The sequence below is a fragment of the Dysidea avara genome, chromosome 4 (assembly GCF_963678975.1).
Source record: "Dysidea avara chromosome 4, odDysAvar1.4, whole genome shotgun sequence".
NCBI lineage: Eukaryota > Metazoa > Porifera > Demospongiae > Dictyoceratida > Dysideidae > Dysidea > Dysidea avara.
Window position 1 is genome coordinate 37,547,447 of NC_089275.1, and position 120,169 is coordinate 37,667,615.

Genomic DNA, 120,169 nt, shown 5'->3' on the forward strand with positions numbered 1-120,169 from the left:
TGTAAAAATAGACTCTGCTCAGTTATACTTGGTCATTCACTATTGAGCATTTCACCATCAGTCAGTTTCAATGTAATACCCTTTATATAGACCAATATAATTACTGTATGTGTGTGCTTCTTGTTGTAATCCAGTTTATTTGTAAGTCTAGTGGTATACAGCTTCAATTTTTTCCTTCGTTTATCATGTACCAAATTACTGAACAGAATGCAGAAGTCCAGTTACCATTCAGTTATTAGTATAATTGTATATCAATTGTTCAATTTGCCAAAATTACTGATATTATAGAATGCATGGGTTAGTGTATGTGAGGAACTAAGGATTAAATTACATTCCTTGGATACAGAAGGAAGAATGTTGCTAAGTGTTGTTATGAATCATCATCTCTGGGTGATAATATTGTGTCTATTGATGACACATGCCAGTAATTCAATATTCATGCATCAAAAATTCAAAGTATCTGCTTGATAGTAATCAGAAACTTATGACACATAAAGCCACAAATTGTACTTTAATTTTGGTGCGTTATAAAAGCAAAAAAAGTGCATGACAAAGTTATGATTATTGATGGCACTGTAACAGTTCAATATTACATGTACGTAAGTACTATAGTAGCTACAACTATTACCTCACAAAAAATTACAAATGTGTATTGATCATTCTATAATACTGCATGCATGCTACTTGTCTGTTGGACAATCTTTCATTCATGCCATGGATGTATACACATTATAAAGTACTGTGAACCCGATAAAATTCAACACATCTCCCCCACTATACTGTTTATTGACTTTTGTTAGTATAATAACTGACAATGTAAGAGCTTACAGTATGTCCCTTGAAACATGCACACATGTGAATATGTATGTATTACATGTTTGTACACATAATACTGTTATATAGTTTCATAAGAGCAGTTGTGTGTGTGCATTGATGCCATACAAGTGTCTGAGACTAGTCTATAATTTAGGTACATGAGAACTCATGAGCTTTAGAACATGCAGTGATGAATTACACTGTATAGTACTACACACAGAAAAGTTGTGTAGGCTTTGTTTAGGAAAAGAACTGTAGATACAGTGTGGAAACTCTTGCAAGGTTTACTATTCTTCATGAGTAAATAATTTTTTTTTGTTCAATAAATAATCCATGCATCATTTAGCATCTATGTACAGCCAGATACACCATTATATACATGCTTGACATCATCCATACATTTAATTTAGTTAGTCTGTTTGTACTTATGATGTAATTTCAGTTCCTTACTTCACTATTATTCTATAGTATTAGTTCAGTAATGCTTAACAATGTAATGAAATTAGCAGCGTCATGAACAGCAGTCCTGGACTAGTGTTGTTCAGGGCTGTGGCTCATGTTGCTGCTGCTGAATATAGTTTTATGTAATCTTCTGTTTGAATTGCAAAAAATCACTGATAATTTATGTATTGTTTTGGTTACCATATAACTAGGAACCTGTGCATCAGCATGAGGATTAAATTTCATCCCTTGGTTACAGGAGGAGCAATGTTGCTAAGTAGGGCTGGGCAGTTTCTCGGTATTATAGTAATCTAATCAAAAACAGCCAAGCTGTAAAAAAAGGTGCGGCCCCCAAAAAGGCCATGGTGAAAAAAGATGTGAAATCCAAGGTGGCGGCCAAGAAATGGCTGTGATGGTAGGTTAATGGTTACATTTTAATAACGACAATTCAGGTGAATTTGGTGCCAAGACCAAGCGGCACAAAATTCACCTGAATTGTCGTTATTAAAATGTAACCATTAACCTACCATCACAGCCATTTCTTGGCCGCCACCTTGGATTTCACATCTTTTTTCACCATGGCCTTTTTGGGGGCCGCACCTTTTTTTACAGCTTGGCTGTTTTTGATTAGATATCACTTCTTTTTGTATTTGTATACTGCAAAGCCGGCCTATGACTGGCTTTGGGGCTTTTTTAACCCATGTGTTTTTTTCTTTACCACAGGAAGAAGAAAAGAACTTAAAGAAGATTTTTAATGCTTCAATTGTTTTTGATTTTATTAGTAATTATACAAATTAAATACATATGTTTATTACATGCCCATTATTCCCCACAGGATATTTTTTTGCAGTTGATCTCTCTACTGGGTGACTTGAAATGTAGCTGAACTATATACAGGATGGTTTCTTTGTAGCTGAACTCTCTACAAGGTGACCTCTTCTAGCTGGTCTCTCTACAGGGTGATTTGTTTCTAGCTGAACTCTCTACAGGTGATTTGTTTGCAGCTAAACTCTCTACATGGTGGTTTGTTTGTAGCAGAACTCTCTACATGATGGTTTCTTTGTAGCTGAACTCTCCATAAGGTGACTTCGTCTAGCTGAACTCTCTACAGGGTGATTTGTTTGCAGCTGAACTCTCTACATGATGGTTCCTTTGTAGCTGAACTCTCTACAAGGTGACTTTGTCCAGCTGATCTCTCTACGGGGTGATTTGTTTCTAGCTGAACTCTCTGCAGGTGATTTGTTTGCAGCTGAACTCTCTACATGATGGTTCCTTTGTAGCTGAACTCTCTACAAGGTGACTTTGTCCAGCTGATCTCTCTACGGGGTGATTTGTTTCTAGCTGAACTCTCTGCAGGTGATTTGTTTGCAGCTAAATTCTCTACATGGTGGTTTCTTTGTAGCTGAACTCCCTACATGATGGTTTCTTTGTAGCTGAACTCTCTACAAGGTAACTTCTTCTCTACAGGGTGATTTGTTGTAGTTGAATTCTCTACAAGGTGGTTTGTTTGAGGCTGAACTCTCTACATGGCGGTTTCTTTGTAGCTGAACTCTCTACAGAGTGATTTGTTTGCAGCTGAACTCTCTACATAATGGTTTCTTTGTAACTGAACACTCTACAAGGTGACTTCTTCTAGCTGATCTTTCTACAGGGTGAATTGTTGTAGCTGAACTATCTATAAGGTAACTTCTTCTAGCTGATCTCTCTACAGGGTGATTTGTTTGTAACTGAACTCTCTGCATGATGGTTTCTTTGTAGCTGAACTCTCTTCAAGGTGACTTCTTCTAGCTGATCTCTCTACAGGGGGATTTACTTGTAGCTGAACTCTCTACAAGTGATTTATTTGCAGCTGAACTCTTTATGTGGTGGTTTCTTTGTAGCTGAACTCTCTACAAGGTGACCTCTTTTAGCTGATCTCTCTACAGGGTGATTTGTTTCTAGCTGAACTCTCTACAGGTAATTTTTTGCAGCTAAACACTCTACATGGTGGTTTCTTTGTAGCTGAACTCTGTACATGATGGTTTCTTTGTAGCTGAACTCTTTACAAGGTGACTTCTTCTAGATGAACTCTCTATGGGGTAATTTCTTTGTAGCTGAACTCTCTATATGATGGTTTCTTTGTAACTGAACTCTCTACAAGGTAACTTCTTCTAGCTGATCTTTCTACTGGGTGATTTGTTTGCAGCTGAAATCTCTACATGGTGGTTTCTTTGTTGCTGAACTCTCTACAAGGTGAATTCTTCTACCTGATCTCTCTACAGGGTAATTTGTTTGTAACTGAACTCTGTACAAGTGCATTTTTGTGGGTGATCTCACTGCAGGTTGATTTGTTTGCAGCTGAACTCACTAAAGGGTGATTTTGCTTGTAGCTGAACTCCTTGCATTGTGTCTAGTTTCTAGCTGATCTCTCTACAGGGTGATTTGTTTGTAGCTGATCTCTCTACAAGTTTATTTGTGTGTAGCTGATCTCTCTGCAGGTTGATTAATTTGTAGCCGATCTCTCTACAAGGTAATTTGTTTGTAACTGAACTGTCTATAAGGTGATTTATTTGTAGCTGATCTCTCTGCAGGTTGATTTGTTTTAGCTGAACTCTCTACAGGGTGATTTACTTGTAGCTGAACCCCTTACATTGTGTCTAGTTTCTAGCTGATCTCTCTACAGGGTGATTTGTGTGTGGCTGATCTTTCTACAGGTTGATTTGTTTGTAGACGATCTCTCTACAAGGTAATTTGTTTGTAGCTGAACTCTGTACAAGGTGCTTTTTTGTAGGTGATCTCACTGCAGGTTGATTGTTTTGTAGCTGAACTCACTAAAGGGTGATTTGCTTGTAGCTGAACTCCTTACATTGTGTCTAGTTTCTAGCTGATCTCTCTACAGGGTGATTTGTTTGTAGCTAATCTCTCTACAAGTTGATTTGAGTGTAGCTGATCTCTCTGCAGGTTGATTAATTTGTAGCCGATCTCTCTACAAGGTAATTTGTTTGTAGCTGAACTCTCTATAAGGTGATTCGTTTGCAGCTGAACTCTCTACATGGTGGTTTCTTTGTTGCTGAACTCTCTACAGGGTGTTTTGCTTGTAGCTGAACTCTCTACAGGGTGATTTGTTTCTAGCTGATCTCTCTACAGGGTGATTTTTGTAGCTGACCTCTCTTCAGGGTGATTTTTTTCTAGCTGATTGCTCTACAGGTTGATTTGTTTGTAGATGAACTCTCTAAACGGTAATTTGCTTGTAGCTGAACTCCTTACTTTGTGTCTAGTTTGTAGCTGATCTCTCTACAGGGTGATTTGTTTGTAGCTGATCTCTATACAAGTTGATTTGTGTGTAGCTGATCTCTCTGCAGGGTTATTTGTTTGTAGTCGATCTCTCTACAAGGTAATTTGTTTGTAGCTGAGCTATCTATATGGTGATTTGTATGTAGCTGATCTCTCTGCAGATTGATTTGTTTTAGCTGAACTCTCTACAGGGTGATTTGTTTCTAGCTTATCTCTCTACAGGTTGATTTGTGTGTAACTGATCTCTCTACAAGCTGATTTGTTTGTAGCTGATCACTCTGCAGGTTGATTTGTTTCTAGATGATCTCTCTACAGGTTGATTTGTTTGTAGCTGAGCTCTCTGCAAAGTGTTTTGTTTGTAGTTGATCTCTCTACAAGGTGATTTTTTGTAACTGACCTCTCTTCAGGGTGATTTGTTTCTAGCTGATATCTCTACAGGGTGATTTTTTGTAGCTGACCTCTCTTCAGGGTGATTTGTTTCTAGCTGATTGCTCTACAGGTTGGTTTGTTTGTAGCTGAACTCTCTACAGGGTGATTTGCTTGTAGTTGAACTCCTTACATTGTGTCTAGTTTGTAGCTGATCTCTCTACAGGGTGATTTGCTTGTAGTTGAACTCCTTACATTGTGTCTAGTTTGTAGCTGATCTCTCTACAGGGTGATTTGTTTGTAGCTGATCTCTATACAAGTTGAATTGTGTATAGCTGATCTCTCTGCAGGTTGATTTGTTTGTAGCCGATCTCTCTACAAGGTAATTTGTTTGTAGCTGAACTATCTAAAAGGTGATTTGTTTGTAGCTGATCTCTCTGCAGGTTGATTTGTTTTAGCTGAACTCTCTACAGGGTGATTTATTTGTAGCTGAACTCCTTACATTGTGTGTAGTTTGTAGCTGATGTCTCTACAGGGTGATTTTTTTGTAGCTGAACTCTCTACAGGGTGATTGCTTGTAGCTGAACTCCTTACATTGTGTCTAGTTTCTAGCTGATGTCTCTACAGGGTGATTTTTTGTAGCTGAACTCTCTACAGGGTGATTTGTTTCTAGCTTATCTCTCTACAGGTAGATTTGTTCATTGCTGATTGCTCTAAAGGTTGATTTGTTGCAGCTGAACACCCTGCAAAGTGTTTTGTTTGTAGCTGATCACTCTAAAGGGTACTTTGTTTGTAGCTGAACTCTCTCCACAGTGACTTGTGTGTAGCTGAATTCTGTGTAACTGAATTCTCTAGAGAGTGACTTAATTGTAGCTGAATTCTCTACACAGTGCATGACTTGTTTATAGCTGAACTTTCTTCAGTGTGACTTGTAATGTTCTGAATCTCTATAGTGATATATTTGCATAACTCTCCACATGGTGACTGTCTTCTTGCTGAACTGTCTATAAGATTAACTGTTTGCAGCTGAACTCCCTACAGAATAACTTGTGATGTAATAAAATTCTATAATGGAATAAATAAATTAGCCGAATGCTCTATTAGGGTGACTGTTCTATTAGAGTATCTCGATCTCGCATTTGCTACACGGAGTTGGCTTTCGAATCATAACTCAGTGGTTTGTAATCCGATTCTTCTGTACTACTGCAAGGACTTTCTATGAAGATTATTCCAGCTATACACCGATTTTCAGCTCATTGCTCTAAGCGGTTTGCCTAGTAGGCGTGAAAACTAATACTTTTTTATTCATAAAAATCGATCGCGTAATTGTGACACAGGTTGGGTTTTGTGTCATATCTCCGTGGTCTTTATCTCGATTCCTTTCAAACCACCAAAAGGCACTCCTACGATGGTTACTCCATCTACATAGCAATTTTCAGCTCATTCCATGAAGCGGTTTACCCTGTAGGCGTGACAACAAATCGATCTTGTTTTACGCGAATAATCGGTCATAACTCCTGAACCATTCATCGGATTTGTACCAAATTTGATGCTAGGATTCGCCTTTGGACTCCCTTTCTGTGTGCCAAATTTCAAGGCGATCGGAGTACGCGTTTGCTTGTTATAGCAATTTTTGCAAGTGTGCGAAAAGACGAAGAAGAAGAAGAAGAAGAAGAAAAAAAAAAAACGAAGAAAAAAAAACGAAACTTTGGCAGCTCGTATCTCGGAAATGGCTGGAGCGATTTCCTTCAAATTTGGAATGTAGACTCCCTTGGCTGGCGGGCAACTGTGTAGCAAATTTGGTTCCAATCAGATAAGTGATCACCGAGATACAAATGTGTGAAAATGACGTTTTCGTTCTTCCTGTCAATATACTCACGGGTGTGGCGCGCCAGCTTCTTGGGCCGCACGACACACTACCGTGTGTCTTGATCACGGGTGTGGCGCGCCAGCTTCTTGGGCCGCACGACACACTACCGTGTGTCTTGATACCGCGGTATTGCAATGAAACGATATCTGTATCGCGTAGATTTCGGTGAAACGATAATATCACGATATCGATATTATTACGATTTTTAGTGTTTGTGACAGCTTATTAAGCCCTTAAGGTTGTTATAATGCACACGTGATACTACTGCAAACAAGGACCTAGTACTAGCTAGTCAATTTTTTTTTACAAAGATCGAGATACTCTAATAGAACAGTCAGCTAGGATCGAGATACCCTAATAAAGCAGTCAGCTAAACTAATATAGCAGTCATCTTTAATAACTGCGATAAATAGTAATATCGTGATATATTTCTGCATGATATATCATGAAGCAAAACTCCAACACCGCCCAGCCCTATTGCTAAGTGTTGTTATGAATCATTATGACACATTGTCAGGTAACGTATAACTGTATTTATTGATGACACAAGCCAGCAATTCAAACCTGTGGGCCAAACATGTCATGGTGTCCTGATTTTCCGGTTCAGTTTATAGATGCTAAGTGATACTTTGGGACCATTATCAAGTGTCCAGATAATGCAAGTGTCATCATTTTCAGTGCCCTGATCAACAGGTTCAACTGTAAAAGTATAATCCAAAATCCAAAACATATATCTGCTCGAAATCAAGTTATTATTATAAGGGACTACCGCATAAACCACACAATAATCCCAAAAGACAAACAATTTCAGTGGAACCTCTCTTAACAAACTTCCTGAATTCAAGGAGACAATGGAAATATTTAAAGAAGAAGATTGTAGTTGCAACAGATTTGCCTCCATACAATTTCACCTCTGAAAGAGGAAAACCTCAGAGTTCAGGCCATATTATTGCAAAAATGGGCTGACAATTCTGGGACTCAAAGTGTCCATAATAAAGAGGTGACAGTGGTATGGATATACAACAGACTTTATATGCCATATTGTATATAGCTATATATCCCAATTAGCCAGTGGAAAAACAAAGTTTTGTTTACAATTTGAATTTGAACTGATCTCCACATTTGCAAGTAACGAGCCCTTCTGTGTTGGTCACCACTCATGTATAGCTAGCTATGATGCATATTGAATTGCTGGCATGTGTCATCAATAGACATAAATGATATCACCTGGAGATGATTCATAGCAACACTCTTTTTCTATATTTAGCAGTTTGAAATTTAATCCTTCCACACTGGAACACTTATTATGGTAACCCAAAAATGATTACTTATTTGTTATTGAGCAGATAAAGCTAATTTATGGGATGCATATCCAATGCTAAAAAGTTATAGGGATTATACGTACCAACTGAATACTGTGTAGCTATATGTGCTATAATTCCAGCATATACAGGAATTAAGTATGTATATAGACATTTGAACTTCCCACAACAATTCCTGTTATTCTCCCAAAACAGATACGCATGGACACTGATACAATAAATGAGCATGATAGGCTCACAGTTACACTATCTAATGGTCACAACATGGTAACTATATCTAATCAAAAACAGCCAAGCTGTAAAAAAAGGTGCGGCCCCCAAAAAGGCCATGGTGAAAAAAGATGTGAAATCCAAGGTGGCGGCCAAGAAATGGCTGTGATGGTAGGTTAATGGTTACATTTTAATAACGACAATTCAGGTGAATTTGGTGCCAAGACCAAGCGGCACAAAATTCACCTGAATTGTCGTTATTAAAATGTAACCATTAACCTACCATCACAGCCATTTCTTGGCCGCCACCTTGGATTTCACATCTTTTTTCACCATGGCCTTTTTGGGGGCCGCACCTTTTTTTACAGCTTGGCTGTTTTTGATTAGATATCACTTCTTTTTGTATTTGTATACTGCAAAGCCGGCCTATGGCTGGCTTTGGGGCTTTTTTAACCCATGTGTTTTTTTCTTTACCACAGGAAGAAGAAAAGAACTTAAAGAAGGTTTTTAATGCTTCAATTGTTTTTGATTTTATTAGTAATTATACAAATTATATACATATGTTTATTACATGCCCATTATTCCCCACAGGATATTTTTTGCAGTTGATCTCTCTACTGGGTGACTTGAAATGTAGCTGAACTATATACAGGATGGTTTCTTTGTAGCTGAACTCTCTACAAGGTGACCTCTTCTAGCTGGTGTCTCTACAGGGTGATTTGTTTCTAGCTGAACTCTCTAGAGGTGATTTGTTTGCAGCTAAACTCTCTACATGGTGGTTTGTTTGTAGCAGAACTCTCTACATGATGGTTTCTTTGTAGCTGAACTCTCCATAAGGTGACTTCGTCTAGCTGAACTCTCTACAGGGTGATTTTTTTGTAGCTGAACTCTCGACAGGGTGATTTGTTTGCAGCTGAACTCTCTACATGATGGTTCCTTTGTAGCTGAACTCTCTACAAGGTGACTTTGTCCAGCTGATCTCTCTACGGGGTGATTTGTTTCTAGCTGAACTCTCTGCAGGTGATTTGTTTGCAGCTAAACTCTCTACATGGTGGTTTCTTTGTAGCTGAACTCCCTACATGATGGTTTCTTTGTAGCTGAACTCTCTACAAGGTAACTTCTTCTCTACAGGGTGATTTGTTGTAGTTGAATTCTCTACAAGGTGGTTTGTTTGAGGCTGAACTCTCTACATGGCGGTTTCTTTGTAGCTGAACTCTCTACAGAGTGATTTGTTTGCAGCTGAACTCTCTACATAATGGTTTCTTTGTAACTGAACACTCTACAAGGTGACTTCTTCTAGCTGATCTTTCTACAGGGTGAATTGTTGTAGCTGAACTATCTACAAGGTAACTTCTTCTAGCTGATCTCTCTACAGGGTGATTTGTTTGTAACTGAACTCTCTGCATGATGGTTTCTTTGTAGCTGAACTCTCTACAAGGTGCCTTCTTCTAGCTGATCCCTCTACAGGGGGATTTACTTGTAGCTGAACTCTCTACAAGTGATTTATTTGCAGCTGAACTCTTTATGTGGTGGTTTCTTTGTAGCTGAACTCTCTACAAGGTGACCTCTTCTAGCTGATCTCTCTACAGGGTGATTTGTTTCTAGCTGAACTCTCTACAGGTGATTTTTTGCAGCTAAACACTCTACATGGTGGTTTCTTTGTAGCTGAACTCTGTACATGATGGTTTCTTTGTAGCTGAACTCTTTACAAGGTGACTTCTTCTAGCTGAACTCTCTATGGGGTAATTTCTTTGTAGCTGAACTCTCTATATGATGGTTTCTTTGTAACTGAACTCTCTACAAGGTAACTTCTTCTAGCTGATCTTTCTACTGGGTGATTTGTTTGCAGCTGAAATCTCTACATGGTGGTTTCTTTGTTGCTGAACTCTCTACAAGGTGAATTCTTCTACCTGATCTCTCTACAGGGTAATTTGTTTGTAACTGAACTCTGTACAAGTGCGTTTTTGTGGGTGATCTCACTGCAGGTTGATTTGTTTGCAGCTGAACTCACTAAAGGGTGATTTTGCTTGTAGCTGAACTCCTTGCATTGTGTCTAGTTTCTAGCTGATCTCTCTACAGGGTGATTTGTTTGTAGCTGATCTCTCTACAAGTTGATTTGTGTGTAGCTGATCTCTCTGCAGGTTGATTAATTTGTAGCCGATCTCTCTACAAGGTAATTTGTTTGTAACTGAACTGTCTATAAGGTGATTTATTTGTAGCTGATCTCTCTGCAGGTTGATTTGTTTTAGCTGAACTCTCTACAGGGTGATTTACTTGTAGCTGATCCCCTTACATTGTGGCTAGTTTCTAGCTGATCTCTCTACAGGGTGATTTGTGTGTGGCTGATCTTTCTACAGGTTGATTTGTTTGTAGCCGATCTCTCTACAAGGTAATTTGTTTGTAGCTGAACTCTGTACAAGGTGCTTTTTTGTAGGTGATCTCACTGCAGGTTGATTGTTTTGTAGCTGAACTCACTAAAGGGTGATTTGCTTGTAGCTGAACTCCTTACATTGTGTCTAGTTTCTAGCTGATCTCTCTACAGGGTGATTTGTTTGTAGCTAATCTCTCTACAAGTTGATTTGAGTGTAGCTGATCTCTCTGCAGGTTGATTAATTTGTAGCCGATCTCTCTACAAGGTAATTTGTTTGTAGCTGAACTCTCTATAAGGTGATTCGTTTGCAGCTGAACTCTCTACATGGTGGTTTCTTTGTTGCTGAACTCTCTACAGGGTGTTTTGCTTGTAGCTGAACTCTCTACAGGGTGATTTGTTTCTAGCTGATCTCTATACAGAGTGATTTTTGTTGCTGACACCTCTTCAGGGTGATTTTTTTTCTAGCTGATTGCTCTACAGGTTGATTTGTTTGTAGATGAACTCTCTACAGGGTAATTTGCTTGTAGCTGAACTCCTTACTTTGTGTCTAGTTTGTAGCTGATCTCTCTACAGGGTGATTTGTTTGTAGCTGATCTCTATACAAGTTGATTTGTGTGTAGCTGATCTCTCTGCAGGGTGATTTGTTTGTAGTCGATCTCTCTACAAGGTAATTTGTTTGTAGCTGAGCTATCTATATGGTGATTTGTATGTAGCTGATCTCTCTGCAGATTGATTTGTTTTAGCTGAACTCTCTACAGGGTGATTTGTTTCTAGCTTATCTCTCTACAGGTTGATTTGTGTGTAACTGATCTCTCTACAAGCTGATTTGTTTGTAGCTGATCACTCTGCAGGTTGATTTGTTTCTAGATGATCTCTCTACAGGTTGATTTGTTTGTAGCTGAGCTCTCTGCAAAGTGTTTTGTTTGTAGTTGATCTCTCTACAAGGTGATTATTTGTAACTGACCTCTCTTCAGGGTGATTTGTTTCTAGCTGATATCTCTACAGGGTGATTTTTTGTAGCTGACCTCTCTTCAGGGTGATTTGTTTCTAGCTGATCGCTCTACAGGTTGGTTTGTTTGTAGCTGAACTCTCTACAGGGTGATTTGCTTGGAGCTGAACTCCTTACATTGTGTCTAGTTTGTAGCTGATCTCTCTACAGGGTGATTTGTTTGTAGCTGATCTCTATACAAGTTGAATTGTGTGTAGCTGATCTCTCTGCAGGTTGATTTGTTTGTAGCCGATCTCTCTACAAGGTAATTTGTTTGTAGCTGAACTATCTAAAAGGTGATTTGTTTGTAGCTGATCTCTCTGCAGGTTGATTTGTTTTAGCTGAACTCTCTACAGGGTGATTTATTTGTAGCTGAACTCCTTACATTGTGTGTAGTTTGTAGCTGATGTCTCTACAGGGTGATTTTTTGTAGCTGAACTTTCTACAGGGTGATTGCTTGTAGCTGAACTCCTTACATTGTGTCTAGTTTCTAGCTGATGTCTCTACAGGGTGATTTTTTGTAGCTGAACTCTCTACAGGGTGATTTGTTTCTAGCTTATCTCTCTACAGGTAGATTTGTTCATTGCTGATCGCTCTAAAGGTTGATTTGTTGCAGCTGAACACCCTGCAAAGTGTTTTGTTTGTAGCTGATCACTCTAAAGGGTAATTTGTTTGTAGCTGAACTCTCTCCACAGTGACTTGTGTGTAGCTGAATTCTGTGTAACTGAATTCTCTAGAGAGTGACTTAATTGTAGCTGAATTCTCTACACAGTGCATGACTTGTTTATAGCTGAACTTTCTTCAGTGTGACTTGTAATGTTCTGAATCTCTATAGTGATATATTTGCATAACTCTCCACATGGTGACTGTCTTCTTGCTGAACTGTCTATAAGATTAACTGTTTGCAGCTGAACTCCCTACAGAATAACTTGTGATGTAATAAAATTCTATAATGGATTAAATAAATTAGCCGAATGCTCTATTAGGGTGACTGTTCTATTAGAGTATCTCGATCTCGCATTTGCTACACGGAGTTGGCTTTCGAATCATAACTCAGTGGTTTGTAATCCGATTCTTCTGTACTACTGCAAGGACTTTCTATGAAGATTATTCCAGCTATACACCGATTTTCAGCTCATTGCTCTAAGCGGTTTGCCTAGTAGGCGTGAAAACTAATACTTTTTTATTCATAAAAATCGATCGCGTAATTGTGACACAGGTTGGGTTTTGTGTCATATCTCCGTGGTCTTTATCTCGATTCCTTTCAAACCACCAAAAGGCACTCCTACGATGGTTACTCCATCTACATAGCAATTTTCAACTCATTCCATGAAGCGGTTTACCCTGTAGGCGTGACAACAAATCGATCTTGTTTTACGCGAATAATCGGTCATAACTCCTGAACCATTCATCGGATTTGTACCAAATTTGATGCTAGGATTCGCCTTTGGACTCCCTTTCTGTGTGCCAAATTTCAAGGCGATCGGAGCACGAGTTTGCTTGTTATAGCAATTTTTGCAAGTGTGCGAAAAGACGAAGAAGAAGAAGAAGAAGAAGAAAAAAAAAACGAAGAAAAAAAAACGAAACTTTGGCAGCTCGTATCTCGGAAATGGCTGGAGCGATTTCCTTCAAATTTGGAATGTAGACTCCCTTGGCTGGCGGGCAACTGTGTAGCAAATTTGGTTCCAATCAGATAAGTGATCACCGAGATACAAATGCGTGAAAATGACGTTTTCGTTCTTCCTGTCAATATACTCACGGGTGTGGCGCGCCAACTTCTTGGGCCGCACGACACACTACCGTGTGTCTTGATTTCGTTCTTCCTGTCAATATACTCACGGGTGTGGCGCGCCAACTTCTTGGGCCGCACGACACACTACCGTGTGTCTTGATATTATTATTATAGTTGTAGGCTTCAGTGTAATACTTTGATCCACACAATATAGTCATATACAGTACAATAAGCTACAGTATCATATCACAAAATTTAACAATAATTTTATGAAGTGTGCAGCTAAACTACACTCACTCACTCACTTGCTAATGCATGTATGTAGCCACACACGCACATACTCACACACACACACACACACACACACACACACACGCACACACACACACACACAGCGGCGGAGGAAGTAGTTGAGGGGGGGCTGGGCTGACCCAGACTTATTTCTATAGTTTGGTAAGGTGAGACCAAAAAAGGTCACAACCAACTGACAAGAGCTTTCCACCTCACCAGCTACCATTTCTAGCTGATAAACTACATAAAAATCCTTACATAGCTCGCTACACACTGACTACTTTATTAGAGTGACTGCTCTATTAGAGTATCTCGATCTTTATCATGGTTTTCAGCCCCACTCCAAGAAAGATAATTTCGGTGTGATATCATTCTGAGGGGGGGGGGGGGGGGGGGGCTTCAGTCCCCTAGCCCTCCCCCCCCTTTCCGCCGCCTATGCACACACACACACACACACACACACACACACACACACACACACACACACACACACACACACACTGTACACACACGCACACGCTGTACACACACTGCACGCACACACACACTCACAATATGTACACTTTACTACTTCAGTGTATACTTTTCTTGTCTCTTATCACTTGATGCCACCTAACAAATAAAACCAAGTTCAGTAACATTGGAGCCTTATCCTGGATCAGTAACAAGCTTACCTGTAATGTACTACATTCACAGTACAACACAGTGTAGACAGTTGCTCATACAGGCAGAAACATGGTTGATATGTAGCTACTTAACTACATACACCTATGTAGACTATATATTACTAGTACATAATGTATTGTAGTAATCACTATTGTCCTTTACATTCCCTAGCAATAGTACATCAATATTCATTATCAATGTTAACATCACATGGTCCCTATAGTTGAGGTACAAATTACGGGCCATAAGGAAATCATTATGTTGCTAATGATATGAAATGGGTAGACAAATCATATTATGATGTTAAGTAATTTATATTTGGTTGCTAAGGTTTCCAATCTTTGATCAATTAAGTGAGCAAACAACTTATGAAAACATTATCGTGGTGTCTGCTTGTACTGGTATCTATAGAGGTTGTACATGTGTTTGAAAAGGTGCTGCAGGCTACGCCATGCCACCTTACAGATTCAAAAAAATCAACTGCATATTTGTATTTTATTATTGTGCAGCCCGTACTAGCTACAGGCCAGCCATAATTACTATTAAAATGTTTCACTTCTTCTTACATACCTACTCTTTATTACCTAGAGATTTTCAATTCCACTGCTATGCACCTTATCTAAGTTACAGTGGTTTATTACTTTTCATCTTTTATTTTACAGGATTTTTTTTCAAGATATATCGATGTGCAGAACTACTCAAGTGTTTTGTGGCAGCCTGGTAGTGTTCCTACTATCCAGCTATACTACAGCCATGATACCATCATGGTTATCAGCTGTGTCATGTAAATGTCATGGTGAAGGTGATAACTGTGCAGGAGCTCTCATTGATAAAAAATGGATAGTCACTACTGCTTCATGTTTCCCAAAATGCAATGGAAGTACTTTACAATGTTTTAAAGCATTTTTAAATATCCCAGTCAAAGGAAAAAGGAGGATTAAGAATGGTACCAAAGTTTCTGTTGAGGATGTTTGGATACATCCGAGGTATGATTCAATCACATATGCCAATAATTTGGCTCTAGTCAAACTTGAATGCCATGATTTCATTCTAAATATTGATGCTAACTTCACAAAAGCTAATTGCTCAATGCTAATGGACTGTGTCACTCAGAGTCACTCTGGTTATTCAAAGAAACGTTTCAGATCTAGAGAACTTAGTTGGGAAATGGATTCAGAGGGCAATGTAACTCTGTCACGTTATTCTATTGCACTGGGTATGGATACCATCTATTACTGTGCCATCCAACCAGTTGCTGTCTCATCTAATAAAATGAGTGAATGTGTTAAGAGACGAAGGATAGTTCTCACAACTCCAATCTGTTATCATAATGAATGGATAATATCTGTCATGCAGGGTAAGTCAATTGTGGTACTAGCTATATTGCTATGCGTTTATGTACATACTTTGAAAGAAAATGTAATGTTAGCATTTTATAATTGGAGATAACAAAGCTGTTTGTACACCATCTACTGATGCACCACTCACAAATGATAAGCCTACACCAACTCCTGATATATCAACTGATGAGCCAACACTGGCACCAACATCAAATACTACATCAATGCCAACTAACCAGTCAGGATCAACAGCAAATCCAAATCCTGAAATTGTAAGTCTGCAACCAACTGAAACTGTAACACCACAATCAATTGTAACTGTGACACCACAACCAACTGAAGCTGTGACACCACAATCAACTGAAGTTGTAACACCTTGGTCAACAAAATTTGTCACACCACAACCAACTGAATTAGCAGTGACACCACAAGCAACTAAAGCTGTTACATCACAATCAACTGAAGCTGTAGCACCACAGTCAACCAAAGCTGTGACACCACAACCAACCGAAGCTGTGACACCACAACCAACCGAAGCTGTGACACCACAACTAACCGAAGCTGTGACACCATAACCAACTGAAGTTGTGATACCACATTCTACTGAAGCTGTAACTCCACAACCCACTGAAGGCATATCATTGGAACGTGTTACAACTTCAACAAACCTTCACAAACTCCTGGTGATAATGGTATGCTCATATTCTTACAATAATATGTCATTTTTGTAGCAGCATTACTCTATATTCATGTAGTTAATAATGCCACTGTAATAATGTTCTTACCAATTAAATGAACAATATTAGCATCTTAAAATTTAACAATGTAATGAATTAATTAAAAAATACTACATTTAATAAGGCTTTACTGTACTCTCTCTGCAGGATGTGTATTGATTATTGATAATGGTGAAGCTACTGTTACTCACTACATTAATGATGGAGTTACCCTTGTAATAAAGTACACATGTAATAGAGGATATCACTTTTTTCTTAATAATAACAAATTAAACAGAGTTTGCATCAATGGAAACATGCCATCCAAGCCACCACCTTGTAAACATTAGTCAAACTGTACTGTTTATTATACAAGGTATAATGTGTTTTAATTCTTTAGCAATTACATGTCGTCCATTTGAACCTATTGCCAATGGAAAGATTGAAGTAACTGGACTGACATATGATTCAGTGGCACATTTTAACTGTGATCCTGGATATTATATCACTGGCTCTGCGATGCGTAGTTGTGACACAGATGGTGAATGGAATGGGATAGAAGGAGTCTGTAAACGTAAGCACCAATAATTGTTTAACTGTTTTGTGTAACATTGTTTGTACTTACTGTATGTATATTTACAATGACATCTCCAATTGTATGTTTCTTCAGGCAAATGTACAGCTCCGCAGTCCATTAAGTGTAACGATGGAACAAGAGTCTACCCAACTAAATCAGCATTAATTGCTGATAGTGGAGATGTTGTCCAGTATAGAGTCCCCAGTGGATATGGATTAATTGGGGACCCTTTCGTCTGTCAACCTGACTCAACATGGAGTGCACCTCCAGACTGTCTGAGTAAGTAGGAACTTCTTGCATGCAGATGATATATTTGGTGATTCTAGAACTGAGGGCATGTACAGCATATAAATGTTGCATTATACGCAAGTACATTTCCAGGAGTTTTATGGGTGCAATCCCCAGAACCTAGCCTGAAGGATTATATGGCTTTAAAATTACTGAAAAAACTTGATGCTATATTATTAAAACCAACAATGCCAATCTTTACTGCTACTTCTCTCCCCCCCTCCCCCAAGATTTTCAAACTTTCACAACAGCTCCCCTAAAAACTTCCTATGGCCAACATCATTATTGTTGTTCATGGAAAGACAAAATCACTGTAAGAACTTGTTGAAAGTATCCAATGAAGATATACGTATGCAGTTTATTAAATGCATGCATTTTTGAGAAATAGAGAGATCCACAGTGTAGCTATAGACTCTAACAAGTACACCAAAAAATTTGGAAGTTTCAACTAGAGTAGGGACCATAGCACATCGATAAAAAGTACTGAAACAAGTTGGAGTAGGTACAATATTAAATCACAGTAAAACAATAAGAAGTGTTATATCCCTACTGTGTATTTCCATTATGGTATCTTGAGCACAGTAGGGATATAACACTTCTTTTTGTTTTACTGTGATTTAATATCATGCCTACTCCAACTTGTGTCAGTACTTTTTATCGATGGGCTATGGTCCCTACTCTAGTTGAAAATTCCAAATTTTTTGGTGTACTTGTTTGTTAACTTTTTTGTAAATAATTTTATTTTGACTGGTGAACCCACGCATACCACATCTGAAATGGCACCGCGTGCCCCAGCTATATCAATTATCGTCTAAAAGTGAAGTATCTATTGTGCTTCGTTGTCATATGTTCAACCAGTTACACAGCATTTCGGATCAAGAACTGTTTGAAGAGCACCTCTATAATCTATGCATATACCAAAAGAAAGAAATGGTGCCACATGCCCCAGTTATATTAATTATCATCTGAAAAGTGAAATATCCACTATGCTTCGTTGTCTGCTATGTTCAACCCATTACACAGCAGTACGAATCAAGAATTGTTCGAAAAGCACCTCTGCAATCAAAATAGCCACTACGAAAAACACGGACAATTTCCATTACGAAGGGAAGCCATCACATGCTACCACCAAATCGACACTTTTCGCTGTCAACAAATATTTATTATCAAGACACAAAGGAGGACACTGGTAAGTCCATGAAGAATGCATTGTATGTACTGCAGTATGCCAAAAGGCACCATTCGGGCTGAAGCGACATCGAACAGTGAAAAAATCAAGCCCATAGCCTTAGCCGTTATCAAGTTATGCTTGTCTGAAGGCATGAGGCAGTCAGTCAATCAGTCAGCAGTTAAATAAATAATTTTTAAAATTCTGTATCAACTTGTTGAAAGCATTTCAGGTTGATCTGAAAGTTTGTTTGGGCTTAGTTTTACCTAACCAATACTGCCTCATCATCGTCAGAAAAAATTGAGGCTGGTTTTTGGATGATATTATTCCGTAGGCCACGCCTACTCCTTTGTGGTCCCTACTATACAGTAACTATCGTACTGTATGGTACATGACCAGATGGTGAATAAGGGCCAGTCTTTAACCCATTACACCAATCTTGACAGTTGATAACTACAGATTGGATAACCCTTTTTTGGTCACATTTTATGTCCTCTTGTAACAGTAAATAACTGTTTAACTATCTTGTACAGAACTCTGTGATGATAAACAAAACATACCTAATGCAGTAATCACTATAAATCATGACATCAAGAGTTATACTCGCAAGATCACATGCAATGAAGGATATCAACCTGATGGTGTAGTTATGTTCAAATTTGTTACTTTGGAACATGGACCCCAATTTTCAGATCCTGTAAACGTAAGGAATTTGTATTGCCTTAACAGGAGTAGTTGTCATTTATAAATCTATTTAGGAGGATGTAGTGATTTTTCTTTGGCCAATGGCAGTACCACAATGATGCTTGACAATCAGTTTGTTCTAATGGAGTGTGATAAAGGTTTCCACTTGGATCCTCCACTAGTGTTGATATCATGTAAAGATGGAATGTGGATACCATCTATCCCTACTTGTGTACCCGACCAATAAGGTAATGTATTGATTGACCTAATGTTCCCCCATGCATTGATTTAATTCTGTACAACTTGTTCATGTCAGACCAGTTGGGGATATTAATAAGAAATATATTATTTTAATAGGAGTTAGCTTTATGGTTTGTGGTCATACGTACATCCATTGCTATATGATGTTGATAAATAAGAATGAAGTATTGAAAATCATTTGGACACATCTTATTTGCTAGGTTAGCATACCTTTTTATACATATTATTTAACCATTTTTCATTGCCATAACATCATACGTAGTATGTATGCATCTTGCACAGCTTTTGAATGTGTATTTAGGAAACTTATGTATGTATTTACAGACCTGTGAGCACTGTCAGAAATATATACATCCAACTCTTCTTGAAGCAAAGTCTTGTGTTTTGAGTATTAGTTATTATTATGATGTTAATCTTACACATCTTACACATGACACTTGAACATTTTTTATCCTTTAACATGTACAATTAAGTGCATAATTATAAATTTTAATTAAAGGCCTGCATACATCAACATGCTTCATATAATGAGCTAATTGTGATGGTAAATCCAAGTGGGTCACATGATGACATGTACTTGAGTACATGCTTTATGTTGGGAAGAATTATTGAATATTCAATAATACTAATAATATCAATGAAATGCTAACAGAGGTGTTGGCAGGGAATCACTCAAGTCTGCATGCATAAAAAATCAAGGAATCATTAAAAGTCAAAGCATTTAATACATCACAAGTAATTATGCTGCATTTACGTAAGAACAAGTAAAAGTTTGTTCTGACATCATGAGGATTGTAAATAGAATCCTTAACAGTCCAGGGCACTCTATCAAACACTAAACGCATGCATGTATGTGTGAATGTGACTTGTGTGTAAATGTGTGCAGTATTTAATTTCTTGATTCATTAACACAATGTGGCTTGAGTTCTCCCTACTTTTAGGACTTGGTCAGCAGGAATAAGTGGCCTGTAGCTAAATTACCTTTGTCAAAGTGAGTAAGCGATTGAATGCCTGTGTAGCTATAATGCTCTACATAATTTAGCAGTCTGTAATGCTAAGCTATATATTTGGAGTGGTAATGTGGTATATAGTCATGGTAGATACGTACTGTATGTGTAAACTGTGAAAGAAATAATTTTATTCACTATCCCACTAGTGACCCACAAAGAAGGCTGCTGAAAGCCTCTGTAGCAGGGAGTCAGAAACATGTTACTAAAACTGTTTGAATGCAGCAGACCGAGTGGTGACTTGATCAACAGACAGTTTGTAGTCTACAGACAAGTGCCTGAGGGGCAACAGCCTGAAATACTATCACATAATGTAAATTGATGTTCTTCAGCTTTTAGGTGTTATATACACATGCAAATCATACACTGTGTGACACATTTCTAGATCATACACTCCTCAAGAAAGTTTTCTCTCAAGTTTCTCCAACGTAATTTAAAGGAATTGAAGATCTGGAGGTAATGAGTAATAACCTTTATGATTATATAACCATGCTCCCATCATTGGCCAGTATTATCTCATGTTTTATGTAGTAAAATTACCAGAAGGGTAGTTGACTTTAACATGTCAATGTGTTACTGTACAGATCTCAAAGCTATACATATTTAAAATAATATCTTGTATTAAGCTGCAATAAATTCATTTCTAAAATCTGTCCTATCATATGGAAGTTGTATAACAATGGCTAAACTGCTGCAGTTACAAAAACATGAGTAAACTGTGACAGTTATTATTATTATTGGGGGTACAGGTAAGGAGGCAAAGCCTGTAAAAACCTGATCTAAACAATCAAACTACTACAAAAATAACTATACAATATCATACTGGTAATCATAATAAAATCTATCTAAATGTGTCTTAAACAAATTGGTTGAATGAACATTAACTGAATCATGTGGGAGTTCATTCCAATCATTTATAATATTCTTACTGAATAAAAGTGACGGCGTGGCAAGCAGGTAGCATGTGGTTTGTAGATCTTTAAATCATGACCTCTTGTTATAGAAGATGATCGAAGGGTAAATAAAGATGAGCTATCCATGTCCAGCATGTTATGAAATAGTCGGTATGTGTAAATTAAGTCCCCTCTATGACGTTGATATCTGAGAGATGGTAAGTTTAGGTGGTTTAATCTGTCAACATATTGCAAGTCTTTAATTTCACTCACTAACTTGGTAGCTCTTCTTTGAATTTTTTCAACTGACTGCTGATCAAGTATGAGTTACTATGCAACCACTTTATAAGGATATATATAACACATTTAAACAAAGGGAGTATGAGATTGAATTCCTTTTCACTTGTTGCTAAATGAAGCTGTGATGAAAAACTATATATCACTTTCATTTTTTTATAAAGGGAACAGTGAAAAGCTATATATCGTCACTTTCTTTTTTTGTAAAGAGAACTAAAGAAGTTGTGAATTTTAAATCTATTTGATGATACAACTTATTGAAAACTGAATCCTTAATAGTGTACATAGGCCAGCCATTACAATCTCTATAGATAGGACACACACTGACACCATGATAATGGTGCATTATCAGTAAATTATCTACCGTTGGAGAAACTTATTGATTTAAAAACAAATTACTTGAGTTTCAAGGGCTTGTCTTTGCTTTATATATGTACAAACTAAACACCTTCAGGATTACATCAACTATACACTATTGCTGTGCCAACTAGACAACTCCACTGATTTGTATATAGCTAATTGTTCTGGTCATGTAGTTTGCAGCTGTTTACATGGGGACCTGGGATACACTGTGAGTATCGCACAAAATTGACGAGGCTCTGGTTAGACTTCTAGATCTGGTGCAAAAACCTTAGCACTGATATCCAATGTACAATTAACATATAATTGCACTGGTTGCTCTAGGCCTCAAACAAATATATAGCAATTTTTAAAATTTGTGACCTGGCCTGAGAAAACAGGGCATGTGGGCACAAACTATACCCTGTCAAACAACAGGTCATATCTCAGTACTAGCTTTGATGTGCAGTGTTTAAAGATGTAGAACTCCAGTAATTTATCACTTGGGAATGCAAAATGAATCCATGCTATAACATTGTGATTTTTTTATTGTAAGTCATTCCATTTGTATCAGTGGATTCATGGTTCCTACCAGTGGGATAACTATCACTTACAGATGTCTATGTGTTATGCCATCTGTTTCCACTAGGTAGCTTTATCTAGTATTATAGCTTCATCCCAGGGGCACTTATATGATGAATGTACTATTTTTTGCATAAAAATATAGCAAGTTGCTGAGTTTTGATCCATTGGAATATTGAAAGTCTCTCAGCAGCTGGGGGATGTGCCCTCAGGCAATTGGAAACAGTGGAAATGGAATCTGGAAACAAAAAATGGAAAACGGAAATGGTTAAATCGTCACATAAATGTATCCTACAGTAAAACTCTCATTTAGTGGCCACCTTTTAAAGACCACCTTGTTATAAAGACCACTTCTGTACAAACACCGTGTTGTAATTAGGTCCAATGATAACTAAGGCATACCCAATGACTTCATTAATAAGACCACTTTATTGGTCACAATTTTACAAAGACCACCATTTTACAAAGATCACTACTTTAGAGTGAAATATTTGATAAGTTCCAAACATGAATTTCATGACTCAAATGAATATTTTGATCAATACTTTACTCGTCAATTTGGCTATCCATACCATTATCACAATTTGTCATACAAAAATGGTAAAGTGATGTTTGGATCTTAGTTATTATTTTAATGTGAAAAGGCGCACATGGTCTTTGTACAGAAGGTGGTCTTTATAAAAAGGGGATCATGAAGTGGTAAGGTCATTAAGTATTCCTTGGAGCCTAATTACAATGTGGTCTTTGTACAGAGGTGGTCTTAAGTGGTGGCCACTAAATGAGAGTTTTACTCTAGGATACATTTATATGACAATTTGACCGTTTCCATTTCCATTTTCCGTTTCTGATCCACTATTTCCAATTACCCTGTGCCCCCAGACCCCTGCTTCTGGTAACTCAATACTGCTGTCCCTTCAAAAAATCCTACCTATGCCCCTGGGTCACATTTTTTTATTCACAACTATCGAATACTGGAATATTATTTTTCAGAATGTGCAATTGGTATGTATGAGATATCAATAATCTTGTTATACAATATGCCACCTTGATACAATACAGAATCAAAATGGTTTGATCACCTACAGAGCTGTATGTGAGATCAAGAACTTTTATGTACTATACACCTGATGTTATAATATATTTCCTTTGAAATGAATATCGAATACCCAAAATAATATTCAAATATTTGAATAGTCACAGAATATTCAAATAGTAGAATATTTGTTTGAGCCCTACGTGACTGGTCACAGTACTAGGACAAGGAAAGTTACTATTTGTTCCTCAGTTAACACCTGGTCCTCAGTTACATAGGGGTCATTCCATGTCAAATCAACAAGGAATTTAGGGTCACCTCTCGGATTTTGACGAAACTTGGTGTGTTTGTAGTACCTATGGTGCTTATCACTCATGCAAATTTTTAGCTCCATACTTTCCATAGTTTCTGATTTATGACCACAAATATTTTGAATGTTTCATGAAAATTTGGTCCATCTCTAGTTACAAAATCAATTGCAACTTTGTACTGTGTAAATATTTTTAAACACAATTTTCAGTGATGGAAGACTGTTGATTGACCTTTCCAGTGATCCCTAAATTATGGGATATCTACTTAATTATGGTTCAAAAGTACTTCATTGAAAACTTTAATCCTTTATATTTTGAAAAATGCTGCTTGAAAATTTTCGAATTCTTTTGTGAATAATGATTGGGTCATAGTCTATGTTTGATAAAATTTTTGTGGTGGGACCACAATGGGCTCAAGAGATATAATGAATTTTATTGTGGTAGGTATGCGGTGGAATTTGCAGTCTATTATTGCTGTATTGGAGTGTACACCTCCAATAACCACTTACAACAAGGCCATGCCAAGTTTTTCTTACAGAGTGAAGGTGTCTAGGTGCATTGCAACCTGTATTAATGACCGCCTGTATTGAAAGACCATCTATAAGCTGCAGCTAATTTATACTTTAATTGGATATTAATCTATAGCACCAAAGCATCAACCCTTTCTAGCAAATCCAAAAATGGTCCTTATTAGACAGGTTGACTATAAATGAGATTGTCATGCATCCATAAATGTTGTACCATCTCTTCAGTTATACCTTATTTATTAAGTAAAATCTTGCCGTAGTGCACTCACATACATATCCCCACTCTACACTATTCAAGTTACGTACATGGCTGCATAGGTACAGTAGACCTCCTCAAAAAGGATACCTGGGCACCTTAATAGCCTCATGATCTTACTTTATAATTGTACGTACATTTTGGGCCCAAGACAAGTCTGTGGTTTCTCAAAATTGAACACTTCATCAATGGTCCAGGGAATAGAATAGTTACACTATATACAGTAGATGCATTACTTGTACCAAGAGTTTTTATATCATTAACACTTGCTTGCACCTCAATGTGTGATTTATAGTACTTTAATTACTAAAATGGTTTTTCAAAGTATTTTGGGTTGACGCTTTGAAGATCAGTACAGGCAAATGTTAAGTATGTGGTCAGCATGTCCTATGTGAGTATGTGCATGAGTTTATGACTTGATCTTCAAAGTGGTCATGAATGTAAAGTAATGTAGTAATTAATTTCACATATTGAGGTACAATTAATGCATGTATGGTAAAACCCCTCCATTGCTAGGACCATAATAAAGTGCAGAAGCCACAGAAGTATCTTGGTCTAAATGTATGTACACTACTAGAGTGGGAGTACAGTGTATAAACAGGTGTCCTGGTTATCCAGGTATCCCTTCTGAGGAGTTCTGTTGTATGCATCTATGTAGCCACATACGCAACTTAAATATGGCTAAGTCCACTACAGTGGTATTCAACTTAATAAAGAAGGTATTTGTGAAGAGATGGTACATTTACATGATGTTCATGGACACATGGTGGTCAGATCTGTAATTTATAGTCAACCTGTCTAATAAGGACCATTTTTTGGATTTGCTAGAAAGGGTTGATGCTTTGGTGCTATACATTAAAGGAGTACCGTATATGACCGTATAGAAGCCCGGGCGTTTATTTCCTATAAATCATTTTCGACCTGGCGTTTAAACGAGACCGGCGTTAATTTGGACCCGGGCGTTTATTTCTTACTAGCCACTCGTTGAGAATGACAGGTGCCAGTACAAGTACCTACGAAATACAAAATCCATAGCCCATCACATACATAAACCAATTTGGACTCCTCTGCTGGGTGAAACATTGGAAGTCAGGCGGAAAGATGATAATGACAACGATGAATACGCTATGGCCATCACCAGAAGAGAAGGCATAGTCGAACAAGACAAGACATCATAAGAATGGTGACCAGACATCACTGTATAGTTAGCGACTTTAGAACCCCTTTCAGTGCATATCATTAGCACCCCGGCGTTTAAATGAGCCCCGGCATTTATTATGACAGTCCCCTAGCTGTACCCGGCATATATTTGAGCCCCTGCATGTATTTGAGCCCGGCTTTAATACGGTCATATACGGTATAACTTAACTGCAGCACATAGATGGCCTTTCAATACAGGTGGTCATTAATGCAGGTTGCAATGCACCTAGACACCTTCACTCTGTAAGATAAACTTGACATTGCCTTTTTGCGAGTGGTTATTGGAGGTGTACACTCCAATACAGCAATAATAGACTAGAAATTCCACCGCATACCACAACATAATCCATTATATCTCTTGAGCCCATTGTGGTCCCACCACAAAAATTTTATCAAACATAGACTATGACCCAATCATTATTCACAAAAGAATTCGAAAAATTTCAAGCAGCATTTTTCAAAATATAAAGGATTAAAGTTTTCAATGAAGTACTTTTGAACCATAATTAAGTAGATATCCCATAATTTAGGGATCACTGGAAAGGTCAATCAACAGTCTTCCATCACTGAAAATTGTGTTTACAAATATTTACACAGTGCAAGGTTGCAATTGATTTTGTATCAAGAGATGGACCAAATTTTCATGAAATATTCAAAATATTTGTGGTCATAAATCAGAAACTATGGAATGTATGGAGCTAAAAATTTGCATGAGTGATAAGCACCATAGGTACTACAAACACACCAAGTTTCGTCAGAATCCGAGAGGTGACCTTAAATTCCTTGTTGATTTGACACGGAATGACCCATAGCTGTGTATTGACCCCAAAACTACAATTACTAGGCCACTCTTTGTAGCACAACATGAAAACCAAAGCAAAAGGTTTAGCTGCAGCACACATGATGATAGTGTACCTGATCAGTGAAGCACTAGGACACTTGTGAACTAGTAAGGTATTGTTGTATGGCAGTAGATAGCCATGCATGTTAAATCATTTGATAACATGAGAAAGGCCTTATCAATGCCAATCGCATACAAAACAGACAGATCTATGGATGCGGAATGCTACACCACCATAGCACTTCATGTTAAGGTACGTATGTGTGTACAAAGCAACGTGTATATTACCTCCAGATATAATTTTATCTTGAGCCAATACACAAATTGATACGTGATGAGAGAGTGACTTTCAATGAAACTGACACTGTTGAAAACATGATCAGATTAGAAACTTACGAAAGACCACAATACATAACACATGTACAGATCTCTAATCCCAGAAGCTCACTTGTGTCATGACAGTAACTGTAACTGTATATAGTTTCAGAATGCCAATGATTCCATACACATCAATCATTTAATATTCATAAAACTCTGTAATCTTGTAAATTGACACACAGTAGCTATACAGCAGCTATAAATACTGACTGTATTGTGGCTTTTTGATATTATTATAAATTGTGAACCATCCCAAGCAAGCAAGGTTGTAGCTACGTATATGAAATTTGTAAAAAAATCAACACAGAATAATTATGATAGCTCCTGGTACATTAAATAGTTAGGAACAAGGGTATGCACTCTGTAGGTGTGTTGTTACATAAATTATATTAAGCATGTAAGACATCTTAAGAGCTCAACCTCACTATTGAGTCCTGTCAGTACACTTCTCTATGATAAGACTTTGCACCTACTGATCAACCATTTTATATGGAGTGGCTACATATAAGCAAATGGTAGGTACTATTAAGACAAGAATGATAATTTATTTGGCACCTTTAATTCACAACATAATTAATTTTTAATGTTACACTGATGTATATACATGTAAGTTGGGCATGACTTGTTGAGTTGAGCTAGAACTCAACACTATCAAGTGTTTCAAGCAGTTGCAAGCCACAGGAAGTCACACACATGTTACTAAACCTCTAGAAAAAATCCCAGACCAGGTGGTGACTTATCAACAGACAGCCTAAGCAAGTATCTGAGGAGCTGTACAGCCTGTGACCAGAATTTCATCTGCATTTGGCCAGTACTTAATATCATATTGTAATTTCTCATGTTTTATGAAGGGACGAAGGATTGTAAATTTAAACTGCTCATGACAAAATGATGCGCATAGATTACTTGAATAATATTATTTTATTCAATATTAAAATTCAGATTTTCAAGCATTGTTACAGTTATATTAAAAAATATTCAATATAAAAATATAAATAAACATGCCAATTAAGCACATAACTAGTACAAAAAACATCAAACGTAAAATAACACCTTACAGACAATATAACTACATAGATACGTCCAATCCAAATGCTAAGTTAGCATTGAGTACAGTTACAACAAACAATTACTTTAAGGCATTGAAATAATGCCAGGTTGTCATAAGTTATGCCACTGATGTTGGGCTACAAGTTGATGCATATATATATACAGACAGATAGCTACGCAGATAAGATACAAGAACATTATGTACAAAATATTTTTACACAGCAAAACACACAGTCTACATAGATGCCAACTTAGCATCTCAGTAAAATATAGTAAATAATAATTTACCAGTATATATACATGTATGTACACAGTCAGTGCCAAAACTTTCAAGGAGATTTCAAACAGGAGAATCACAAGTCTGTGAATGCATACACACAAAGTTCAACCACAAGTAACAATGTATTATATGTACAAATCTGATCTATTGGTTTGTGGTACATGTAAAACAAACACTTGTAGGAATTTGTCATAATACAAGTGCATTTACGAAAATATTCAGTACTAAACAAAGAGTGAGAAATAATAATGTGATGTCTTGGAAGGGTAAGCTGACCCAGTATCATTTTTCTATAGCCATTTGAAGTTTAGGACTTGGTGTCTTTGAAACAAGTGTTATCTTGGTGTTATAAATAAACAAGGTTTCCTGATCAGAATTTACTTTCATATTTATTTAATAAGGTGTGCAAGGGTAAGACAGTCATTATCTCCTTGACAACATCCAATAAAGCCTCAGAATGCAATACAAAATCACTAATCACAAAATTTGAACTTTTAAATCTAACTTTTTTAAAAGGTAAAAAGTTTCTAAGCTTCCCATTTAATACTTAATTTATGAGTTAGCATTGCTACATGAGTACAGAGACAGTACATTACCTTATTGGTCAGGTACACAAGTAGGAATGGATGGTAGCCACATTCCTTCTTTACATGATAGCAACACTAGTGGAGGATCCAAGTGGAAACCTTTATCACACTCTATTAGAGCAAACTCATTGTCAAGCATCAATGTGGTATTGCCATTGGCCAAAGCAATATCACTACATCCTCCTAAATATAGATTTATAAATGACAACTACTCCTGTTAAGGCAATACAAATTCCTTACGTTTACAGGATTTGAAGATTGGGGTCCATATTCCAAAGTAACAACTTTGAACATCACTACCATCAGGTTGATATCCTTCATTGCATGTGATCTTGCGAGTATAACTCTTGATGTCACGATTTATGGTGACTACTGCATTAGGTATGTTTTGTCTTTCATCACAGAGTTCTGTAAAAACAAAGATATACATTAATTTAGAATTTCAGACATGATTTAAAATGTATAACAGGCAGTCCTTAAGAACAAAAACAATTGTCAGATATTTGTGATTACTAAGACCTAGAATTTCTTTTAAGTTTGCCAAAGGTTTATTTTTTAAAAACATCCAATATGCATGCATAGCCAACAGTAAGAGTAGTTTGTACTTACTCAAGCAATTGGGAGGTGCACTCCATGTTGAGTCAGGTTGACAGACGGGAGGGTCCCCAATTAATCCATATCCACTGGGTACACTATACTGGACCACATCTCCAATATCAGCAAATGCTGATTTAGTTGGGTAGACTCGTGTTCCATCATTACACTCAATGGACTGTGGAACTGTACATTTGCCTGAAGAAACACAATTGGAGATGTCATTGTAAATATACATAAGTACAAACAATGTTACACAAAACAGTTAAACAATTATTGGTGCTTACGTTTACAGACTCCTTCTATTCCATTCCATTCACCATCTGTGTCACAACTACGTATCGCAGAGCCAGTGATATAATATCCAGGATCACAGATAAAATGTGCCACTGAAGCATACGTTAGTCCAGTCACTTCAATCTTTCCATTGGCAATAGGTTCAAATGGACGACATGTAATTTCTAAAGAATTAAAACACATTAAACCTTGTATAATAAAATAGTACAGTTTGACTAACGTTTACAAGGTGGTGGCTTGGATGGCATGTTTCCATTGATGCAAATTCTGTTTAATTTGTTATTATTAAGAGAAAAGTGATATCCTCTATTACATGTGTACTCTATTACAAGGGTAGCTCCATCATTAATATAGTGAGCAACAGTAGCTTCTCCATTATCAATCATCAGCATACATCCTACAGAGAAAACATAAATGTATTCATTACATTGCTAAGTAATATTATTGTTTATTAATTACTGGTTAGGTAGTAAGGACACAATAGTGGCATCATTAACTATGTGCACATAATCAGTAATGTCACTACAAAAATGACATGTCAATTTAGGACTTTTACAGAGACAGGAACATACCATTGTCACCAGGTGTTTGTGAGGGTGTTGTTGAGGTTGCAACAGGTTCTGATGTTATGTCTTCAGTGGGTTGTGGAGTCATATCTTCGGTTGGTTGTGGTCTTACAGCTTCAGTGGATTTTGGTATCGCAGCTTCAGTGGATTGTGGTCCGATTGGTTGTGGTCCCACAGCTTCAGTAGATTGCGGTATCACAGCTTCAGTTGGTTGCAGTGTCACAGCTTCAGTTGGTTGTGGCGTTACAATTTCAGTGGATGATTGTGGTGTTGCAGCTTCAGTTGGCTGTGGTGTTACAGCTTCAGTGGATGATTGTGGTGTTACAGCTTCAGTGGATTGCAGTGTCACAGCTTCAGTTGGTTGTGGCGTTACAATTTCAGTGGATGATTGTGGTGTTACAGCTTCAGTTGGTTGTGGTGTTACAGCTTCAGTTGACTGTAGAGTTGTAGCTTCAGTGGATTGTGAGGTTACCTCGTTAGGTTGAGGTGTTACAACTTCAGATGGTACTATAACTATTTGTGGTGTAGTTACAACCTGAATGCCTGCAAGGGGTTTAACAGTTGATGGAGTTTCAGTGGAGGTGATAGGAGTGGAGGTTGATGCAGTTGATGTAATAGATGTTGGAGCATCAGTCAGTGTTGATTCATCTGGAGTTGATGTTGGTGCTGACTCATTTGTTGCAGCATTGGTTGGTGTTGGTAACCCAGGTGTTGGGTCATCACTAGGCTTATCGGTTGGGATAGGAGCATCAGTGGGTGATGCACAAGCATCCTTGTTATCTGCAATTATTACAAAAGACAAACTGGTATTACATTTTCTTCTAAATGTGTAGCAATATATTCTATAAGCTTAAATAGCACACAGTCAACTTACCCTGCATGACAGATGTTATCCATTCATTATGATAACAGATTGGAGTTGTGGGAACTATCCTTCGTCTCTTAACACATTTACTCATTTTATTAGATGAGACAGCAACTGGTTGGCTGGCACAGTAATAGATGGCATCCATACCCAGTTGAACAGAACAATGTGGCAGAGCTATATTGCCATCTGAATCAATTTCCCAACTTGGTTGTCTTGATCTAAAGTTATTTCTTGAGGCATATAAATAACCAGAGGGATTCTGAGTAGAACAGTCCATTGGCATAGAGCAATTAGTTTTTGTAAAGTCAGCATTGATATTAAGAGTGAGATCATGGCATTCAAGTTTGACTAGTGCAATGTTGTTGGCAAACGTAGTAGAGTTATACCTTGGATGCATCCAAACGTCCTCAACAGAGACTCTAGAGCCACTCTTCAAAGAAGCCCGCCTCCTATTGCCTCTATTTGGGATATTTAGAAAAGCTTTAAAGCGTCGTGGTAAATCACCATCACATTTTTTGAAACATGAAGCAGTAGTGACTATCCATTGTTTATCAATAAGAGCTCCTGCACAGTTATCATCACCACGACATTTAAATGACACAGCTGATAACCATGATGGTATCATGGCTGTAGTATAGCTGGATAGTAGGAACACTACCAGGCTGCTACAAAACACTTGAGTAGTTCTGCACATCTTGGGAAAATAATCCTGTAAAGTAAAATCAAATGGGTAAGTACAATCCAGAATAGGCAGCAATCATTATCGAGGTAGACTCGACGATACGTAGCTAAATAGTTGACCGCCCAGCAGTGGCGATTATAGACCTGACCTACAAGGGGGGCCCAGTAGGGAACAGCATAACTATTGTTGTTTGGCTATAGTATAAAGTAGAATTTTCAGGGGGGTCTGGGGGTGCAACCCCCTGCAACCCCCTGCAACCCCCAGAAGCTGCAGGATTTTTGCAATTTAAAGGCTTGAAAAACAGCCTAAAATTTGTTCTAAAAACATGAAAAATGCTAAAAATAACAATGCCAATCTATACAGCAACTTTTCCCCAAGATTTTTTAAAAAGTTGTTTTTTAACGGGGGGGCCATGGCCCCCCCTGGCCCCCCCTTAGAATCGCCTATGCCGGCCAGTAGCGACTAGCTAGCTACACTGACTTCCAACGAGTAGACACTTGCACTTACTGCTAGCAGAAAGTTGGAGTTCAGTGAATCTTCAGGCGGTATACTTGAGTTCAGTGATTCTTTTAGTGAATGATGATTCCCTCGCGAGTTCTTTTATGGAGAGGATAGAAAACATACAAATGTACATATGGTAGTGACGTCATAAAAGGAATACGAAGACATAGAAAGCGGTGTGGTGGTCAAAACCAGATCAAACGGTTACCAGGTTACCGAAAAATGTATTTTGTAATTCGATACATTGTTTTTGTTTAACACGTGTAGCCAAATGACAAGTATCTTGCTATAACAATAATCACTTTCTCCGATTTATCTGCTATAGTAAGTGATTATCAGGTCACTGTTCACATGTAAAAATATGTACAGTGGAACTCCTGACATAAATCTTGCTGAAATGCGATACTTGGCAGTTGTTTTTAGTCCCTTAGACTTAAAAGTATGCATGTTAATACTCCTGAAATTATGGGGGCATATCCAAGATTTTTTTTAAAAATATGGAGTCCAAATTTGGTAGTGAGTTATAGGTGCTGCAGAGGTGCAGCCCCTAGCCACTGACAGGTTTTGATTAAAGTTCATGACACATGGATAATATAAGCTATTTTTATATCCACAGAAAAACGGCTTGTAAATCTTGCAAGACCATTCTTGCAAAGAAAATGTCCCCTTTCTTGGAAATCTTACAAGCTGTATGTTACAAGATTCTTAAATTTCCCTTTCTTGTAAACCAGTATTCTGTTATGAATGCTCTATTAGAGTAGTTTGACTGTTCTAAAGAATACATCTGGTGCTGGCTACTCAAGTAAAGTATCTAGATCTTTGTAAAGGTTTTTCCTTGTATTCCCTTGTTTCATCTTACTCCATTTTAGAGAAATCACCATAAGTTTTGCAGCTATACTGTTATGTCCCCTTCTCACGTTTGTACTATACCAATCTGTGATAGTCTGGTATTCCTACTACAAGCCCACAAGTAATAATTTCAAAAAGGGTCCAGAGGAACTCTGTCTTTAATGCACCCCTAAACACTGTTAAGGGCACCTCACTAACACTGTTAAGGGCACCTCACTAACATGTAAGGACACCTTAACATGGTCCCAAGGTGAAGTCCCACTATACATGAACTTTGTGTTCGTATGTACTCTACCAATAACCATTCACATATATTTAGAGTTCATAGTATTATTTGGGAGTGCGTCTAACTGGAGCACCACACCATCCCAGTTGTAAACTGAGTTATTGAAGTAGTCACCTCAGTTTTTTTGTATGTACAATGGGCTTTTGTGATTTCTTCTGTTTTGTTGACACCATCTATATTAGCTTGAAGGGTCTACTGTTGTGCATTGTGTCCCATGAAAGCTGCAGTATACATCAAAGTAATTCCCACTTTTTTTTAACTTGTAGAAGAATTACATGTTCACATATCTCCCATCCAGTTTGATCTGGAGAAGTGATCCAGATGTTAACAGGCACAGCCAGCAGTCCATTGGTGGGTGACTGTTGGTTAGTTACCATATCTCCTTGCATAAATGCCACGTACCAATGTCAGCCTCAACTATCTATAAGACCAGAGGATATCAAACAGTTTTCAATACACCCAAGTTATGTGTACTGTATGTATAGCATAACCAGATTGCATGTCTACTGTATGTAGGTACGTGTGTACCACATACTGAGACTACAGTGCATATGTATGTATGTTCACAAATTTTGGATGTACTATAGTCAGTTCACATTCACCTGAGCCCTGCCAATGGTTGCTTGTCTATACTAAATGTATGGGATATTTTTAAAGCCTTGTACTCATTTCCCTATCAAAGTGATTTAACAAACAGTTCCAGTGTATAACACAGCACTATTAAATGTTTGGGCAGCTGATCCATATAACAAGAGTTATTAACAAAAAATGAGGGCTTAGTGAACACGAACCAACTATGTATTTGCTAATTACAAAACAATGCATTTATTGCATTGGCTAAATAGATTATAAATATTTAATAAGCAGGAATTTGAAAAATGCATGATTGTGTCAGGTTTTTGCAGATCCAGTCACAAATACACTGTATGTATGTACTATGCATCACAGTATGTGAATACAGTGGTCCCTTGATTATCTGACCCCCTTGGGACCAAGACATGTTCAGATAATTGAATAGTTTGGATAATCAAAGCCCATTTATTTATACACAGAGCACTGTTCAAATACTCTAATAGAACATACATCTTAGACAAAATACTCTAATAGAGCAGTCAATTCTACTGTTCGGATAATAGAGATTCGGATAATCAAGGGAGCACTGTACATCAATGTTGTACAAATGTTAATGTGGTTACTGAAGTTGTACTATCATATGTACTGTCACTGTAGACAATCACAGATATTGCCAAAGGTGAAGAAGAAGCAAGTTATTGTATCCAGTGTGAAGTGAGTACTGCACAAGTGTACCAAGCTGTGTTCACAAGAAATAATATAACTAATACATACGTTACATACACACATGTGAAAATGGTGGATCCAGAGGGCTCTCCTTGTTGCCTCAAAGGTAGTGAAACAATGCTGAAAAGTGATCACAGTGAAAACTCATTTAATGGCCACCTGTATAATAAGACCACCTCATTTATTGAAGCCAAATATTTTAGTCCCGGTGGTGGCTGGCTCTATTAATGAGGTTTCAGTGTATTTGCTAAACTAATATTCAGCTGCATTGTTAGAGACATACCATGCTTCTCAGTATGAAACAATCTTCCCCCAAACCCTTTCAAAGTCTGGATCTGCCACTGTGTGATATTATAGTCACTATGTATTGTATGTTCTGTTCCACGTGTGTCTTCCAGATTGTGGTACCAGACTACACCAAACACTGTCACATGTGTGAACACTGTGTCAGTGAGTTTGACCATCACTGTCAGTGGCTGATGAAGTGTATTGGTCACAACAACCATCGGCTGTTTGTAATCCTCTTGTTTGTAGTGGCCATGGAGAATCTCCTCTTTGTCATCACAGCTACTTCATGTAAGCTACACATGTAAATTGTGGATACTAGTGATAAACCAATACTGATACCGCTACTAGTATTGGCATCAGTACTATTTGTGCACTATTAGACCTGTATTGTATAGCTATAAATTCCATTACTAGCCAATACATTGTACATCATTTAATCATGGCAACATACGAGGGGTAGAATTCTTTTAAAGAAGCCAGGCTTTTAAACCTTTAGTTATTGTCCACCAACTTTCTGCCACCATTTAAAAATGCCCTACTCTAAAGTAGTGTGAAATGGGCCTTTTTGTTGAACCAAGAATTCTATAATGATGTATCTTACTTATCCAGTACCGTAAACAGGGGAAGTTTCACGGTTAAGGCTTAATGAGACTATTTGTGGTGAAAGTTTTGCAGTAAAGCTTAAACATAGCTATATAGTACACTGTAAATATTAGCGGGGAAACTTTTGCAGTTTGCTTTGAAATGTGAAAGTTTCACTCAGCAAAACTTCCCCTTTTACAAAATTTTAATTTCCTACTGCTCAGCAATGTTATTGTGGTTTTTAAATGTGTTTAGTAATAACCCATAATACTTAATACAGTATTTGATAGTACATTCTAGTAGTTCTATATGTTAGAGTTAAAGCACTGCCACGCGTGTGTACGAAAAATGAAAAATGCAACACTCAGGGAGGGGGGGAGGGTCTCGAGGCAAATACAGCACTCGGCTTCACCTCGTGCTGTATTATCCTGTATTATCCTCTCAACATGCTCCCTCGTGCTGTATTTTCAATCCATACACATGCGCGGCGGTGCTTTAACTATAACGTATGTACTTGGATGCATTTACGTATGTATGCACACGGCGTTTCTTTGAGTCAGTAGTATGATGTATGACAGTGTAGAGCTATACATTTATTTGCTACTTACTATGTTTGCATGAAAAAGACCGAAATGCTCTAATGGAACAGTCACTAGACAATGAAATATTCTAATAGAGCAGTCACACATAGCTAACTTGAGAGGTGTGTAAATTCTATGGCAATTATCAGTATCGGTATCTGTATCAGTGAAAATTTATTGCTAGGTATCAGATCGATAGGTATTTTTCTGTATCGGTGAAACCCTAATTAAGAGATCACGAATAGTAAAGAATCCAATCACGACAGTGATGCTTTAGGGATTTCAATCAGTTACTTTCTATGGGCGGTTAATGTTTAGGCTGTGAAGGTGACATTTCTACTTTCTGAGGGAATTAAGGAATCTATTATACACGAAATCAATGTTAAATGGAAAATTGTCCCTGGTTTATTACAAAAAGAATTACGCAGTTTTCATTTCGTGACTTTCATCCCAGTTTTTACTCACATTGTGCGGCCATATTGTGTTTTATTCTCAATACTGCGATTTGATTGGACGCACCAGTTTTCGGTAATGCTGGCACAAGTCCTTAATGCTAGATAGACCAGACCCTATTTTTCAGTGCGCTTATAAGCACCTAAAATAGGGTCGGTGATGGAATCAATTGGTATATTAGATATTTCAATTCGAGTCTTCCTACATTGTTTACTGAAGCAATTACAGCACACATAAAATTATTATGTAGCAAGCATTTTTTACCCAATGTATTTCAATGCATGTACCTCAAAAATAGAATTATGCAAACAAGCCGGTTTTTGCTAGGTGGATCACATATGCTTGATCAGATTCAGAAAACTGATCTACTACAACACATAGCACATAATATATTTTAGTGCTTTATATCTGTTTATCTGATAGTACTATCTACCGTACTTAGTTGGAGGTTGCCTACAGCATTTCAGATCTTTATGTCATCATTTAACCCTTACTAGCCCAAATACGACAAAGCACTATAATATTCAAAGCATCCATCCTATGGCTATGCAATTTACGTCATTCTATTTGTGATATAACAAGGATTAAAATGATACCAAGGGTTTTTCCCATATGCTAAACAGTGAGGCCGAAACTGGCCATGTAAATAACTTTTTGGCAAGGAAACATACAAACCCTTTGCATACCTTTATAAAATGATCCATAACTAGTGTTGGGAGTAACGCGCTACTTATGTAACGCGTTACGTAATATTATTACTTTTGTGGTAACAAAGTAATATAACGAAATACGCTATAAAAACAGGTAATATAACGCAAGCTACTTTACTTACAAATGTAACGCGTTACCTAAGTAATATAGTTTCTGTAACGAGTCTAATATTATGTAATATTATTACTACAAGTAACGAAGTTACTAATCTCGTTAGTTATCCTCTGAGTAATGCCTAGCCACAGCAAAGTAACGAGGCCTACTGAATGAAGCTTATTCACCAGCTTCTTACTTAAAACCAAAATTTGCATATTGTCCAACAGCGCAATCATGTCACGTGATAAGGTGGTAGTTTCACATGTGACAGCTTAAGGCTGTGGACACAAAGTAATATAATATGTAATATTATTACAGTTACTTTATTTTATGGGTAATATGTAACTGTAACTAAATTGTTCAGTTGCAAGTAATATGTAATATGTAACTAGTTACTTTTACAATGTAACTAGTTACTTTTACAAAGTAACTTGCCCAACACTGTCCATAAGTCAATGGTGATACTTGCAACGACTTTCATTCGTTTCACTATAAAATTTACTTGCATGATACACCCACAATCAAAATTAAAGACATGTCAAAAATTTTGATGTGACTTGCTGATGTTCATCGTTTCATAACAAGTAAGCCACTGTAGTTATAGTGTTCATTTAACCTTCAATTAGCCCAGTGAACAGACTTTTGAGTATAAGAATTAAGTTACCCCATCTAATGTCATCATGCATGCTCATATTGTGTAAACTCCTCAAAAGTTCTTTGCTGGTTTAAGGGTTAAATAATTATGAAACATTTAATGCATAGAGGTTCACCTTAAAAGCATCCAAAAAATGTGTGTTTGTTTGGATTAAGCTGTTACTATAGTTTCTTGTAAAGGTGACAGCCACTGAAGAGTCATGGTTGTTTATCTTGATAGTTGCAAATATTTGCACTGGAATGATAGCCTACATGGTATGAGTGATGTGTGATGAACTGCAGTGTAAGGTGTTCCCTTGTTGCAGAATTTGGCATTTCAGTTGAGGTATATTTCCCTCCTTGGCACAACATACTTTGATACAAGTGGAAATGTAGCATACAAGAAAAAGAGGTTTGTATACTTGTTGAATAATATTGCTTGTTGTTTTTGTTTTATAGAATCTCTTTAATGGCCAAAGGAATATACTTCATGCTTTTGAATATTCTTTCAACTTAAATGTTACTTTTGTACCAGTTTCAAACACTATCTCTGGACAATTTCTTTCATTTGATATTTAATATGTTTTGCTTATATTGTACCATCGTACTATGATGTGTTTACTAGAAGTAAGTACTTCATCACTGATTGAACTGGTACAGAGTTTCTGTAAATCTGATAACTGCTCTATTAGGGAGTTATGAATTGCAATGGTATTGTGCAACGTTATAGTCTTTGATTACCAACTGCATTTGAACAGTAGCCTAAATGGTAAGGCATTGGATTGGTATTCCAGGTTCCATACCTAGGATGGCAACTCAGTCACTCACTGCTACTGTTGTTTCCTTGAGTAATAAACTATACTCCCATTGCTTAAGCCACCCAGCTGCAAAACCATGTATATATCATTAGGGCACAACTGAAGAACAGCCTACTTGATGGATGCTGTCATCCCTGAAAATATCTTCTATGTTAAAAATAATAGTGGCAGAAATTTTGGAACCCTTTTTAAATTTGTATTCCTGGCATCAAGTATATGGTGTTGTTACGCTTAATCCATTACATGCCATTAGTGGTCCATTAATCTTTTAACTTGTAATGTCAAGTATTATCAGTTTACATAAATTAATGATATCATGTGTCCTGCTATGATTATACATAATCTGCTTGTAATAGAGTTATGTTATGATATTTGTGCTTGTGCGTAGGTCATCACAGAATGTGACATTTTAGCAAAGAGTCAATAATGTTTTAATATTTCTTACCAACTACAACCAGTGGTACCAGGTTATGGCAAGGGACAAGATGGTCTCAGCTAAACTTAGTTCAACGTACCACCATATATAGGCATGTTATACACAGATAATTTATAAAGATAAACTATATTATTGTAATTTGTTGTTATTACTATGTAATTTTATTTGGCATGTGTGCTTCTTGTGTAGCTCAGCTACTGTTGTGTTCTTGCGTGTCAGCAGCATATCTCTGATTTTAGCAGTGAAAGTCACTGCTGCGGTACTATAATGGAAATAGAGCTAGTACAGTGGAGCCTCTTTTCCAGGCAGTATGGTTCATACTACTGTACATATCTTAGGATTGTCTGTAACTAAGAAATGTGTTATAACTACAGTGTGCTAAAGTAAAATGACTAGTGCTGAAACGATTATTCAGATATTTGACTATTCAGTTGGCATGACATTATTTTTGGTAACATGCTATTCGAATATTCTTTTGCGCTGGTCATGTAGTAACCTGTGGTCAGATGAATAAAGCCAACCTAGAAGCTTGAGATTGTGAACAAAGTGACATACTCATACTGAAAAATCACCATTTTAGAAGAGATAGAAATAGCTCTCAGGCTATACCCTACTGCTCAAAAATGATATCAGTATTTATTCATGCTTAAATAATAATCGAATAATAAGTCGTTTTGTTCACAACTATTTGAATAATAAAAATTGCTATTCATTTCAGCACTAAAAATGTCCCAAACACAACTGACTGTGCAGTTTTAGTGGGTAGAGGAGTGTACGTCAAATGCAGGTACCATTATAATTATGCAACAGTATAGTCACAATAGACTTCACTATTCAAAGATGTGAGATTGTTTGGATAATGAAGACCATTCTCATTCATTCATGTATATACTTTGTTTCCTATACAGATTTGCCAAATACTCTAATAGATCATGCATAGATTTTGCACAAAATACTCTAACTATGCAGTCATTTCTGTTTGCATATCAAAGGATTGGTTAATGAGGAGTTTCCCTACTGTATCAGTGTTATGAGACTGTAGTTGCAAAGTACTAAGTGCATGATTTTGGGGCTTTAATTTATTCGAGCTGCATGCAGCTTTTAAGTAAATTATAGCAATATTACAGCTCCATTGGAGTATTTTATACCAGCCTGTTGAACTGCATAATAGGCACATATATAACATACTAACTTTTGTATATTGCTATGGTAACCATTTGCATAAGGGTGTCCCTTAATAGGTGCATGAGTGTAGTGAAGACATAGAAATACTGTGATTAATGGTATACACATTAGAAAATCTGATGGCTTTATTTCACAAGAGCAAAGCTTGGCACAATTGGTGTGCAATATTTTGTAATGTGTTAGGTGGTTGCCCTGCCATTATGAACCTCTGTGTGCCACTTTAGTCACAACAATTAAGCCTTTTCATTTATGTATAGAGGTCTGTTAAATTACTCTAATAGAGCAAACACTTTAATAAAATAGCGTACCTGTTGACAAAAGAGTCAGCTGTTTAGATATTCAAAGGTTGATCATTTCATCAAGATAATTGAGGGTTAACATTCAGGCCTTATTGTATCAGATGACAACATTAAGCAGACCTTCAGTGCTGGTCACTGTAAAGCACTAATAACAATAACAATAGCTAGTACTGTAACAGAGTACCTGAGCACTTTTAGTTTTAAATTAGCTGTAACATGTAAAATAGAGCTTATTGTTGTGTTAGTGTATGTATTTGATACTGGCCTATGATGCACAGTTGCAGTGTACATGGGTGCATGAGCCAATTGTATTGTGGTGTGTGTCTAAATATACTGATTAGATAGGTTCTTCATCAGTATACTGAAAGTATCAGACTACAAGAGAGATGTTGTGAATATTAATGAAATGGTGGGTTCAGTAGACATGTTGGCAGTGTTGTTTACGCAAGAGAGAATGGTCGCGTTTAATGAAGTGTCAGTGTTATCAACAAAGTGTGTAATGTGACACAGAGTATCATGTTGCTAGGTCTGGTTATACACCTGAAGGAACAGTCTACATTAATTAACACAACATCTTGTAAGAGATTGTGTGCTTAACAAGACTAATAAGACTTGTGTAGCGTTAACAGCAGTTTAACATTTGATTAGTGATACATCTCATGTCATGATCACTTGTACATCTTGTGTCATGATCAGTGATGTCATGATAAGTGGTACATATATATGTACCAAGGTTAGATTTTAAAAACTTAATAAAAAGTAAGACCTGATGAAATAATGAAAACCATTATAGGATTGATATCCACATAGGTATACAGTGGAACCACTCTAAAACACCAGTTCATACCTTGATAATTGGGACACTTGTCCATGGTCCCATTAGAGTCTAAACCATGTAAGTCAGGACACCTATCTACAATGATTTTAGCAATATAGGAATTTCATCAGTGAACCTTTACTATAATGTAAAGATTGTGGCATACATTGACTGAACAGTGCATGTACTTAGTATGTATGTCATTGTACCCATCATATTGCACTCCTTGTACACTTGTGAAGTAATTCCAGATGATGGCTACACTTTGTTGATGCAACACACACCACAGTTTGCACATCAGTGATAAATCTACAATGACAAGTACTAATGTGTCTAAAGGAAAATAAAACTATGCAGCCATGTTAGACAGACGTAAATATTTCCCACTAGTAACCTACACTGCATGTGACACCGTTTTAGAATGGTTGCTTTGATTAGCAAACATATTGGTTAATCTTTTTTTAAATTTATTTCAATTTTCTGTAAAAAGCTTCCTTGTGGATCAATAAAAGTTTACAGGAAACCAACATCTACGTCAACATGGTGAAGTTGTGAATATAGGTTATGTGGTTGGGAATTTTATCTATAGAGATTAAATCACAACTTGAAAAGTCCACCAAATTTGTTAAAAAGCTGTGAGGTAACAAAAGTTAGAGGTATGGTTTCTTTCATTGTTTATTTTACAACAAATATTGTTATGATTCACACACTGGCTTCTTAGCAACTGCCGAATCCTTTGAAAGTTAACCTGTCACCACAGTGACACCTGATATGTTCTATGCATTGTATTCTGGTGGCATATCAAGTTAAACTAGAAGTATCTTCAGACGACACACATGTCGATCAGGTTGAGGAGAAGTAGTAGTAGTGTCTCTAGAGATGATAGTCCATTGAATCAATCTTGTGAGGTTACCCATGGTCTACTGATGGTGTATTGATGTATTGTTCTCAATAATATATTAGCTGTTCATGTGTATTATACTGTGTGAATGATATGTGTTGTGCCTCTGTTCATGAGCTATTGTTAATAGCGCCATGAATGTTCAACAAAAAATGTTTGGCCTCTGTGTTCTGAAAAGAAGGAATTGGCTCAATTTCAGAAAACTAATACACTGCATGACGTATATACTTGATATACATATAATGTCCTCATCAAATATACAACTGTTAAGTGGTAGGAAATACACCAAAGACCACAAAAGATTGGTATATCTTTCTGGTTCCCTGCCTGGTCATTTTTCTGCTGAACAAATTGTACAATCACCATGCAATGATAAACAAAACTGTTGTATACTGTTGAAAGATTTTTATGTCTTGTAAAGACTCTTCTTTATGGCTCAACTACGTATGCCGGTTTGTCCCTATAATTTGAAGCACTGTGTGCTATGTCAAATGTAGTGCACAACATCAAAAATTTTCCAAACAAAGATAAAAAAGAAGTCTGGTCATGATCACCTGGTTGATTTTGGGGAGTTGGTAGCACCAGAAACACATTAACTTTTCACAGCCTAGTGGCTACAATATTAATCGTATCTACCATTTTTCATTTACACTAGGCTGCTATCCATGAGCTTGTCACATATCACCCAGTTGTTTCTCAGAGGAATATGGTGTTGAGTCATTAGTGGTTAGTTAACTAATGCTATTTGCACCTGTTAGTACTATATTTTCCCATTGACATTGCGGGGGTATTTACTGCAGAGTCAGTTAACAGAGTGATAAAATTGATATAAAACTAAAAAGCAAAAGGTCTTAATAAGTTTACGTTAATTAGTGCTTCCTGAAGCCATGTTTACACCACTGAAGAAATCTCCTTGACAACTCGATATTACGCCTACCATATTTGTACTTGCGGCTAATCAAGCTTTGAACTCCATTCATTTCCTGGTCGTATAGTGATTGAAATCACTTGTCAGTGGTATCCTTAGTAATGATAGTATTCATGCATGTTGAGTGTGATGATGATGGTGATTTCACATACTCTGTGGCATGTTAGACCTGGCCATAGACTATGCGCCCTGCTATCTGGCTGACTTGCTAAATGAATATGGGGCTATAAACACTGATCTTAGAAACCTACTGTACTGATATAAGCTGTGCATTTTATGTCGTTTAGTGTGTGAATGAGTGGTACATACAGGGTAGTGTTGTATCTGTGGTTTTGCTAGTGTAGTCGGATTCAAATTTGTTCAGTGATATGTGTGTGTGTGTGTGCGTGCGTGCGTGTGTGTGTGTGTGCATGCATGCTAGAGTTTATGTACTCTTGGAGGCATTGTGCATATGACTAGATTGTTTTATTAAGTTGTAGTTATGAATTTATGATTGCACTACACTGTTGAGCTTGAAGAATTCTTTTAATCGCAATGTAACAGATATTGCCAAGGGTGTCTCGTCACTATCAAAGAGTAAGTCAGATTTTATACAGTACATATTGTACCATCAGAACTTGTATAAATACACACATATTAAGTATGTTATGTAAAACAGTTGCAAAACAGCATTGGCAGTGATTTTTTAAAGATCAATCATGTAAGCGTACATATTGATACTGTAGCAGCTGGCTAGTTAACACGTGACCTTCACAGATCCTTCCTCTTACCTACATGCCATGTAAGTGTTTGGAGCCATAATACTTTCTGTGCATGAGAACCCATGAGTGGAAGAACAGAAATGGTTTCATGACAAAACAAAGCACTTCAGGAAAGAAGGATCTACAGGCAAAAATAGAGACAGGAGATACAGTGATTTAATATTTCCTCATGACTTTTTTCTAGAGAATTTTATCCATAATCCTAATCAAGTGTAAAATCAGTCAATATATTGCTACACTTTTTATAATTATTGTTCTGGCACTTGCATCATTTGGTGATCATGTCAGTTACTGTCCACAAATCTGAAGCATCTATACTTGTTATCATCATCAGTAGGTATATACTGTATATGTGCTAAGTTTGGATTTCTTTGCTTTGAATTTTTATATGTTGATCTTTCAATGCTTTAATAGTTCACTTTCTTAGTATAAGGCTAACAGAATTTGCAGTATACAATAAGTCCAACAGCATGTTCAGTCATGTTGTTCAGGAGTAAACATACATTATGTATGATCCCTATTGCTCAAATTACTATGAATCTGGCACTGATACATTGTTTACCTTATAAAGTACATGTAAAGAAATTCCTGAAGGAAGTGTTCCTTTGTGTGCTTTTATGACATTCCTTGCCTGGTGGTTACTTTTATTACAAGTTATATCTCATACATGACACATACCAACACTTCACCATAGCTACATTATCTGCATATAGCTCTTGTGGTATTCATTGTAACTGAGAACAGTGCATCATTTAACTTACTAGCTGCATTGTTGCCATGTCTCTATTGGAATCTTTGAGTACTAGGTAATTCTTGCAACTGGTTTATAATTATTAATAAGATGTTATATTTATATAACAACTTCTCATGCTATTTACCCTTCATATATTATACAGTTTCTCTCCAAAGACAATCTGTTGCACATTTATATTGTGTGATGTTGGTTTTGCCAAAGACATGTACAACTGATGACTTTTTCTAAACACAATTAAAAGTATCTATTAGATCAGTCTAATAGGATGAGATGAATGCTTCAGTTAGTGTGGTCATCTATATCTCTAATTTTGTTTGGTAAAGTGATAGGTGTATAGTATCAGCTAGGCCCTTTTCTCTTTACTGAGGTAGTTGCCAGTATTTCCTTTTATGGGTATAATAATTATTGCCTGAACTTAGATCGCCTCCTGGTTTTATCACTGAGTACATCCTAGCTAATAAGGGGTTTAGATTTTTTCCCTTGTCCTGCTTTAATTTTTTATTGTATGAATTTTTGTAGGCTCCCCTTGCTAGTGGTAAACTGCCTTGCACTGTTAAACTCCTGTGTTCACCCTCCAGTACCCAACCGATAAATTTAAGACAGCACTTGTAGTACTACAGTGTCCATGATCCAACTAGTACATGAAATCATTCCTGAAGCCTGTAATAGACCACTAGTATGGTGTATCATTTCCTATAGCCATACACCAATAAATCATACATGTAAAATTTCAATATTAATAGTTGCTTAGAGATGCATGCATTCACATAGCATACAAATAATTTGTACTTATAGTCTTGTCTACAATAGGAAGACATTAGATTGTTGATCGCAAACCTTGCTAAAATATTAATTTGTGAAGAAACACAAGAAAGTGATTAAATATGACTAGATGTACTCGAAAGATTGCTGAAAATACTGTGGTGATGAATTATAGATACACTGCAAATTCAGAAGTGTGATGTTCATACTGATGGTATGACTCCTGCGGTCGCTTAGTGTGATGCTTATACTTCAGAAGTATGACAACCACACTAAGTGACCGCAGGAGTCATACCATCAGTATGAACTTCACACTTCTGAATTTACAGTGTATGATATGGATATATGTTACAGTGAAGACGTTTATGCGATTACTAGCAGTTTTCTGCCCTTTATTTTAACAACACATAGCTATATAGCTAACAGGACTAACTTGATAAGTACTCCTGTAAGTTCATATAGTAGACATTTTTCAACTGCACTTTTTGACTGTAGGTACTAGGTAGTTTGCCAATGTCATCAATAATTGGCTTCCACAAGTTTACATCAGTAATTACTATTATGAGACAGCGTTTAATGGTTTTCTGCTAAAAGGTTTCTTATGTCTGCAAATAGTATCAGTATGACATATACTTATAGCTCAGTCACATGTTGAGGACACCTAAACAGAATACACTTGAACTGTACACAGGTGTCTTATGAGAATAAATGAACCCTAAAAAATACACCAGGGGTGTATCTAGGGGAGTTTCCTGGGGTTCAGGAAACCCCCTGAATTTGTAACTTGTAGCAGGAGCACCAGATAGGCTTGTGCGGCCTAATTTCAAGCAGAATAGGCTAGCAAAAACATCAAGCATTTTGCCAGCATCAGGTATGTTCAACAGCCAATTTTGGCAGGTTTTGATAAACCTGCCTTTTGCCAGTTTTGGCAACATTCAGTATCATATTTTTGCCAATTGTGGCAAAATTAGGTTTATCCCAGATGTTGGCAAATTCAGCATTGTCCATATTTTGCCAAATGTAGATCCAACATGTTGCCATTTTTGTCAATCTATTGGGTTCCATATTTTGCAGCTATTGGGTTATTGCCAAAGTTGGAACAGCCTTAAAAGCAAAGTCTGGCAATGTAAAGAATTTTATTTTGCCATTGTTGGCAATTTACGAAACGCAACTTCAAAGTAGTGACAACAACAGAATTAATGTAAAAGTTACCGAGCTTCCAAAACTGGCTCTTTTAAGCCCAAATTTGGCAGGACCTTTTTTTGTCAAATTTGGCAATAATTTGTGACCCCCATTATTGCCAACATTGGCATTATGTGGGATCTGAATTATTGCAAAACAATAGAGCAACGTATTTTCCTTGGCAAGCTAAGGAGAGTATACACCGCTTTGTCATGGAACCAGTAAGTGCTTCAATTTCTCTCACAAGCATCTTAACAGGTATTCCAAGATTGGAAGGTATCAGGTGTTTTACTTATATAGTGCTGTGTGTAACCATTGATTGTGGGTTTGAGTTTCCATTTTGGCAAGAAATAAGATGTTTTTTATTGCCAAGTTTGACATGCCTACTTCATGCCAATACTGGAATCTTGGAAATTTTAACTTGCCAATTTTGGAAAATTAAACTTGCCAATTTTGGAAATTCAAACTTGCCAATTTTGGATATTCAAACTTGCAAATTTTGGAAATTCAAACTTGCCAATTTTAGAAATTCAAACTTGCAAATTTTGGAAGTTCAAACTTGCCTATTTTGGTAATTATAAACTTACTAACATTGGATATTATGAAACTTGCCAATTTTGGTAATTACAGAACTTGCCCATTTTGGATATTTTATAAACTTACATTTATAATCTTGCCAACTTTGGTAGCTACAAAAGCTTCCAGTTTTGAAACCCCAAACTGAAATTCAATCCCACAATTAAAAAATACCTTTGCAACTATAAAAGGACATGGAATTTATGCCATTTTTGGAAATATCATAGAGCTACTAGTGATACATTTTTGAAGCAGCTCTAAAAGTTGCCAGTTTTAGCAGCTTCTGAAGTTGCCAATTTTGGCAGCTTCTGAAGTTGCCAATTTTGGCAGCTTCTGAAGTTGCCAATTTTGGCAGCTTCTGAAGTTGCCAATTTTGGCAGCTTCTGAAGTTGTCAATTTTGGTAGCTTCTGAAGTTGCCAATTTTGGCAGCTTTGAAAGTTGCCAAAAATGGCAAAAAGTAGGTTTATCAAAACCTGCCAACAATGGTTCAGGAACATACCTCGCATAATAGGACAATTTTCAAATGTCTAAAGTGCGTGCCAATGATACAGTCAAACATGAACACACCTACTACACTACATTTCATATGTGGAATGTTATTATTTCTTGGCTGATTATTCACACTTCGTGGAAATAATAGAGTAGTCACTTATAACTGAAGACGCACAATAGTGTGTCGTGTGGCCAAGTACAGCCAGTGCGGGCGCGCGACAGACAAGTGTGTATTTTACAGGAACCAAGAAAACTCCGTTTTCACGTATCCATAGCTCAATAATGGCTGGACGGAAATTAACCATTTTTGCTGTGGAAGCTTCCTCGGGGTAGGATACTTCCTATTCCAAATTAGAGGTGAATCAGCCCATTCATTACTGGGATACACGCCTTCAAAGTTCATCTTATTTTCTTCATATTTTTCTTCTTAATCTTTTTCTTCTTCGTCTCACACACTTTAGAAAAATCGTAATAACTCACACGTGCTTTGGTCGATTTACTTAACATTTGGAGGGCAGTAAGAGCGTAATACTGTACATTTGCAGTCCAATCTTGGTAGAGATTAGACAAAGAACAAGGGAATTATGCGTGATTTTTCAAAAATCCAAAGGTGATTTGTTGTCACGCCTCCAGGGTAAACCGCGTAACAGAATAACTTGAAAATCGGTCTGTAGATGAAGTAACTATCGTAGTGCAAACCTTTTGTGGTTTGAAAGAAATTGCACTAACAATCATGGAGTTATATATAACAAAAATGCCAACCATGTGTAAAAATCGCATGATCGAGTTTTTAGTATTACTTATCATGCTTTACAGGTAAAGAATTAATGGAATCAGCTGAAAATAGGTAGAGAGGTAGTGTATTTATTTTAGAATGATCTTTCAGTAGTTTACAAGGGATCAGATGAAAAACTACTGAGTTACTGTACACTGCGAAAGTCAACTAGCAGCCCGTTTACACTACAGTTCGATTCATGTGGGATTGATCCAGCTTGGTCCGGGATCGGTTGTTGAGCTGCGCAACCGCTACTTTAGTAATCTCTTGTACCCATATTCCGTTTATAACAGGTGAGTGTGAAGCCGGTAAGTGGATTGAACCAGACCCAAATCCCTAGCAGGTCCATCTCAGATTGGTTCGGTACGGTTCGGTTCAATTCGTTACGCGTTTACATTAAGCTAGAAATCGCTCTGATTTGAAACAGTTCAAAACAGAGGGCTAGTGTAAACAGGCTGTAGGTGTAACAAGTGCGGGATCGAGATTCTCTAATAGAGCAGTCACCCTAATAAAGCAGTCAGCTAAGAATCAAATAATTACTTCTTAAAGCATTTGTCTATGTATTGTAGAGAATTTAACACTGTTATAAGCCACTGTGTATGGAGATTAACTAAGAAAAGGTCAGAGATCAGCTAGAAACAAGTCAACAATTCACCTTGCAAAGTGTTAAACTACATTTCAAATCACCCAGTAGAGTATTCAGCTAGAAACAAGCCACCCTAAAGAGAGTTCAACTATATTTCAAGTCACCCTGTTGAGAGTTCAGCTGGCTACAAGTTACCTTGTAGAGAGATCAGCTAGAAACAAATCACCCTGTAGAAAGATCAGCTACATAATCATCCTGTAGAGAGACCAGCTGGAAACAAATCACCCTGTAGATAAATCAGCTAGAAACAAGTCACCCTGTAGCGAGATTAGCTACATTTCAATTACCTTGTAGAAAGATCAGCTTGAAACAAATCACCCTGTAGAAGGATCAGTTAGAAACAATTCACCCTGTAGAGAGATCAGCAAGAAACAAATCACCCTGTAGAAAGATCAGCTTGAAACAAATGACTCTGTTGAAAGATTAGCTAGAAACAAGTCATCCTGTACAGAGATCAGATAGACTGAAGTCACTGTGTAGCACTACCAGAGAACAGTGCCATGAAACACCTATGGATTATCCATGAATAGTAAAATAATTCCCATAAAGTGCCATGAAAGTCATTTCATGGACATGAATTCATGAAAAGTGGAGATTTCATGGAAATTTCATAGCACTGACAAATTATTTCATGTTTGCAGTGGCCATTAATATTGTCAAATTTTCATAGGTAGTACATCCACGAATTGTCAAATTTTTATTGACAGTGTCCATGAACTGTCAAATTTCCATCGGTAGCATCCATGAACTGTAAAATTTTCATAGGCAGTGTCCATGAAAACTACATGAAATTTCATGGTTTACCATTGCATTTTCATCAGCTGTTCTCTGTGAGTTCAGCTAGAAATAAGTTAGATCAAATCACGCAGTAGAAAGATCAGCTAGAAAAAACCACTCTATATATAGAGAGATCAACTGGAAACAAGAATCCTGTAGAGAGTTCAGCGTGATCAAGGCACCCTGTAAGAGCCCACCTACTTTTCAAGTCACCCCATGGAGAGTCCAGCTATAGAAAACTCTCTCAGTAGAAAGGTCAGATAAAAATACATCATCACCTTGTACAGTATTCAGTCAGAAACAAATCCCCCTGTAGAGAGATCAGTTAGGCAAGTTACCCTGTTACCTGCAAAGAATTAAACTATTTTTCAAGTCACCTTGTAGAGAGCTCAGTAACAACAAGCAGCCCTGTAGAGAGATCAGCTAGAAACAAATTGCCCTGTAGAGAGATCAGCTTGATCAAGTCACCCAGAAGGGAGTTCAGCTACATTTCAAGTCACCCTGTAGAGAGTGTAGCTAGAAACACGTTACCCTGTAGAGAGATCAGCTAGAAACAAGTCACCCTGTAGAAAGATCAGCTAGACACAATAATTCACCCTAGAAGAGACTGGCTAGAAACAAATCACCCTGTAGAAAGATCGGCTATCACCCTGTAGAGAGCTTAGCTGAAACAAGTCACCCTGTAGAAATGTCAGCTAGATAAGAAACAAATCACCCCATAGAGAGATTAGAAACAAGAGAGAATTCATCTACATTTCATATAGTGTTTCAGCTAGAAATAAGCCACCCCGTGGTGAGTTCAACTACAAACCATTCACCATGTAGTCAAAGAGTACAGTTACTTCCCTGTAGAACTTTCAGCTACATACACGTTTCCCTGTAGAGTAATCAGCTGCGAACTGTATGACTTATCTTTATGATTAATCAACACCATTGCCTAAATGTACATGTAGCTAAACAAATCATTTAAAATCTTCTTCATAATAATTTTCTTTCTATGGTGAAGAAAAAGACTAGGTTAAAATGAATAACTAAAGCTGGCCATAGGCTGGCTTTAGATATATGAATATACAAAAAGAAGTGATATCTAATCAAAAACAGCCAAGCTGTAAAAAAGGGTGTGGCCTCCAAAAAAAGCCAGGGTAAAAAAAAGATGTGAAATAAAAGGTGATGGTAGGTTAATGGCAAAATTTTTAATAACGACAATTCAGGTGAGTATTCAGGTGAATTTGTGTTGCCTCTTCCAAATTTCACTAGGATTCAGCACCAAATTTGCCTGAATTGTTGTTATTAAAATTTTGGCCATTAACCTACCATCACAGCCATTTCTTGGCTGCCACCTTTGATTTCACATCTTTTCTTTACCCTGGCTTTTTTGGAGGCCGCACCCTTTTTTACAGCTTGGCTGTTTTTGATTAGATACTAAATACAGCAGTCAGAAAGGATGCTCTAAAAAAGCAGTCAACTCTCGTGATTTTGAAAGCATAATTTTGAACATAACGGGCTGGATTTTTGAGCACTACTCAAAAGCATATTAGGCTATTTTCAAAGTATATAATTGGCTCAAGCCTAGCACCAGACTATCATAGTTGGCAGTACAACCACACAGAACAAATGTAAACAGGGTAGGACAGTATACGTAGCTACAGTGTATTCCAGAAGGCTTTATAAAGGCCTGAGATGTTTATATTAACTGCACTGACTCTTATTGTTGTAGGGAAGTAGCTGGCTAACTGTTCATGTAGCTAGGCAGCCATGCCATGTGAAGTGGTACGTACATAGGTAGGATTGATAATGATGCGGTGACTGTAGTAGTTTTAGAAATTTTTTTGGAGGATCATTAGGTAATTAATTGTACTTGCATTTAATATTGCCATTTGCATCACGCTTTGCTTTTATGACGTCACGAGATATTTAAAGTAGAGATTTCCAACCAAATTAAAAATTTTACATTCCTTAAATTCTTTGGTATGGCAAATATTGTGCTATCTATTAGAATCATTTTAGTGCAAACTGCACCTCAATCGGTGGCTCCTGCCAAAAGATACACGCAAAAGAAGTCAGCAGAGCGATGATTTTTGTGTACAACATTTTTAGGACTTTTCTGTACATTAGCATGGCACCAAGCACAATATCCAAAGTGCCATAATTTGAATATGAATCTCCTAATGACATGAAATTTTCACCACATAAACCACTTAATGTAGTAAAATGCATGAGCTAGGTAAGACCTCTCAAGAGTGACCACTCTTTGTAGAATGACCACCTGTAATATTTAATGTTTGAGTCAGTAATTTGCTAAGAATAGCATGAGTTCTGTAAATCAAATTACATATAGGTGTACCCCACACGTATTTACAGATGATTAACTAGTGACATTGTATTACAGAGTGACCTTTGACATTACAGGGCACAATTAACAATTACTTTGCAAAATATAACAATTGGAATCTGACATATATGACCACCACTCTTCAATATTATTGTAAGGCAACAATTTTTTTATACTACTTCACTTTATTTGCCACACCAAAAGTACAGAAGATAGTAATTATTATATAATATGATGACATCATTGTACAACAAAGAGAAACAATAAACTGTCTCTGACTAGAATTACAGTCATGCAGCTGAAACAAAATGGACAATAACAGTAGAGTGCATATCAGAACATCACAACAGGTAGTTGTGAAGCCTTACAAGGTTGGTATCAATTGCCAAACACTGCTTTTTCAAAAGTTATGCATCACCTTGCATGCTATAAAGCAATTCAGCGCAACACAACAAACTGCTCACTTTCAAACAATACTTGGATTGATGTGGATGGATGTCTTGAACGCCAGGATGATTGTAACGCAGAATTCTGAAGTCTCCTAGTTGGTGCTGCACCCTTTCACAAGACAAATTTTCGTCGTTGACCACCACAAAACATTTTTTCATCAGAAAACCGATGCCAAAATCAGAATCAGCGTACCTACTTTGCCTAGGATCACTTCTTTCAGCCTTACAGGTCACAGAAATTCGCGGAAAACTCGATAACATTTGACTACAAGTGGTGCCGTAAAATCCCGTGTTTTCCCATATATTACGTCGTACAGAATTTTTGTATGGGCTCCCATTGGGGAATTTTATTTCTCAAACTCTGATTTCGCGTATTTCAATAAATACTGGATGAAATTCAATTCGGTAAAGTGCATTGCGAAGTACGAAGCATTGGCTACTACATACTAGAACAGCAGCTCGTGAAACACTTGCTGAAGGGGTGCAATTTGATTAGCAAACATATATGTGAAAAATCGGTAAGTTGGAAATCTCTATTTAAAGAACTCCAGGTGGGACTCCAGGACTGACTCACGAGCGAAACATCATCACAAGTAAGTATACCTATGGTACAACATCTGACGATCACAGTGTTTTATTCGCTGAGATTGGCTAGTCTTACACTGACGTTTAAATGGTTTCACCCTCAGACCCGCCCATACTTTTTTTAATCGCCAAGCACTGTACTCAGTTTTCTCCTATATGGAAGAACGGCTATGCCGAATATAGGAGTTTAAAACCAAATTCAATTCAAATTCAATTCAAAAGGACTCGAGACTTACTAATATTTTTTTATTGTGTGTTTTTCACTGTGATATATCTCCCTTGCAGAATTATATTTCCAAGATCATCATCAGATTGACAGCACAGTCATCCCAAGATGTGCAGAACTACTCAAGTGTTTTGTGGCAGCCTGATAGTGTTCCTACTATCCAGCTATACTACAGCCATGATACCATCATGGTTATCAGCTGTATCATTTAAATGTCATGGTGAAGATGATAACTGTGTAGGAGCTCTTATTGATAAACAATGGATAGTCACTACTGCTTCATGTTTCAAAAACTGTTATGGTGATTCACCAGGACGCTTTAAAGCTTTTCTAAATATCCCTGATAGAGGTAATAGGAGGCGGACTTCTTTGAAGAGTGGCTCTAAAGTCCCTGTTGAGGATGTTTGGATGCATCCACAGTATGACTCTGTTACATTTTCCGACAACATTGCATTAGTCAAACTCAAATGCCATGACCTCACTCTTAATATCAATGCTGAATTTATAAAAACCAATTGCTCTATGTCATTGGACTGTTCTACTCATAGTCACTCTGGTTATTTGTATTCCTCAAAGAATCGTTTAAGATCTAGAGAACTTAGTTGGGAAATGGATTCAGAGGGCAATGTAACTCTATCACGCTGTTCTATTAGACTGGGTATGGATACCATCTATTACTGTGCCAATAAACCAGTTGCGGTCTCATCTAGTAAAATGAGTGAATGTGTTAAGAGGCGAAGGATAGTTCCCACAACTCCAATCTGTTATCATAATGAATGGATAATATCTGTCATGCAGGGTACGTTTTGACTACTTTGATAGTTTATACATTAAAACTTTACAATTGCAGATAACAAAGCTGTTTGTACACCATCCACTGATGCTCCACTCTCAACTGATAAGCCTTCATCAACTGATGAATCAACTGATGAACCAGCACCTGTAACTAATGGTTCAATGCCGACTAATGCTCCAACCATTACAACATCTTCTCCATCAGCTGTTACCATTGAACCTCTTAGAGTTGTGATAGTAGAACCCTCAGCACAACCTGTTCTGGTTGTAACAACTCAACCTGTTCCAAAGCCACAGACTGCTGCACCGGATACTGGTAAGTTCATTTTTCTGTGAGAAGAGCCAACTGCATATATAGTCATTAAGTCTAAGTCCTTGAAACTAGGTTAGGTAATCCTAAGGCTGCAACACATGTTGTTGTAGACCTTCAGTGCTGGTCACTGTAAAGTGTTAATAATAATAATAATAATGAAACATAACCTTATTACAGCTTAATCATGCATAAAGGTTGGTAGGGTCCTCTGTGGGTTATCATCAATCACTAGGTGATCTTACGAACCCTATAATGATCTTAACATGATTGGTGGTTAGATTTTGACTACTATTATATAGTGACATTGTACTTATTAATGATGCCATGCATTGTATTATTCCTGGATTTGTGTTTTTGATTGGATTTTAATTTCTGCGGACATATAGTGCAGGCAAGTGGGCCATCACCATTATGTATTATGTTCATTGGTTCATTGGCATGCAAACGTTTTGCTGTTCTACAAAATAATTTAATGGGGTTTGTGTATAAGAATTGCAGCCTTTTCAATAGCAATTATAGCCCAGAAGCTACTGAAGTAACATGTTCAATTGAAAGATACGTAAACAGCTTCTGAGCCCCTTACGTTAGTCCAAAAGAGTACACTGTTACCCCTATATGGACTGCACCATGGTCCTATCGATATGCACAATGACTTGCCGTAGCTACAAAGCAGTGCGGTAAAGTAATCAACTTGAGCACTGATGAAGAACATGACAATGGTCTAAGATTGACACTATGTAAATCATGTACATACATGATTATATTCTCTGCTATGCTACATAATTATACAGGATGTATGCTGATGATTGATAATGGAGAAGCTACTGTTATTCATTACATTAATGATGGAGCTACCCTTGTAATAGAGTACACATGTAATAGAGGATATCACTTTTCTCTTAATAATAACAAATTAAACAGAATTTGCATCAATGGAAACATGCCATCCAAGCCACCACCTTGTAAACGTTAGTCAAACTCTACTGTTTTATTATACAAGGCATAATGTGTTTTAATTCTTTAGCAATTACATGTCGTCCATTTGAACCTATTGCCAATGGAAGGATTGAAGTAACTGGACTGACGTATGCTTCAGTGGCACATTTCATCTGTGATCCTGGATATTATATCACTGGCTCAGCCATACGTAGCTGTGATGTAAATGAAGAATGGAATGGAATAGAGGGAATTTGCATACGTAAGCACATACTGTATATAGTATTACTGTATGCACATATGCATCAATATAATAATATGAGCTCCATTGAAAGAAATTATTAACAGTTTCACTATAGGTATGATTTTCTGGGATATGCACCACTTGGGTTATATGTGTGCCCTTCGGCACAATGCAGGACATATGACTGATACCTTTGTTCTGATTTGTGTCCCATTCTTTGTTTACTTCTAGTGTCGATTAGTGAGGAGCACATGCCCACCTTGATTGATGTGTGTATGTAGTAATGAACCAGTGTGGGGATTAAATTTGCACAGTATAATTAGGTGGTCTCTCCTGGTTTAGCACTAAATTATTATTGAAATGAAATTCAGTAAAATTCCAAACTTACCTTATACAATTGTATATACATTTTTTTCTCACTCCAGGCAAATGCACAATTCCACAGTCCATAGTGTGTAATGATGGAATACAGGTTCACACCACCAAATCAGAATTTGCTGATATTGGAGATGTGGTCCAGTATAGAGTACCCAGTGGATATGGATTAATTGGGGACCCTCCTATCTGTCAACCTGACTCAACATGGAGTGCACCTCCCAAATGCTTAAGTAAGTGGAAGGAATTTTAAGTTCAATTAGGGACCAAACAAATTAGTGAAACAAGGAAAGTTGCCTACATCTGAAGATCTACTAGTGGACATTTAGTCCCTACTTCAGTCTATGCCAATAACTGAATTAGGGATTAAATGATTGGCAAGTGTCGGCAACCTCCCTTGTTCCAGTACTCTTAATTTTTTTGATCTCTGAACAACATTGAAATCCCCCTCTTGTACTTGTTTGTTTACTTTGTTTGTAACATTACAATGAACCTGTATAACCACATTAGAAAATGAATGGCGCTGGGCTTACTGCTTTCGTCTGAACATGTGCCCCAACTCTCAATTACTGAAATAGTGTGTAGTGACCATTACACTTCATTTTAGCTACGGTAGGTTCATCCAGTTACACAGTGTTTACTAATGAAGAACAGTACTATGCAGACCTCTGCAATCAATCCAGTCACAACAGAAGCTCCCGTTAGAAACATAGGGAAACAGTCATGTGGTGCTACCAAAAATTGACACCTTGCACTGTGCAAAGATAAGTACACAACGGAGTAAGCTCATGAAACATGCATTCATGTACTGCAGTATGCTATAAAGCACCTGTTGTCTGATTTGAGCTGTCAGTGAAGTGACTGTACATGTGAATAGGGAAAAAATCTAACTTGTAGCCTTAGCCGTTGTCATCAGTAAAACATCCAACTGAAAATTATAAAAAATTCTTTTAACAAACTTTAGAAGCACACTGAAAGTACTTTGAGCCTGTTTATACCTAACCAATACTGCCAAGGTGCGAATAAGGTATTGTGAGGCTGATTTCTGGTCAATATCGTTTTTGTGAGAAAGTGCAACCCTCCATGATCCCTAATGTACAGTACTACCATACTGTACGATAATTGAATTTTATGTAATCTTTTCTTAAAGGAATTTAAAGTGTCCATACATAGATTTATTTTCTAGGGTACCTGTCATTTATTAATAATAATAATTATATACTACAAGTTAAGGGAATAGTCAAGGTCTCCATATTATTGTACAGACACCCATTTGCCTTACACCAGGAACACCACATAAGCATTAAAAAGTGCAAATAGCTGTTACACACTCCTTCTTACACTATGATAATTATTTGTAAAACATTAGCTGGGTATATGGAGCATTTTTGTCCATGCAGAACTGTGTGACGAAAGACAAAACATACCTAATGCAGTAGTCACCATAGATCGTGACATCAAGAGTTATACTCGCAAGATCACTTGTAATCAAGGATATCAACTTGATGGTAGTGATGTTCAAAAGTGCCACTTTGGAACATGGACCCCAATCTTCAGATCCTGTAAACGTAAGGAATTTGTATTGCCTTAACAGGAGTAGTTGTCATTTATAAATCTATTTAGGAGGTTGTAGTGATATTACTTTGGCCAATGGCAGTACCACAATGATGCTTGACAATCAGTTTGCTGTAATGGAGTGTGATAAAGGTTTCCACTTGGATCCTCCATTAGTGTTGATATCATGTACAGAAGGCGTGTGGCAACCATCCATTCCTACTTGTGTACCTGACCAATAAGGTATTGTAAGGCATATGCTGCATCGTCCTCTGCTCTAATTTCCCTTTTACTAACGGTTGTGGGTTTTATATTTACATTACAACCGTGAGATTCTAAAAAGTTATGAGTTATCAAACTAGTGTATCTGGAAAGTCTGCAAGACTAGTTTTGTGAGACTGGGTTGGCTAGAAATACGTATAGCTGGAACAATAAGTTGGTTCATTGATTCATCCTTTATGTATTCATCCTCTGAATTGTATTCCATTTCACAATGACTACCACCAGTGTATACATAATGTGTGTGTGTGTGTGTATTGTAGAGACTGTGATAATGTATTTAACATTTTATGTTTATATTTGCAGACCTGTAAATCCAGTTATGGAGCAGTTTTTTTTCTATACTATAACTCGTTCACTTCTTAGTAGTGTTACATGTATGTTGTGTGTATAAATACGTAAGTAAACTGTTATCAACCAGTACTCAATGACAATGTCATGCTTTGATTTTGTGATATTTTTATGTGAGTTTTGTTATACTTCTTAATCAGATTTTCAATTACTTTTTGTTAAGGTCATTCAGGTGTGTCAGTTGCATTTGTGAGGTGTTAAAATACCATTGGTTATAACTTGGAGCTTAAAAGAAAAATTAGTTCTAGTTGATTGGCATTGGGTGAAATGCAGTATTGATCAAAACTACAGAACTGGTGCTCACATACACCAGTATTGGTCCAGTAATCATAACCACTGATTATTCACACAGAGAAAAATAGCATCATCTGACCAGCTGCTCTGTAACATGACGTACAATGTAGTTAATAAATACATGGCATTTTAAAGCAATCTCTAATAGTGTACACAGTGCATGAACGTAGATAACTTTCTAACGGGTTAACAAATCTGTGGAATTGATTTATACACATAAAGTGTATTTTTTGACAGAAATGAAGCAGTGATAAATGTTACTTTCTTTTTTAAAATGCAACTGCTGTAAAAAGAACAAAAAAACTGATTTAAAGTCTTTAATATGATACAACTTCAGAAGAATGAAAAACAGAATCCCTAAAAGTGTAGGCCAGTCTCATACAAGATTACAATCTCTATAGATACGGCACACTTTGACGCCACAATAATTTGTGTGTAATAAGCAAAATTATATCACGACGGAGAAACCTTGATGATGTAAAAAACAAATTACTCAAGTTTCAAGGATTTGTCTTCGTTTACTTTACACACATCTCTGGCGACAGAATCCTTAATATTTTGTTGCGTACTAGCAGCTGTCAAAGAAATCATACACAACAGCAGTGTTGTAACTGATCATTAGCACTATAATATGCGTGAATGTACATATATACGTTTGTACATTCGTACATGCACACATACATTATAATATACATACATTACCTAATATACATTGTGGTATAATAGTATGTGAGAATCTTATAGTTCTATGTTTTCCTCATAACTATGTTTCTGGAGACTCAGTTTGTTTCCATGCAGTATTCTTAAATCAAGTGTAAAAATAGACTCTGCTCAGTTATATATTCACTATTGAGCATTTCACCCCATCAGTCAGTTTTAATATAATACCCTTTATATAGTCCAATATATGAATTGTGTGTGCTTTTGTTGTTGTAATCCAGTTTATTTGTAAGTCCAGTGGTATACAGCTTCAATTTTTTCCTTCGTTTATCATACACCAAATTGCTGAACAGAATGCAGAAGTCCAGTTACCATTCAGTTATTAGTATAATTGTATATCAATTGTTCAATTTGCCAGAGTTAAATATAGAATGTATGGGTTAGTGCATGTGAGGAACTAAGAATTAAATTTCATTCCTTGGATACAGAAGGAACAATGTTGCTAAGTGTTGTTATGAATCATCATCTCTGGGTGATAGTATTGTATCTATTGATGACACATGCCAGTATTTCAATATGTATGTATCACAAATTCAAAGCATCTATCTACTTGATAGTAGTAATCAGAAACTTATATGACACATAAAACCACAAATTGTACTTTAATTTTGGTGCGTTATAAAGCAAAAATGTGCATGACAAGTTATGATTATGTAACAGTTCAATATTACATAATAGTATATAGCTACAACTATTACCTCACAAAAGATTACAATTGTGTATCATCCTATAGTACTGTATTATGTATGCTACTTGTCAGTTGGACAATTTTTTGTTTATGCCATGGATGTATACACATTATAAAGTACTACAAGTCAGATAAAATTCAATACATCTTTCCACCGTTGTTAGTATAATAACCGACAGTGTAAGCGCTTATGTCCCTTGACACGTGCACACATGTGAAATATGATATATGTATTACATGTTTGTACATATTTGTACTTATACAGTTTCATAATAACAGTCGTGTGTGTATTGATGCCATACATGTGTCAGAGAATATAATTTGGTGCATGAGAACTCATGAGCAAAAGAACAGTGATGAAGTACACTGTTTAGTATTCCATGCAGAAATGTTGTGTAGGCTTTAGAAAAAGAGCAATAGCTAGATACAGTGCAAAAACTGCAAGGTTTAATTTTCCTCATGAGTAAATATTTTGTTCAATACAGGTTTTTGCAATTGAATTCGGCGACTTTGCAATTGAATTCGTCCCGTTTGCAATTGAGTTCGTCGCTTTTGCAATTGAATTCGTCCCGTTTGCAATTGAATTCGTCCCGTTTGCAATTGAATTCATCGGTTTTGCAATTGAATTCGTCCCGTTTGCAATTGAATTCGTCCCGTTTGCAATTGAATTCATCGGTTTTGCAATTGAATTCGTCCCGTTTGCAATTGAATTCGTCGCTTTTGCAATTGAATTCGTCGCTTTTGCAGTTAAATTCGTCCATAACAAGAATGGCAGCTGGAGCAAACACGAAAACATGATGTAGCAGCTGCTACAAGAACTTGTTCAAGTACAACAGTGGTAAACAACTCTTTATAAGGCAATAATTCTTCCTCTACAGCCTATCCAACAACATTCCAAACTCTACTACGCCATTCGCAATGGGTGTGGTCACTCGCGACCAAGCTAATTAACTTGTCAGACAGCTATCAACTTCGCGTACTACCAGCTTCAATTACCTTCTAGTGTCTCAAGTGTAACTCTCCAAGGCATAAATAGTTCATCTCTTAATGAACGGGTTGGTTTCTTGGAGCCGTTTTGTTTATGACGAATTGTAATGCAAACGCGACGAATTCTATTGCAAAACCGACTAATTCAACTGCAAAAGCGACGAATTCAATTGCAAAACCGACGAATTCAATTGCAAACGGGACGAATTCAATTGCAATACCAACGAATTCAATTGCAATACCGACGAATTCAATTGCAAACGGGACGAATTCAATTGCAAAGGCGACGAATTCAATTGCAAAAACCTGTGAAGTACATTAATCCATGTACTTGCATCATTTGGTCCTGATTATGCCAGACTCAGTGTAGTCACTCTGTATCATCTATGTACAATCAAATACATAACTTATACATGCTTGACATCATCCGTACATTAGTTAGTCTGTTTGTATTCATGATGTACTTTCAGTTCCTTGCTTCCCTATTATCAAGAATACATAATAATATTATGTCCCTATTTTTATTATACACTCTTGCTATTACTCTATGGTATTAGTTCATTAATGCTTAACAATTTAATGAAATTAGCAGTATCATGGACAGCAGTCCTGGACTAGTGTTGTTCAGGGCTGTGGCTCATGTTGCTGCTGCTGAATATAGTTTTATGTAATCTTCTGTTCAAATTGCCACAAATCACTGATAATTTATGTATTGTTTTGGTTACCATATAACTAGGAACTTGTGCATCAGCATGAAGATTAAATTTCATCCCTTGGTTACAGGAGGAGCAATGTTGCTAAGTGTTGTTATGAATCATTATGACACGTTGTCAGGTGATGTATAACTGTATTTTATTGATGACACAAGCCAGCAATTCAAACCTGTGGGCCAAACATGCAATGGTGTCCTGATTTTCCGGTTCAGTTTATAGATGCTAAGTAATATTTTGGGACCATTATCAAGTGTCCAGATAATGCAAGTGTCATCATTTTCAGTGCCCCGATCAACTTAGCAACATTGTAAAAGTATAATCTAATAATCCACTGTAAGAGGAGGTTCCACTGTAAAGCCAATCAGAGTCAATTATTACTGTCTGACATAGGCCATTTGTCAGACAAATATCATGCATGGCCATCCACAATGGAACCTGCCTGACGAAATGTCAGATCAAAATACAAAGGAGTAGTCCTAGGTTGTATAGTTTTATTAGTGCATAAGTAAATATATAGCGAACACAATAATGATTGTACCATTATACATAATAAAGTTAAGTAAATCTATTGATGTATTTCCCAAATGCCAAATTGTGTAAGCAGCAGTGTGTCAATGTCAGGTAAATCTTTGGTTTGCCTGACATTTTCACTGGGGTTTTAAAAAAATTGTAATTGTCTCTGAATCCAATAATCCAAAACATCTATATATCTGCTTGAAATCAAGCTACGTATTATTATAAGGGACTACCATATTATAAGCCACACAGTAATCCCAAAAGACAAACACTTTCAGTGGAACCTCTCTTAACAAATTCCCTGGATTCAAGGAGACAATGGAAACATTTAAAGGAGAAGATTGTAGTTGCCTCCATACAATTTCACCTCTGAAAGAGGAAAACCTCAGAGTTCAGGCCATATTATTGCAAGAATTGGCCGACAATTCTGGGACTCAAAGTGTCCATAATAAAGAGGTGACATTTTAACAAGTGACATGGATATACAACAGACTTTATGTGCCATGATGGTTATAGTTATTTATATATACCAATTAGCCAGTGGTAAAATAAATTAAAACATAAATTATTTGTTTACAATTTGAACTCATCACCACATTTGCAAGTGACAAGCCTTCTGTGTTGGTCACCACTCATGTATAGCCAGCTATGATGCATATTGAATTGCTGGCATGTGTCATCAATAGACATAAATGATATCACCTGGAGATGATTCATAGCAACACTCTTTTTCTATATTTAGCAGTTCGAAATTTAATCCTTCCACACTGGAACACTTATTATGGTAACCCAAAAATGATTAGTTATTTGTTATTGAGCAGATAAAGCTAATTTATGGGATGCATATCCAATGCTCAAAAGTTGTAGGGATTATATGTAGCAACTGAATGCTATGTAGCTATATGTGCTATAATTCCAGCATGCTGAAGTTCAGGAATTAAGTACGTATATAGACATTTGAACAATTCCTGTTATTCTCCCAAAACAGATACTGTAGCTATAGCATGCAAAATTTTGGACACTGATACAATAAATGAGTATGATAGGCTCACGGTTACGTAGATAATAGTCACAACATAGTTACTATATTATAGTTGTATATAGGCTTCAGTGTAATACTTTGATCAACACATATAGTCATATGCGGTACATAAAATAAGCTGCAGTATATCACAAAATTTAACAATAATTTTATGAAGTGTGCAGCCAAACCACATTCACTAACGCACTCACTTGCTAATGCATTCGTGTAGCTACACACGCACATACTCATGCACACACTGTGCACACACACACACACACACACACACACTACACACCCATACACAAACACGCACACACACACACACACACACACACACACACACACACACACACACACACACACACACACACACACACACTCACACTCACACATACACACACTACACACACACACTCACTCACTCACACACACACACACACACACACACACACACACACACACAGACCACACCACACACACACAGTACGTACACATAACTACTATATATATACTCTTCTTGTCCCTTATCATTTGATGCCACCTAACAAAGCCAAGTTCAGTGACATTGGAGCCTTATCCTGGATTAGTAACAAGCTTACCTGTAATGTACTACTATATTCACAGTACAACACTGCGTAGACAGTTGCTTGTACAGGCGACAACATGGTTGATATGTAGTTATATTACTTAACTACATACACATATATGTATAGACTACTGTAACATATTACTAGTACATTACTAGTCACTATTGTCTTTTACACTCCCTAGCAATAGTACATCAACAATCATTATCAATGTTAACATCATATGGTCCCTATAGTTGAGGGATATGCATACAAATTACTGGCCATAAGGAAATTATTATGTTGCTAAGGATATGAAAGGTGTAGACAAATCATATGATGTTTAGGTAATTTATATTTGGTTGCTAAGGTTTCTAATCTTTGATCAATTAAGTGAGCACACAGCTTAGGAAAAGATGATCGTAGTGTCTGCTTGTCCTGGTATCTATAGAGGTTGTACATGTGTTTGAAAAAGTGCTGCAGGCTACACCATGCCACCTTATGGATTCAAAAAATCAACTGCATATTTGTATTTAGCCCATACTAGCTACAGGCCAGCCATAATTACTATTAAAATGTTTCACTGCTTTTTACATACCTACTATTTATTACCTAGAGATTTTCAAATTCCATTGCCATGCACCTTATCTAAGTTATTGAGACATAGGAAGATATGAGGACTGTATAATAATAGTACATGTACAGGAGGGTGTAGCTACTGTGCTGAAGATCATCAGTGTATATATCCATTTTTGACCCAGAGATGTTATAAACCTATACCAGCAGGGTATTTGGTTGTCTTCAACAGGTCAACATGTTGTTAAACAGATGTCATACACATTGCTAGTGTACACAAGAAGTTGCTTAACAGTGCCATGCAAATTGTAAAGTAATTAATATTGATGAGTGAAATCCATGACCTGTAGAAGTTATAACAATAGGTAATCTGTAGTATATATACAGAATAATACTGATACATACATCAATACAGCTACACTTTTAATGTTGATAATATACAGATGTACACACTGAGACTTGTGATCAGTTCCTCTTTGCATGTTGCTTAATGAAGCTGTAATGAATATCACTTTCTTTCAAAAGTTGAGATAGTAAAATGCACTGTATTTCAAATCTTTATAGGATAATACAACTTTAGAAAAATGAAAAACAGAATCCCAATAACAGTAGTATGGTCCAGCCTTATACAGAATTACAATCTCTATCGATACAGCACACACTGACACCACAATAATTTAATTGCTTGTATTCAGCACGATTATTTCATAGTGGAGCAACCTCAATGATCTAATTGCTTGAGTTTTCAAGGATTTGTCTTATACTCATCCGTGACAGTAGAATCCTTTGTTGTGTTACAACGTCTGTCAGAGAAATCGCACATAAGGGTCATTATACAGTAGTAATGAATGATGGTATTACCATTAGTTGGCTTTACTACCAGAACAACTATTGTTATTTGCATGTATAATAAGCATTCCCGACAATATATTTTGTATGCTCTCCATTGTTTTGCCCAAAAGTGGGACACTGAAGTTATCAGTGCTTATAGTCTACTTTACACACTTATGCAGCTAAATGTTATATGCACATGCCCATCCACAAAGATGTATACAATACATACGTACATACATACATACATATAGGGGTATATAATTGTATTTCTGTAGGTCCTGTTGGATAGCACCTCCAATGTTAACCAATTGCAAGTCAAAATGCCAAAATACCACACACACACACACACACACACACACACACACACACATACACACACACACACACACACACACACACACACACACACACACACACACACACACACACACACACACACACACACACACACACATGCACATATGTACATGCACACGTAGTATGCACATGTGCACAATAATTACACACAAATTAATCACTAATATCCATGTGCACTGCAAATATGTACACATGCTGTACACACTATATACAGCCACAAACAATGTATATATACATCATGAATGTGTGGCTTGAATTGATCAAAAAGGGTTGTTCACTGTATATGTAAATGGTTCCATATTTATAAAGTTAATAGTTATTGTCCTTTTCCATTCCCCCAAAAAACCAATTCTTCCAGCAAGCTAATGACCAAACACATAATAACAGTCTCTAGGTGAGGGACATACAGTACAAATTGCTAACAGGAAGCGATTAGTATGTTGCTAAGGATGTGTGAGGTGTAGACAATTTGAAATTTGATCTACTTTAGGTGTAGAGGTTTCCAATCTTTGATCATTTAGCTGAACACACAGAAAAACTTTATTATGACATCTCTTAGCTCTGACACAACTGGTTTCCATAGGGAATATTAATTTACATGGCATGATATTTGAAAAAAACTATTGAGTTTTCTCTTTGCTACCAGCCTTGCAACATTGCATCATTCTATTGCTAGGCCAAAGCACATACTTAGATTTATGATAGTACTTATGTTGCTCAAAGTAAACTTAATCTCATCCACTCTAATAAATGAAAATTCATAAAATATATTTGAGAGCTAATTTGATATTCTTATTGTTCAATTGGTGTTCCATTGTTTTAACCATTAATTTGCTTATTGGTCGGGTACTTACGTAGCTGCATAATATACTAGTAATAGCATATGTAACCATGCACATCATTTTTATAATACCAGTATTATAAACTGAAAATCTGATTAGGCATTACTATAATGCTTGTCTAATAAATGACTTTAATGTGTTTGTTGTTAACTTTAATCTGAGTTTTGTACGATTATTATCCAAACCTAGCTTGCTTACAAATCAGTTTGCAATGTGATGAATTGAAGAAGCCCTTCTAACTTTCATCACTTGGAACATATGACTTATGGAGCACATTTATAAGATAAGTGAATACATAAGTTACAGTATAATTACTCAATAATACATTACTATATACACTTATACGTAGCTGAGACTATTCGTGTTACAGTGTAGACTTACTAACTTTGCAAATCAAAGATTTAAGGATACACTTTGATCGAGTATTGCTGGCTAATATAGGTACATAGGCATGTGTTATCAATAGATACATGTAAAATGTAATGAAGTAATACCGTGTAATGGGTCATGTATGCACACACATGTGGCTAGCAACTGCATTGTTCCTTCTAGCCATATCAAATAAATTTGTCATTCTTACAATGTAAAACCTTACAAATATAGTAACCCAAACAGTACTGTTATTGAATATGTAGTGGTTCATCCATGGTAAATGAACATGTGGCTATGAGATTCTCTCTTCTCGTATTTTTGAATAGAGTTTGGTACACTGATACACTGGTCATCTGTATAACCTCCATAGCCAATTCTGATAATACAGCGTACATAAAAGCAATTAGCTAAGATGTGTGTGTGTGTTCAAAATTTTCACTTAATGATGTCACTATGTTACGCATTTATATGTTTTTAAACCAGCACTATAAAAGAACATTCTATAGTGTAGCAAAATTATTGTCATTTTCAAATAGATCAAAACTACTCAAGTATTCTATATAGTCATTGTGCAACAGTTGGAGATTCATAGCTCATCAATTTTTGGTTGCAGTAAGTATGTAGTTAAAATTGTATAATATAATAATACTCACTGAGCGCAGAATGTTTGTCTATAGTTTCTATTGTATCCTTATCTATTAGATATTTAGCCCCAATCAGGCAGTTTTATCTCAGTGGTTTATTACTTTTCATCTTTTATTTTACAGGCAAGATATATCGATGTGCAGAACTACTCAAGTGTTTTGTGGCAGCCTGGTAGTGTTCCTACTATCCAGCTATACTACAGCCATGATACCATCATGGTTATCAGCTGTGTCATTTAAATGTCATGGTGAAGGTGATAACTGTGCAGGAGCTCTCATTGATAAACAATGGATAGTCACTACTGCTTCATGTTTCCAAAAATGCAATGGAAGTACTTTACAACGTTTTAAAGCATTTTTAAATATCCCAGTCAAAGAAAAAAGGAGGATTAAGAATGGTACCAAAGTTTCTGTTGAGGATGTTTGGATACATCCGAGGTATGATTCAATCACATATGCCAATAATTTGGCTCTAGTCAAACTTGAATGCCATGATCTCATTCTAAATATTGATGCTAACTTCACAAAAGCTAATTGCTCAATGCTAGTGGACTATGTCACTCAAAATCACTCTGGTTATTTGCATTCCTCAAAGAAACGTTTCAGATCTAGAGAGCTTAGTTGGGAAATGGATTCAGAGGGCAATGTAACTCTATCACGTTGTTCTATTGGACTGGGTATGGATACCATCTATTACTGTGCCAATAAACCAGTTGCTGTCTCATCTAATAAAATGAGTGAATGTGTTAAGAGACGAAGGATAGTTCCCACAACTCCAATCTGTTATCATAATGAATGGATAATATCTGTCATGCAGGGTAAGTCAATTGTGGTACTAGCTATATAGCTATGCATTTATATACATACTTTGAAAGAAAATATAATGTTAGCATTTTATAATTGCAGATAACAAAGCTGTTTGTACACCATCCACTGATGTACCACTCCCAACTGATAAGCCTACACCAACTCCTGATATATCAACTGATGAGCCAACACTGGCACCAACATCAAATACTACATCAATGCCAACTAACCAGTCAGGATCAACAGCAAATCCAAATCCTGAAACTGTACGTCTGCCACCAACTGAAGCTGTAACACCACAATCAACTGAAACTGTAAGACCACAACCATCCAAAGCTGTAACACCTCAACCAACCGAAGTTGCAACACCACAATCAACTAAAACTGTGAGACCACAACCAACTGAAGTTGTAACACCTTGGTCAACCAAAGTTGTCTCACCACAACCAACTGAAGTGGTGACACCACAAGCAACTAAAGCTGTTAATCCACAATCAACTGAAGCTGTAACACCACAGTCAACCGAAGCTGTGACACCACAACCAACCGAATTTGCAACACTACAATCAACAGAAACTGTAACACCACAATCAACTGAAGCTGTAACATCACAGTCAACCAAAGCTATGACACCACAGTCAACTGAAGCTATGATACCGCAACCAACTGAAGTTGTGATACCACATTCTACTGAAGCTGTAACTCCACAACCTACTGAAGACATATCATTGGAACCTGTTACAACCTCAACAACACCCTCACAAACTCCTGGTGATAATGGTGGTACGCTCATATCACTAAAATGATATGTCATTTTTGTAGTGGCATTAGTAACTATGTTGATAGTTAATAATACCACTGTAATAATGTTCTTACTAATTAAACGAACAATAATAGCATCTTAAATTTAGCACTGTAATGAATTAAAATGCTACATTTAATAAGGCTTTATTGCACTCTCTCTGCAGGATGTGTGTTGATTATTGACAATGGCAAAGCTGCTGTTATTCACAACTTTAATGATGGAGCTACCCTTGTAATAGAGTACACGTGTAATAGAGGATATCACTTTTCTCTTAATAATAACAAATTAAACAGAGTTTGCATCAATGGAAACATGACATCCAAGCCACCACCTTGTAAACGTTAGTCAAACTGTACTATTTTATTATACAAGGTATAATGTGTTTTAATTCTTTAGCAATTACATGTCGTCCATTTGAACCTATTGCCAATGGAAAGATTGAAGTAACTGGACTGACATATGCTTCAGTGGCACATTTTATCTGTGATCCTGGATATTATATCACTGGCTCCGCAGTACGTAGTTGTGACACAGATGGTGAATGGAATGGGATAGAAGGAGTTTGTAAACGTAAGCATTTGTTGAGGCGTGTATACATGTCCTCCAATATCTCCATGTCTATTGTTTTCTTCAGGCAAATGCACAGTTCCACAGTCCATTAAGTGTAACGATGGAACACGAGTATACCCAACTAAATCAGCATTTGCTGATATTGGAGATGTGGTCCAGTATAGAGTACCCAGTGGATATGGATTAATTGGGGACCCTCTCATCTGTCAACCTGACTCAACATGGAGTGCACCTCCAGACTGTCTGAGTAAGTAGGAGCTTCTTGTATGCAGATAATATATTTGGTGATTCTAGAACTGAGGGCATGTACAGCGTATAAATGCATTATAAGGGAATTCCCAGGGGGTTCTTGGGTGCAATCCCCAGAACCTAGCCTGAAGGATTATATGGCTTTAAAATAACTGAAAAAACTTGATGCCATATTATTAAAACCAACAATGCCAATCTTTACTGCTACTCCCCTCCCCTCCCCCCAAGGTTTTCAACCTTTCACAATAGCTCCCCTAAAAACTTCCTATAGCCAACATTATTATTGTCGTTCAATGGAAAGACACAACCACTATAATAACTTGTTGGATGTATCCAATGAATTAAGATATACGTATACAATTTATTAAATGCACGCATTTTTGAGAAATAGAGAGATCCACGGTATAGCTATAGATTCTAATACGTGACCAGATTGTGAATAAGGGTCTTTAACCTATTACACCCAATCTTGACAGTTGATAACTACAGATTGGATAATACAATAGATGTTAAATTTGAACATAAGCCTAACTACTAAACTTTCAAGTCAGCATGTTTCTTTGAAGCAATGTTATGGTCTTTTAAGTTAATAGGACTGGATGTGTGTGGAGAACCCTTTTTCAAAAATTTGGGCACATTTTATGTCTTCTTGTGACAGTAAATAACTGCAGTTTAACTATCTTGTACAGAACTCTGTGATGAAAGACAAAACATACCTAATGCAGTAGTCACCATAAATCGGGACATCAAGAGCTATACTCGCAAGATCACATGCAATCAAGGATATCAACCTGATGGTAGTGATGTTCAAAGTTGCTACTTTGGAACATGGACCCCAATTTTCAGATCCTGTAAACGTAAGGAATTTGTATTGCCTTTATAGGAGTAATTGTCACTTATAAATCTATTTAGGAGGATGTAGCGATTTTTCTTTGGCCAATGGCAGTACCACAATGATGCTTGACAATCAGTTTGCTCTAATGGAGTGTGATAAAGGTTTCCACTTGGATCCTCCACTAGTGTTGATATCATGTAAAGAAGGAATGTGGCTACCATCTATTCCTACTTGTGTACCCGACCAATAAGGTAATGTATTACTTAACCTAATGTTCCCCCATGCATTGACTTAATTCTGTACAACTTGTTCATATCAGACCAGTTAGGGATATTAATAAGAAATCTATTTTTTTACTAGAATCTAATAGGAGTTAGCTTTATGGTTTGTGGTCATATGTACATCCATTGCTATATGATGTTGATAGCTAAATAGGAATGAAGTATTGTAAAATCATTTGGGCACATCTTATTTTCTAGGTTAGCATACCCTTTCATGCATTTGATTTTGATCATTTTTCATTGGTGTATGCATCTTGTACAGCTTTTGAATGTGTATTTAGGATCTTATGTATAGGATTTTATGTATGTATTTACAGACCTGTGAACACTGTCAGAAATATATACATCCAACTCGTCTTGAAGCAAAGTCTTGTGATTTGTACAATATTTTTATATGTATAGTAGCAGCTGTTGTTATGATGTTAATCTTACACATGACACTTGAACAGTTTTATCCTTTAACATGTACAACTAAGTGCATAATTATAAACTTTAATTAAAGGCCTGTGTACACAATATACATATATATATATAATTATAATATATAATTATAAATGCATCAATATGTTTCATATAATGATTATAATCTATTGTGATGGTAAATCCAAGTGGGTCACATGATGACATGTACTTGCATACTGTATGCTTTATGTAGGGAAGATTTATTGAATATTCAATAATATCAATGAAATGTTAACAGATGTGTTGGCAGGGAGTCTACATGCGTAAAAAATCTTTAAAAGTCAAAGCATTTAATACGTCACAAGTAATTATGCTGCATTTAAGAACAAGTAAATTTGGTCATGACATGATGAGGATGGTAAATAGAATCCTTAACAATCCATGGCACTCTGTCAAACACTAAACGCATGCATGTGTGTGTGAGTGTGACATGTGTGTACATAAGTGTGTGGTATTTATTTCTTGATTCATTAACACAATATAGCTTGAGTTCCCCCTACTTTTAGGACTTGGTCAGCGGGAATGAGTGACCTGTAGCTGAGTTGCCTTCATCACAGTGAGTAAGCGATTGAATGCCTACGTAGCTATAATGCTTTACATATAGTTTATAGCAGTCTGTAATGCTAAGCTATAATTATTTGTAGTGGTAATGTGGTATATAGTCATGGTAGATACGTACTGTATGTGTAAACTGTGAAAGAAATAGTTTTATTCACTATCCCACTGGTGACCCACAAAGAAAGCTGCTGAAAGCCTCTGTAGTAGGAAGTCAGAAACATGTTATGTACTAAAACTCTTTGAATGCAGAAGACCAAGTGGTGATGATTTGATCCACAGACAGTTTGTAGCCTATAGGCAAGTGCTTGAGGGGTGATAGCCTGGAATACTATCACATAATGGAAATTAATGTTCTTCAGCTTTTAGGTATATACACATGCAAATCATACACTGTGTGACACATTACTAGATCATACTCTCCTCAAGAAAGTTTTCTCTCAAGTTTCTCCAATGTGATATAAAGGAATTGAAGATCTCTATAGGTAATGAGTAATAATTATTGTAACCTTTAACGATTATTTGACCATGTTCCTGTCATTGGCCAGAATTCTCTCATGTTTTATGTAGTACATTTACCAGAAGGGTAGTTGATTTCAACAGATCAATGTGTTTCTGTTACAGTACAGATATCAAAGCTATACATACTGACAACAATATCTTGTGTTAAGCAACAATAAATTTATTTCTAAAATCTGTCCTATCATATGGAAGTTGTATAACAATGGCTAAACTGCTGCAGTTACAAAAACATGAGTAAATTGTGACAGTTACTATGCAACCACTTTATAAGGATATATAATACACATTTAAACAATGAGAGTATGAGACTGACTTCCTTTTCACTTGTTGCTAAATGAGGCTGTGGTGAAAAGCTATATTTATCACTTTCTTTTGTTGTAAAGAGATCAAAGAAGTCTTGAATTTGAAATCTTTTTGATGATAAAAACTTATTGAAAACAAAATCCTTAGGAGTGTATGTAGGCTAGCCATTACAATCTCTATAGACTGACACCATGATAAATTGTACATTATCAGTAAAATTATTAATGATTTATAAACAAATTATTTGAATTTCAAGGACTTGTCTTTGCTTTATATATGTACATACGTATGTATGTACATACACACTAAACACCTTCAGGTACTGTATACAAGAATTACATCACTACATGCAATTACTGTGCCAACTGGACAACTCCACTGAGTGACTTCATGATTTGTATATAGCTAATTGTTCTGGTCATGTAGTTTGCAGTTGTTTACATGGAGACCTGGAGTACACTGTGAGTATCTCACAAAATTGATGAGGCTCAGGTTAGACTTAAGCTTCTGGTACCAAAACCTTAGCACTGATATCCAATGTACAATTAACATATAAATGCACTATCAAAATGATTGATCACCTACAGAGCTGTATGTGCGATCAAGAAATTTTATGTACTATACACCTAATGTTATTATTTCCTTTGAAATGAATATCGAATACCCAAAATGGTATTCAAATATTCAAATAGTCACTGAATATTCAAATAATAGAATACTCGCTTGAGTCGTACGTGACTGGTCACAGTACTGGAATGTTACGGTGACAAGGAAAGTTACTATTTGTTCCTCAGTTAACACCTGGTCCTCGGTTATAGCATCGAACCCTGAAACTACAATTACCAGGCCATTCTGTAGCACAACATGAAGCCAAAGCAAAAAGTTTAGCTGCAGCGCACATGGTCATAGTGTACCTGATCAGTGAAACACTAGGACACTTGTGAACTAGTAAGGTATTGTGTATGGCAGTAGATAGCCATGCATGTTAAATCATTTGATAACATGAGAAAGGTCTTATCAATGCCAATTGCATACAGTACAAAACACACAGACCAATGGATGTGGAATGCTACCCCACCACAGTACTTCATGTTAAGGTATGTATGTGTGTACATAGCTAGGTAAGTATATTACCTCCAGATATAATTTTATCATGAGCTAATGCACAAATTGATACGTGATGAGAGTGTGACTTTCAATGAAACTGACACTGTTGAAAACATGAAACTTAAGAAAGACCACAATACATAACACAAGTACAGATCTCTACTGAAGCAATCCCAGAAGCTCATTTGTGTAATGGCAGTAATTAACTGTAACTGTATAAGTTTCAGAATGCTAATGATTACATGCACATATCAATCATTGCATTGCACTCTTAAAATTGGATTGTAAATTGCTGTACAGTAGCTATAAATACTGTATTGTGGCTTTTTGATATTCTATAATCATAAATTGTGAACCATCCCAAGCAAGCAAGGTTATACCTACGTATATGAAATTTGTAAAAAAATTCAACACAGAATTATGATAGCTCCTGGTATATTAAACAGTTAGGAACAAAGGGTATGCACTCAGTAGCCTAGGTGTGTTAAATAAATTATATTAAGTATGTAAGACATCTTAAGAGCTTAACCTCACTATCAAAGTTGAGTCCTGTAAGCACACTTCTTTATGATAAGGCCACTCCAAATAAATTCTCTGTTTCCTGTTCTGGGTTCAGGCATATTTGCATGCAGGTGGGCGGTCCACAGTTTCCATTATTTCATTACAATGTTGGCAGCTTTTCAAGCTATTATTTGCCTAGCACAACCATAAAAAGCTGCATAAAAGCATGCTTAAGCTTGTTCTTTCCTTTTTAAGTTGCAAAATAGCACAGACATGAGGTCTGTGCCGATGTGATAGCACTGCTGACACTGTTTCAAGATAGCTTTTACTGAGTCTGTCAGTATACAAGAATAACTGGAAAATAATGAAAGAATACAGGATAATAGTAACCAGATGTGGGCGGTGGATGGGAAACAGAGAATATATTTGGAGTGGCCTAAGACTTTACATCTACTAATCTATCATTTCATATGGAGTGGCTACATATAAGCAAATGGTAGGTATAGATACTATTAAGACAAGAATGATAATTTATTAGGCACCTTTAATTCACAACATAATTGCAACAATGTTACACTGATGTATATACATGTAAGTTGGCATGACTTGTTGAGTTGAGCTAGAATGCTAGAACTCAACACCATCAAGTGTTTCAAGCAGTTGCAAGCCGCAAGAAGTCACAAACATGTTACTAAAATTCTGTTCAATGTAGAAAAAATCCCAGACCAGGTGGTGACTTGTCAACAGACAGCTTGTAGTCTATAGGCAAGTATCTGAGGAGCTGTACAGCCTGTGATCCAGAATTTTGTCTGCATTTGGCCAGTACTTATATTATTGTAACTTCTCATGTTTTATGAAGGGACGAAGGATTGTAAATTTAAGCTACTCACGACAAAATGATTCGCATAGATTACTTGAATAATTTTGAAATAATTTTTATTCAATATTAAAATTCAGATTTTCAAGCATTGTTACAGTTACATTAAAAAATATTCAATATAAAAATAAAAAAATGAACATGCAAATTAAGCACATAACTAGTACAAAAAACATCAAACGTAAAATAACACCTTACAGAACTATTACACAATATAACTACATAGATACATCCAATCCAAATGCTAAGTTAGCATTGAGTAAAGTTACAACAAACAATTACTTTAAGGCATTGAAATAATGCCAGGTTGTCTAACAAGTTATGCCACTGATGTTGTGGCTACAAGTTGATGCATACATATATACACACAGATAGCTACACAGATAAGATACAAGAACATTATGTACAAAATATTTTTACACAGCAAAACACACAGTCCACATAGATGCCAACTTAGCATCTCAGTAAAATATAATAAATACTAATTTACCAGTATATACATGTATGTACACAGTCAGTGCCAAAACTTTCAAGGAGATTTCAAACAGGAGAATCACAAGTCTGTGAATACATACACACAAAGTTCAACCACAAGTAACAATGTATTATGTGTAAAAATCTGATCTATTGGTTTGTGGTGCATGTAAAACAAACACTTGTAGGAATTTGTCATAATACAAGTGCATTTACGAAAATATTCAGTACTAAACAAAGAGTGAGAAATAATAATGTGATGTCTTGGAAGGATAAGCTGACCCAGTATCATTTTTCTATAGCCATTTGAAATTTAGGACTTGGTGTCTTTGTAACAAGTGTTATCTTGGTGTTATAAATAAACAAGGTTTCCTGATCAGAATTTACTTTCATATTTATTTAATAAGGTGTGCAAGGGTAAGACAGTCATTATCTCCTTGACAGCATCCAATAAAGCCTCAGAATGCAATGCAAAATCACTAGTCACAAAATTTGAACTTTTTTAAATCTAACTTTTTTAAAAGGTAAAAGGATTCTAAGCTTCCCATTTAATATTTAATTTATGAGTTAGCATTGCTACATGAGTACAGAGACAGTACATTACCTTATTGGTCAGGTACACAAGTAGGAATGGATGGTAGCCACATTCCTTCTTTACATGATATCAACACTAATGGAGGATCCAAGTGGAAACCTTTATCACACTCTATTAGAGCAAACTGATTGTCAAGCATCATTGTGGTACTGCCATTGGCCAAAGCAATATCACTACATCCTCCTAAATAGATTTATAAATGACAACTACTCCTGTTAAGGCAATACAAATTCCTTACGTTTACAGGATTTGAAGATTGGGGTCCATATTCCAAAGTAACAACTTTGAACATCACTACCATCAGGTTGATATCCTTCATTGCATGTGATCTTGCGAGTATAACTCTTGATGTCACGATTTATGGTGACTACTGCATTAGGTATGTTTTGTCTTTCATCACAGAGTTCTGTAAAAACAAAGATATACATTAATTTAGAATTTCAGACATCATTTAAAATGTATAACAGGCAGTCCTTAAGAACAAAAACAATTGTCAGATATTTGTGATTACTAAGACCTAGAATTTCTTTTAAGTTTGCCAAAGGTTTATTTTTTAAAAACATCCAATATGCATGCATACCCAACAGTAAGAGTAGTTTGTACTTACTCAAGCAATTGGGAGGTGCACTCCATGTTGAGTCAGGTTGACAGACGGGAGGGTCCCCAATTAATCCATATCTACTGGGTACACTATACTGGACCACATCTCCAATATCAGCAAATGCTGATTTAGTTGGGTAGACTCGTGTTCCATCATTACACTCAATGGACTGTGGAACTGTACATTTTCCTGAAGAGACACAATTGGAGATGTCATTGTAAATATACATAAGTACAAACAATGTTACACAAAACAGTTAAACAATTATTGGTGCTTACGTTTACAGACTCCTTCTATTCCATTCCATTCACCATCTGTGTCACAACTACGTATTGCAGAGCCAGTGATATAATATCCAGGATCACAGATAAAATGTGCCACTGAAGCATACGTTAGTCCAGTCACTTCAATCTTTCCATTGGCAATAGGTTCAAATGGACGACATGCAATTTCTAAAGAATTTAAACACATTATACCTTGTATAATAAAATAGTACAGTTTGACTAACGTTTACAAGGTGGTGGCTTGGATGGCATGTTTCCATTGATGCAAATTCTGCTTAATTTGTTATTATTAAGAGAAAAGTGATATCCTCTATTACATGTGTACTCTATTACAAGGGTAGCTCCATCATTAATGTAGTGAGTAACAGTAGCTTTGCCATATTCAATCATCAGCATACATCCTACAGAGAAAGCATAAATGTATTCATTACATTGCTAAGTAATAATTATTGTTTATTAATTACTGGTTAGGTAGTAAGGACATAATAGTGGCATCATTAACTATGTGTACATAATGAGTAATGCCAATGCAAAAATGACATCTTTTTAGGACTTTTACAGAGACAGGAACATACCATTGTCACCAGGTGTTTGTGAGGGTGTTGTTGAGGTTGCAACAGGTTCTGATGTTATGTCTTCAGTGGGTTGTGGAGTCACATCTTCGGTTGGTTGTGGTCTTACAGCTTCAGTGGATTTTGGTATCGCAGCTTCAGTGGATTGTGGTCCGGTTGGTTGTGGTCCCACAGCTTCAGTAGATTGCAGTATCACGGCTTCAGTTGGTTGCAGTGTCACAGCTTCAGTTGGTTGTGGCGTTACAATTTCAGTGGATGATTGTGGTGTTGCAGCTTCAGTTGGCTGTGGTGTTACAGCTTCAGTGGATGATTGTGGTGTTACAGCTTCAGTGGATTGTAGTATCACAGCTTTGGTTGGTTGTGGTGTTACAGCTTCAGTTGACTGTAGAGTTGCAGCTTCAGTGGATTGTGAGGTTACCTTGTTAGGTTGAGGTGTTACAACTTCAGATGGTACTATAACTATTTGTGGTGTAGTTACAACCTGGATGCCTGCAAGGGGTTTAACAGTTGATGGAGTTTCAGTGTAGGTGATAGGAGTGGAGGTTGATGGAGTTGATGTAACAGATGTTGGAGCATCAGTCAGTGTTGATTCATCTGGAGTTGATGTTGGTGCTGACTCATTTGTTGCAGCATTGGTTGGTGTTGGTAACCCAGGTGTTGGGTCATCACTAGGCTTATCGGTTGGGATAGGAGCATCAGTGGGTGATGCACAAGCATCCTTGTTATCTGCAATTATTACAAAAGACAAACTGGTATTACATTTTCTTCTAAATATGTAGCAATATATTCTATAAGCTTAAATAGCACACAGTCAACTTACCCTGCATGACAGATGTTATCCATTCATTATGATAACAGATTGGAGTTGCTGGAACTATCCTTCGTCTATTAAGACATTCACTCATTTTATTACCAGAGACAGCAACTGGCTGATTGGCACAGTGATAGATGGTATCCATACCCAGTTGAACAGAACAATGTGGCAGAGCTATATTGCCATCTGAATCAATTTCCCAACTTGGTTGTCTTGATCTAAAGTTATTTCTTGAGGCATCAAGACACACGGTAGTGTGTCGTGCGGCCCAAGAAGCCGGCGCGCCACACCCGTGAGTATATTGACAGGAAGAACGAAAACGTCATTTTCACACCTTTGTATCTCGGTGATCACTTATCTGATTGGAACCAAATTTGCTACACAGTTGCCCGCCAGCCAAGGGAGTCTACATTCCAAATTTGAAAGAAATCGCTCCAGCCATTTCCGAGATACGAGCTGCCAAAGTTTCGTTTTTTTTTTCTTGGTTTTTTTTTTTCTTCTTCTTCTTCGTCTTTTCGCACACTTGCAAAAATTGCTATAACAAGCAAACGCGTACTCCGATCGCCTTGAAATTTGACACACAGAAAGGGAGTCCAACGGCGAATCCTAGCATAAAATTTGGTACAAATCCGATGAATGGTTCAGGAGTTATGACCGATTATTCGCGTAAAACAAGATCGATTTGTTGTCACGCCTACAGGGTAAACCGCTTTATGAAATGAGTTGAAAATTGCTATGTAGATGGAGTAACCTTCGTAGGAGTGCCTTTTGGTGGTTTGAAAGGAATCGAGATAAAGACCACGGAGATATGACACAAAACCCAACCTGTGTCACAATTACGCGATCAATTTTTATGAATAAAAAAGTATTAGTTTTCACGCCTACTAGACAAACCGCTTAGAGCAATGAGCTGAAAATCGGTGTATAGCTGGAATAATCTTCATAGAAAGTCCTTGCAGTAGTACAGAAGAATCGGATTACAAACCACTGAGTTATGATTCGAAAGCCAACTCCGTGTAGCAAATGCGAGATCGAGATACTCTAATAGAACAGTCACCCTAATAGAGCATTCGGCTAATTTATTTATTCCATTATAGAATTTTATTACATCACAAGTTATTCTGTAGGGAGTTCAGCTGCAAACAGTTAATCTTATAGACAGTTCAGCAAGACAGTCACCATGTGGAGAGTTAAGCAAATATATCACTATAGAGATTTAGAACATTACAAGTCACACTGAAGAAAGTTCAGCTATAAACAAGTCATGCACTGTGTAGAGAATTCAGTTACAATTAAGTCACTCTCTAGAGAATTCAGTTACACAGAATTCAGCTACACACAAGTCACTGTGGAGAGAGTTCAGCTACAAACAAATTACCCTTTAGAGTGATCAGCTACAAACAAAACACTTTGCAGGGTGTTCAGCTGCAACAAATCAACCTTTAGAGCGATCAGCACAAATCTACCTGTAGAGAGATAAGCTAGAAACAAATCACCCTGTAGAGAGTTCAGCTACAAAAAATCACCCTGTAGAGACATCAGCTAGAAACTAGACACAATGTAAGGAATTCAGCTACAAGCAATCACCCTGTAGAGAGTTCAGCTAAAACAAATCAACCTGCAGAGAGATCAGCTACAAACAAATCACCTTATAGACAGTTCAGCTACAAACAAATTAACTTGTAGAGAGATCGGCTACAAAGAAATCAACCTGCAGAGAGATCAGCTACACACAATTCAACTTGTAGAGAGATCAGCTACAAACAAATCACCCTGTAGAGAGATCAGCTACAAACTAGACACAATGTAAGGAGTTCAGCTACAAGTAAATCACCCTGTAGAGAGTTCAGCTAAAACAAATCAACCTGCAGAGAGATCAGCTACAAACAAATCACCTTATAGACAGTTCAGCTACAAACAAATTACCTTGTAGAGAGATCGGCTACAAAGAAATCAACCTGCAGAGAGATCAGCTACACACAATTCAACTTGTAGAGAGATCAGCTACAAACAAATCACCCTGTAGAGAGATCTGCTACAAACTAGACACAATGTAAGGAGTTCAGCTACAAGCAAATCACCCTGTAGAGAGTTCAGCTACAAACAAACCAACCTGTAGAGCGATCAGCTAGAAACAAATTACCCTGAAGAGAGGTCAACTACAAAAAATCACCCTGTAGAGATATCAGCTAGAAACAAATCACCCTGAAGAGAGGTCAGCTACAAAAAATCACCTTGTAGAGAAATCAACTACAAACAAAACACTTTGTAGAGAGTTCAGCTACAAACAAATCAACCTTTAGAACGATCAGCAACAAACAAATCAACCTGTAGAGAGATAAGCTAGAAACAAATCACCCTGTAGAGAGTTCAGCTAAAACAAATCAATCTGCAGAGAGATCAGCTACGTACAAATCACCTTATAGATAGTTCAGCTACAAACAAATGACCTTGTATAGAGATCAGCTACAAACAAATCACCCTGTAGAGAGATCAGCTACAAACTAGACACAAAGTAAGGAGTTCAGCTACAAGCAAATTACCCTGTAGTGAGTTCATCTACAAACAAATCAACCTGTAGAGCAATCAGCTAGAAACAAATCACCCTGAAGAGAGGTCAGCTACAAAAAATCACCCTGTAGAGACATCAGCTAGAAACAAATCACCCTGAAGAGAGGTCAGCTACAAAAAAATCACCCTGTAGAGAGATCAGCTACAAACAAATTGCCCTGTAGAGAGATCGGCTACAAACAAATCAACCTGCAGAGAGATCAGCTACACACAAATCAACTTGTAGAGAGTTCAGCTACAAACAAATTACCCTATAGAGAGATCGGCTACAAACAAATCAGCCTGTAGAGAGTTCAGCTAAAACAAATCAACCTGCAGAGAGATCAACTACAAACAAATCACCTTATAGAGAGTTCAGCTACAAACAAATTACCCTATAGAGAGATCGGCTACAAACAAATCAACCTGCAGAGAGATCAGCTACACACAAATCAACTTGTAGAGAGATCAGCTACAAACAAATCACCCTGTAGAGAGATCAGCTAGAAACTACACACAATGTAAGGAGTTCAGCTACAAATAAATCACCCTGTAGAGAGTTCAGCTACAAACAAATCACCTTTTAGACAGTTCAGCTACAAACAAATTACCTTGTAGAGAGATCGGCTACAAACAAATCAACCTGCAGAGAGATCAGCTACACACAATTCAACTTGTAGAGAGATCAGCTACAAACAAATCACCCTGTAGAAAGATCAGCTAGAAACTAGACACAATGTAAGGAGTTCAGCTACAAGCAAATCACCGTGTAGAGAGTTCAGCTACAAACAAACCAACCTGTAGAGCGATCAGCTAGAAACAAATCACACTGAAGAGAGGTCAGCTACAAAAAATCACCCAGTAGAGATATCAGCTAGAAACAAATCACCCTGAAGAGAGGTCAGCTACAAAAAATCACCTTGTAGAGAGATCAACTACAAACAAAACATTTTGCAGAGAGTTCAGCTACAAACAAATCAACCTTTAGAGCGATCAGCAACAAACAAATCAACCTGTAGGGAGATCATCTAGAAACAAATCAACCTGCAGAGTGATCAGCTACAAACAAATCAGCTTGTAGAGAGATCAGTTACACACAAATCAACCTGTACAGAGATAAGCTAAAAACAAATCAGAGTTCAGCTAAAACAAATCAATCTGCAGAGAGATTAGCTACATACAAATCACCTTATAGATAGTTCAGCTACAAACAAATTACCTTGTAGAGAGATCGGCTACAAACAAATCACCCTGCAGAGAGATCAGCTACACACAAATCAACTTGTATAGAGATCAGCTACAAACAAATCACCCTGTAGAGAGATCAGCTAGAAACTACACACAATGTAAGGAGTTCAGCTACAAACAAATCACCCTGTAGAGAGATCAGCTTAAAACTAGACACAAAGTAAGGAGTTCAGCTACAAGCAAGGTACCCTGTAGAGAGTTCATCTACAAGCAAATCAACCTGCAGAGCTATCAGCTAGAAACAAATCACCCTGAAGAGAGGTCAGCTACAAAAAATCACCCTGTAGAGAGATCAGCTAGAACAAATCACCCTGAAGAGAGGTCAGCTACAAAAAAATCACCCTGTAGAGAGATCAGCTAGAAACAAATCACCCTAAAGAGAGGTCAGCTACAAACAAAACACTTTGCAGAGAATTCAGCTACAAACAAATCAGCTTGTAGAGAGATCAGTTACACACAAATCAACCTGTAGAGAGATAAGCTAGAAACAAATCACCCTGTAGAGAGTTCAGCTACAAGCAAAACACCCTGTAGAGAGTTCAGCAACAAAGAAACCACAATGTAGAGAGTTCAGCTGCAAACAAATCACCTTATAGAGAGTTCAGCTGCAAACAAATCACCCTGTAGAGAGATCAGCTAGAAACTAGACACAATGTAAGGAGTTCAGCTACAAGCAAATCACCCTTTAGTGAGTTCAGCTACAAACAAATCAACCTGCAGTGAGATCACCTACAAAAAAGCACCTTGTACAGAGTTCAGCTACAAAGAAATTACCCTGTAGAGAGATCAGCTACAAACAAATCAACCTGTAGAAAGATCAGCTACACACAAATCAACTTGTAGAGAGATCAGCTACAAACAAATCACCCTGTAGAGAGATCAGCTACAAACTAGACACAATGTAAGGAGTTCAGCTACAAGTAAATCACCCTGTAGAGAGTTCAGCTAAAACAAATCAACCTGCAGAGAGATCAGCTACAAATAAATCACTTTATAGACAGTTCAGCTACAAACAAATCACCCTGTAGAGAGATCAGCTAGAAACTAGATACAATGCAAGGAGTTCAGCTACAAGCAAAATCACCCTTTAGTGAGTTCAGCTACAAACAAATCAACCTGCAGTGAGATCACCCACAAAAAACACACTTGTACAGAGTTCAGTTACAAACAAATTACCCTGTAGAGAGATCAGGTTGAAGAGTTCACCTTGTAGAGAGTTCAGCAGCAAAGAAACCACCATGTAGAGAGTTCAGCTGCAAACAAATCACCCAGTAGAAAGATCAGCTAGAAGAAGTTACCTTGTAGAGAGTTCAGTTACAAAGAAACCATCATAAAGAGAATTCAGCTACAAAGAAATTACCCCGTAGAGAGTTCAGCTAGAAGAAGTCACCTTGTAAAGAGTTCAGCTACAAAGAAACCATCATGTAGAGAGTTCAGCTAGAAACAAATCACCCCGTAGAGAGATCAGCTGGACGAAGTCACCTTGTAGAGAGTTCAGCTACAAAGAAACCATCATGTAGACAGTTCAGCTGCAAACAAATCACCCTGCAGAGAGTTCAGCTACAAAAAAATCACCCTGTAGAGAGTTCAGCTAGACGAAGTCACCTTATAGAGAGTTCAGCTACAAAGAAACCATCATGTAGAGAGTTCGGCTACAAAAACACCACCATGTAGAGAGTTTAGCTGTAAACAAATCACCTGTAGAGAGTTCAGCTAGAAACAAAATACCCTGTAGAGAGACCAGCTAGAAGAGGTTACCTTGTAGAGAGTTCAGCTACAAAGAAACCATCCTGTATATAGTTCAGCTACATTTCAAGTCACCCAGTAGAGAGATCAGCTGCAAAAAAATATCCTGTGGGGAATAATGGGCATGTAATGAATATATGTATATAATTTGTATAATTACTAATAAATCAAAAATAATTGAAGTACTAAAATTCTTCTTTAAGTTCTTTTCTTCTTCCTGTAGTAAAGAAAAAAACACATGGGTTAAAAAAGCCCCAAAGCCAGCCATAGGCTGGCTTTGCAGTATACAAATACAAAAAGAAGTGATATCTAATCAAAAACAGCCAAGCTGTAAAAAAAGGTGCGGCCCCCAAAAAGGCCGTGGTGAAAAAAGATGTGAAATCCAAGGTGGCGGCCAAGAAATGGCTGTGATCGTAGGTTAATGGTTACATTTTAATAACGACAATTCAGGTGAATTTTGTGCCGCTTGGTCTTGGCACCAAATTCACTTGAATTGTTGTTATTAAAATGTAACCATTAACCTACCATCACAGCCATTTCTTGGCCGCCACCTTGGATTTCACATCTTTTTTCACCATGGCCTTTTTGGGGGCCGCACCTTTTTTTACAGCTTGGCTGTTTTTGATTAGATATAAATAACCAGAGGGATTCTGAGTAGAACAGTCCATTGGCATAGAGCAATTAGATTTTGTAAAGTCAGCATTGATATTAAGAGTGAGATCATGGCATTTAAGTTTGACTAGTACAATGTTGTTGGCAAACGTAGTAGAGTTATACCTTGGATGCATCCAAACGTCCTCAACAGAGACTCTAGAGCCACTCTTCAAAGAAGCCCGCCTCCTATTGCCTCTATTTGGGATATTTAGAAAAGCTTTAAAGCGTCGTGGTAAATTACCATCACATTTTTTGAAACATGAAGCAGTAGTGACTATCCATTGTTTATCAATAAGAGCTCCTGCACAGTTATTATCACCACGACATTTAAATGACACAGCTGATAACCATGATGGTATCATGGCTGTAGTATAGCTGGATAGTAGGAACATTACCAGGCTGCTACAAAACACTTGAGTAGTTCTGCACATCTTGGGAAAATAATCCTGTAAAGTAAAATCAAACGCGTAATAAGTACAATCCAGAATAGGCAGCAATCATTATCGAGGTAGACTCGACAGTACGTAGCTAAATAGTTGACCGCCCAGTAGCGACTAGCTAGCTACACTTCCAACGAGTAGACACGTGCACTTACTGCTAGCAGAAAGTTGGAGTTCAGTGAATCTTCAGGCGGTATACTTGAGTTCAGTGATTCTTTTAGTGAATGATGATGATTCCCTCGCCAGTTCTTTTATGGAGAGGATAGAAAACATACAAATGTACATATGGTAGTGACATCATAAAAGGAATACGAAGATTAGACATAGAAAGCGGTGTGGTGGTCAAAACCAGATCAAACGGTTACTCGGTTACCGAAAAATGTATTTTGTAATTCGACACATTGTTTTTGTTTAACACGTGTAGCCAAATGACAAGTATCTTGCTATAACAATAATCACTCTCTCCGATTTATCTGCTATAGTAAGTGATTATCAGGTCATTGTTCACATGTAAAAATATGTACAGTGGAACTCCTGACATAAATCTTGCTGAAATGCGGACACCTTGATACTTGGCAGTTGTTTTTAGTCCCTTAGACTTAAAAGTATATATGTTAATACTCCTGAAATTATGAGGGCATATCCAAGATTTTTAAAAAAATATGGAGTCCAAATTTGGTAGTGAGTTATAGGTGCTGCAGGGGTGCAGCCCCTAGCCACTGACAGGTTTTGAACATGAAAAGCTTTAAAGTTCATGACACATGGATAATATAAGCTATTTTTATATCCACAGAAAAACGACTTGTAAATCTTGCAAGACCATTCTTGCAAAGAAAATGTCCCCTTTCTTGGAAATTTTACAAGCTGTATGTTACAAGATTCTTAAATTTCCCTTTCTTGTAAACCAGTATTCTGTTATGAATGCTCTATTAGAGTAGTTTGACTGTTCTAAAGAATACATCTGGTGCTGGCTACTCAAGTAAAGTATCTAGATCTTTGTAAAGGTTTTTCCTTGTATTTCCTTGTTTCATCTTACTCCATTTTAGAGAAATCACCATAAGTTTCCTATTACACTGCAGCTATACTGTTCTGTCCCATTCTCACGTTTGTACTACCAATCTGTGATAGTCTGGTATTCCTGCTACAAGCCCACAAGTAATAATTTCAAAAAGGGTCCAGAGGAACTCTGTCTTTAATGCACCCCTAAACACTGTTAAGGGCACCTCACTAACACTGTTAAGGGCACCTCACTAACATGTAAGGACACCTTAACTTGGTCCCAAGGTGAAGTCCCACTATACATGAACTTTGTGTGCGTATGTACTACCAATAACCATTCACATCTATTTAGAGTTCATAGTATTATTTGGGAGTGTGTCTTAACTGGAGCACCACACCATCCCAGTTGTAAACTGAGTTATTGAAGTAGTCACCTCAGTTTTTTTGTATGTACAATGGGCTTTTGTGATTTCTTCTGTTTTGTTGACACCATCTATATTAGCTTGAAGGGTCTACTGTTGTGCATTGTGTCCCATGAAAGCTGCAGTATACATCAAAGTAATTCCCACTTTTTAACTTGTAGAAGAATTACATGTTCACATATCTCCCATCCAGTTTGATCCGGAGAAGTGATCCAGGTGTTAACAGGCACAGCAAGCAGTCCATTGGTGGGCGACTGTTGGTTAGTTACCATATCTCCTTGCATAAATGCCACGTACCAATGTCAGCCTCAACTATCTATAAGACCAGAGAATATCAAACAGTTTTCGATACACCCAAGTTATGTGTACTGTATGTATAGCATAACCAGATTGCATGTCCACTGTATGTAGGTACATGTGTACCACATACTGAGACTACAGTACATATGTATGTATGTTCACAAATTTTGTATGTACTATAGTCAGTTCACATTCACCTGAGCCCTGCCAATGTTTGCTCGTCTATACTAAATGTATAGGATATTTTTAAAGCCTCGTACTCATTGCCCTATCAAAGTGATTTAAAAAACAGTCCCAGTGTATAACACAGCACTACTAAATGTTTAGGCAGCTGATCCATATAACAAGAGTTATTAACAAAAAATGAGGGCTTAGTGAACACGAACCAACTATGTATTTGCTAATTACAAAACAATGCATTTATTGCATTGGCTAAATAGATTATAAATATTTAATAAGTAGGAATTTGAAAAATGCATGATTGTGTCAGGTTTTTGCAGATCCAGTCACAAACACACTGTATGTATGTACTATGCATCACAGTATGTGAATACAGTGGTCCCTTGATTATCTGACCCCCTTGGGACCAAGATATGTTCAGATAATTGAATAGTTTGGGTAATCAAAGCCCGTTTATTTATATACAGAGCACTGTTCAAATACTCTAATAGAACATACATCTTAGACAAAATACTCTAATAGAGCAGCCAATTTTACTGTTCGGATAATAGAGATTCGGATAATCAAGGGAGCACTGTACATCAATGTTGTACAAATGATAATGTGATTACTGAAGTTGTACTATCATACGTACTGTCACTGTAGACAATCACAGATGTTGCCAAAGGTGAAGAAGGAGCAAGTTATTGTATCCAGTGTGAAGTGAGCACTGCACAAGTGTACCAAGCTGTGTTCACAAGAAATATCATACCTAATACATATGTTACATACGCACATGTGAAAATGGTGGATCAAGAGGGCTCTCCTTGTTACCTCAAAGGTAGTGAAACAATGCTGAAAAGTGATTACAGTGAAAACTCATTTAATGGCCACCTGTATAATAAGACCACCTCATTTATCGAGGCCAAATACTTTAGTCCCAGTGGTGGCTGGCTCTATTAATGAGGTTTCAGTGTATTTGCTAAACTAATATTCAGCTGCATTGTTAGAGACGTACCGTGCTTCTCAGTATGAAACAATCTTCCCCCAAACCCTTTCAAAGTCTGGATCTGCCACTGTGTGATATTATAGTCACTAAGTATTGTATGTTCTGTTCCATGTGTGTATTCCAGATTGTGGTACCAGACTACACCAAACACAGTCACATGTGTGAACACCGTGTCAGTGGGTTTGACCATCACTGTCAGTGGCTGACGAAGTGTATTGGTCACAACAACCATCGGCTGTTTGTAATCCTCCTGTTTGTAGTGGCCATGGAGAATCTCCTCTTTGTCATCACAGCTACTTCATGTAAGCTACACATGTAAATTGTGGATACTAGTGATAAACCAATACTGATACCGCTACTAGTATTGGCATCAGTAATATTTTTGCACTATTAGACCTGTATTGTATAGCTATAAATTCCATTACCAGCCAATACATTGTACATCACTTAATTACGAGGGGTAGAATTCTTTTAAAGAAGCCAGGCTTTTAAACCTTTAGTTATTGTCCACCAACTTTCTGCCACCATTTAAAATTGCCCTACTCTAAAGTAGTGTGAAATGGTCCTTTTTGTTGAACCAAGAATTCTATAATGATGTACCTTACTTATCCAGTACCGTAAACAGGGAAGTTTCACGGTTAAGGCTTAATGAGACTATTTGTGGTGAAAGTTTCGCGGTAAAGCTTAAACATAGCTATATAGTACACTGTAAATATTAGTGGGGAAACTTTCACAGTTTGCTTTGAAATGTGAAAGTTTCACTCAGCAAAACTTCCCCTTTTACGAAATTTTAATTTCCTGCTGCACAGCAATGCTATTGTGGTTTTTAAATGTGTTTAGTAATAACCCATAATACTTAATACAGTATTTTGATAGTACATTCTAGTAGTTCTATATGTTAGAGTTAAAGCCCTGCCACGCATGTGTACGAAAAATGAAAAGTATAGCACTCTGGGGGGGGGGGGGGGGGTCTCGAGGCAAATACAGCACTCGGTTTCACCTCGTGCTGTATTATCCTGTATTATCCTCTCAACATGCCCCCTCGTGTTGTATTTTCCATACTCACGCGCAGCGGTGCTTTAACTATAACGTATGTACTTGGATGCATTTACTTATGTATGCACACGGCGTTTCCTTGAGTTAGTAATATGATGTATGACAGTGTAGAGCTGTACATTTATACATCAACATTGTGGTGATTTTGTTATCTACGCACATGTATATGTGTTGTTTACAGTATGTGATTTTATTGAACATGTTTACTTTTACATGATTACAACACATTTTATTACTTGTAAGTCTTACATACGTATAGTTATATCTATGTCCCTACTAGACTATGAAAAAAACTTCATACTGTAGAAAAAACTTTGTAGATGTTACATATAGTGAAACCTGTGTACATGTGATATGGGTACCTCAGGACCAACCAAAAGTGTCCTGATTAATATGTATATCAATGTTTTTTATGCTGGTTTATATTCCAAGCAATACTCTGAGACCATTACCAAGAGTCCAGATTATACAGGTGCCCTCATTTTACAGCGAGTGTCACTGTGTAACAGTAGTCATTGTGACATCATATTATGTCATGAACTGTAGTATCACGATGCGAGTTAAGTTCATGTCATATCACAACTTAAAAATTAGTACACTATAAAGTATGTGTATACACAGGTGCCGACCCATTAAATTTACTATAGGAAGGAAGTAATTTAGAAGTCATTAAATAATCTGTTGATGTAACAGTAATAAAATTTAATTAGCTGTGACATCACTTTAATAACTGTTATTATAAGGTTGTAAGTCTACACATGGTAACTTGTGTTGTTTGGTATTTTTTGCATACTTGCTTGATAGTGCTAATTTGAGATAACCATTTATGGACTGGTTTGTATAAACCAGTTTACTATTCACACCTTGCAGTGGACATCTGTAATATTATGCTTTAGAGGATGGCCAGCACCTGTTTTTACAGGTGTCGGCTATCCCTATTGTGCTAGCTACAGTACATAAGTTATAATAATATTCCTTCGCATCAACAACACTTGTTAAGCATTTCATGGTTTGTTGACTTCTAGAATTCTATCTGAAAAATTCTTACTTACACTGTCTCGAGGACCAAGCAATTGAGTTCATTCAATAATATATGACAACATAAACCCAGGCTTTTAACAGTAGTCAAATCAGTTAGTCACCTATAAGATCACTGCACACCAACTAGCCACCACTTTATTCCCCCTGAGACATCATTCCTTACTAGGTTAGATCACTTGTGTTATAGGAGTCATGTTGGTATACACTGGTGGATGATGTGGGTACCATGTGACCATGAAATAAAACTTGTTGCTCCCAATGGACTTGGTGATATAATTGGTTCCCTCTCCCACTTAGTTTGATGGTAGGGTACAGCTAGTTTCCTTTGGTTAGTTGTCTGTTCAATATGTGTTATACATAGTGTATACCAAGGGGTACTTGTTCATGATGCTGTTTTGGATACAGTCCCGAAGAAATTTGTACATTATAAACACTTACAGTAACAGTGCGTTAACCATTCGTGCTGAGGTTGAGATGCTTAGGTTATGGAATGCGTTCCTATAGTCATGTAATGTACCTGTACCTGGAAGATATTAACTACCTCATATGATGTATACAAGCACCGTCCATCCAAAAACAGTTGTGATGGTTCACTTACAGCAAAATCACATTAGGGAGAACTATGGGACCAAAATATGGCCTCAGTAGTGAGGTGGTCACTTTGGGACCTACTGAATGTGGCCACTGTAATGAGGTGGTACTTGTACATTATAGTTCCGCTGTACATAGGACAGTGAATATCGATAAGTTTAATTGCCACTTCTCAAACAAACCATTTCCATCTGTGCATATATTGTATCTTTGTCTCACTAAAAAAAAGTTATATTCTATATTAATTTCCTGTGTATGGTAATGATGTTAAGACACAATGGCAACAAGTCAGCAAAATGGCAACATCTTGTGGGCTATGTTTAACCTGTGATCATATCTATGCTACTTGTTCACATCGGTATAAAAGTCGTATCTGTTTGAAACAGTTACAACTGAATTGAAAAGGATCAACTGGTTCAAGCACACAAGGAAAGGTTTACGAGTTCAACAATGCTGGAGTTTGCAGTATTAGTTATTCTGCTTGTGATGTTGCTAGAGAGCCAAGCCTGCCCTACTGTATCGGTACTGGAAAGCTGCTGTGTGCTGAAGAATGACAAATTTGCTTTTTCTGACCAGTTCATTTTTGGAGTGTACAAAGTGAAGATTGAGAATGACTGTGGAGATTGCTATGCTGAAACAGATGCCTACTGTGACACAACTACTGATGATGGAGGATGAATGGTTGTGCAGAGAAGACAAAGTAGAAAGTTTCCTTTCAACAGAAGGTGGGCTGACTACGAAAAAGGCTTTGGCAATCTTTCATCAGATTTTTGGTTTGGTCTTAAGTCACTCTACTGTCTTACCAGCAAAGGTCTATGGGAAATGAGAATTGACTTCCAGTTTGTTAACTGCACCAAGTCATATATGCAATACAAAAACTTTTCAGTTGGACCACCAGAGACTGATTACAAATTGAGTGTCGGTGGATTCTCAGGTATCACTCCTACCGACCCACTGACAACACATCCTTTAGATGGGTCACCATTTACGACACTAAATAGAGACAATGATCTTTCCTCCAGCAACTGTGCTAGTCAGTATGTCAGTACAAATCAACCGGCTGGAGGATGGTGGCATCGTGCTTGCTCACATGTTAATCCTAACCTTGTACCAAGAGCCAGCAAAGGAATCTACTTGATGAAGGCATGGTATCCTGTTATAATGTTTGAGATTAGGATCAGGCCACTGAACTGCAAGTAAATATAAAGCACAGAACTGTCACAATTTGCATTTTAGTGTTGTAATATCTGTACGGTGTTATACATATATATTTGAATAATACACTGTAATAATATCTAATGTACATAATGGTATTTTCACCATTGCAATGGTCCATTTCAAAGACTAGTGACCTAAAGCATGTCATATACCATAGAGCACTGTACTCGAGACTATCATGAGTATAGTAAGTCCTTTAGGAGTATTAATGATCTGTACTTACATGGATGGGACCATGGTTGACGTTGATATACATGTTAGTGCTGGTGAAAAGTTGCAATTACAAAACCTTATCCATTAAATGCTATAAAATGCATCTGTGTAACATGATTTCTTTTTTCTGTATTGTATATTCTATCCCTATTATACGGATGCTGTGGTATTGTTTCCATGGTGGCATATTCCTATATGCTGACTACTGAGAAAATGAAGTTTGTGTTACTAACACAAGTTATGTACAACTGAAACTCCTGTTTCTAAGGGCTGACCAACCATTTGTTTTTCAGTACAAAATATTTGTGGTCATCACATGATCACCTTGCAAGTAGAGGTAAGACCACATAGGGTTTACAAGTTACCTTTTAAGCCCATTACAAAGCGAGAAATGCTAAACGTTTCACCATATACGTAGCAAGCTACTGATGGGTAGCACAGCAATGATAAAGTACCTTAGCTACCGTTTGACATGCAGATCGTTCTTCAGCTTGTGTTTTTATTATTTTGCTATTTACCAACCTTGTGCTTAGCTGTGTTTAGCCCAAGAGTTACAAGACGGTTGAAATGGCCTAAATGTATTATTTATTTTCAAAATGTTACTTGCAAGCATGTGAACAAATATTTTAACTTTCAAATGTGCTGAATTATTTTGTTGTTTAAACTGTGTATGTTATTACATGTGCACATGAATGTGTAGGTATTATTCAAGTTCACTCGGCTTATCATCCATTAAAATTCATCAAGGTATGTACTTGTTTATATATACTTAAGATAGTGCTTGGCAGTGTGTGTGTTCATGATCATATAAGAATGTTTTGAATGTAGGTAGAGTGTGCATTGTGTTGTGTGTATAGTAAATGGGTGTGTGGTGAAGGTTCAATGAGCGGCATTGAATAGTCGAGGTGGTAAATGTATTGCATGTGCAGAGTGTACTGTTTGTTCTATTAGAAGGGTTTTAGGTATGTAATTTGTAACTACACAGCAAGAACTTGTAAGACATGTACATGTAATATGCAACCCACGAAAACCCGACTTGTTTGCATTTTCCTCGAACTTTATTGTATTAGTATTTTGTTGTCTAAGTGCCCCAAAAAATAGAGTCTGGCCTATATAGAATTCAGAACTTGTGCTTAGAAATGTGTAATTACACTGCGGCTCACCATATTAAGAGTAGTGTTCCACCGATAGTCGGATCGGTATCAAATCTGAGCCAATATTGGGGATTTTAGTATCGATCGGTATCGGTTATTTAGGTATTCCAATACCGATTAATAGCCACTCACGCCAATTGTCATCATCATAATTATTATCATAAATGCTATGCTAGCAAAATTTGGGGTGTAACAAGCTGGAAATAGTGTTGAGTATTATTCTGCCATAAAAGGTGTAGGAATTGCTTTGTTAAACGTAGAGCAACTGCTACTTACTATGTTTGCATGAAAAAGACTGAAATGCTCTAATGGAACAGTCACTACACAATGAAATATTCTAATAGAGCAGTCACACATAGCTAACTTGAGAGGTGTGTAAATTCTATGGCAATTATCAGTATCGGTATCTGTATCAGTGAAAATTTATTGCTAGGTATCAGATTGATAGGTATTTTTCTGTATCGGTGAAACCCTAATTAAGAGATCACGAATAGTAAAGAATCCAATCACGACAGTGATGCTTTTGGGATTTCAATCAGTTACTTTCTATGGGCAGTTAATGTTTAGGCTCTGGAGGTGACATTTCTACTTTCCGAGGGAATTAAGGCATCTATTACACACGAAATCAATGTTAAATGGAAAATTGTCCCTGGTTTATTACAAAAAGAATTACGCGGTTTTCGTTTCATGACTTTCATCCCAGTTTTTACTCACATTGTGCAGCCATAATGTGTTTAATTCTCAATACTGCGATTTGATTGGACGCACCAGTTTTCGGTAATGCTGGTACAAGTCCTTAATGCTAGATAGACCAGACCCTATTTTTCAGTGCGCTTATAAGCACCTAAAATAGGGTCAGTGATGGAATCAGTTGGTATATTAGATATTTCATTTCGAGTATTCCTTCATTGTTTACTGAAGCAATTACAGCACGCATAAAATTATTATGTAGCAAGCATTTTTTACCCAATGTATTTCAATGCATGTACCTCAAAAATAGAATTATGCAAACAAGCCGTGTTTTTGCTCAGTGGATCACATATGCTTGATCAGATTCAGAAAACTGATCTACTACAACACATGACACATAATATATTTTAGTGCTTTATATCTGTTTATCTGATAGTACTATCTACCGTACTTAGTTGGAGGTTGCCTACAGCATTTCAGATCTTTATGTCATCATTTAACCCTTACTAGCCCAAATATGACAAGGCGCTATAATATTCAAAGCATCCATCCTATGGCTATGCAATTTACGTCATTCTATTTGTGATATAACAAGGATTAAAATGATACCAAGGGTTTTTCCAAAATGCTAAACAGTGAGGCCGAAACTGGCCATGTAAATAACTTTTTGGCAGGGAAACATACAAATCCTTTGCATACCTTTATAAAATGATCCATAACTCAATGGCGATACTTGCAACAACTTTCATCCGTTTCACTATAAAATTTACTTGCGTGATACACCCACAATCAAAATTAAAGACATGGCAAAAATTTTGATGTGACTTGCTGATGTTCATCGTTTCATAACAAGTAAGCCACTGTAGTTATAGTGGTCATTTAACCTTCAATTAGCCCAGTGAACAGACTTTTGAGTATAAGAATTAAGTTACCCCATCTAATGTCATCATGCATGCTCATATTGTGTAAACTCCTCAAAAGTTCTTTGCTGGTTTAAGGGTTAAATAATTATGAAACATTTAATGCATAGAGGTTCACCTTAAAAGCATCCAAAAAATGTGTGTTTGTATGGATTAAGCTGTTACTATAGTTTCTTGTAAAGGTGACAGCCACTGAAGAGCCATGGTTGTTTATCTTGATAGTTGCAAATATTTGCACTGGAATGATAGCCTACATGGTATGAGTGATGTGTGATGAGCTGCAGTATAAAGTGTCCCTTGTTGCAGAATTTGGCATTTCAGTTGAAGTATATTTCCCTCCTTGGCACAACATACTTTGATACAAATGGAAATGTAGCATACAAGAAAAAGAGGTTTGTATACTTGTTGAATAATATTGCTTGTTGTTTTTCTTTTATAGAATCTCTTTAATGGTCGAAGGAATATACTTCATGTTTTAGAATATTCTTTCAACTTAAATGTTACTTTTGTACCAACGTTGAAACCGGGTCACTACTGCTGACCCGGATGACCCACTGACCCGGATAGCGATCCGGGTCAGACCCGGATGTGACCCGGATTAATTAAAGCCGAGACGTGTTTCGGCTAGTCTCGGGCGAGCGAACGAGTCTACATTTTGAGCGTTTGATTCGTGTTGAGTAAATATTGCAACTTCAGCCTAGCTGTAGGTTGAAGACCAAAAAAAAAAAAAAAAAAAAGGTCTTCACCTACTGACAATAGCTACCCCTCACCATAGATACCCTCAGTTTCGTGCTACATACTGCACTTACTAACAAATAGGCGTGGCTGAGCATATGTTGGTAATGCGATAAGTGGGCGTGGCTCACGAAAGAGCTACGCGATAGCGTTTATAAGTTCCACGTCGTCAAACGAACAATTTCCGTTTCTCACGTGATCCAATCCGGGTCAGACCCGGATAAATTGTAAACCGGGTCAGACCCGGATGACCCGGAGAAAATGTGACCCGGATGACCCGGATGACCCGACCCGGTTTCAACGCTGGTACCAAAATAGTTTCAAACACTATCTCTGGACAATTTCTTTCATTTGATATTTAATATGTTTTGCTTATATTGTACCATCGTACTATGATGTGTTTACTAGAAGTAAGTAATTCATGCATGATCTATTAGAGTATTTGGCAAATCTGTATAGGAAACAAAGTATATACATGAATGAATGAGAATGGTCTTCATTATCCAAACAATCTCACATCTTTGAATAGTGAAGTCTATTGTGACTATACTGTTGCATAATTATAATGGTACCTGCATTTGACGTACACTCCTCTACCCACTAAAATTGCACAGTCAGTTGTGTTTGGGACATTTTTAGTGCTGAAATGAATAGCAATTTTTATTATTCAAATAGTTGTGAACAAAACGACTGATTATTCAATTATTATTTAAGCATGAATAAATACTGATATCTTTGTTGAGTATAGCCTGAGAGCTATTTCTATCTCATCTAAAATGGTGATTTTTCAGTATGAGTATGTCACTTTGTTCACAATCTCAAGCTTCTAGGTTGGCTTTATTCATCTGACCACAGCTTACTACATGACCAGCGCAAAACAATATTCGAATAGCATGTTACCAAAAAATAATGTCATGCCGACTGAATAGTCAAATATCTGAATAATCGTTTCAGCACTAGTCATTTTACTTTAGCACACTGTAGTTATAACACATTTCTTAGTTACAGACAATCCTAAGATATGTACAGTAGTATGAACCAGACTGCCTGGAAAAAGAGGCTCCACTGTACTAGCTCTATCTCCATTATAGTACCGCAGCAGTGACTTTCACTGCTAAAATCAGAGATATGCTGCTGACACGCAAGAACGCAACAGTAGCTGAGCTACACAAGAAGCACACATGCCAAATAAAATTACATAGCTCTGGTTGCTATGCAGCACCTCCATTCCTGATAGAGGGACTGTGATAGTATGGGGTCTCACCTAGGATGGCTGCTGCATATCACGTAGGCATAAATTGTACCCATCATCATGCTTCAGTATGAAGAACTTGGTGGTGCAAAAACAATTCCTGACACCAAATTCTTCCTTATACCCAAGTATCTGTTGCCTCAGATTAAAGCCCATTTTTCCCATTGGCCTTCAGTAGAGTTGGAGGTTACAACAACACCATATACTTGATGCCAGGAATACAAATTTAAAAAGGGTTCCAAAATTTCTGCCACTATTATTTTTAACATAGAAGTTATTTTCAGGGATGACAGCATCCATCAAGTAGGCTGTTCTTCAGCTGTGCCCTAATGATACATGGTTTTGCAGCTGGGTGGCTTAAGCAATGGGAGTATAGTTCCTTACTCAAGGAAACAACAGTAGCAGTGAGTGACTGAGTTGCCATCCTAGGTATGGAACCTGGAATACCAATCCAATGCCTTACCATTTAGGCTACTGTTCAAATGCAGTTGGTAATCAAAGGCTATATAGATTTTGCACAAAATACTCTAACTATGCAGTTATTTCTGTTTGCATAATCAAAAAATTGGTTAATGAGGAGTTTCCCTACTGTATCGATGTTATGAGACTGTAGTTGCAAACAGTGTTGGGAGTAACGCGTTACTTATGTAACGCGTTACGTAATATTATTACTTTTGTGGTATCTAAGTAATATAACGAAATATGCTATAAAAACAGGTAATATAACTCAAGGTACTTTACTTACAAATGTAACGCGTTACCTATGCAATATAGTTACTGTAACGAATCTAATATTACGTAATATTATTACTACAAGTAACGAAGTTATAAATCTCGTTAGTAATTCACTGAGTAACGCCTAGCCACAACGAAGTAATGAAGCCTACTGAATGAGGTTTATTCACCAGCTTCTTACTTATAATCAAGATTTGCACATTGTCCAACAACGCAATCATGTCACGTGATAAGGTGGTAGTTTAACACGTGACAGCTTAAGGCTGTGGACACAAAGTAATATAATATGTAATATTATTACAGTTACTTTATTTTATGGGTAACATGTAACTGTAACTAAATAGTTCAGCTGCAAGTAATATGTAATATGTAACTAGTTACTTTTGAAAAGTAACTTGCCCAACACTGGTTGCAAAGTACTAAGTGACTTTGGGGCTTTAATTTATTCGAGCTGCAGCTTTTAACAAGTAAATTATAGCAATATTACAGCTCCATTGGAGTATTTTATACCAGCCTGTTGAACCACATAATAGGCACATATATAACATACTAACTTTTGTATATTGCTATATAGTAACCATTTTCATAAGGTTGTCCCTTAATAGGTGTATGAGTGTAGTGAAGACATAGAAATACTGTGATTAATGGTATACACATTAGAAAATCTGATGGCTTTATTTCACAAGAGCAAAGCTCGGCACAATTGGTGTGCAATATTTTGTAATGTGTTAGGTGGTTGCCCTGCCATTATGAACCTCTGTGTACCACTTTAGTCACAACAATTAAGCCTTTTCATTTATGTACAGAGGTCTGTTAAATTACTCTAATAGAGCAAACACTTTAATAAAATAGCGTACCTGTTGACAAAAGAGTCAGTTGTTTAGATATTCAAAGGTTGATCATTTCATCAAGATAATTGAGGGTTAAGATTCAGGTCCTATTGTATCAGATGACAACATTAAGCAGACCTTCAGTGCTGGTCACTGTAAAGCGCTAATAACAATAACAATAGCTAGTACTGTAACAGAGTACCTGAGCACTTTTAGTTTAGTTGTAGCATGTAAAATAGAGCTTAATGTTGTGTTAGTGTATATATTTGATACTGGCCTATGATGCACAGTTGCAGTGTACATGGATGCAGAGCCAATTGTATTGTGGTGTGTGTCTAAATATACTGATTAGATATGTTCTTCATCAGTATACTGAAAGTATCAGAGTACAAGGGAGATGTTGTGAATATTAATGAAATGGTAGGTTCAGTAGACATGCATGTTGGCAGCGTTGTTTACGCAAGAGAGAATGGTGATGTTTAATGAAGTGTCAGTGTTATCAACAAAGCATGTAATGTGACACAGAGTATCATGTTGCTAGGTCTGGTTTCACACCTGAAGGTGTCTACATTAATTAATACAACATCTTGTAAGAGATTGTGTGCTTACAAGGCTAACAAGACTTGTGTAGCATTAACAGCAGTTTTGATTAGTGGTACATCTTATGTCACGATCACTAACATCACTTGTACATCTCGTGTCATGATCAGTGATGTCATGATAAGTGGTACATATATATGTACCAAGGTTAGATTTGAAAAACTTAATAAAAAGTAAGACCTGATGAAATAATAAAAACCATTATAGGGTTGATATCCACATAGGTATACAGTGGAACCACTCTAAAACACCAGTTCATACCTTGATAATTGGGACACTTGTCCATGGTCCCATTAGAGTCTAAACCATGTAAGTCAGGACACCTATCTACAACGACATTTTAGCAATATAGGAATTTCATCAGTGAACCTTTACTATGATGTAAAGATTGTGGCATACACTGAACTGAACAGTGCATGTACTTTAGTGTTGTTCCAATATACTTTTACTAATACTTAGTAATACTTTGGGAAAAGTATAGCCCTTTTTCTGTTAGTATTACTTACTAATACTATACCACATGTTGGATGATTTACTAAAGAGATACTCAATACTTTAGTAAAGGGATGGTTAGATACTAAATACTTACTCTTTGCTTATAATTGCTTCATCAAGATTTAGTTAGTATTATTTCATAAGTGACTGATTCATTTATTCAGTCAGCATTTCAGCTGAGTTCTTACATTATTTACAGCATATAAACTTTTGAGGATTTCTTTTCAAAGCCACCACAAGGCTTAAAAGTGTTCTTTGTGCTTAGGCTCAAATAATCACTTTGCTCATATTGTTTGGTCTATCATTATAGTATAGTGTATTAATTGTTTAGTTCGTTTTGGTATCTGGAATTGTTGGAGTTCATTGCAACTGTTTGGAATTTGGAAGTTATTAATAATCACGAGCCAGTATAACCATTGAAGAGCATATAATGGATCCATTTATTACTGGGTTGGGAAACTGAGGCATTTTCCAGTATTAGCTCCTTAAGGTTACGGTATAGTCACGGGCAATCATTCAAAATTTTGAATGCCTATCGATTCTTTTTGAGAAGACCATAAAACCAGTCTAGCAGCGTGAAAAGTTTCAAATGAAGGTGAAGCCCTTCATATTTAATGTTTTTATGTAGCTACAGTGTAGTTTGAGGCAGGTGAACACTACAGCCTCAGACTGTACATTCTAAAGTCAAGTAAGTAAAAATAACTCACATACTAGTAAAAACAAGTCATGCATTAAGTTCCCTACTTGGTATATCCGAAGATGAACACACTGAGTCAGCTATTCCCACAATTAGTACTTCGTTACTAATGACAACCAACAAGAACCCACAATCGATCCTTAAATTCGTTTTATCTTTCTTGGGGTACGTTTGATTACCTGCTGGAAGTGCCACTGATAACTTGTACAGCAATGGTAAGCTGCAAGCTTCAATCTGAGAAAGCATTCCGTTCCGCAGTTTAGTCCATCATTCCGTTCCGTTCCGTAGAATAGACCCCACCACCAGTAACTTTAAAAAATCGCTTCCACAGGACCTAGATATTTTAGGATTCAGTAATCCGTTAGTCTGCTTTTTGGCGGCTCGTTTTTATAAAACATCGCTCTATTGTAGACCACACACCCAAGAACAGTCGTTGTTCTGTAGTAAAAACAAACAAGCACAATTAGTTGTATTGCTAACACAACACAGTTGTTGAAATTATTTATCCCTGCTTGGTTTAAAGCAGGTTTGGTAATTTGTTCCGCCCACGCATTTTAAACTATTCCGTAACCTTCATGGCCTGATATTTTAGCAGTACCAGCCTCAACTACCCCTATAGAACACATTTTTTTCAACTGGTGGGGATGCTACTAGTGGAAAGAGAAACAGAAAAAGTTAAACAGAAATATTTATTCGAAGAAATCTGTAGATTGCACTGGCAGATTCAGACTAATTGTTACTAACTGGTTAGACATAATTATGTTATGTACTAACTACTTACTATAACTTTTGGTAACCTATACTTTACCAAATCAAGTTTTGGTAGTAAATAAAATACTTACTTTTAAAATTTACATACCAAAAGTAATACTATATTATCATTGAAAGTCAAGGTTAAATACTAATACCAATACTATACTAACTGATTTCCGAATACTGGAACAACACTAATGTACTTGTGATTTTGAAGTATGTATGTCACTGTACCCATCATATTGCACTCCTCATGCACTTGTGAAATAATTCCAGACGATGGCTACACTTTGTTGATGCAACACACACCACAGTTTGCACATCAGTGATAAATCTACAATGACAAGTACTAATGTGTCTAAAGGAAAATAAAACTATGCAGCCATGTTAGACAGACATAAATATTTCCCACCAGTAACCTACACTGCATGTGACACTGGTTGCTTTGATTAGCAAACATGTTGGTTAATCCTTTTTAAAATTTATTTCAATTTGCTGTGAAAAACTTCCTTGTAGATCAATAAAAGTGTTTACAGTAAACCATGCAACATCTACGTCAACATGGTGCAGCTGTGAATATAGATTATGTGGTTGGGAATTTGTCTAGAGAGATTAAATCACAGCTTGAAAAGTCCATCCAAATTTTTTTAAAAACTGTGAGGTACAAAAGTTAAAGGTATGGCTTCTTTCATTGTTTATTTTACAACAAATGTTGTTATGATTCACTCACTGGCTTCTTAGCAACTGCCGAATCCTTTGAAAGTTAACCTGTCACCACAGTGACACCTGATATGTTCTATGCATTGTATTCTGGTGGCATATCAAGTTAAACTAGAAGTGTCTTCAGACGACACACATGTCGATCAGGTTGAGGAGAAGTAGTAGTAGTGTCCTTAGAGATGATAGTCCATTGAATCAATGTTGTAAGGTTACCCATGGTATACTGATGGTGTATTGATGTATTGTTCTCAATAATATATTAGCTGTTCATGTGTATTATACTGTGTGAATGATATGTGTTGTGCCTCTGTTCATGAGCTATTGTTAATAGCGCCATGAATGTTCAACAAAAAATGTTTGGCCTCTGTGTTCTGAAAAGAAAGAATTGGCTCAATTTCAGAAAACTAATACACTGCATGATGTATATACTTGATATACTGGTCGGAAGGAAATACACCAAAGGATCACAAAAAGATTGTTATATCTTTCTGGTTCCCTGCCTGGTCATTTTTCTACTGATCGAATTGTGCAATCACCATGCAATGATAAACAAAACTGTTGTATACCATTGAAAGATTTTATGTCTTGTAAAGACTCTTCGTTATGCCTCAACTACATGTGCTGGTTTGTCCCTATAATTTGAAGCATTGTATGCTATGTCAAATGTAGTGCACATCAAAAAGTTTCAAACAAAGATAAAAAGAAGTCTGATCATGATCACCTGGTTGATTCTGGGGAGTTGGTAGCACCAGAAACACATTAACTTTGCACAGCCTAGTGGCTACAATATTGATCGTATCTACCATTTTTCATTTACACTAGGCTGCTATCCATGAGCTTGTCACATATCACCCAGTTGTTTCTCAGAGAGAATATGGTGTTGAGTCGTTAGTGGTTAATTAACTAATGCTATTCACACCTGTTAGTATTATATTCTCCCATTGACATTGTGGGGGGTATTTAACCAGTTTACTGCAGAGTCAGTCAACAGAGTGATGAAATTGGTATAAAACTAAAAAGTAAAAGGTCTTAATAAGTTTACGTTAATTAGTGCTTCCTGAAGTGTTTACACCACTGAAGAAATCTCCTTGACAACTCAATATTACACCTACCATATTTGTACTTGCGGCTGATCAAGCTTTGAACTCCATTCATTTCCTGGTCGTATAGTGATTGAAATCACTTGTCAGTGGTATCCTTAGTAATGATAGTATTCATGCATGTCGAGTGTGATGATGATGGTGATTTCACATACTCTTTGGCATGGCCATAGACTATGTGCCCTGCTGTCTGGCTGACTTGCTAAATGAATATGGGGCTATAAACAATGATCTTAGAAACCTACTGCACTGATATAAGCTGTGCATTTGATGAGATGTTGTTTAGTGAGTGAATGATCATAAGTGGTACGTACAGGGTAGTGTTGTATCTGTGGTTTCGTTAGTGTAGTCGGATTCAAATTTGTTCAGTGATGTGTGTGTGTGTGTGTGTGTGTGTGTGTGTGTGTGTGTGTGTGTGTGCATGCTAGAGTTTGTGTACTCTTGGAGGCATTGTGCGTATGACTGGATTGTTTTATTAAGTTGTAATTTATGATTGCACTACACTGTTGAGCTTGAAGAATTCTTTTAATCGTAATGTAATGGATATTGCCAAGGGTGTCTCGTCACTATCAAAGAGTAAGTCAGATTTTTATACAGTACATATTGTACCATCAGAACTTGTCAGTATGAATAAACACATATTAAGTATGTTATGTAAAACAGTTGCAAAACAGCATTGGCAGTGACTTTTTAAAGGTCAATCATGTAAGCGTACATACTGATACTGTAGCAGCTGGCTAGTTAACACGTGACCTTCACAGATCCTTCCTCTTACCTACAATGCCATGTATTCACTACTAAGTGTTTGGAACCATAATACTTTATGTGCATGAGAACCCATGAGTGGAAGAACAGAAATGGTTTCATGACGAAACAAAGCACTTCAGGAAAGAAGGATCTACAGGCAAAAATAGAGACAGGAGATACAGTGATTTACTGATTTAATATTTCCTCGTGACTTTTTTCTGGAGAATTTTATCCATAATCCTAATTAAGTGTAAAATCAGTCAATTCATTGCTACACTTTTTATAATTATTGTTCTGGCACTTGCATCATTTGGTGATCATGTCAGTTACTGTCCACAAATCTGAAGCATCTGTACTTGTTATCATCATCAGTAGGTATATACTATATATGTGCTAAGTTTGAATTTCTTTGCTTTGAATTTTTATATGTTGATCTTTCAATGCTTTAATAGTTCACTTTCTTAGTATAAGGCTAACAGAATTTGCAGTATACATTAAGTCCAACAGCATGTTCAGTCATGTTGTTCAGGAGCAAACAAACATTATGTATGATCCCTATTTCTCAAATTACCATGAATCTGGCACTGATACATTGTTTACCTTATAAAGTACATGTAAAGAAATTCCTGAAGGAAGTGTTGCTTTGTGTGCTTTTATGACATTCCTTGCCTGCATGGTGGTTACTTTTATTACAAGTTATATCTCATAGATGACACATACCAACACTTCATAGCTACATTATCTGCATATAGCTCTTGTGGTATTCATTGTAACTGAGAACAGTGCATCATTTAACTTACTAGCTGTATTGTTGCCATGTCTCTATTGGAATCTTTGAGTACTAGGTAATTCTTGCAACTGGTTTATAATTATTAATAAGATGTTATATTTATATAACAACTTCTCATGCTATTTACCCTTCATATATTATACAGTTTCTCTCCAAAGACAATCTGTTGCACATTTAAATTGTGTGATGTTGCTTTTGCCAAAGACATGTACAACTGATGACTTTTTCTAAACACAATTAAAAGTATCTATTAGATCAGTCTAATAGGATGAGATGAATGCTTCAGTTAGTGTGGTCATCTATATCTCTAATAATTATTTTGTTTGGTAAAGTGATAGATGTATAGTATCAACTAGGTCCTTTTCTCTTTACCAAGATAGCTGCCAGTATTTCCTTTTATGGGTATAATAATTATTGCCTGAACTTAGATCGTCTCCTGGTTTTATCACTGAGTACATCCTAGCTAATAAGGGGTTTAGATTTTTTGCCCTTGTCCTGCTTTAATTTTTTATTGTATGAATTTTTGTAGGCTCCCCTTGCTAGTGGTAAACTGCCTTGTACTGTAAAACTCCTGTGTTTACCCTCCAGTACCCAACCGATAAATTTAAGATGCACTTGTAGTACTACAGTGTTCATGATCCAACTAGTACATGAAATCATTTCTGAAGCCTGTAATAGACCACTAGTATGGTGTATCATTTCCTATAGCCATACACCAATAAATCATACATGTAAAATTTCCATATTAATAGTTGCTTAGAGATGCATGCATTCACATAGCATACAAATAATTTGTACTTATAGTCAGTGTTGGGCAAGTTACTTTGAAAGTAACTAGTTACATATTACATATTACTTGCAACTGAACTATTTAGTTACAGTTACATATTACCCATAAAATAAAGTAACTGTAATAATATTATATTACTTTGTGTCCACAGCCTTAAGTTGTTACTTGTGAAACTACCACGTTATCACGTGACATAATTGCGTTGTTGGACAATATGCAAATCTTGGTTATAAGTAAGAAGCTGTTAATAAGCTTCATTCAGTAGGCCTCGTTACTTCGTTGTGGCTAGGCGTTACTCAGAGGATAACTAACGAGATTAGTAACTTCGTTACTTGTAATAATATTACGTAATATTAGACTCGTTACAGTAACTATATTACTTAGGTAACACGTTACATTTGTAAATAAAGTAACTTGCGTTATATTACCTGTTTTTATAGCGTATTTCGTATATTACTTTGTTACCACAAAAGTAATAATATTACGTAACGCGTTACTCCCAACACTGCTTATAGTCTTGTCTACAATAGGAAGACATTAGATTGTTGATCACAAACCTTGCTAAAATAGTAATTTGTGAAGAAACACAAGAAAGTGGTTAAATGTGACTAGATGCACTCAAAAAATTGCTGAAAATACTGTGGTGATGAATTATAGATATGATATGGATATATATTACAGTGAAGAAGTTTATGTGATTACTAGCAGTTTTCTGCCCTTTATTTTAACAACACATAGCTATATAACTAACAAGACTAACTTGATAAGTACTTCTGTAAGTTCATAAAGTAGATATTTTTCAACTGCACCATTTGACTGTAGGTACTAGGTAGTTTGCCAATGTCATCAATAGTTGGCTTCCAGAAGTTTACATCAGTAATTACTATTATGAGACAGCGTTTAATGGTTTTTGCTAAAAGGTTTCTTATGTCTGCAAATAGTATCAGTATGACATATACTTATAGCTTAGTCACATGTTGAGGACACCTAAACAGAATACACCTGAACTGCACACAGGTGTCTTATGAGAATAAATGAACCCTGACAAATACACCAGGGGTGTATCTAGGGGAGTTTCCTGGGGTTCAGGAAACCCTCTGAATTTGTAACTTGTAGCAGGAGCACCAGATAGGCTTGTGCGGCCTAATTTCGAGCAGAATAGGCTAGCAAAAGGCATCAAGCATTTTGCCAGCATAATAGGACAATTTTCAAATGTCTAAAGTGCGTGCCAATGATACAGTCAAACATAAACACACTACACTACATTTCATATGTGGAATGTTATTATTTCTTGGCTGATTATTCACACTTCGTGGAAATAATAGAGTAGTCACTTACGATAGTGTGTCGTGCGGCCAAGTACAGCCAGTGCGGGCGCGCGACATACAAGTGTGTATTTTACAGGAACCAAGAAAACTCCGTTTTCACGCATCCATAGCTCGATAATGGCTGGACGGAAATTACCCATTTTTGCTGTGGAAGCTCCCTCGGGGTAGGATACTTCCTATTCCAAATATGAGGTCACTCCGCCCATCCATTACTGAGATACACGCCTTCAAAGTTCGTCTTATTTTCTTCATATTTTTCTTCTTAATCTTTTTCTTCTTCGTCTCGCACATTTTAGAAAAATCGTAATAACTCGCGCGTGTTTTGGTCGATTTACGTAAAATTTGGAGAGCAGTAAGAGCGTAATACTATACATTTGAAGTCCAATTTTGGTAGAGATTAGACAAAGAACAAGGGAATTATGCGTGATTTTTCAAAAATCCAAAGGTGATTTGTTGTCACGCCTCCAGGGTAAACCGCGTAACAGAATAACTTGAAAATCGGTCTGTAGATGAAGTAACTATCGTAGTGCAAACCTTTTGTGGTTTGAAAGAAATTGCACTAACAATCATGGAGTTATATATAATAAAAATGCCAACCATGTGTAAAAATCGCATGATCGAGTTTTTAGTCTTACTTATCACACTTTCCAGGCAAATAATTAATGGAATCAGCTGAAAATAGGTAGAGAGGTAGTATATTTATTTTAGAATGATCTTTCAGTAGTTTACAAGGGATCAGATGAAAAACTACTGAGTTACTGTACACTGTACCGGAAAGCCAACTAGCAGCCCGTTTACACTACAGTTCGATTCATGTGAGATCGATCCAGCTCGGTCCGGGATTGGTTGTTGAGCTGCGTAACCGCTACTTTAGTAATCTCTCGTACCCATATTCCATTTATAACAGGTGAGTGCGAAGCCGGTAAGTGGATCAAACCAGACCCACATCCCTAGCAGGTCCATCTCAGATTGGTTCGGTACGGTTCGGTTCGATTCATTACGCATTTACATTAAGCTAGAAATCACTCTGATTCAAAACAGTTCGAAACAGGGCTAGTGTAAACGGGCTGTAGGTGTAACAAGTGCGGGATCGAGATTCTCTAATAGAGCAGTCACCCTAATAGAGCAGTCAGCTAAGAATCGAATAATTACTTCTTAAAGCATTCGTCTATGTATTGTAGAGAATTTAACACTGTTATAAGCCACTGTGTATGGAGATTAACTAAGAAAAGGTCACCCTATAGAGAGATCAGCTAGAAACAAGTCAACAATTCACCTTGCAAAGTGTTAAACTACATTTCAAATCACCCAGTAGAGTATTCAGCTAGAAACAAGCCACAGAGTTCAACTATATTTCAAGTCACCCTGTTGAGAGTTCAGCTGGCTACAAGTTACCTTGTAGAGAGATCAGCTAGAAGCAAATCACCCTGTAGAAAGATCAGCTACATAATCATCCTGTAGAGAGACCAGCTGGAAACAAATCACCCTGTAGATAAATCAGCTAGAAACAAGTCACCCTGTAGCGAGATTAGCTACATTTCAATTACCTTGTAGAAAGATCAGCTTGAAACAAATCACCCTGTAGAAGGATCGGTTAGAAACAATTCACCCTGTAGAGAGATCAGCAAGAAACAAATCACCCTGTAGAAAGATCTGCTTGAAACAAATGACTCTGTTGAAAGATTAGCTAGAAACAAGTCATCCTGTACAGAGATTAGATAGAATGGAGTCACCGTGTAGCACTACCAGAGAACAGTGCCATGAAACACCTATGGATTATCCATGAATAGTAAAATAATTCCCATAAAGTGCCATGAAAGTCATTTCAAGGACATGAATTCATGAAAAGTGGAGATTTCGTGGAAATTTCATAGCAATGACAAATTATTTCATGTTTGCAGTGGCCATTAATTGTCAACTTTTCATAGGCAGTACATCCACGAATTGTCAAATTATTATTGGCAGTGTCCATGAACTGTCAAATTTTCATCGGAAGCATCCATGAACTGTAAAATTTTCATAGGCAGTGTCCATGAAAATTACATGAAATTTCATGGTTTACCATTGCATTTTCATCAGCTGTTCTCTGTGAGTTCAGCTAGAAATAAGTTAGATCAAATCACGCAGTAGAAAGATCAGCTAGAAAAAAACACTCTATAGAGAGATCAGCTGGAAACAAGAATCCTGTAGAGAGTTCAGCGTGATCAAGGCACCCTGTAAGAGCCCACCTACTTTTCAAGTCACCCCATGGAGAGTCCAGCTATAGAAAACTCTCTCAGTAGAAAGGACAGATAAAAATACATCATCACCTTGTACAGTATTCAGTTAGAAACAAAACCCCCTGTAGAGAGATCAGTTAGGCAAGTTACCCTGTTACCTGCGAAGAATTAAACTATTTTTCAAGTCACCTTGTAGAGAGCTCAGTAAAAACAAGCAGCCCTGTAGAGAGATCAGCTAGAAACAAATTGCCCTGTAGAGAGATCAGCTTGATCAAGTCACCCAGAAGGGAGTTCAGCTACATTTCAAGTCACCCTGTAGAGAGTGTAGCTAGAAACAAGTTACCCTGTAGAGAGATCAGCTAGAAACAAGTTACCCTAACCTGTAGAAAGATCAGCTAGACATAATAATTCACCCCGGAAGAGGCTGGCTAGAAACAAATCACCCTGTAGAAAGATCGGCTATCACCCTGTAGAGAGCTCAGCTTGAAACAAGTCACCCTGTAGAAATGTCAGCTAGATAAGAAACAAATCACCCTATAGAGAGATTAGAAACAAGAGAGAATTCATCTACATTTCATATAGCGTTTCAGCTAGAAATAAGCCACCCTGTGGTGAGTTCAACTACAAACCATTCACCATGTAGTCAAAGAGTACAGTTACTTCCCTGTAGAACTTTCAGCTACATACACGTTTCCCTGTAGAGTAATCAGCTGCGAACTGTATGACTTATCTTTATGATTAATCAACACCATTGCCTAAATGTGCATGTAACTAAACAAATCATTTAAATCTTCTTCATAATAATCTTCTTCTATGGTGAAGAAAAAGCCTAGGTTAAAATGAATACCTAAAGCTGGCCATAGGCTGGTTTTAGGTATGAATATACAAAAAGAAGTGATATCTAATCAAAAACAGCCAAGCTGTAAAAAAGGGTGTGGCCTCCAAAAAATCCAGGGTAAAAAAAGATGTGAAATCAAAGGTGGCAGGCAAGAAATGGCTGTGATGGTAGGTTAATGGCAAAAATTTTAATAACGACAATTCAGGTGAATATTCAGGTGAATTTGTGTTGCCTCTTCCAAGTTTCACTAGGATTCGGCACTAAATTTGCCTGAATTGTCATTATTAAAATTTTTGCCATTAACCTACCATCACAGCCATTTCTTGGCTGCCACCTTTGATTCACATCTTTTTTTTACCCTGGCTTTTTTGGAGGCCGTACCCTTTTTTACAGCTTGGCTGTTTTTGATTAGATACTAAATACAGCAGTCAGAAAGGCTAATATGCTCTTAAAAAAGCAGTCAACTCTCGTGATTTTGAAAGTATAATTTTGAACATAACGCGCTGGATTTTTGAGCACTACTCAAAAGCATATTAGGCTATTTTCAAAGTATATAATTGGCTCAAGCCTAGCACCAGACTATCATAGTTGGCAGTACAACCACGCAGAACAAATAAAAACAGGGTAGGACAGTATACGTAGCTACAGTGTATTCCAGAAGGCTTTATAAAGGCCTCAGATGTTTATATTAACTGCACTGACTCTTATTGTTGTAGGGAAGTAGCTGGCTAACTGTTCATGTAGCTAGGCAGCCATGCCATGTGAAGTGGTACGTACATAGGTAGGATTGATAATGATGCGGTGATTGTAGTAGCTTTTGAAATTTTTTTTGGAGGATCATTAGGTCATTAATTGTACCATTTGCATCACGCTTTGCTTTATGACGTCACGAGATATTTAAAGAACTCCAGGTGGGACTCCAGGACTGGCTCACGAGCGAAACATCATCACAAGTAAGTATACCTATGGTACAACATCTGACGATTCACAGTGTTTTATTCGCTAAGATTGGCTAGTCTTACACTGACGTTTAAATGGTTTCACCCTCAGACCCGCCCATACTTTTTTTTTAATCGCCAAGCACTGTACTTTCCTTCTACATGGAAGAACGGCTATGCCGAACATAGGAGTTTAAAACCAAATTCAATTCAAATTCAATTCAAAAGGACTCGAGACTTACTAATATTTTTTTTATTGTGTGTTTTTCACTGTGATGTATCCCCCTTGCAGAATTATATTTCCAAGATCATCATCAGATTGACAGCACAGTCATCCCAAGATGTGCAGAACTACTCAAGTGTTTTGTGGCAGCCTGATAGTGTTCCTACTATCCAGCTATACTACAGCCATGATACCATCATGGTTATCAGCTGTATCATTTAAATGTGATGGTGAAGATGATAACTGTGCAGGAGCTCTTATTGATAAACAATGGATAGTCACTACTGCTTCATGTTTCCAAAACTGTAATGGTGATTCACCAGGACGCTTTAAAGCTTTTCTAAATATCCCTGATAGAGGTAATAGGAGGCGGGCTTCTTTGAAGAGTGGCTCTAAAGTCTCTGTTGAGGATGTTTGGATGCATCCAAAGTATGACTCTATTACTTTTTCCGACAACATTGCATTAGTCAAACTCAAATGCCATGATCTCACTCTTAATATCAATGCTGAGTTTATAAAAACCAATTGCTTTATGTCATTGGACTGTTCTACTCATAGTCACTCTGGTTATTTGTATTCCTCAAAGAATCGTTTAAGATCTAGAGAACTTAGTTGGGAATTGGATTCAGAGGGCAATGTAACTTTATCACGCTGTTCTATTAGACTGGGTATGGATACCATCTATTACTGTGCCAATCAGCCAGTTGCGGTCTCATCTAATAAAATGAGTGAATGTGTTAAGAGACGAAGGATAGTTCCCACAACTCCAATCTGTTATCATAATGAATGGATAATATCTGTCATGCAGGGTACGTTTTGACTACTTTGATAGTTTATACATTAAAACTTTACAATTGCAGATAACAAAGCTGTTTGTACACCATCCACTGATGCTCCACTCTCAACTGATAAGCCTACATCAACTGATGAATCAACCGATGAACCAGCACCTGTAACTAATGGTTCAATGCCGACTAATGCTCCAACCATTACAACATCTTCTCCATCAGCTGTTACCATTGAACCTCTTAGAGTTGTGATAGTAGAACCCTCAGCACAACCTGTTCTGGTTGTAACAACTCAACCTGTTCCAAAGCCACAGACTGCTGCACCGGATACTGGTAAGTTCATTTTTCTGTGAGAAGAGCCAACTGCATATATAGTCATTAAGTCTAAGTCCTTGAAACTAGGTTAGGTAATCCTAAGGCTGCAACACATGTTGTTGTAGACCTTCAGTGCTGGTCACTGTAAAGTGTTAATAATAATAATAATAATGAAACATAACCTTATTACAGCTTAATCCTGCATAAAGGTTGGTAGGGTCCTCTGTGGGTTATCATCAATCACTAGGTGATCTTACGAACCCTATAATGATCTTAACATGTTTGGTGGTTAGATTTTGACTACTATTATATGGTGACATTGTACTTATTAATGATGCCATGCATTGTGTTATTTCTGGATTTGTGTTTTTGATTGGATTTTAATTTCTGCGGACATATAGTGCAGGCAAGTGGGCCATCACCATTATGTATTATGTTCATTGGTTCATTGGCATGCAAACTTTTTGCTGATCTACAAAATAATTTAATGTGGTTTGTGTATAAGAATTGCAGCCTTTTCAATAGCAATTATAGCCCAGAAGCTACTAAAAGTAGAAAAGTAACATGTTCAATTGAAAGATACGTAAACAGCTTCTGAGCCCCTTACCCTAGTCCAAAAGAGTACACTGTTACCCCTATATGGACTGCCATGGTCCTATCGATATGCACAATGACTTTCCATAGCTACAAAGCAGTGCAGTAAAGTAATCAACATGAGCACTGATGAAGAACATGACAATGGTCTAAGATTGACACTATGTAAATCGTGTACACACATTATTATATTCTCTGCTATGCTACATAATTATACAGGATGTATGCTGATGATTGATAATGGAGCAGCTACTGTTACTCATTACATTAATGATGGAGCTACCCTTGTAATAGAGTACACATGTAATAGAGGATATCACTTTTCTCTTAATAATAACAAATTAAACAGAGTTTGCATCAATGGAAACATGCCATCCAAGCCACCACCTTGTAAACGTTAGTCAAACTGTACTGTTTTATTATACAAGGTATAATGTGTTTTAACTCTTTAGCAATTACATGTCGTCCATTTGAACCTATTGCCAATGGAAGGATTGAAGTAACTGGACTGACATATGCTTCGGTGGCACATTTCATCTGTGATCCTGGATATTATATCACTGGCTCAGCCATACGTAGTTGTGATGTAAATGAAGAATGGAATGGAATAGAGGGAATTTGCATACGTAAGCACATGCTGTATACAGTATTACTGTATGCACATATGCATCAATATATAATATGAACTCCATTGAAAGAAATTGTTAACAGTTTCACTATAGGTATGATTTTCTGGGATATGCACCACTTGGGTTATGTGTGTGCCCTTTGGCACATTGCAAGGCATATGACTGATACCTTTGTTCTGATTTGTGTCCCATTCTTTGTTTACTTCTAGTGTCGATTAGTGAGGAGCACATGCCCACCTTGATTGATGTGTGTATGTAGTAATGAACCAGTGTGGGGATTAAATTTGCACAGTATAATTAGGTGGTCTCTCCTGGTTCAGCACTATATTATTATTGAAATGAAATTCAGTAAAATTCCAAACTTACCTTATACAATTGTATATACGTATTACGTTTTTTTTCTCACTCCAGGCAAATGCACAATTCCACAGTCCATAGTGTGTAATGATGGAATACAGGTTCACACCACCAAATCAGAATTTGCTGATATTGGAGATGTGGTCCAGTATAGAGTACCCAGTGGATATGGATTAATTGGGGACCCTCCTATCTGTCAACCTGACTCAACATGGAGTGCACCTCCCAAATGCTTAAGTAAGTGGAAGGAATTTTAAGTTCAATTAGGGACCAAACAAATTAGTAAAACAAGGAAAGTTGCCTACATCTGAAGATCTACTAGTGGACATTTAGTCCCTACTTCAGTCTATGCCAATAACTGAATTAGGGATTAAATGATTGGCAAGTGTCGGCAACCTCCCTTGTTCCAGTACTCTTAATTTTTTTGATCTCTGAACAACATTGAAATCCCCCTCTTGTACTTGTTTGTTTACTTTGTTTGTAACATTACAATGAACCTGTGTAACCACATTAGAAAACGAATGGCGCCGGGCTTACTGCTTTCGTCTGAACATGTGCCCCAACTCTCAATTACTGAAATAGTGTGTGGTGACCATTACACTTCAGTTTAGCTACGGTAGGTTCATCCAGTTACACAGTGTTTACTAATGAAGAACAGTACTATGCAGACCTCTGCAATCAATCCAGTCACAACAGAAGCTCCTGTTAGAAACATAGGGAAACAGTCATGTGGTGCTACCAAAAATTGACACCTTGCACTGTGCAAAGATAAGTACACAACGGAGTAAGCTCATGAAACATGCATTCATGTACTGCAGTATGCTATAAAGCACCTGTTGTCTGATTTGAACTGTCAGTGAAGTGACTGTACATGTGAATATTGAAAAAATCTAACTTGTAGCCTTAGCCGTTGTCATCAGTAAAACATCCAACTGAAAATTATAAAAAATTCTTTTAACAAACTTTAGAAGCACACTGAAAGTACTTTGAGCCTGTTTATACCTAACCAATACTGCCAAGGTGCGAATAAGGTATTGTGAGGCTGATTTCTGGTCAACATCGTTTTTGTGAGAAAGTGCAACCCTCCATGATCCCTAATGTACAGTACTACCATACTGTACGATAATTGAATTTTATGTAATCTTTTCTTAAAGGAATTTAAAGTGTCCATACATAGATTTATTTTCTAGGGTACCTATCATTTATTAATAATAATAATTATATACTACAAGCTAAGGGAATAGTCAAGGTCTCCATATTATTGTACAGACACCCATTTGCCTTACACCAGGAACACCACATAAGCATTAAAAAGTGCAAATAGCTGTTACACACTCCTTCTTACACTATGATAATTATTTGTAAAACATTAGCTGGGTATATGGAGCATTTTTGTCCATGCAGAACTGTGTGACGAAAGACAAAACATACCTAATGCAGTAGTCACCATAGATCGTGACATCAAGAGTTATACTCGCAAGATCACTTGTAATCAAGGATATCAGCCTGATGGTAGTGATGTTCAAAAGTGCCACTTTGGAACATGGACCCCAATCTTCAGATCCTGTAAACGTAAGGAATTTGTATTGCCTTAACAGGAGTAGTTGTCATTTATAAATCTATTTAGGAGGTTGTAGTGATATTACTTTGGCCAATGGCAGTACCACAATGATGCTTGACAATCAGTTTGCTGTAATGGAGTGTGATAAAGGTTTCCACTTGGATCCTCCATTAGTGTTGATATCATGTACAGAAGGCATGTGGCAACCATCCATTCCTACTTGTGTACCTGACCAATAAGGTATTGTAAGGCATATGCTGCATCGTCCTCTGCTCTAATTTCCCATTTACTAACGGTTGTGGGTTTTATATTTACATTACAACCGTGAGATTCTAAAAGTTATGAGTTATCAAACTTGTGTATCTGGAAAGTCTGCAAGACTAGTTTTGTGAGACTGGGTTGGCTAGAAATACGTATAGCTGGAACAATAAGTCGGTTCATTGATTCATCCTTTATGTATTCATCCTCTGAATTGTATTCCATTTCACAATGACTACCACCAGTGTATACATAATGTGTGTGTATATTGTAGAGCCTGTGATAAGTAACGTATTTAACATTTTATGTTTATATCTGCAGACCTGTAAATCCAGTGATGGAGCAGTTTTTTTTTTCTATACTATAACTCGCTCACTTCTTAGTAGTGTTACATGTATGTTGTGTGTATAAATAAGTAAACTGCTATCTACCAGTACTCATGCTTTGATTTTGTGATATTTTTATGTGAGTTTTATTATACTTCTTAATCAGATTTTCAATTACTTTTTGTTAAGCTCATTCAGGTGTATCACTGAGTTGCATTTGTGAGGTGTTAAAATACGATTGGTTATAACTTGGAGCTTAAAAGAAAAATTAGTTCTAGTTGATTGGCATTGGGTGAAACACACTATTGATAAAAACTACAGAACTGGTGTTCACATACACCAGGAATCATAACCACTGATTATTCACACAGAGAAAAATAGCATCATCTGACCAGCTGCTCTGTGACATGACGTACAATGTAGTTAATAAATACATGGCATTTTAAAGCAATCTCTAATAGTGTACACAGTGCTTGAACGTAGGTAACTTTCTAACGGGTTAACAAATCTGTGGAATTGATTTATCCACATAAAGTGTATTTTTTGACAGAAATGAAGCAGTGATAAATGTTACTTTCTTTTTTAAATGCAACTGCTGTAAAAAGAACAAAAAAAACTGATTTAAAGTCTTTAGGATGATACAACTTGAGAAGAATGAAAAACAGAATCCCTAAGAGTGTAGGCCAGTCTCATACAAGATTACAATCTCTATAGATACGGCACACTTTGACGCCACAATAATTTGCATGTAATAAGCAAAATTATCTCACAACGGGAAACCTTGATGATGTAAAAAACAAATTACTCTAGTTTCAAGGATTTGTCTTCATTTACATTACATATCTCTCTGGCGACAGAATCCTTAATATTTTGTTGCGTACTAGCAGTTGTCAAAGAAATTATACACAACAGCAGTGTTGTAACTGATCATTAGCACTATAATATGTGCGAATGTACATATATACGTTTGTACATTCGTACATGCACACATACATTATAATATACATACATTACCTAATATACATTGTGGTATAATAGTACGTATGTGAGAACCTTATAGTTTTATGTTTTCCTCATAACTATGTTTCTGGACACTCAGTTTGTTTCCATACAGTATTCTTAAATCAAGTGTAAAAATAGACTCTGCTCAGTTATATATATTCACTATTGAGCATTTCACCCCATCAGTCAGTTTTAATATAATACCCTTTATATAGTCCAATATATGTGTGTGCTTTTGTTGTTGTAATCCAGTTTATTTGTAAGTCTAGTGGTGTACAGCTTCAATTTGTTCCTTCGTTTATCGTACACCAAATTGCTGAACAGAATGCAGAAGTCCAGTTACCATTCAGTTATTAGTATAATTGTATATCAATTGTTCAATTTGCCAGAGTTAAATATAGAATGTATGGGTTAGTACATGTGAGGAACTAAGAATTAAATTTCATTCCTTGGATACAGAAGGAACAATGTTGCTAAGTGTTGTTATGAATCATCATCTCTGGGTGATAGTATTGTGTCTATTGATGACACATGCCAGTATTTCAATATGTATGTATCACAAATTCAAAGCATCTATCTGCTTGATAGTAGTAATCAGAAACTTATATGACGCATAAAACCACAAATTGTACTTTAATTTTGGTACGTTATAAAAGCAAAAATGTGCATGACAAGTTATGATTATGTAACAGTTCAATATTACATAATAGTATATAGCTACAACTATTACCTCACAAAAGATTACAAATGTATATCATTCTATAGTACTGTATATGTATGCTGCTTGTCAGTTGGACAATTTTTTTGTTTATGCCATGGATGTATACACATTATAAAGTACTACAAGTTAGATAAAATTCAATACATCTTTCCACCGTTTATTGACTTTTGTTAGTATAATAACCGACAGTGTAAGAGCTTATGTCCCTTGACACGTGCACACATGTGAAATATGATATATTATGTATTACATGTTTGTACATATTTATACTTATACAGTTTCATAAGAACAGTCGTGTGTGTATTGATGCCATACATGTGTCAGAGAATATAATTTGGTGCATGAGAACTCATGAGCAAAACACACTGCTTGAAGGTTCTTAGTTTACTAATTTGTTAAGATGCCTCACTGTAGATATACTGATAGTAAAGTGTCAGTAGACTTAAGTATATGGAACATAATTATTTTACTAAGTTTTAAACTCTCAGTAAAACATCAGTGAATGCGGGTTTACTGAAAAACTACTAAAATAACAAACAATTAACTGTTCCATGTACTGGGGATATACCACTGTAGTAAACTAAGATACTTCAAGCAGTGACAACAGTGATGAAGTACACTGTTTAGTATTCCATGCAGAAATGTTGTGTAGGCTTTAGAAAAAGAGCAATAGACACATGCAAAAACTCTTGCAAGGTTTATTTTTCCTCATGAGTAAATATTTTGTTCAATAAAGCATGTACTTGCATCATTTGGTCCTGATTATGTCAGTCTCAATGTAGCCACTCTGTATCATCTATGTACAATCAAATACACAACTTATATACATGCTTGACATCATCCATACATTAGTTAGTCTGTTTGTATTCATGATGTACTTTCAGTTCCTTGCTTCCCTATTATCAAGAATACATAATATGTCCCTATTTTTATTATGCACTCTTGCTATTATTCTATGCTATTAGTTCAGCAATTTAATGAAATTAGCAGCATCATGAACAGCAGTCCTGGACTAATGTTGTTCAGGGCTGTGGCTCATGTTGCTGCTGCTGAATATAGTTTTATCAAGAGTAAATAATGGAAGAGAGAGTATCCAACTGCCATATTATATACTGCATCAAAAATGAGCATGTCAAGTAGAGAAGTCATCCCGTAGTGCTATCAAAGTAAGTGTTGAATGAAGTAATAAACACCTTCTAGCTCAGACTGTTTGACTTCAAATCATGCCTGGGCACTTCAAACACTGAGACTGACCTAGCAGGTGTTTATTACTTCATTCAACACTGTCTTTGAAAGCACTACAGGATGGCTTCTCTACTTGAGGTGCTCATTTTTGATGCAGTATATGGCAGTTGGATACTCTCTCTTCCATTATTTACTCTTGGTTTTATGTAATCTACTGTTCAAATTGCCACAAATCACTGATAATTTATGTATTGTTTTGGTTACCATATAACTAGGAACCTGTGCATCAGCATGAAGATTAAATTTCATCCCTGGGTTACAGGAGGAGCAATGTTGCTAAGTGTTGTTATGAATCATTATGACAGGTGACGTATAACTGTATTTTATTGATGACACATGCCAGCAATTCAAACCTGTGGGCCAAACATGTCATGGTGTCCTGATTTTCTGGTTCAGTTTATAGATGCTAAGTAATATTTGGGACCATTATCAAGTGTCCAGATAATGTAAGTGTCATCATTTTCAGTGCCCCGATCAACTTAGCAACATTGTAAAAGTATAATCTAATAATCCACTGTAAAGGTATAATCCAATCAGAGTCAATTATTACTGTCTGACATAGGCCATCTGTCAGACAAATATCATGCATGACCATCGATCCACAATGGAACCTGCCTGACGAAATGTCAGATCAAAATACAAAGGAGTAGTCCTAGGTTGTATAGTTTTATTAGTGCATAAGTAAATATATAGCGAACACAATAATGATTGTACCATTATACATAATAAGGTTAAGTAAATCTATTGATGTATTCCCCAAATGCCAAATTGTGTAAGCAGCAGTGTGTCAATGTCAGGTAAACCTTTGGTTTGCCTGACATTTTCACTAGGGTTTAAAAAAAGTTGTAATTGTCTCTGAATCCAATAATCCAAAACATCTATATATCTGCTTGAAATCAAGCTACGTATTATTATAAGGAAATTCATAAAATATATTTGAGAGCTAATTTGATATTCTTATTGTTCAATTGGTGTTCCATTGTTTTAACCAATAATTTGCTTATTGGTCGGGTACTTACGTAGCTGCATA

General features: G+C 36.7%; 6 protein-coding genes across 12 annotated transcripts; 4 read left to right on the forward strand and 2 right to left on the reverse strand.

Moving 5' to 3' along the window:
* Positions 1-16,719: 16,719 nt before the first annotated feature.
* LOC136253833 (beta-2-glycoprotein 1-like) lies at positions 16,720-19,238 on the forward strand. The gene is made up of 5 exons (XM_066046491.1): positions 16,720-16,741; positions 16,803-16,976; positions 17,073-17,258; positions 18,969-19,138; positions 19,194-19,238. The coding sequence occupies exons 1-5, from the start codon at positions 16,720-16,722 to the stop codon at positions 19,236-19,238; spliced, it is 597 nt and encodes a 198-aa protein (XP_065902563.1).
* An 8,743-nt stretch (positions 19,239-27,981) lies between these two features.
* LOC136252014 (uncharacterized) lies at positions 27,982-32,551 on the reverse strand. The gene is made up of 9 exons (XM_066044349.1): positions 32,476-32,551; positions 31,293-31,995; positions 30,425-31,198; positions 30,073-30,249; positions 29,843-30,016; positions 29,571-29,753; positions 29,202-29,369; positions 28,971-29,144; positions 27,982-28,455 (listed from the first exon to the last, which is right to left on the reverse strand). The coding sequence occupies exons 2-8, from the start codon at positions 31,978-31,980 to the stop codon at positions 28,972-28,974; spliced, it is 2,337 nt and encodes a 778-aa protein (XP_065900421.1). The 5' UTR covers positions 31,981-31,995; positions 32,476-32,551; the 3' UTR covers positions 27,982-28,455; position 28,971.
* Positions 32,552-53,512: 20,961 nt separating this feature from the next.
* Positions 53,513-116,383, forward strand: LOC136252017 (uncharacterized). 4 transcript variants are annotated; one of them, XR_010699313.1, is made up of 10 exons: positions 53,513-53,731; positions 54,009-54,748; positions 54,800-55,060; positions 55,849-56,025; positions 56,082-56,255; positions 56,663-56,845; positions 58,013-58,180; positions 58,236-58,409; positions 58,752-58,800; positions 116,218-116,383. XR_010699313.1 is itself a non-coding variant. In XM_066044352.1 (9 exons), the coding sequence occupies exons 2-8, from the start codon at positions 54,058-54,060 to the stop codon at positions 58,406-58,408; spliced, it is 1,827 nt and encodes a 608-aa protein (XP_065900424.1). In that variant the 5' UTR covers positions 53,513-53,731; positions 54,009-54,057; the 3' UTR covers position 58,409; positions 58,752-59,015. The 4 variants fall into 4 exon arrangements, 2 of the variants coding, with proteins under 2 accessions (XP_065900424.1, XP_065900425.1); XR_010699312.1 differs by having other exon boundaries at positions 58,752-58,856; positions 116,270-116,319; XM_066044352.1 differs by lacking the exon at positions 116,218-116,383 and having other exon boundaries at positions 58,752-59,015.
* Positions 67,835-72,004, forward strand: LOC136253420 (uncharacterized). The gene is made up of 9 exons (XM_066046091.1): positions 67,835-67,901; positions 68,053-68,747; positions 68,836-69,519; positions 69,705-69,881; positions 69,938-70,111; positions 70,176-70,358; positions 71,050-71,217; positions 71,273-71,446; positions 71,794-72,004. Exons 2-8 carry the CDS (start codon positions 68,066-68,068, stop codon positions 71,443-71,445), a joined length of 2,241 nt encoding a protein of 746 aa, XP_065902163.1. The 5' UTR covers positions 67,835-67,901; positions 68,053-68,065; the 3' UTR covers position 71,446; positions 71,794-72,004.
* Positions 75,846-79,562, reverse strand: LOC136252019 (sushi, von Willebrand factor type A, EGF and pentraxin domain-containing protein 1-like). Its single transcript, XM_066044358.1, has 8 exons — positions 79,150-79,562; positions 78,333-79,055; positions 77,982-78,158; positions 77,752-77,925; positions 77,480-77,662; positions 77,111-77,278; positions 76,882-77,055; positions 75,846-76,364 (listed from the first exon to the last, which is right to left on the reverse strand). Exons 1-7 carry the CDS (start codon positions 79,286-79,288, stop codon positions 76,883-76,885), a joined length of 1,737 nt encoding a protein of 578 aa, XP_065900430.1. The 5' UTR covers positions 79,289-79,562; the 3' UTR covers positions 75,846-76,364; position 76,882.
* On the forward strand, positions 101,490-116,321 carry LOC136252018 (uncharacterized). 4 transcript variants are annotated; one of them, XM_066044357.1, is made up of 9 exons: positions 101,490-101,643; positions 111,413-112,152; positions 112,204-112,464; positions 113,260-113,436; positions 113,493-113,666; positions 114,081-114,263; positions 115,431-115,598; positions 115,654-115,827; positions 116,167-116,321. In XM_066044357.1, the coding sequence occupies exons 2-8, from the start codon at positions 111,462-111,464 to the stop codon at positions 115,824-115,826; spliced, it is 1,827 nt and encodes a 608-aa protein (XP_065900429.1). In that variant the 5' UTR covers positions 101,490-101,643; positions 111,413-111,461; the 3' UTR covers position 115,827; positions 116,167-116,321. The 4 variants fall into 4 exon arrangements, with proteins under 4 accessions (XP_065900429.1, XP_065900427.1, XP_065900428.1 ...); XM_066044355.1 differs by lacking the exon at positions 101,490-101,643 and adding an exon at positions 102,428-102,573; XM_066044356.1 differs by lacking the exon at positions 101,490-101,643 and adding an exon at positions 103,482-103,755.
* Positions 116,384-120,169: the final 3,786 nt, after the last annotated feature.

What these genes read in the sequence shown, in the direction of transcription:
- LOC136252017 (XM_066044352.1), top strand. Translation starts at nt 54,058, where the DNA reads ATGTGCAGAACTACTCAAGTGTTTTGTGGCAGCCTGATAGTGTTCCTA. An exon ending in CAAGCCACCACCTTGTAAAC is followed by an intron (nt 56,026 to 56,081) that starts GTTAGTCAAACT and finishes TTAATTCTTTAG; the next exon opens with CAATTACATGTCGTCCATTT. An exon ending in TGCACCTCCCAAATGCTTAA is followed by an intron (nt 56,846 to 58,012) that starts GTAAGTGGAAGG and finishes TTGTCCATGCAG; the next exon opens with AACTGTGTGACGAAAGACAA.
- LOC136252014 (XM_066044349.1), bottom strand. Translation starts at nt 31,980, where the DNA reads ATGTGCAGAACTACTCAAGTGTTTTGTAGCAGCCTGGTAGTGTTCCTA. An exon ending in TGCACCTCCCAATTGCTTGA is followed by an intron (nt 29,370 to 29,570) that starts GTAAGTACAAAC and finishes TTGTTTTTACAG; the next exon opens with AACTCTGTGATGAAAGACAA. An exon ending in AATCTTCAAATCCTGTAAAC is followed by an intron (nt 29,145 to 29,201) that starts GTAAGGAATTTG and finishes ATCTATATTTAG; the next exon opens with GAGGATGTAGTGATATTGCT.
- LOC136252019 (XM_066044358.1), bottom strand. Translation starts at nt 79,288, where the DNA reads ATGGATACCATCTATCACTGTGCCAATCAGCCAGTTGCTGTCTCTGGT. An exon ending in TGCACCTCCCAATTGCTTGA is followed by an intron (nt 77,279 to 77,479) that starts GTAAGTACAAAC and finishes TTGTTTTTACAG; the next exon opens with AACTCTGTGATGAAAGACAA. An exon ending in AATCTTCAAATCCTGTAAAC is followed by an intron (nt 77,056 to 77,110) that starts GTAAGGAATTTG and finishes AAATCTATTTAG; the next exon opens with GAGGATGTAGTGATATTGCT.
- LOC136253420 (XM_066046091.1), top strand. Translation starts at nt 68,066, where the DNA reads ATGTGCAGAACTACTCAAGTGTTTTGTGGCAGCCTGGTAGTGTTCCTA. An exon ending in GATAGAAGGAGTTTGTAAAC is followed by an intron (nt 70,112 to 70,175) that starts GTAAGCATTTGT and finishes TGTTTTCTTCAG; the next exon opens with GCAAATGCACAGTTCCACAG. An exon ending in AATTTTCAGATCCTGTAAAC is followed by an intron (nt 71,218 to 71,272) that starts GTAAGGAATTTG and finishes AAATCTATTTAG; the next exon opens with GAGGATGTAGCGATTTTTCT.
- LOC136252018 (XM_066044357.1), top strand. Translation starts at nt 111,462, where the DNA reads ATGTGCAGAACTACTCAAGTGTTTTGTGGCAGCCTGATAGTGTTCCTA. An exon ending in GATAATATCTGTCATGCAGG is followed by an intron (nt 112,153 to 112,203) that starts GTACGTTTTGAC and finishes TTACAATTGCAG; the next exon opens with ATAACAAAGCTGTTTGTACA. An exon ending in GACTGCTGCACCGGATACTG is followed by an intron (nt 112,465 to 113,259) that starts GTAAGTTCATTT and finishes ATAATTATACAG; the next exon opens with GATGTATGCTGATGATTGAT.
- LOC136253833 (XM_066046491.1), top strand. Translation starts at nt 16,720, where the DNA reads ATGCCATCCAAGCCACCACCTT. An exon ending in GCCATCCAAGCCACCACCTT is followed by an intron (nt 16,742 to 16,802) that starts GTAAACATTAGT and finishes TTAATTCTTTAG; the next exon opens with CAATTACATGTCGTCCATTT. An exon ending in GATAGAAGGAGTCTGTAAAC is followed by an intron (nt 16,977 to 17,072) that starts GTAAGCACCAAT and finishes ATGTTTCTTCAG; the next exon opens with GCAAATGTACAGCTCCGCAG.